Raw genomic sequence first — 144,179 nt, 5'->3', positions numbered from 1 at the left:
CTGCGTTGCATGAAAGGGAGAGGGCAGGAACGTACCGTATTTAACATTCACATTATATAGCGTCTTCCTGCTCTCTGCCTGGTGCACAAACTGCTCTTTAGCAGCAGCACAGATGCAGGTACTATTGCACCATGGTGCAAGTGTGCCTGCATAACAGGCAGGATTGCTTTTGGATTGCTTTTGTGCAGGATAGGGCATCTTCGTACACAAAAACATTCCTCTGAGACTTTTTCCTCTTTCTATGTGTGCTGCAAAATGAGGCACATGTAGGAAGAGGGAAAAAGCTAATAGAAATAAAGCTATTTCTCCTCGTTAAGCTTATCAGGGAAGCGCAGCATTCAGACGTATTGCTAGGTGAACCAGTATTAGTAAGTCTAGGAATGCTTCAGAATCCATGGATGGATGCGTTTACCCATGGTAACCCTCCCTGGGGCAGAGTAATGAAAGGCAGCCACATGCACTGATTTGAATTACTCCAGCTCTACCAAGACATGCATGGCCATGCAAGGTGGCCTTGCTTGGCTAATCTCATATAGGTTTTGAGTTGCCTTTGCCTGCTCCCTTACTTGGTGCAAGGGGATGAAAAACAAAGATAAAGTTGCTTGTTGATGTTTAAATTGGACAGAAGAATCTTAGAGCGTCAAAAGTAAAGGAAGCATCATTTAAGGAATAGCTATTCCTACCGCAGGCATACATTGCTAATGAGGTTATGTGCCACATGTGATTGTGCCATATAAGGGCCTGCCAACTCTCAGACATGATTGTGCTATGGCCGACATTTAAATTGCCTTGGGTGATGAAACAAAATTGCACTAAATGCGTGGAAAGTGCAATGCATTTAGCATTGTTTTGTATTTCAAGAAAAGAGCCATTGACTGACCACTACCTGCGATTCCCTTCTCCACTTCACTAGCTTCCACCCCAGATCACTGCGGTAGAACCTCCCCTACGGCCAGTATCTCCGGCTCCGCAGAAATTGCAGTGAAGTAGGAGACTACAAATCCCAAGCCTAAGATCTGAGTGACAAACTGCAACAGCGGGGCTACCCTGAATGGATCACAGACAAAGCCAACAAGAGGGCTAGGAATCAGAATCGTGCGGGACTGATTGAGACACAAGCATGAGAACGGGTACCGTCGCCACTTTCATGTGTGACTACTGCTGTCTCTCACAAAGTCTCACCAATTATTCACAAAAACAAAAATGGAAAATACTGAAGACAGACAATCTTAATTGGGAACCTCCTCTCCTCTCCAACCAGAGAGCCATATCCATCAAAGACGCCATAGTTTCCACCCGACCAACACCACAACAGAGGCCAGTAAACACTGTCTTAAATGCCTGGGGGCACCCAGGCATGGTGGGCCACTTTCCCTGTGCAATTGCAGCGTGTGCCACATCACCGAAGCTACCAAAATCCTCCGTCTGGAACCAGGGAAGACATAGCAATTAAGACAACATACGAGCTGCAATACAGAACACATGATCTACCACATGGTCTGCCCCTGTAACCTCACCTATATTGACATGATGAATCGCCAAATCAAGACAAGGATCTGTGAACACTGCAGCACCATACGATGTAAGAAAAACACAACCCATATGATGAACCAATTCCTCGAAGTAGGCCACACGACTAATGATAGGCACTGGGTCATCATAGAAGCACTGACCCCAATCTACCCAACATTCAGAGCCGCCTCCTTGAAAAGGAGCAAAAATTGATCTACCGTCTGTCCAGTCACAAAACAGGACTAAACAATAATATTTCTTGGAACAGCCTCAGGAGAACATAAAGCATTGTTTATAACGATACTATACTTATGTTTTCCATTCCCTCAGCACCCAACCATTACTTCAGCTACTGCAGAGATAGAACCCCCATAGAGCAGACACTCTGGTAACACCTCTACCCGCATTTGATTTAATTTCAGTGTCCTCACATTAAGCCCCTTGCACACTAGTTGCGCATCGCTTCACACTGGGCCATTACAGTTTATTTCAGTGTCCTCACATTGGGCCCCATCGCCTCATACTGGCCTGTTTACTTTTTGCGCAATGCATTGGACACAGTACACCTTGACTTGGTATAGTCCTCCACTAATCCTAGTGCAAGCAGTCCCTTTGCCCCAACATCGCTATCGGACCTTTCCAAAATGGCTGATTCTTTTCCTAAACAGACACAGCACCAAAGCGCATCTGCACGCATGTGCAGCACTTCCTAGCACACGGGACTCCAAGACACGGCCGAATGTCTACGCACCGTAGCACTGCTCCTCCCTGCCTCTCTACGAGCAACCAGGCACGCATCCAGGAGTGCGCACAGGCATAAAAGCACCGTCTTTTAAAAAAAAATTATTTAGTGTATCTTATATAGCGCACGGCTACCCCAACGGGGTGTCCCAGCGCTTGCATTGGGAACCCGTCCTGGCTTTTCCCTGTGAGATAACCCGTACTGGGCATCCCCAAGGTGAAAGCCAGGCATCCCGCCACGGGGGGCCATAGTGGAGATTAAGCAAGCTATTGCCCAGAGTTGCAGAGTGTGAACCCGTGATTCGAGTAGGCACCGAAGTGAGAATTATCAAGTCCGTGGACACTTGGGCTCAGACCCTGCTGCGTCGGGAATTGAACCCTGGTCCCGGGTCTGACCTCAGCTTCCGGGTATGCCTCCTCTAACCATTGAGCCACACTTCTCCAGGAGTGCACACAGGCATAAAAGCACCGTCTTCCCCTCGCTCCACACCAGCCGTGACAACGGGATACCACACCAAGTTCACAGACGGGTTCCATTTCGAAACCAAGTAAGGTTGTGCTGCCCTTTTTCCAAAACAGGATCCCCGAGCACACTTGACTTCCGAGCTCATTTAACTCCACTTTGCCCCAGACTCCGTCATCGGATAAGACCCCTCCCGAACCCCAATCAGCTGCCAAACTCCACATGTAGTGTAAATATACTATTCTACACAGCGTTGCTGGCGGAACCTCTCTCATTGTTATTAAATGCTTTTATTTTTGCACGCCACATGATCACTTGTGCCATTTCCACATGTGCGTGCACTGTCCAAACACTCACGCTAGGCACAACCACTAATGTGGATACTTTCCTCACAGCGCGCCATGTGACCTCCGACCACGGTGGCCTCAAGCTGCTTGCTATCAGTTAAAGGGTGATGACCTGCGACAAACCATGTTTGCTTATCACCCTGAGCCATATAACCAACTGAAGCTCCTCAGCTTCATAGCATAGATAAGACAAGGGCGATCATTATTGGCTGCTTGCACCTTCCGCATGCAGCATGCCCCACCTTGTCTAGATAATGCATACAATCACAGGGGCAGTCTTTTTACTAGATCATAGCACCTACGTAAGATTGCATTTTATGTTGCTTAACAGTAATGTGTATATATATATGTTTTTGTGTTGTCTTCTCTTCTCCCACAGGTCTTTTTCAGTGTCCGTACATACGTAGACACTCAGTCCACCACCTTAGCCCGTGTGTAGGTACTTCACTTTTTTTTCACGTGGCTCCACCCAATTTGCCACTCACACTTTCACCATCCGGTCCTGAAGAAAGCCCCATACAAATACTTTTACTGACTGAAACATGTAGACCATTCACATAGTCAACTAGGGTCAATATATAGGGACAATAACTTCCCATTTTAGTTGCACTACACTTATTTTAACCATATTCTGAGCCGCCACTAATAAAGTTTACAGGCAAGGATTCTCAGAGGTATTTTTAACAAAATTCACATCACATCACACACTCCCATCACGCCAGCTCTGCTGTAATCAGGCGTCGTAGCACAACCAGGGGGCATTCGGCCACCGAGTTGGGACCGCAATGATGAAGCATGACACCGACTAGGTTGGTGTGTGAGGGGTATTTTAAACAAACCAATGGGTCCATGTACTAACCAGACTAGTGATTGTACCGCATCCACATAGTGGGTCCGCGTCCTTCTTTGTTTTCCTATCATTATACTGGGGATACGGACGTACCCCATAATTCCCTTGTTCTCCTATTGTTTTGTTACGATTTAAACTAAGGCCTGAAAAGCCTATCCAGAAACAGATAAAACAGGACATCCCACCAATGGTTTACCATGTTGCAATCAACAAAACTGTGAGAAATTGGATTTGTGAGGGGGATGTGAGCCCTTTTCAAGCAAAAGCCACAATTCCTGTCAGGGTGAAACACAAACAGTGAGTAAATTAAAATGTGCGTAACCCTCTGGTAATTTGGTACAAAAGCAGTCAGGCTTAACTTTAAGGCAACATGTGAAGCATTTATACAGTACACAAATCTCAAACACAACACAAGAAAAATCTCACACCAATTTAAAAAAACAGAGTACATTTCAATAAATTATTTGCCACTAAAACAGCTAAAATCCAATTAGTACAACCTTAGGTATGCAATTTTAGAAACTGAGGGTAAGTATTGTGCCTAGAAGCACAAAGGGCCACTCAAAGTTATCTTGTTGTGTGAGATTGGGTGAAAGTCACAAGTTCAGGCCAACCACAATAGCAGGACCAGGTTAGTCCTGCTGAAATAGTTAACTTTTAAAATCCAGCATGAAAAGTCCAGTTCACGGTGGAGGGGGAGAACTCAGAAGTTGAGAAAGTGCTCCGTATGGTCATCACTATAGTGTTAAGAGCAAGCAGGGCATTGTGGATGGTTGTCACTGTACAGCAAACATCCTGTGAGTGTCACTGATGGTGGCTGCTGGAGATTTGCATTGGCAGTCCCGCAGACTGTCAATTATGTAGTGCAAAGTGTAGATTTCATGTTACCAGTCTCTGGCGGTCATTGTAGTGAGAAGTATTGGGTTCACCAGAACTTTCAATGTGGGTGAAAAGATATTTGCACGAATAGGCCTGTTCGCAGAATCGAAGAGCCTAAAACCTCATCATTAATCCTTTTCTTCAGGGAGGAGCTCAACTGATGCCACACCAAAGTTCCAAGACTTGGGAGGCACAGCATGGGGATAAGGACTCACTCCAGCAGAGGTCACCGGAGCTAAGGCAGGTAGAGTTGCAGCTGCAGGCAGGTCCAGAAGCAACAGGACTACTGAGCAGTTGCAGAGAAGTCACTGGAGCTTATTGTGTCCCTCTAGCTCAAAATAGGTCAGTCAGCTGACCTTTGGAGTAACTTCAGCCTGGGATGAAGGGTGCAGTGCCATCTTCCTTTTCAGCAAGCAGGGCAGGCCTCAAGCACCAAGGCTGCAGTGTGTACATCTTCTTTAGTATCCACAGGTCCAGGAGCCTACTGATGAGTGGGGTGGAGGGTCCTCTTTTTATACCTTTGTCCACTATGAAGTGGGAGAAGCTTCTATAGTTTCCCCAACAGAGTTGCCTGGAATTTGCAGCTTTCCTGCCCCAGGTACAGAATGTGTGATGGCACAGTAAGCTAGTGTGAAGTCAACCAGTACCTTTGAAGTCCAAGTGTGGTAGATGACAGCTTTGCCCCGTATTGCCAGAGATGGCCCATCCTGTCAACACCCAGACCCTATATTGCGATACTGTTTGGGAAGTATACACAAAGGCCAACTGCCAACTATACCTAGACATGTGACTCAGGATTATGCTATAGGCACCACATGGTTAGGACAAGAAACTACCAACTTTCTAAAAGTGGCATTCAGAATTGTGACGTAAAATTTGAACTTCACCATTAAAGAGGGTTTAAATTACAAATCCGCAGACACTAAGCATGACTTTCCTACCTGCTATTAATCAAATGTTATCACTTCTTAACTGTAATAAGGTAACCCAATGTTATCCTATGGGGAGGAAGGCCTTGCAATATTGAAAAACGAATTTGAGAGTTTTTTGCAACCGGGATGCGCAAAACTTAATAGTACATGTCCAACCTTTTGAATACAATGCATCCTGCCCTTTGGGCTGTTTAGGGCCTACCCTAGGGGTGACTTATGTGAATTAAAATGGATGGTTTATGCCTGGCAAAAGGTTCATTTTGCCAGGTCAAAAATGCACTTTACAACTGCACACGCAGGCTGCAATGGCAGACCTGGGGCATGTTTGTCAAGGGATACTTAAGTGAGTGGCACAATAATGGATGCAGGGCCACTGGTAGTATTTAATGTACAGGCCCTGGGTACATGTAGTGTCACTTTCCCAGGGACTTCCAAGTACAATAAATGTGGCAATCAGGTATCAGCCAAATTTACCACTTTTAAAGGAGTGAGCACAGCACTTGAGCATCGGATAGCAGTCGTAAAGTGCACATAGTCCTAAATCTAACATGAAGAAAGTCAGCAAAACATGAGGAAAGAAGGTAATACATTTTTTGAGCCTAGTATGAGCTGCATACTCGGAGACCCAGTTTTCTTCTTAAAACCATATTTTTTCTACCTGTAAATTAGATACATTACTGTAGCCCAAAGTGTTTCCCGGGGCTAAAGAAGGCTCTGGAGGTGGGCTATGTGACCCCACTCTCCTTTAATATGAAATGGCCCCTGGGGCCTGGGAAGGTTCAGGGAGGGGGTAGACATGGCCCCATTCCCTTTTTTAAAAAATGAGCAGCTCTGAGGATGGGGTCCCAGGGGCCTCATAAGGCTCAGGAAGGGGGTTGCACACCCTCCTCCCCTGTTTAATTGTATTTGTGCCAGGCCTTTAAAGGCTTGGGAAGGGAGGCCTCACTACTCCGATCCCCAATTTATTGTAACTGGCCCTGGGTTTGTGATTCCCAGGTATAATTAGTGGTTGGCTGGGGGTTGTATGACTCCTTTCCTTAATATAGATGTTTTGCTCCAGGGGATGTAGTCATTTTTTCGGACCGAAGGCCAGCCCTACGCTGCACACACCAAAGGATGTGCGGATGAGGTTTGCAGCCTTATGGGGGTTTGGCCACAATGCCTGGCAGCAGGCCAAACCACGCTGGCCACACTGCACAGAGCTTTTGGCTGTGCACAGTGGGGTGTTGACCACTGGGTTTGGTCACAGGGCCTGGCAGCAGGCCAAGCCCAGTGGTCAACACCCCGCAGTGCACAGCCAAAAGCTCTGTGCAGCATTGGATTGGCTGCCTGTGGGAGTTGGATCCAGGGCCTGGCTGCAAGCGTAGGTGCTGTAGGCAAACCCACGCTGCGTACAACAAAAGGCTGCACTCAGCATGATGTTGGCTGCCTGTGGGAGGGGGTTGGCTGCCTCCAGGTGGGTTGGCCTTGTAGCCAACCCCAAGCTTTGCACAGCTAAATTCTTTATGCAGGTTGGAGTTGGGTCCCGGTGGGGGATTTGGCCATCGCCAGTGGCCAGACCCTGTGGCAGCCCCCCAGCTCTGCACGTTTTTTAGACATTAAAGTTTAGAAATATTTGCATATCTGGACGTTAGGGTTCTAAAAAAAATGGAGCAGTCTGATTTGCCTAGGTAGATTTTTATTTCCTTGGGCAACTTTCTCCTGTGGGAGTTAATCTACTGTAGGAGCGGCCGCTCCCATTGGGTGCCAGCAACATGAGAAAAATGTTGATGGCAGCAGTTACAGGACTGGAAGACTTGGGGCCAGATTTATATCCTGGCAAATGTAGTATTCTCCATTGGCCTGGCGGAGGACATCTGTCAGGTAGAGAATACTCCACCCACCAGATTTCTAATTGACCGCAAGCAATTGAGGAGAGCAGTAGAATAGTTTTACTATTTGCGGTAAGGAACAGTGAAAAATCACTACATGTCCACCAATTTAAATTGGGTGGGCGGACATCTAGCCATTTCTCTGACCACCCTTACCCCCCAGAGCCTTTGGAGAAGTTTGTCCATGGTGGAGACAGAGTACTCTCCGTCACGGCCAAACTTAAGGTCCACCTCAATTTTACTTTGCGGCTGTACCACTATATTGGCCAGGAGGGAACTCCTGTCGCCCTTGTGACGGAATACCCCCTCTACCAATATACAAAGCATGCCCGTAGCCCCTGTCCTGAAGTTAAAAGGTAATAATAAAACAACAGGGTCCACTGTCTTTGTATTAAAAAGAGTGGGTTTATAATGCGCCAGGGCTTATTTGTACACCTTGCTGAGTGCATCAGGGCCCAGAGTTCACAAAGTAGATGGCAGCAAGACAACTTGCTGCACTGTGGAAAAGGACAGGCATGTAACATTTATATTTATAAAAATATGTCACATTCCTGCTCTCTCCCTGCACTGGCACACCAAGTGCTGCCTAGCACCAATGCAGGCATCCTTGCATCTTGGTGCAAGGGCACCACATTTCATAGCACCCTGAAATGTTTTGTGCTGGAAGGTACACTTCCCTGCTCTAAAAAATCATCATTAGAGGCAAGAGCCACACAAACCCTTGAACAAATATGCATGCTGCCTGCCTGACAGAGAGGGTGTAAGCAAGTAGGGATGAAGTGGACATCAAGTGAATGAGACTGCCAGGATTCTGCCCAGTGTTATTTCATTCTAGCTTTATTTGGTAGATATCAGGAGTGTTTATGTTCTTCCCTGTGGCTTTATGTAGCTCACAGACCCAATCTCCCTGATGTGCAGTACGTAAAGGGAGACCAACTTGACCCATATGAAAGGGGGCAAAGAAGTAAAAATAATTCATTGGAAAGCGTGAATAGTGGTGAAGATTAGGAAACTAGGAGTTAAAAAGAGCAAGAGGGCACCTGGGCAATCAGCTGCTGCCAGCACCGCAGTGGGTGTGATGACCACTAGCACAGCCACCAACGCTGCAGCCATGGCAGATGGTTCAGCTGACCCCAGTACATTGTGTTTATTATTTCTTACTTTCTATTCCCACGAGTAAAATAATGCCTTCTGTATACTTACTATTTATTTTTTTTCTCAACTCTCATTCTTATGTTTGTTATCCATGTATTTTCCTGTGTTTGCTATATTTCATGTTTTTTCAGATGACTTTCTATAGCTTTCTTCTGCTCCCTTTTGCAGCAAGCTGTCCCTCACCACTCTTTTACATATCTTGTGTCTTACTGTTAAGAGGAGAACAGATTTTTGGTAATATAAAGAGGATCGCAGCCAGGCTCAAGTAATCTAGTCACCAAACATGTTGGTTGAGAAGGCTTTCCTGATCAGTCAAAAAGTACAGAGATAGAGTGGTCCTGGTCAAAAACCCACAAAGTTGTCTTATGCTGTCAGTTTCCATAACAGTGCAGCATGGCCAGAATGAGATACCATTACCAACCAAAACCATATGCCTTTTGCATTCCCTTTCATCCCTTCATTGCCTTTCAGTCTTATCCTTTTTTAGCCTTATGTTCTGATCCCTCCTTTGGGAGAGAAACGTTTTGGTTGACTCAATAACCTCCTGGTTTTAACACCTTGAATGCTGCAGCAATTCATCCCGGATGCTGCTCTTTCAAAAATCCCATTGTTCATGACGAGCTCAGCTCATCATGAGCACAGGAGCACTGTACTGCATGACGAGCTGAGCTAGTCATGAGCATCGAAGGGGTTAAAAATGTTGTTAACCAACAAATTAAACCCCTAAACTTATACTTTCTAAAAAAAATACTGTTAGATAGCTAACCTAACTGTATTGAGGTATTTATGTTGTACCTTGTGCAAACTAAATACGTAGGTGGCTAATCTGGTAACTATAATGTATGCTTTATATTTTTCTCTAGTTGCACAGACAACTAGTGCTGGCACAACAAGCGCAAGACAGCCAGGGACTTTAGAGAAGGACTAGCCAGTAAGGAAGGGGGGAGGAGTCCCAGTGGTGGAATGGACAAGTGGTAGTAAGTCATCTTCCTTTCTTATTGACAGTAATGTATTTGTTAAACGAGGCACAGATCCTGCCCATCACCTCCAGTCCAGTCCCTGTCCATGGCATTTTACCACCTAAAACTTCAACGTAGTTTAATTTGACACTGCAGTGCAGGTGGTGAAATGTGCATCAGCTGTGGCAAATTTTGCAATGCATAGCAGAAATCAAATCAGTAGTAGTTGAGATATGAAATTTTAAGATTAAGTGTAAAATCAGTGGTTAGAAGTCACTAGCGGTCAAAAGGTTACATGAGGTCATGAGGGACAGGTGCAAATCCAAAGTTCAGGCTGACCGTGATGGAGGGCAGGCCAGCTACAGGACCACACAGTGCCAGCTGAGAAAGAACTTTGGATGGAGCAAAGCATTTACGCTGAGGGCATAATGCGTCGATCTTTTCCATGCAGTTGAGTTGCTGCATCATCATGGCGCTTCACTGTGGTGAAGGCAACGCGTTGTCGTTGTGCCATGCAGAGTGTAACCGTCCGACTGCTCAGGCTGTGAAACTGATGTTGTCAAATAGCCTCTGCGCTGGTGTCAAAGAGCGATGCGTCAGTTCTGATTGATGCAAAGGTGCTGATGCATTGGATTTGCAGCAAAACAGATGCAGAGCCCACTTCTGGGGCATAAAACTTGGAGAGGGCACCTCAGGCAAGGGTAGGACTCACAGAAGGCAGAGTCCAGCACCGCCAGCAGAATTGCAGTACGTCTTTTGTGTCCTTCACATGGTAGAAAACAGGAGGCAAACCAGTAAGGCCTTGGAGATCAGTCATTAAGCTTTATTCGATTTTTGTTTAAAAACCATAAAAGCATACAATTTAAAAGTACAATCATAATTGAACAAACAACATACATTTTTAAAAAGCAACATATTCTCAGACGTAAATAATTAATTTACTCTCTTAATTTCTATGCAGGTAAGTACTTAATCAATAGCAACTCAATCGGAATGAAAAAAGACAGAGTCCGTGGTGTTAGAGTTTCTAAGGGTTTTATTCCTCATAAAGGAATGGTCAAGACCAGGATATCATGTTCTGACCACCACAGGGGTGTCAGAAGGGATAGAGCAAACTTTATTGACATGACATAGCTTATATACTTGTTTTATACCATAAGAAGTAATGTAAGAGGCGTAACAGCTGAGAGAAGACAAGATAACAGTATGCACGTGTTACTAGTACGTAATCAAGAGGCGTAAACTAGGCGTGAATCAGAGGTGTGTGCTAGAAACGTCACTGATAGGTGACGCAAGTGGGTGGCACCAAGGGGTGGTGCTAACAGAATTGTTGCAATGTCAGCAGAAATCGGAAGCTTGGATGCGCGCGCAGCTGCATGACGTGTGATTGACGGGGTGCAGGGGACTTGACATTTACACTGACGGAAAGAGACAGAAGTCTGGCATGTCAGATCAACTTGTACTTTTATCGTATCTGATATCTGATGTTTAGGAACCATACTATCTGGGCGGAAAGGTCTCTAGGGCAGAAGCTATTCTATGCTAACTGTGGATGCGTGTATAAGCGCCTAAGTGTCTACATGAGAAGCGTGGGGCACGGGGCCTTCCATGGAAGCATGGTAACAGAGGCTATGAATTACTTGCATTGAGACAGGTCGGCCCTTTGGCTCTGCAGCTGGAGAGGATGTTTACTGGAGCTAGTAGGCAGGAATGCATTCTCGAGGAGCGGAACAGATAACTCGAAGGTTATAGTCAGTCTTGGCAGAAAGCAGGCTGAGCTGAGCGCGAGGGGCCGCGCTGAAAGTAAGTCAGAGTTCACGGGTACAGAGGTAGCCTGGGCAGAGGCTGTCAGAGTCAGGAGCCAAAAAGAGGTTCGATGGCAGGAATTCAGGGCCTACTCTGTCAGAGCAGGAAAAACATGTGAAGTGTACTACAAAAAGACGGTGGCATAACATACTTAGGAACGGACTATATAATCCATTCAGGGTGGATCTGAAAGAGGACAAGTTAACGTTGGACGCAAATGTATTTGCGTCTTCATAACTGGTACAGGAGGGAAGTTACATGCACTTTAAGCTGGTACATGGAGTCGGTGGGGTACGCGCTAGGGAACATAACATGACCAAAAATTTATATTTCCTCATTCCCTCCTTGTTCCCTACAGACCCTTCATGAAATATCGATCCTCATGAATCGATCAGTTTGTTCTTGTAACATCATTTGTTCTTCCTTCTTTCGTTTACGTTTTGAGAGAAAACTGGAATGTTCAATACAAGAAGAGGCACACAGTCCACAAATCGCTGGCCCACACTGCAGGCACAGGCAGCAACTGAATACTAGGACTAGGCCAATGCCTAGGAAGGATAGGATCTTCCATCCCCAAGCTGTTAACGTTGTCCAGAACCAACCGGACCAAGTCCAGGTGCCTGGATTCTGATGTATCTGATTTGCAATTTTATGGAGACGGGTGATAGCTTGATATACAGATGGTGCGTTTTGTGGTATGAAAACACAGCAACTTGACCCGATGACCTTACAGGCTCCACCTCTATCTGCCAAGATGACGTCAATAACAAGACGATTCTGAAGGACAACAACCCGTATGGCGGACTGCTCTTCTGTTAAGTTACCTAAGGCGGAGGCAGTTTCATTTACTACTGCTTCAAGTGTTCTAGTTAGTCTGCGTATTAATTTACTATTCTGAACAGGTCCTAAAAAGAAAAAGAATCCTTTATTAAAGTCGGTGTACTGTTCCCATGCCGTTTCTGTGTAGTCGACAAGTGGGATATCTCTTCTGTGTCTATTCTTTACTAGATTAGTATTTCTGTGGTAATCAGGAGGAGCTAGAAAAACAGGTGGCAGAAGGAATGCAATGTAACAGGTACCATCCCAATCTGGAGGTAGACGTATGTATGCGGTATGACCACAAACAAAGTAAGAGTGACTAATAGCTTTAAAGGACGATTTTCCACGATCACTGAATTCGACCACAGTAGTGCATTTACTATGACCTAAGTGTACTGAACCTTTCTTCTTGATGCATAATTCACCAGTGACTGGCAATACTGACATAATTGGTAGAACTGGTGCAGCTTCGGACTCGACAGTAAGAATCATAAGGCTAATTGTATAATTACCTAATCCATATACTTCATTTTCTAGATCAGTTCCTATTCTAGTGGGGAGTCCCTCCTTATCGGGGTAACAGACGTCGAGCAGGACCAAGTTCAGGTTTCCCCAAACCCAACCCCCATTGAAAACAGCAATATCAGGATCTAGGGAATTAATTATTTTAAACCATGCTCCGCAGGAGCCATTGTGAGTGAACGGATACGGAAAGAGGGGCAGGGCTCCCTTGTAATTCTGGTAGGGAGGGAGTCGGCCACATATCCAGCAATTTGTAGCATTGTTAGTTTGATGAGAATGATGTAGCATACTAATGAATGTATTGTTGCGCAGCGCAAGTCTGTAGGAAAGCTCGTGTGGAGGTAACTCACTAAAAGTGTGTTCAGCAGATACATTATAGGCAGAATGTTCACGCTTGAAAATAGGGTAATAGATGGGTAATACGATGCTGACAACAATAATTAGAATACTAAGAATAAACATGATTAATAGTGTCACTATACAGTGACTACGAAGTGATTTACAATATGTACGTTTCTTGGCCTCTCTCTCTCTCTCTCTATCTCGATCTAGGGGATACATGTCAGAAAACTATTTAACCGATTCACCTAGGGGAGGACTTAAACAATTAAACTGTCTGACTTGCTAGATCGGAGTTTCATGCGATAATTTTCTTGAGGAGTTTTTTCTCGTTCAGATTCTGTAAAGTCTTTTTGTTCGACACAGTCTTTGGTGGGGGTGGACGAGTCTCGATCAGGTTTCAGTCCAGAGAATTTTTTTATATGACTCGTGTGGACCCACCCCTTTCTTCCTTCTATTTTCACGGCCGTCCTTGTTGTTAGAAGAACGGTCTTCGGGGACTTCCAGCGGGGCTCCAGCGGACTCTTTCTGTCGAAGTTGCGGACGAGCACAACGTCACCAGGACGGACGTCGTGTGGCTTTACATCAGTGTTGTCAGGGAAGGCTGCGGCAACCTGTGAACGACATGATTGGAGTGCAGACATCAAGGAGGCAAGGTAATCTGTCAACATATTACAATCAACATCAGTAATCTTTTTCGGAATGGGCGTCCCCCACATATTCGGTGGTCTGCCAAAGACCACCTCGTACGGGGATAGCCCTGATCTCGAATGGGCGACCATTCTCATGTAGAATAGTGCCACTGGCAGGGCGACTATCCAGTCGACCCCTTTCTCCTGACATATTTTGGCAAGGCGGATTTTTAGTGTCTGGTTATGCCTTTCTACAAGGCCTGCTGCTTCGGGATGTCGGACACAATGGAACTTCCACTGATATCCCAGTAGTAAAGAAACTTCTTTCATTAATGCAGACGAGAATGGCTGACCGTTATCTGAGTACACGACACGAGGCAAGCCGTATCGTGGGAAAAATTCACGAACCAGCTGCTTGGCAGTGGTCGGAGCAGTGTAGTCTGGGACTGGGTATGCTTCGGTCCAGCGGGACAGAGCACAAACAATTACGAGAACATATTTAAATCCTCGACAACGGTCCATCTGGATATAATCCATCTGGAGGACTTCAAAAGGGTGATCGGGAGGATGAAATCCACCTTGCTCTACAGGGACGCTTTTTCCTGGATTGAACTGACAACAGATCATGCAAGTACGCACTTTCTGTTTTGCTGCTGCTCGTAAGTGTTTATTGTTCCAGAGATTTTGTAAACTGTCTAACATCGCTTTCTCTCCTAGATGTGCAGGACTATGTGCTGTATTTATCATGACTTGAACCATAGAGTCAGGGAGAAACCATGTAGATTTTCCCTTCATCATCCAACCTTGATCTGTCTGGATCCCTCCTAGTTCAATCCATTTCTTTATTTCTTCTGGAGTAGCATGTGTCTGAATATCGATAACATCTAGTGCGGGATCCCTGACTGTCATACAATTTGTCTGTTCAGTTGTCTTTGTCGTATCAGTTGTCTGAATGTGAGTCAGTGCTGTATGTTTTGCTGTCTGGTCTGCCAGGTCGTTACCCTGGGAAACAGAATCTGTGACTTTAGTATGTGCTTTACACTTCATGACGGATATGGCTGAAGGCAGATGTATTGCTTCTAACAATGCTTGAATGAGGGGACCATGTTGAATCTTGGCACCATGAGAGGTCAGAAAACCTCGTTCTTGCCAGAGCATGCCGAAGTCGTGTACGACTCCGAACGCATAACGGGAATCAGTGTATATGTTGACATTTCTGTTCTTGGCTAGAATACAGGCTCGGGTCAGAGCGATGAGCTCTGCCGCTTGAGCAGACAGTGTATCAATACGATGTGTTTCTTTAACTTCAGTTTCAGTGGTCACGGCATACGCGGCCACTAATTCTCCTGTATTTGTTCTCATACATGAACCATCCACATAAAGTGTCAGGTCTGGATTTGTCAATGGAACATCTGTTAAGTCTCGTCGGGGCTTTGTTACTGCATTAATGATCTCTATGCAATCATGCGGAGCTGGATCTGTCATATCTGTAGGTAACAGTGTTGCTGGGTTCAGGATACTGCAGCGTCTGATTTCTATGTGTGGCTGGAATAGTGTCAATTCGTAACCTGTCAGTCGTGCTATAGTCAAGTGTTGAGTTTGAGTTCTGTTTAACAGAACCTCTACAGAGTGTGGAACTTGTACTGTTAACTGATGACCTAGAACAATTGAGTCGCTTTGTCTGATTGCTAGCGCTGTTGCTGCTACTTACTTTAAGCACGCAGGGAGTGCCTGGGCTACTGAGTCCAATGTACTTGAAAAATAAGCACAAGGCTTATGTGAACCTGCTTGGTCTTGAGTGAGGACAGACAACGCTGTACCATCACGTTCTGTAACAAAAAGTGTAAACGGTTTGTTGTAACATGGTGTCGCTAAAACTGGTGCTTGGCATAATGCTTTCTTTAATTCCTCAAAGGCTTGTGTATGTTCCTGAGTCCAAGGGAGGGCAGGCGAAGTTGCTGCCTCCTGCGTCGTTAACTGGATGAGTGGTTTAGCTAGAAATGCATATTGAGGAATCCATTGTCTGCAGTACGAGGTGAGGCCTATAAAGGCCCGCACTTCCTTTTGTGTCTGGGGTCGTGGCATATTTACAATTAACTGAATGCGATCGGGAGTGAGCTGTCTCCCCACTTTGGACAGCAAGTGACCCAAGTACACAACTTGCTGAACACAGAATTGTAGCTTCGAAGGAGACACCTTGTGCCCCTTGTCGGCCAGGAAATGTAAAACTGTCAATGATGCTTGTTCACATTCGGGCTCACTTCGTGCGGTGATCAGTAGATCATCGACGTATTGCAGTAAAGCGGTGTTAACTGGCATTTGAACACAATCTAGTTGTCTTTTCAGTGCTTGACTATAGATGCTGGGGCTTTCTGTGAATCCTTGAGGTGCGCGGGAAAATTTGAAACTTCGTCCATTTAAACTGAATCCGAAGAGATATTGGCTCTCCGGATCAATAGGTACACTGAAGAAAGCGTTCTTGAGGTCAATTACAGTAAAGAACGTTGCTTCTGAATCAATAGCAGTCAATAGGGAAGAGATATCGGGGACCACAGGGTACTGTGGTACAATGCATTTGTTCAGCTCTCGAAGATCAATCACCAGCCGATATACTGGCGGTGCATTGGGGTCTGTACGTTTAAGAATTGGAATGATGGGTGAATTACAGATATTGGAGTCGGTCTCTACGACCACTCCCTGGGCAATAAGCTCTTCAATGATTTTCAGTAAAGCCACTACAGCATCGGGTGGTAACTTGTATTGTCTGATTCTGGGTAGAACAACTCCTGTCTTGAGTGTAACACGATATGGAGTGATATGCATACAACCTACGTCAGCTGGGCCTTTTGCCCATAGGTGATCTGGTACATTTTTCAATCTGACATCAAAATCTCGTAAAACATAATGACCCTTGAAATCTCGTAGAAAGAGTCTAACTCCCTCCGGGGAACAGCATATTATAGCTCCTAGAGCCTTCAGTGTTTTAATTCCTAACAGATTTTCTGGGCATGATTTCGTAAGTAACAAGTCTGTAACTCGTGATAACGGACCCACAGCCAGTGGTACTGGTTCCGATACTTCATTTACAATAGGCTGTCCTGAAAAACCAAGGGAAACATTCTGTGAGCCTGAGAGGGGTGCCCCTGGGACTTCATTGTGACTGATGGTAGTGCGACTTGCCCCTGTGTCAATTAAAAACTTTCTGTCTTTTCCCAATACGTGACTATGTACATAAGGACCTTCTTGATCTACAGGAATTTCAATAAGAGGCAAACCACCTTCCCTCTCTAGGCTGTTTCATGTGTATCGGGGGTAATCTGGATATGCAGATTGGGCATACTGGTACATCTGTTGTGAGACTTGCGGAGTCGCGGCAATGGGCTGTGGCTGTGGTACTGCTACTGTCTGTGCTGTGTGGGATGGAGCATGCATAGGCTGTGTATTCTGCATCGGCTGTACATTTTGTGAGGTCTGTTGCTGGACCTGATCTTGTCTAGGCGGATGCGGTCTTTCTTTAGTTTTACCTGTTGAGATGTTATGTTTCAGGACTGGGCATTCATGTACATAGTGACCTGGCTGTTTACAATAATTACATGTCCCTTTAACGGGAGCTGTAGTGTGACTTGTCTGGGCCCCACCTTTTCTCTGACCGTCGGCTGGGACCGTCTGAGCTACCAACATTTTCATTTTCGTGTCTTTCATACGCTTCTGTTCCTGATCTTGTTCTTCCCTAATTCTGTTTTGATGATATTGTAACATTTGTAACATCTGGGATGGCGTATTTGCCTGCCAAGTACTTTCAACTTTGTACACTCTATTTTTAACTAATGGTAGGGAATTCTCGACTAATTTTGATACGAAAAGGTGTGGATATGACTCGCTGCTTGGTTGTAGGCCGCTATTTATAATGAAACATTTCTCGAATCTTGAATAGAAGTCACTAGTATCTTCATCTTGTTTCTGTTTACAGGACGAGATTGCGTCCCAATCTTCCTTTCTAGTTGTCAATAATCTTGGCAAAACCTGTACTATTAATCCGGGCAATGCTTTAGTCCTATCCCCAAGGCCTACCCCTGGGATTCGTTTGCTTTCTTCGTCTTCTATTTCTGCCCATGCTATCTTTGTCTCTCCCACCTCCCAATCCTTTTCCTTTAATTTCTCGTAAATGCCCGTGGGCAACAGTACTTTTAACATTTTCATAATATCATCATACGTGTAATCCCCCATCAGTAACATGTCTTTAAGCTCTCTGTGAAAACCTGCAGGGTCTTTATCATGACACGGAACTAGTTTCTTCATTTCTAACAGTTCTAACTTAGTCAGTGGTGTGTGAACATACACACGCTTCAAGACTTGATCCGCACCCATAACTGGGTGTACTTTTCGTAAGGGGTTCTGACTTTCAATGCCACTCAGGCATTGCATGTGATACGTTTTTCTTTCTGGAGGCGGGGCGGGAACATATTCAGAACTTATGAAGGTGTTATATTTACGTCGTTGTTCTAGAATTATTTGTATTAACTTGGTACTGAAACCTCTCCATCTATCCATGAGTAGTGCTTCTAATGTTTCGTGTAAGGGACCTGGATCGGAATGGTTGTTTCTGAACTTGATGAGGAGGTGCTGAATCATGTATACACCTGCTAATTTCTGCTCGTCTGGGGAAAGGTTCAAGAATGTCTGTGCTAACGTATCGTCATTATATATGTCTGGGTTTTCGGCCCATAACACGGCTGACCGGGCTAGTTCCTGTTCATCCATAGAATTGAGTACATGGTACCCCATTCGGTCTCGAAGCCTTTTATCAGTTTCCTGGAACTGATGTTCAGAAGAATTCGGGTTTGTTAAAGCAGAGAGAAAAACTCTCTTGTTTTCCGGACGGATGCCCTTCCTAAGGTAGTTTCCCTTACCTACATACGCTATAGTATCTGTAGACCTTCCTGGTTCTGCAAGTTCTTCTTCCTCCTCAGAGGAAGCTTTGTCATTCCCTTTCTGGTGTGCTGTTATCACTGCCCTTCTAATTTTCTGGTACATACTGGCTATGCAAGCCCCCCTGTCATGTTTTCCTTCGGCTATATTTTGACCCCACTTTGTTAGTGCATCTAATTCACTTTGATCTGTCTCAGGCCTGTCTCGTTCTCTTATTAGACAATTTATGAAAAATCGTAATATCTGTGCTTGAATATCAACTTTCTGCTTATCCATGGCATCCTTGATACTGTCAGGGTCTTTCCCTGTCTGAACAAACTCATATACTTTATCTAGCCGTTCCTTCATTCCTACATAACATAGCAAGATATCAGTGGCAGATCTTAACCGTAGTGATGCTAATATCATTAGATCGTTATTTCCGGGTACTGGATCATATCTACAAACTGACATGTTTTCCTTTAATGCGTCAAGGCGTGAGTGGGGAGACTGGAACGCGAGAGGACTCTGCGTGTCCCTGAAATTGAATCTGCGTGTCGATGGCGGAGTCCGAAGACCCGCGGTCGCACCTCCTGAAGCGGAAGCTTGGGCATTATCTCCTTGCGGAGTCTGGATCTGAACTTGACTTTGTCGTTTAGTAGGATCAGGTAGGACTTGTTTCAGTAGGTCAATCTTGGGTGTGGGAAGTGGCGGAGCTGGCGGAACAGGGGAAGCCTGTCGTGGTACTGGCGGAACATGATCTGGGGGCGTAGTGCCACGCCCGTCCCTGTCAGTGGGCAGGGCACGAACAGGCAGATTGGCGTAAGCTGGTGCTACATCCTCTAAATATGAATTTAAGAATATGTCTTTAGTAGTCTTATGCATTACTTTAGTTGGAACTAATGGTGGCGGTAAGTTTTTCGGTATTTCTGATAGGGCCTCAGGTGTACCTTCGGCCGCGAGATACATTCCGTTTACAAGATTGTTTCGGGCACGATCTATTTGTTCTGTTTTTACTCGGATCCCTTCAATAACTAATTCATTTTCTTGGGCTTTTTCTGATTCTTTAAGTCTGTCTTCTCTACGGAGTGCTTTCTCAGCACGCTTATGTGATTCCTTACGCCAGAATTCTATGGCGTCTTTCTGGGATTGTCTAGCTTTCTTTTTCCATAATGCTTCTTCTACCTTCATGATGCACTCGGCATCCCATGTTCCGGTAACAGGCCATCTGTGTCTTTCGTCTAGGTGCTTGGTGTAATCGGCCCATAAATCTAGATACAATATGGCATCTAAGCCATGCTTGTGGTACATAAAGTTACCTGGAGTGTCCCTAGGGGGAATAGGAATTTCTTCCTCCAGTATCCCTTTCCTAGTTCCTATCTGTTTTAACTTGTTGAAAAACGGCATTTTGCTTACTTATTACTGAATGCTCGATCCTTACTACTTAATACTGGTTACAACTTAATTGATTACAAGAAACACAATAATGCACATTAAACGGTCACATTCATACCACGACATTAATCACATGAAAACATTTGAGACATAGATGACTACCCCCCTATACTGGATGTACTGCTCAACAGTACAGATACACTGGTGTAACAGTGCAGAAATTCGGAATACTAGATATACTGCTACACAGTACAGATACACTGCCTAAAAACAGTGCAGACCGGACTTGCGTACCCAAACCCGTCTAGATACGACCCAGCAATGGTACTCACCGGGAAGCACGGAAACAGAAGGCCTCGGAAAACTCGACTGGACTCGACTCGGTACTTCGGAAAACTTCGGAAAACCTCGGAAACCTTCGGAAAACTTCGGAAACCTGGTGGGCCTCTTGACACCTCGGACCTTGCTTCTTTCGGCTAGGCTCTGGTCGGGATCCTCCGCACTCCTCACCGCCTCGTCTGGGCACTGATCGCAGTCTTCGTCACCTCCTTGGGTCAGAGGGAGATGCAGGAAATCCTGCCGGTACGCGTAGGTTCCGTCTAACTGACGGCAGGGGACAGAGCTTGCAATGCGCCAACCGGCGCGTGAGGTGGGGGAGGGGTCCCTGTTCGGGCGCCAAAATGACGTAAATAATTAATTTACTCTCTTAATTTCTATGCAGGTAAGTACTTAATCAATAGCAACTCAATCGGAATGAAAAAAGACAGAGTCCGTGGTGTTAGAGTTTCTAAGGGTTTTATTCCTCATAAAGGAATGGTCAAGACCAGGATATCATGTTCTGACCACCACAGGGGTGTCAGAAGGGATAGAGCAAACTTTATTGACATGACATAGCTTATATACTTGTTTTATACCATAAGAAGTAATGTAAGAGGCGTAACAGCTGAGAGAAGACAAGATAACAGTATGCACGTGTTACTAGTACGTAATCAAGAGGCGTAAACTAGGCGTGAATCAGAGGTGTGTGCTAGAAACGTCACTGATAGGTGACGCAAGTGGGTGGCACCAAGGGGTGGTGCTAACAGAATTGTTGCAATGTCAGCAGAAATCGGAAGCTTGGATGCGCGCGCAGCTGCATGACGTGTGATTGACGGGGTGCAGGGGACTTGACATTTACACTGACGGAAAGAGACAGAAGTCTGGCATGTCAGATCAACTTGTACTTTTATCGTATCTGATATCTGATGTTTAGGAACCATACTATCTGGGCGGAAAGGTCTCTAGGGCAGAAGCTATTCTATGCTAACTGTGGATGCGTGTATAAGCGCCTAAGTGTCTACATGAGAAGCGTGGGGCACGGGGCCTTCCATGGAAGCATGGTAACAGAGGCTATGAATTACTTGCATTGAGACAGGTCGGCCCTTTGGCTCTGCAGCTGGAGAGGATGTTTACTGGAGCTAGTAGGCAGGAATGCATTCTCGAGGAGCGGAACAGATAACTCGAAGGTTATAGTCAGTCTTGGCAGAAAGCAGGCTGAGCTGAGCGCGAGGGGCCGCGCTGAAAGTAAGTCAGAGTTCACGGGTACAGAGGTAGCCTGGGCAGAGGCTGTCAGAGTCAGGAGCCAAAAAGAGGTTCGATGGCAGGAATTCAGGGCCTACTCTGTCAGAGCAGGAAAAACATGTGAAGTGTACTACAAAAAGACGGTGGCATAACATACTTAGGAACGGACTATATAATCCATTCAGGGTGGATCTGAAAGAGGACAAGTTAACGTTGGACGCAAATGTATTTGCGTCTTCATAACTGGTACAGGAGGGAAGTTACATGCACTTTAAGCTGGTAAATGGAGTCGGTGGGGTACGCGCTAGGGAACATAACATGACCAAAAATTTATATTTCCTCAGGGGCATAAAACTTGGAGAGGGCACCTCAGGCAAGGGTAGGACTCACAGAAGGCAGAGTCCAGCACCGCCAGCAGAATTGCAGTACGTCTTTTGTGTCCTTCACATGGTAGAAAACAGGAGGCAAACCAGTAAGGCCTTGGAGATCAGTCATTAAGCTTTATTCGATTTTTGTTTAAAAACCATAAAAGCATACAATTTAAAAGTACAATCATAATTGAACAAACAACATACATTTTTAAAAAGCAACATATTCTCAGTAGATTAAACAGAATTAGCTAACCCTTTGATTATAATTATCTGAATAGATTACACAGTATGCACCAGCCTAATATTGACAGTTCTTATGTAACGTGAAAGGGTTAAATTGAGGAAAGTTGCTATACTTAAAACTGCTTTGCGGTAAAAAGAATCGATTAAAGGGAGAGATACTATGCTCATTTGATGAACGAAATCTGTAACCGAGCTTAGTGTTGTTATCGACCGTTTGTTTCCAGAAGGGGGTATAAGATTCACTTGGGTAAAAATCATGTAGATCCCAAGTTGTTATAGGACCATATCCTTCTTGGGGCTGCCAGGACTGGAGATAGGGAACAACTTGTCTGCTCCTAAATCTAATTAGAACCAGGTCGGCACAGATATCTTTTCGAAGAGGACCCAACCAACCCACTCTCCTCACGCTGACTATCCTACCATCAAGGTTATGGGGTAAGGGTCTATTTTTCGATAGCCAAAACTTAACTTTGTTTAGCAGGTCGGTTGTTCTCTCAGGTTTTCCATGTTTCAGTGGAGGAACCCCCGAGAGGATGGACACAAATGGAGCGGCCTTTGGGGGAAGATTATACGAGGATTCTTAATACATTTTAATCTAGGCTCGGCATTGCGAACTATCGCAGGTATGGGTGGTGCCTTAGGGACAAGTAGGCACACAGTAGTAGGGAATGTTAGTTGTGTTAGAGGAACTGTGTTTTGCTTAGTTTGTTTGGAAGGATTGAGAAGACCAGCATGAGGTGAACGCTTAGATGTTACAGTGTGGGAAGATTGTGCTAGATTGAGTTTAACAGTTTCCTCAATCCCCGACAGTCTATCCCCCAGGGTATTGATTTTTTCGATCAGGGGATGGATAATAGTTTTAAGCATTTGTTCGATCATGGCCAGTAAAGCCAAATGGGCAGAGCTTACTGAATCGTCTAGTTTTTTGCCCACCTCTGGAGTTAACAGAGCAGTGATAATATGCGGGTTTATATCTGAGGAGGCATTCTGCAATTTTGATGTTTTGATTTGGGACCCACTTTCTCCTACCCCGTCATGTTTCCTTTTAACAGATGTGACCTTAACGGGAGTTGTACTTTGGGCATTTGCTTTTATGGGTGTAATTAGAGGCCCCTGTATACTAACGCTGTGGGCTAGCGGGCTAGTGTTTGTTATCGGATGTGGTGATGTAACAAAGGTATACTTGATATTACACATACTGTTTAATTCGTCTAGCCAGGGGAGATTAGGCGCTGTATTAGATGTTTTACAAGGGGGTTCCATGCTAGTAGGGGTATATTTAAACTGAGCTGTAAAAATAAGTATAACAACTGTGCAATACGTTCGTTGGTACCGAATTGCCAATAGCGTGCCCGTCTTATATCTTAAGGCATAGGTTCAACCAAAGGAATATATTATGTAACTACTCCCTTAGGGGTCTAGGTAACTGTTTCTAGCCAGAAGTAAAAGTCAGTGGAATAGTCAATCAGTGGCTTTACCTCCTCCTTCTTGAAGGCCAAGGGGGGTGGCCCGTCCCGTCTTCCTCTGGCCTCTGAGGGCCACAGAGGGCCCGCCCTTTGCCCGGGCTTCGCCCCAGGCGCTCCCGCGCGCTCCCGCGCAGCTAGTAGCTGTCGCACTTATAGTATCGTCTAAAGGTGGGCAGTGGGCGGTGCTGACAGGGTGCGTGCAGACCAGCTGTCAAAGGTCATGCAGGGACTCCTGGGAGAGCGAGTCCCTGCGGCGCTACACACCTGTGCTAGTTGACAAGCCTCTCCGCCAACACGCTCGGCAGATCACACGGCAGTAGCTCCAGGCGCCAAACCCAGTCCTCGCAGCGGCACCCGCGAAGCGGGTGCGGCAAGTTGTGGCGGAATTCAGGCAATAAAGACGTCCCACGAAGGTCTCGCGAAGGTCTCCTCCCAAGGGCCTTGGAGATCACTTGGAGCGAAAGCATCGACCAGCTCTCCTTCATATCAGCAGAGTCTGTGAGCAGCAGGCAACAAGGCAATACGCAGAAAATCAGTCCTTCCAGAAAAGCAGCCCAGTTGAGTCCTTTAAGCAGCACGACAGTCTTTCTCACAGAGTTTCAGTTCTAGAGCAAAACGTGTCGGATTTTTGGGGGTCAGAGACCCACTACTTATACCCTAAAGTGCCTTAGATGTCAAGTGACTTCAAAGCAGCTCTCTGAAGTGCACAAGTTTCTATTTTAACCCAGTTCTGTCTGCAGGCTACCTATTGTGGGTAAATCAGTGCTTTGTGTGTGGACAGGACACTACCTGTTGAAGTGGAATTGTGAGCCCCCCCCTCCCCCCATTCCTCCCTACCCAGGAATACCCATCAGAATGCAGATGAGTGCTCAGAATGCAGATCAGCCTCACTTTCCTGTCTTTGTGGCTGTCTAGAGGGTCTGCACAAAGAGTAGCTGTCACCCAACACCAATATGTGTTGGAGACAGGCTGCAAGGCATAAAGAGCAGTACGTGCAGAGAAATGCAGAGAAATGTACACTTTCTAAAAGTGGTATTTCTAAAACAGTAATGTTAAATCCAACTTTACCAGTAAGGAAGATTTATCATTCACATTCCAAAGATATGAAACATAAAAAGTGACTCCTCTCGGACCAAGAATCACAGATTAAAACTATATGAAGGGACTCCCAGTGCTAGCCTATGAGAGCGGTAAGTCTTGCAGTAGTGAAAAAATAAAATAGGCTGTTTGTCACTGCCAGGGCATGAAAAACATAAAGGAACATGTCCTACCTTTTACTTACATTGCACTCTGCCATCAGTGTTACTTAGGGCCTACCTTAGGGATAACCCACATGTAATAGTGGGGGAATTTAAGGCCTAGAAAATAAGGCCTAGAAAATAAATTTAAATGCCAAGTCGAAGTGGCAATAAACTCCCAGTGCTAGCCTATGAGAGCGGTAAGTCTCGCTGTAGTGAAAGAATAAAATAGGCTGTTTGTCACTGCCAGGGCATGTAAAACATAAAAGAACATGTCCTACCTTTTACTTACATTGCACTCTTCCCTCAGTGTTACTTAGGGCCTACCTTAGGGATAACCTACATGTAATAGTGGGGGAATTTAAGGCCTAGAAAGTAAATTTAAATGCCAAGTCTAAGTGGCAATAAACTGCACACACAGGCACTGCAGTGACAGACCTTAGACAGATTTGAAGGGCACTTCTGTGTGTGGCACAATCAGTGCTGCAACCTACTAGTAGCATTTGAAGTACAGTCCCATAGAATACGGTATACCACTAAACAAAGGATTTACCAGTGCAATAGGGTAGAGTGACATAGAGTAGAGGGTCGTACAATGGACTGTCATAGATTGAAGTCTAATAGAATTGAGTTTTTTTTAAACAACAACGGTCCCATGCATAGAAAGGTACAGGAGAAATAAATATAGACACAATGGAGCTATATTGAGTAGCGTGATTTGTCCAGCTGGAAAGGGATCACAGATTTTTACTATAGAATAAATTCAACAAGGAAAATACCTTACATTCACAAAGAGTGAGACACAAGCCTGTGCCCTCACGCTTACAAATTGGCAAAGTGAGAAGATAGGAAAGGCAGAAGAGAGATGCTTAGACAGAAAGTGAGCGATTTCTGAGAAATGGAAAGTAACAGAAATTCAATTACACCATTATATGCATATCACATTCGGTATATATTCACATATATGGTGTTACAAGTCGACGGCGTTTCTTCGATCCCTTAACCATAATACATGGGATCATCATCAGGACAAAAGTATTATGCCTAAGGAGTAAATTACACAATAGCCTAAAGAAAGGAAGCAAAAATTGGAATATATCAGCAAGAGAATATCACAGCAAAAAGTATTCGGTGACATCAAGTGAATAAGGTGAGTGAGAATTCCTTAAGGGAACAATTAATCTAAGCATGCGTAATCTTGTCAGTGGAGGTCATATGGAAGTACGGCGAGTGTCTAAGAGAGTGGCCAACCGCTGGCGTGTATAAGTCATAACGAGGATGCGTAAAAATTGACACTATCAGTGAGAGTAGACCTATACGGTTGTCATCGCAAGTGCAGATGCTCAGAAGAACATATTCAAAAACATCACATGCAACACTGTTTTATACAAGGAATATCCAGTTTGGGTGACCGTCAGCATAATGGTGGTCATTGTGAGTGCAGAAGATTTGGGGATTGCTTAGGGTCTGTGCATGACTAACCCGTGAATAAATGAAAGTGAGCCCCGCCCTGGAGCTGCCGATCTGCCGGGATAATAGTCTGTAACTTACTCAGTGCCCATTTCGGGCACTAACCGGGTAAGTCAAACGCCATAGACCTTATTATAATTATATTCTTGGTTGGACAGTATTGAATGGCTCCTCCTTCCTCCAGCAGTGCGACAAACTTGGCATTGAACCCTTTCCAGCCGCCGGCCACGCTAAGCAAGCCACGGTCCTCGCTTAATTCGCTTAGCCGCTCTAAACAGGTAGCCATCCCATCCCTCACTTTCATTTATTCATGGGTTAGTCATGCACAGACCCTAAGCAATCCCCAAATCTTCTGCACTCACAATGACCTCTATTATGCTGACGGTCACCCAAACTGGATATTCCTTGTATAAAACAGTGTTGCATGTGATGTTATTGAATATGTTCTTCTGAGCATCTGCACTTGCGATGACAACCATATAGGTCTACTCTCATTGATAGTGTTAATTTTTACGCATCCTCGTTATGACTTATACACGCCAGCGGTTGGCCACTCTCTTAGACACTCGCCGTACTTCCATATGACCTCCACTGACAAGATTACGCATGCTTAGATTAATTGTTCCCTTAAGGAATTCTCACTCACCTTATTCACTTGATGTCACCGAATACTTTTTGCTGTGATATTCTCTTGCTGATATATTCCAAGTCAAGTCAAAAATAAAGTTTATTTAGACCATTTGATCTATAAACCAGAGATCCTACTTTGTCATATAAAATCAACGTATCACAATTTCATATTCATATCAATAAAAAGTCAAATTACCCTAAAAACTACCTTTATACAGTTTAAAACAAGGATTCGTTTGGATTATAAAGCTACTTGCTGTTTTTGAGCCTCCTGCCAAACCGGGAACTTATAAACACCCAGCATAAATTTCCCGATGGCTATTGCAATGTCTAAATTTTCCATAACAACTAGAAGCTCCTGTGCTTGAGAACGCACCTCAACCTCGTATTTTAAAAATATCGGACGAAGGAACTGTTTACGTAAATTTAAAAACATATCACAATCCAATAAAATGTGCAAAATATTACATTTCATTCCTAGCTTACACACACATTTGCCATCAGGATGCGTTAAAGCTGATTTAATTGCACTATTTAAAAATATCGGGTTAATACCTATTCTTAACTTAAGAACTTCTATCCTTAACCAACGGTTTGGTAGCAGATCTATATATGGAAAGCTTAAGTCTTTCTCCCAACCTGGGCTCATAAATTTCACGGAGTCCTTCTTTCTCAAATACTCTAGGTCTGTGCCCCTTGAAATTTCTTTTCCCTGTGCTTTTAGTACGCTCTTTATTACATTAGTTTGGAGTGTCAGAGGGTCAATGTTCACATTCAGGTGGTCACAAATGGCCCGGAGTTTACTTCTTGTTGCCTTGGCCCACTTTAACTCACTGGTCTGGATTTCTTTCATACACCATTGTGACACCTTTGTAACTTCCCCCTGCCCCAATCGATTCCAAAATCTAAGGAAACTCATCTGCACCTGGACATTCCATGCGGTTAGGCCTACTTCCAATCTAACTGCCTGGACCATTACCGACCCAGGAAGAGATAGAAGGGATTTTAAACATTTGCCCTCCTCTTTATCCCAAGAGCTTTTCCCGTCAATGCAGATTACTTCTGCCCCATATTGGAATTGCGGAGGGACCATAGCCTTAAAGGCAGTCAATAGAGGTTTGTGTGACATATCGCCATAGCTATTGTTGAATCTTTTCAGCCCGCATACCGCTAAATGCGCTTTTAATTTCTGAGCTTTCAAGTGGGTTTCCCACCTCAGGGACCGTGTAAACCATATTCCGAGGTATTTATATTCGCTTACAGTATCTAATTTAGTTTGGCCCAAGTACCAGCTAAATTTCGTACACTTCTTCCCGAAGCATAGAATTTTTGTTTTATCCATGTTTACTGTAAGATGCTTTGCAATGCAATATTCATTAAATACATTTAACTTCCTCTGAAGCCCCACCTCTGTTTGGTCCATTATTACAAGGTCATCCGCGTACAACAGACAGGACAGGTGCTTACCATTTATTTTTGGGCTTGCACCTCTGGCTGAGCCCAAGAGAGGAGGCAAGTCTGCTAAAAATATGGCAAAGAGTAACGGTGCCAAAACGCAGCCTTGCCTCAACCCATTATATATCTCTATTTCCGTTGTAAGGCCACCAGAGGTATCTTTGATTACTTGTGCCCAATTTTGGCTGTGCAGTTCTTGGATTACCTGCAAAAGGTCGGCAGGAACCTCAAAATTTCGCAATGTCTCCCACAGGCAGTCCCTATCCACCAAATCAAAAGCAGCGCGAAAGTCAACAAAGCAACAAAACAATTTGCCCTGCTGCTCCATGGACTTCCTCGCTACAGCCCACAGTGCGAAGCAGTGATCAACAGTAGAGTGCCCTTCCTTGAAGCCACCCTGCTCTATTGGGACTATTAACTGCCTCTCCGCCCACTCCTTTAACCTGCCAAGGATAATTTTTGAGAAAATCTTTTCGCCAATATCCAGCAAGTTGATCAGCCTGTAGTTCTTAGGGTCCTTCTTTTCCCCCTTTTTATGCAAGGGTCTAATTCTGGCCCCTCTCCAGGATTTAGGAAAATGACCTGAGTCCAGGATTGCTGCAAACATGTGAGAAAAAAATCCTGCCCACCAATCTATCTGAGTTTTAATTAAAACGGCGGGAAGATTATCTGGACCTGCAGCACGTGATAGATTCAGCTTTTTAATGGTTTCTTTTACTTTCTCTACTGCGAAGTCTGATTTTAATCCTTCTACGCCCCCTGACCAAGCTGATTTATTCTTCACAATTTCCGGGGTCCTTTTAGCACTATATAGGTTACTTAGGTAATTTACCCAAGCTGCCTCTTCCACAACACAACTCATCGTACCCGGTGTCCTTCCTGTAGCATCCTGTATCAGCCTCCAGAACCCTTTTATGTTTTTATTTTCTATTGTCTCTAAAAGGTTTGCCCAACATTCTTCTTTAAAGATCCTTTTCTGCTTCCTTACTAAATATTTATATTCTTTCTTTAGCCTGAGTAGGAGTTCCAAGTTCCCTAAGTCATAACTATTCCTCTGGCGTCGTTCTATTCTCCGTATCTCACTTTTTTTACTCTGGCATTCTTGATTGAACCACCTGGGCTTCCCTTTATTGGGCTGTGTTTTTACCTTGGCGTCTTTCTTATCTTTTAGATATACTCTTAGACACTGCACCACCTGTACTATTGTATCCTCGTACCATGCTACCTGATGCCCTTCGATTTTATCCTTCAGTATGTTTTGTTGAAAACAAGCCAATTTCTCAACATACTCATCCGTCAATCTTGTAGTTATGCGCTTAGGATATTCCACATTTTGGGTGATCACCTTTTCACATTTACTTAATGACCCACCCACTATTTCACAGAACAGGGCATTGTGATCGCTATCCCTGCGCTTAATTACATGGAACTTTTTTACCAATATATAGTTCCATGCCTGGGTGAATATATAATCTATTGGACATTGTTGGTTGCCTACTCTAAAGGTCTGTGTCGCCGGTCGATCAGGTTCTTTCCTGCCATTTAAGCATATTAGACCCATAGAACCCAAGAACTTCCCAAGGGCTTCGTCCTGGCTAGAGGTTAAACACAATGGGAAAATTGCTGATCCTATATTATAGGCACTCAGCATGTCCTCGAACCAGTAATCAATCTTTCCAAAATTTAGTTTGTGGTTAAAGTCACCCATTATCATCAATGTGGCATTCCCATACTTTTCTGTCAGGTCAATTATGTCCTTTTTAAAAAGGCTTAATTCTATATCATATTCTTCTTGAGACCGCCATTGAATATATACATTTATGATAATCAAATGGGCATCCTTCCCTTCAATACCTGGGTGACATACATTGCAGACCAACAACCATTTACATAGAGAGTTAATTAATTTGGTCTCTTTCACGAATCTGGTTGAAGCGAGGGTCATCATCCCCCCCGAGGGACGTCCAAATTTTTTCTTTTTACTCGCTGGTTTATGAAAATGAACAAATCCTTCAACTACCTGGGTGTTGCCGCATAGCCAAGTTTCTTGTAGACAAATGATGTCTACCCCCTTTGCAACCTGGTTTAAACTATCTGCCTTTGTTGTACCTCCCAACCCGTTTATGTTCCATGAAATTAACTTCAGGCTATGCGGCAACACGGTAACCTAGTCGATCTCACTGAGACACCCTGACTCATTCAGACCCCATGAGCAAGCACTACTATCCATGTCCCAGCTACCCACGTCCTTTCTAAGCTTCGAATTCTCTACAGCTATGGTGATATTGGCCTTCTCCCCCCGACCCCTGGTTACCCACCTCACCTGCCTTTCCCCCAATCCTGCGTGAAACCTCAGAAAGCCTCCCTTTTGCTGTTTCCCTACTTCTACTTCTTCTTCCTGGATTATCCTTATACCCTCTTTTAAAATTTCTTTTTCGGCTTTCTGGATTGCCGCTTTAACAAGCCCTGAGTAGAGTAGTACCTTTGTATATTCTGCACCATTCTTGTCACTGCAGAACCCTATCCGTCTCAGGTCTTTTGAACCAATTTCTTTTAGGGACGGGCATTTTGCAAACGAAGATAAAAGATGGGAACGGTTTAGTGGCACTACCTTTCTTTGTTTTTTCCCTCCAGGCACTTGTTCCTTGGATTTAAAGTAGATCCACATTTTATTATAATTGCTTTTATTTGAGGATATTGAATCCCAGCCACCTCTTCCCTCCTGTGCATTTATTCTAGGGAGTGTGTCTGCTATGCTACCTCCAACCATTGCGGTTCTCAGGGGTGCTCTCTCTCCTAACTTGTTACTAATGTTTTTGGAGCTCGCCACCTCCCCCGTGGGTTTATACGTGATTTTTCGTGGTGCCCTATTCTTTTCTACTTCAGCCGCAGCTCCTACAGGGACAGATTGCCTCCCTATTTCCCTTCCTTCCATTTTCATGTTTTTCCGCCGGACATTTTCTTTAGTTATTACCGTAGCCTGCATTTCTTTACCCTTCACTTTATTTTTGGCCTTCTGTCTACCCTGAACGTGGGAAAGACTTTTATGGGAGTACCTGAAGTTCTGGAGCCCAAAGGTCTCTCTCCGCCTCCTTACCAACATAGGCCATCTAGAAATATAAACGTTATTCAGGGGACCACTCTCCACTAATGGCTCTATGTTCTCTTCAACTTGGCCATCTGTCGCTGGGTCCTGTACTGTTCTAACCATTGTAGGCATCAGTCCCCTTATCCCCTGCAGTTCTTCTATCATTTCCTTAAATTGTATTTCATGATTATTTAACAGGATATTATTTAACACAGAAACCTCTAGCAGTCCTTGCAGCATTTTTTGTAGCATCAACATAATGTCCAACATCGAGGCAGAGGATGACGATGTAATATCCATGCCCAGAGTTCCATTCCGTAATATTTCATTTAGAGGATCTAGAGGTTTAGGGCTTAGGTTCCCGACTTGGTCCACACTTCTGTCAAATATAGTTCTTGCCGTTGGATTTGACATATTCAAACAGTCCCCCACATCTTTGGACCCAAGGCCGGTCAAGCCTTCCTCCCCTGCCCTTGGCGAAGAAAAGACCCGAGGAGAAGATGAGAGTCTTGGTTCAAGGGGGAGCATCCTATGGCTTAGATCACACTGTGTAAGTGAGGAGTCCACAATCTCCACTACATCTTCTACTTCTACTTCAACGCTTAGTAACTCCTTATTGAACTCTTGGGCTTGCCCTTTTCCTGGGGTGGGTGTTCTCTTAAAGTGCTTCCCCACAAAGTCTTTTATCGATTTAGACACAAGGCTGCAATCTTTCTCACATCCTTGCAGTTTATTCTCCGTGGAGGATTTCTTGGCAGTTTTTTTCCCCTCCTTTTTATCGTTTAGCCCGGGCCCTTCCGCGACTGATGTCACGTCGAACTCATCAGCTTTTTCCAGTGTCTCTAAGCATGTTTCCTTTGGCTTTGCCTTTTTAGGGGCCATATCCAAGCTACACCTGTTCCGTGGATTATGTCAAGGCCACACAGGCTAGCCTTCCCTTGTTAGCCTGCGAATTCAGCAGCCCTCACTTTAACCACTCACACGCTAATCCAAATGATAAAAACGGGTAAAAATCAAATCTAAAACCACTTACCTTCCCTGTGAGCTGATTGGCTGACCGAGGCTGATCTTTAATTCTCTTATGCTGGCTTGTACATGCCTTGAACCTGCCCAGTCCTCACAGGGGCCCCTAATCGGGTGTCTCCACGGGGCTTGGGCTTAATTTGGGCTTAATTTGCCAGAATCAGGGAATAACGAACTTTCTGCAACTGCAACAGCAACTCCCAGCAGAGTTGCTCCCCTAATCCGGGGGCCCCGCGAACTCTGACACCTCCACCTGGCCCTTCTTACTGAGAGCGCAGAACTCATGCAGGGGGCAGACCCTCGGTAGCGGTTTCCACCGTGATCAATGTACTGCCCACTATAATCCCGGCCGGCACCTTCCGCGACCCCCTTGGGGAGGGGGGGGGATTTTTAGCTTGGTAGCTTGGTACGAGTCTGATTACTGCACCGTGTCTTCCGCGTCTCGATTCTGCTTGCGCTGCTCTCTCTCTCCGTCAAGCGTTCGACCTCCGCTTCAGCGTTAGCACGTCACCACGTCCACGTCAGCCACAGCTCGTCACACAGGGAAGGCTGCTTATCAAACATGTCCTACCTTTTACTTACATTGCACTCTGCCATCAGTGTTACTTAGGGCCTACCTTAGGGATAACCCACATGTAATAGTGGGGGAATTTAAGGCCTAGAAAATAAGGCCTAGAAAATAAATTTAAATGCCAAGTCGAAGTGGCAATAAACTCCCAGTGCTAGCCTATGAGAGCGGTAAGTCTCGCTGTAGTGAAAGAATAAAATAGGCTGTTTGTCACTGCCAGGGCATGTAAAACATCAAAGAACATGTCCTACCTTTTACTTACATTGCACTCTTCCCTCAGTGTTACTTAGGGCCTACCTTAGGGATAACCTACATGTAATAGTGGGGGAATTTAAGGCCTAGAAAGTAAATTTAAATGCCAAGTCTAAGTGGCAATAAACTGCACACACAGGCACTGCAGTGACAGACCTTAGACAGATTTGAAGGGCACTTCTGTGTGTGGCACAATCAGTGCTGCAACCTACTAGTAGCATTTGAAGTACAGTCCCATAGAATACGGTATACCACTAAACAAAGGATTTACCAGTGCAATAGGGTAGAGTGACATAGAGTAGAGGGTCGTACAATGGACTGTCATAGATTGAAGTCTAATAGAATTGAGTTTTTTTTAAACAACAACGGTCCCATGCATAGAAAGGTACAGGAGAAATAAATATAGACACAATGGAGCTATATTGAGTAGCGTGATTTGTCCAGCTGGAAAGGGATCACAGATTTTTACTATAGAATAAATTCAACAAGGAAAATACCTTACATTCACAAAGAGTGAGACACAAGCCTGTGCCCTCACGCTTACAAATTGGCAAAGTGAGAAGATAGGAAAGGCAGAAGAGAGATGCTTAGACAGAAAGTGAGCGATTTCTGAGAAATGGAAAGTAACAGAAATTCAATTACACCATTATATGCATATCACATTCGGTATATATTCACATATATGGTGTTACAACAAGTCGACGGCGTTTCGATCCCTTAACCATAATACATGGGATCATCATCAGAACAAAAGCATTATGCCTAAGGAGTAAATTACACAATAGCCTAAAGAAAGGAAGGAAAAATTGGAATATATCAGCAAGAGAATATCACAGCAAAAAGTATTCGGTGACATCAAGTGAATAAGGTGAATAAGGTGAGTGAGAATTCCTTAAGGGAACAATTAATCTAAGCATGCGTAATCTTGTCAGTGGAGGTCATATGGAAGTACGGCGAGTGTCTAAGAGAGTGGCCAACCGCTGGCGTGTATAAGTCATAACGAGGATGCGTAAAAATTAACACTATCAATGAGAGTTTCAATTGTGCCAAAACGCTCTCTGCAACTAGGCCCAAACCCCCCTTTTCCACCATGGATTTTCTTCAAACCACTTGCAATCAAAATTAGACCTTCCCAGCAGTGCTCCTAGACCCCTTAAACCACCCCCAAAAATCTAGAACACCCCCAAACAACTCCCCAAAAACATGCAATTCTGCTAAAATAAAAATGTTTCCACCATGGATTTAATTCAAACCACTTGCAATCAAAATTAGACCTTCCCAGCAGTGCCCCAGACCCCTTAGCCCACCCCCAAAGATCTAGAACTCCCCCAAACAGCCCCCCAAAAACATACAATACTGCTAGGCCTAAGTTTCGATTGTGCGAAAACACTCTCTGCAACTAGGCCTAACCCCCCCTTTTCCACCATGGATTTTCTTCAAACCACTTGCAATCAAAATTAGACCTTCCCAGCAGTGCCCCCATACCCCTCAACCCACCCCCAAAGATCTAGAAACCCCCAAGCAGCCCCCCCCAAAAATGCAATACTGCTAGACCTAAGTTTCAATTGTGCCAAAACGCTCTCTGCAACTAGGCCCAAACCTCCCTTTTCCAACATGGATTTTCTTCAAACCACTTGCAATCAAAATTAGACCTTCTCAGCTGTGCTCCCAGACCCCTCAACCCACCCCCAAAGACCGAGAATCCCCCCAAGCAGCCCCCCAAAAACATGCAATACTGCTAGGCCTAAGTTTCGATTGTGCGAAAACACTCTCTGCAACTAGTCCTAAACCCCCCTTTTCCACCATGGATTTTCTTCAAACCACTTGCAATCAAAATTAGACCTTCCCAGCAGTGCCCCCATACCCCTCAACCCACCCCCAAAGATCTAGAAACTCCCAAGCAGCCCCCCCAAAAAATGCAATACTGCTAGACCTAAGTTTCAATTGTGCCAAAACGCTCTCTGCAACTAGGCCCAAACCCCCCTTTTCCACCATGGATTTTCTTCATACCACTTGCAATCAAAATTAGGGCTTCCCAGCAGTGCTCCCAGACCCCTCAACCCACCCCCAAACATCTAGAACCCCCCCAAACAGCCCACGAAAAACATGCAATACTGCTAATAAAAAACACTTTTCCACCATGGAAGTTTTTTCAAACCACTTTCAATCAAAATTAGAACTTCCCAGAAGTGCCCCCAGACCCCTCAACCCATCCCCAAAGATCTAGAACCCCCCAAGCAGCCCCCCAAAAACATGCAATACTGCTAGGCCTATGTTTCAATTGTGCCAAAACGCTCTCTGCAACAAGGCCCAAACCCCCCTTTTCCACCATGGATTTTCGTCAAACCACTTGCAATCAAAAATAGAGCTTCCCAGAAGTGCTCATAGACCCCTCAACCCACCCCCAAAGATCTAGAACGCCACCAAGCAGCCCTCAAAAACATGCAATACTGCTAGGCCTAAGTTTCAACTGTGCCAAAACGCTCTCTGCAACTAGGCCCAACCCCCCTTTTCCACCATGGATTTTCGTCAAACCACTTGCAATCAAAATAAGACCTTCCCAGCAGTTCTACCAGACCCCTCAACCCACCCCAAAGATCTAGAACCCCCTAAGCAGCCCCCCCAAATACATGCAATACTGCTAGACCTAAGTTTCAATTGTGCCACAAAAGCTCTCTGCAACTAGGCCCAAACCCCCCTTTTCCACCATGGATTTTCTTCAAACCACTTGCAATCAAAATTGGACCTTCCCAGCAGTGATTCCAGGCCCCTTTACCCCCCAAAATTCTTGAACACCCTCAAACAGCCCCCCAAATAAATGCAATTCTGCTAAAAAAAAAAACTTTTCCACCATGGATTTTCTTCAAACCACTTGCAATCACAATTAGACCTTCCCAGAAGTTCTCCCAGACCCCTCAACCCACCCCCAAAGATCTAGAACGCCCCCCAGCAGCACCGTAAATACATGCAATACTGCTAGCCCTAAGTTTCGATTGTGCCAAAACGCTCTCTGCAACTAGGCCCAAACCCCCCTTTTCCACCATGGATTTTCTTTAAACCATTTTCAATCAAACTTAGACCTTCCCAGCAGTGCCCCAGACCCCTCAACCCATCCCCAAAGATCTAGAACTCCCCCATCAGCTCCCCAAAAACATGCAATACTGCTATGCCTAGGTTTCAATTGTGCCAAAACGCTCCCGGCAACTTGGCCGAAATCCCCCTTTTCCACCATGGATTTTCTTCAAACAACTTGCAATCAAAATTGGACCTTCCCAGCAGTTTTCCCGGACCCCACAACAAACCCCCAAAGATCTAGAACCCCCATGCAGCCCCCCAAATACATGCAATACTGCTAAGCCTAAGTTTCAATTGTGCCAAATTGCTCTCTGCAACTAGGCCCAAACCCCCCTTTTCCACCATGGATTTTCTTCAAACCACTTGCAATCAAAATTAGACCTTCCCAGCAGTTCTCCCAGACCCCTTAAACCACCCCCAAAAATCTAGAACACCCCCAAACAACTCCCCAAAAACATGCAATTCTGCTAAAATAAAAATGTTTCCACCATGGATTTTCTTCAAACCACTTGCAATCAAAATTAGACCTTCCCAGCAGTGCCCCCAGACACCTTAACCCACCCCCAAAGATCTAGAACTCCCCCAAACAGCCCCCCAAAAACATACAATGCTGCTAGACCTAAGTTTCAATTGTGCCGAAACGCTCTCTGCAACTAGGCCCAAACCTCCATTTTCCAACATGGATTTTCTTCAAACCACTTGCAATCAGAATTAGACCTTCTCAGCTGTGCTCCCAGACCCCTCAACCCACCCCCATAGACCGAGAATCCCCCCAAGCAGCCCCCCAAAACTTGCAATACTGCTAGGCCTTAGTTTCAATTGTGCCAAAAAGCTCTCTGCAACTAGGCCCAAACCCCCCTTTTCCACTATGGATTTTCTTCATACCACTTGCAATCAAAATTAGGCCTTCCCAGCAGTGCTCCCAGACCCCTCAACCCATCCCCAAAGATCTAGAACCCCCCAAGCAGCCCCCCAAAAACATGCAATACTGCTAGGCCTATGTTTCAATTGTGCCAAAACGCTCTCTGCAACAAGGCCCAAACCCCCCTTTTCCACCATGGATTTTCGTCAAACCACTTGCAATCAAAAATAGAGCTTCCCAGAAGTGCTCATAGACCCCTCAACCCACCCCCAAAGATCTAGAACGCCCCAAGCAGCCGTCAAAAACATGCAATACTGCTAGGCCTAAGTTTCAACTGTGCCAAAACGCTCTCTGCAAGTAGGCCCAACCCCCCTTTTCCACCATGGATTTTCGTCAAACCACTTGCAATCAAAATAAGACCTTCCAAGCAGTGCTCCCAGACCCCTCAACCCACCCCAAAAAATCTAGAACTCCCTCAAACAGCCCACCAAAAACATGCAATTCTGCTAAAAAAAAAAGAAAATCCACCATGGATTTTCTTCAAACCACTTGCAATCAAAATTAGACCTTCTCAGCACTGCTCCCAGACCCCTCAACCCACCCCCAAAGATCTAGAACCCCAAGCAGCCCCCCAAAAACATGCAATACTGCTAGGCCTAAGATTCAATTGTGCCAAAACGCTCTCTGCAACTAGGCCCAAACCTCTTTTTTCCACCATGGACTTTCTTCAAACCACTTGCAATCAAAATTAGACCTTTCCAGCAGTGCTCCCAGACCCCTCAACACACCCCCAAAAATATAGAACACCCCCAAACAGCCCACCAAAAACATGCAATACTGCTAATAAAAAAAACCCTTTCCACCATGAATTTTCTTCAAACCACTTGCAATCAAAATTAGAAATTCTCAGAAGTGCCCCCAGACCCCTCAACCCATCCCCAAAGATCTAGAACCCCCCAAGCAGCCCCCCAAACACATGCAATACTGCTAGGCCTAAGATTCAATTGTGCCAAAACGCTCTCTGCAACTAGGCCCAAACCGCCCTTTTCCACCATGGATTTTCTTCAAACCACTTGCAATTAAAATTAGACCTTCCCAGCAGTGCTTCCAGGCCCCTTTACCCCCCAAAATTCTTGAACACCCTCAAACAGCCCCCCAAATAAATGCAATTCTGCTAAAAAAAAAACTTTTCCACCATGGATTTTCTTCAAACCACTTGCAATCAAAATGAGACCTTCCCAGCAGTGCCCTCAGGCTCCTCGCCCCACCCCCAAAGATCTAGAACCCCCCCAAGCAGCCCCCCAAACATGCAATACTGCTAGGCCTAAGTTTCAATTGTGCCAAAACGCTCTCTGCAACTAGGCCAAAACCCCCCTTTTCCACCATGGATTTTCATCAAACCACTTGCAATCAAAATAAGATCTTCCCAGCAGTTCTACCAGACCCCTCAACCCACCTCCAAAGATCTAAACCCCCACCCAAGCAGCCCCCCAAATACATGCAATACTGCTAGGCCTAAGTTTCAATTGTGCCACAAAAACTCTCTGCAACTAGTCCCAAACCCCCCTTTTCCACCATGGATTTTCTTCAAAACACTTGTAATAAAAATTGGACCTTCCCAGCAGTGCTCCCAGACCCCTCGACCCACCCCCAAAAATCTAGAACACCCCCAAACAGCCCCCAAAAACATGCAATACTGCTAAAAAAAACGTTTCCAAAATGGATTTTCTTCAAACCACTTGCAATCAAAATTAGACCTTCCCAGCAGTGCCCCCAGACCCCTCAACCCACCCCCAAGGATCTAGAACCCCCCGAAACAACCCCCCGAAAAAATGCACAACTGCTAGGCCTAAGTTTCGATTGTGCCAAAACGCTCTCTGCAACTAGGCCCAAACCCCCCCTTTTTTTGACCATGGACTTTCTTCAAACCCTTTGCAATCAAACTTAGACCTTCCCAGCAGTGCCCCCAGACCCCTCAACCCACCGCCAAAGATCTAGAACCCCCCCCAAACAGCCCCCCAAAGACATGCATTTCTGCTAGTCCTAAGTTTCAATTGTGCCAAAACGCTCTCTGCAACTAGGCCCAAACCCCCCTTTTCCACCATGGATTTTCTTCAAACCACTTGCAATCAAAATTAGACCATCCCAGCAGTGCTCCCAGACCCCTCAACCCACCCCAAAGGTCTAGAATGCCCTCAAGCAGCCCCCCAAATACATGCAGTACTGCTAGGCCTAAGTTTCAATTGTGCCAAAACGTTCTCTGCAACTAGGCCCAAACCCCCCTTTTCCACTATGGATTTTATTCAAACCACTTGAAATCAAAATGAGACCTTCCCAGCAGTGCCCCTAGACCCCTCAACCCACCCCCAAAGATCTAGAACCTCCCAAACAGCCCCCCAAAAACATGCAATACTGCTAGGCCTAAGTTTCAATTGTGCCAAAACTCTCTCTGCAACTAGGCCCAACCCCCCCTTTTCCACTATGGATTTTCTTCAAACGACTTGCAATCAAAATTAGACCTTCCCAGCAGTGCTCGCAGACTTCTCAACCCACCCCTCTAAATCTAGAACACCCCCAAACAGCCCCCAAAAAACATGCAAAACAGCTAGGCCTAAGTTTCAATTGTGCCAAAAAGCTCTCTGCAACTAGGCCCAAACCCCTCTTTTCCACCATGGATTTTCTCCAAACCACTTGCAATCAAAATTAGACCTTCCCAGCAGTTCTGCCAGACCCCTCAACCCACGCCCAAAGATCTAGAACCCCCCCAAGTAGCCCCCCAAATACATGCAATACTGCTAGGCCTAAGTTTCAATTGTGCCAAAACGCTCTCTGCAACTAGGCCCAAACCCCCGTATTCCACCATGGATTTTCTTCAAACCACTTGCAATCAAAATTGGACCTTCCCAGCAGTTTTCCCAGACCCCTCAACCCACCCCCAAAGATCTAGAAACCCCCATGCAGCCCCCCAAATACATGCAATACTGCTAAGCCTAAGTTTCAATTGTGCCAAAACGCTCTCTGCAACTAGGCCCAAACCCCCCTTTTCCACCATGGATTTTCTTCAAACCACTTGCAATCAAAATTGGACCTACCCAGCAGTGCTTCCAGACCCCTCGATCCACCCCCAAAAATCTAGAACTCCCCCAAACAGCCCCCAAAAACATGCAATACTGCTAAAAAAACGTTTCCACCATGGATTTCCCTCAAACCACTTGCAATCAAAATCAGACCTTCCCAGCAGTGCCCCCAGACCCTTCAACCCACCCCCAAAGATCTAGAACCCCCCCAAGCAACCCCCCGAAAACATGCAAAATTGCTAGGCCTAAGTTTCGATTGTGCCAAAACGCTCTCTGCAACTAGGCCTAAACCCCCTTTTTCCACCATGGATTTTCTCAAACCCTTTGCAATCAAACTTAGACCTTCCCAGCAGTGCCCCCATACCCCTCAACCCACCGCCAAAGATCTAGAACCCCCCCAAAGCAACCCCCCAAAAATATGCAATACTGCTAGGCCTAAGTTTCAATTGTGCCAAAACACTCTCTGCAACTAGGCCCAAACCCCCCTTTTCCACCATGGATTTTCTTCAAACCACTTGCAATCAAAATTAGACCTTCCCAGCAGTACTCCCAGACCCCTCAACCCACCCCAAAGATAGATCTAGAATGCCCTCAAGCAGCCCCCCAAAAACATGCACTACTGCTAGGCCTAAGTTTCAATTGTGCCAAAACGCTCTCTGCAACTAGGCCCAAAACCCCGTTTTCCACTATGGATTTTCTTCAAACCACTTGCAATCAAAATTAGACCTTCCCAGCAGTGCTCCCAGACCCCTCAACCTACCTCCAAAAATCTAGAACACCCCCAAACATCCCCCCAAAAACATGCAATACTGCTAAAAAAAACGTTTCCACCATGGATTTTCTTCAAACTACTTGCAATAAAACAGACCTTCCCAGCAGTGCCCCCAGACTCCTCAACCCACCCCCAAAGATCTAGAACCCCACCAAGCAGCCCCCTAAAAACATGCAATACTGCTAGGCCTTAGTTTCAATTGTGCCAAAACGCTCTCTGCAACTAGGCCAAAACCCCACTTTTCCACCATGGATTTTCTTCAAACCACTTACAATCAAAATTAAACCTTCCCAGCAGTGCTCGCAGACCCCTTAACATACCCCTAAATATCTAGCACACCCCCAAACAGCCCCCCAAAAACATGCAATACTACAAAAAAAAATACTTTTCCACCTTGGATTTTCTTCAAACTACTTGCAATAAAACAGACCTTCCCAGCAGTGCCCCCAGACTCCTCAACCCACCCCCAAAGATCTATAACCCCCCAAGCAGCCCCCCAAAAACATGCAATACTGCTAGGCCTAAGTTTCAATTGTGACAAAACGCTCTCTGCAACTAGGCCCAAGCCCCCCTTTTCCACCATGGATTTTCTTCAAACCACTTGCAATCAAAATTAGACCTTCCCAACAGTTCTCCCAGACCCCTCAACCCACCCCAAAGATCTAGAACGCCCACAAGCAGCCCCCCAAATACATGCAATACTGCTAGGCCTAAGTTTCAATTGTGCCAAAACGCTCTTTGCAACTAGGCCCAAACCCCCCTTTTCCAGCATGGATTTTCTTCACACCACTTGCAATCAAAATTAGACCTTCCCAGCAGTGCTCCCAGACCCGTCAACACACCCACAAAAATCTAGAACACTCCCAAACAGCCCCCCAAAACATGCAATACTGCTAGGCCTAAGTTTCGATTTTGCCAAAACGCTCTCTGCAACTAGGCCCAAATCCCCCTTTTCCACCATGGATTTTCTTCAAACCATTTGCAATCAAACTTAGACATTCCCAGCAGTGCCCCCTAGAACCCCCCCAATCAGCCCCCCAACAACATGCAATACTGCTAAGCCTAAGTTTCAATTGTGGCAAAATTGTCTCTGCAACTAGGCCCAAAACCTATTTTCTTCAAACCATTTGCAGTCAAAATTAGACCTTCCCAGCAGTGCTACCAGACCCCTCAACCCACCCCCAAAAATCTAGAACACCCCCATACAGCCCTCCAAAAACATGCAATACTGCTAAAAAAAACATTTCCACCATGGATTTTCTTCAAACCACTAGCAATCAAAATGGGACCTTCCTATCAGTGCCCCCAGACCCCTCAACCCATCCCCAAAGATCTAGAACCGCCCAAGCAGCCCCCCAAAAACATGCAATACTGCTAGGCCTAAGTTTCAATTGTGCCAAAATGCTCTCTGCAACATGGCCCAAACCCCGCTTTTCCACCATGGATTTTCGTCAAACCACTTGCAATCAAAAATAGAGCTTCCCAGCAGTGCTCGTAGACCCCTCAACCCACTCCCAAAGATCTAGAACGCCCCCAAGCAGCCCTCAAAAACATGCAATACTGCTTGGCCTAAGTTTCAATTGCGTCAAAACGGTCCCTGCAACTAGGCCTAAACCCCCACTTTCTACCATGAATTTTCTTCAAACCACTTGCAATCAAAATTAGACCTTCCAAGCAGTGCTCCCAGACCCCTCAACCCACCCCAAAAAATCTAGAACACCCTCAAACAGCCCACCAAAAACATGCAATTCTGCTAAAAAACAAAAGAAAATCCACCATGGATTTTCTTCAAACCACTTGCAATCAAAATTAGACCTTCCCAACAGTTCTCCCAGACCCCTCAACCCACCCCAAAGATCTAGAACGCCTCCAAGCAGCCCCCCAAATACATGCAATACTGCTAGGCCTAAGTTTCAATTGTGCCAAAACGCTCTTTGCAACTAGGCCCAAACCCCCTTTTCCACCATGGATTTTCTTCAAACCACTTGCAATCAAAATTAGACCTTCCCAGCAGTGCTCCCAGACCCATCAACCCACCCACAAAAATCCAGAACACCCCCAAACAGCCCACCAAAAACATGCAATATTGCTTAAAAAAACGTTTCCACCATGGATTTTCTTCAAACCACTTGTAATCCAAATTAGACCTTCCCAGCAGTGCCCCCACACCCCTCAACCCACCCCCAAAGATCTAGAACCCCCCCAAGCAGCCCCCCAAAAACATGCAATACTGCTAGGCCTAAGTTTCGATTTTGCCAAAACGCTCTCTGCAACTAGGCCCAAATCCCCCTTTTCCACCATGGATTTTCTTCAAACCATTTGCAATCAAACTTAGACCTTCCCAGCAGTGCCCCCAGACCCCTCGACCCACCCCAAAGATCTAGAACCCCCCCCCAATCAGCCCCCCAACAACATGCAATACTGCTAAGCCTAAGTTTCAATTGTGGCAAAATGCTCTCTGGAACTAGGCCCAAAACCTATTTTCTTCAAACCATTTGCAGTCAAAAGTAGACATTCTCAGCAGTGCTACCAGACCCCTCAACCCACCCCCAAAAATCTAGAACACCCCCAAACAGCCCCCCAAAAACATGCAATACTGCTAAAAAAAACATTTCCACCATGGATTTTCTTCAAACCACTAGCAATCTAAATGGGACCTTCCTATCAGTGCCCCCAGATCCCTCAACCCACCCCGAAAGATCTAGAACAACCCCAAGCAGCCCCCCAAAAACATGCAATACTGCTAATAAAAAACACTTTTCCACCATGGATTTTTTTCAAACCACTTTCAATCAAAATTAGAACTTCCCAGAAGTGCACCCAGACCTTTCAACCCATCCCCAAAGATCTAGAACCCCCCAAGCAGCCCCCCAAAAACATGCAATACTGCTAGGCCTAAGTTTCAATTGTGCCAAAACGCTCTCTGCAACCAGGCCCAAACCCCCCTTTTCCACCATGGATTTTCGTAAAACCACTTGCAATCAAAAATAGAGCTTCCCAGCAGTGCTCGTAGACCCCTCAACCCACACCCAAAGATCTAGAACGCCCCCAAGCAGCCCTCAAAAACATGCAATACTGCTAGGCCTAAGTTTCAATTGCGCCAAAACGGTCCCTGCAACTAGGCCCAAACCCCCCCTTTCCACCATGGATTTTCTTCAAACCACTTGCAATCAAAATTAGACCTTTACAGCAGTGCTCCCAGACCCCTCAACACACCCCCAAAAATATAGAACACCCCCAAACAGCCCACCAAAAACATGCAATACTGCTAATAAAAAAAGCCTTTCCACCATGAATTTTCTTCGAACCACTTGCAATCAAAATTAGAAATTCTCAGAAGTGCCCCCAGACCCCTCAACCCATCCCCAAAGATCTAGAACCCCCCAAGCAGCCCCCCAAAAACATGCAATACTGCTAGGCCTAAGATTCAATTGTGCCAAAACGCTCTCTGCAACTAGGCCCAAACCCCCCTTTTCCATCATGGATTTTCTTCAAACCATTTGCAATCAAACTTAGACCTTCCCAGCAGTGCTCCCAGACCCCTCAACCCACCGCCAAACATCTAGAACAGCCCCCTAAAAACATACAATACTGCTAAAAAAAAACATTTCCACCATGGATTTTATTCAAACCACTTGCAATCAAACTTAGACCTTCCCAGCAGTGCCCCTAGACCCCTCATCCCATCCCCAAAGATCTAGAACCCCCCAAGCAGCCCCCCAAAAACATGCAATACTGCTAGGCCTAAGTTTCAATTGTGCCAAAACGCTCTCTGCAACCAGGCCCAAACCCCCCTTTTCCACCATGGATTTTCGTAAAACCACTTGCAATCAAAAATAGAGCTTCCCAGCAGTGCTCGTAGACCCCTCAACCCACCCCCAAAGATCTAGAACGCCCCCAAGCAGCCCTCAAAAACATGCAATACTGCTAGGCCCAAGTTTCAATTGCGCCAAAACGGTCCCTGCAACTAGGCCCAAACCCCCCCTTTCCACCATGGATTTTCTTCAAACCACTTGCAATCAAAATTAGACCTTTACAGCAGTGCTCCCAGACCCCTCAACACCCCCCCAAAAATATAGAACACCCCCAAACAGCCCACCAAAAACATGCAATACTGCTATTAAAAGCCTTTCCACCATGAATTTTCTTCGAACCATTTGCAATCAAAATTAGAAATTCTCAGAAGTGCCCGCAGACCCCTCAACCCATCCCCAAAGATCTAGAACCCCCCAAGCAGCCCCCCAAAAACATGCAATACTGCTAGGCCTAAGATTCAATTGTGCCAAAACGCTCTCTGCAACTAGGCCCAAACCCCCCTTTTCCATCATGGATTTTCTTCAAACCATTTGCAATCAAACTTAGACCTTCCCAGCAGTGCTCCCAGACCCCTCAACCCACCCCCAAACATCTAGAACAGCCCCCTAAAAACATACAATACTGCTAAAAAAAAACATTTCCACCATGGATTTTATTCAAACCACTTGCAATCAAACTTAGACCTTCCCAGCAGTGCCCCCAGACCCCTCATCCCATCCCCAAAGATCTAGAACCCCGCAAGCAGCCCCCCAAAAACATGCAATACTGCTAGGCCTAAGTTTCAATTGTGCCAAAATGCTCTCTGCAACAAAGCCCAAACCCCCCTTTTCCACCATGGATTTTCGTCAAACCACTTGCAATCAAAAATAGAGCTTCCCTGCAGTGCTCGTAGACACCTCAACCCACCCCCAAAGATCTAGAACGCCCCCAAGCAGCCCTCAAAAACATGCAATACTGCTAGGCCTAAGTTTCAATTGCGTCAAAACGGTCCCTGCAACTAGGCCCAAACCCCCCCTTTCCACCATGGATTTTCTTCAAACCGCTTGCAATCAAAATTAGACCTTCCAAGCAGTGCTCCCAGACCCCTCAACCCACCCCAAAAAATCTAGAACACCCTCAAACAGCCCACCAAAAACATGCAATTCTGCTAAAAAAAAAAGAAAATCCACCATGGATTTTCTTCAAACCACTTGCAATCAAAATTAGACCTTCTCAGCACTGCTCCCAGACCCCTCAACCCACCCCCAAAGATCTAGAACCCCCCAAGCAGCCACCCAAAAACATGCAATACTGCTGGGCCTAAGATTCAATTGTGCCAAAACGCTCTCTGCAACTAGGTCCAAACCCCCCTTTTCCATCATGGTTTTTCTTCAAACCATTTGCAATCAAACTTAGACCTTTCCAGCAGTGCTCCCAGACCCCTCAACCCACCCCCAAACATCTAGAAAAGCCCCCCAAAAACATGCAATACTGCTAGGCCTAAGATTCAATTGTGCCAAAACGCTCTCTGCAACTCGGCCCAAACCCCCCTTTTCCGCCATGGATTTTCTTCAAACCACTTGCAATTAAAATTGGACCATCCCAGCAGTGCTTCCAGGCCCCTTTACCCCCCAAAATTCTTGAACACCCTCAAACAGCCCCCCAAATAAATGCAATTCTGCTAAAAAAAAAAAAAAATTCCACCATGGACTTTCTTCAAACCACTTGCAATCAAAATGAGACCTTCCCAGCAGTGCCCTCAGGCCCCTCACCCCACCCCCAGAGATCTATAACCCCCCCAAGCAGCCCCCCAAAAACTTGCAATACTGCTAGGCCTACGTTTCAATTGTGCACAAATGCTCTCTGCAACTAGGCCCAATCACCCTTTTCCACCATGGATTTTCTTCAAACCATTTGCAATCAAACTTAGACCTTCCCAGCAGTGCCCCCAGACCCTTCAACCCACCCCAAAGATCTAGAACTCCCCCAAGCAGCCCCCCAAAAACATGCAATACTGCTAGGCCTACGTTTCAATTGTGCACAAACGCTCTCTGCAACTAGGCCCAAACCCCCCTTTTCCACCATGGATTTTCTTCAAACCACTTGCAATTAAAATTGGACCTTCCCAGCAGTGCTTCCAGGCCCCTTTACCCCCCAAAATTCTTGAACACCCTCAAACAGCCCCCCAAATAAATGCAATTCTGCTAAAGAAATTTTTTTTTTCCACCATGGACTTTCTTCAAACCACTTGCAATCAAAATGAGACCTTCCCAGCAGTGCCCTCAGGCCCCTCACCCCACCCCCAGAGATCTATAACCCCCCCAAGCAGCCCCCCAAAAACTTGCAATACTGCTAGGCCTACGTTTCAATTGTGCACAAATGCTCTCTGCAACTAGGCCCAATCCCCCTTTTCCACCATGGATTTTCCTCAAACCCCTTGCAATCAAATCTAGACCTTCCCAGCAGTGCTCCCAGACCCCTCAACCCACCCCCAAACATCTAGAACAGCCCCCTAAAAACATACAATACTGCTAAAAAAAACATTTCCAACATGGATTTTATTCAAACCACTTGCAATCAAACTTAGACCTTCCCAGCAGTGCCCCCAGACCCCTCAACCCACCCCAAAGATCTAGAATCCCCCAAAGCAGCCCCCCAAAAACATGCAATACTGCTAGGCCTAAGTTTCAATTGTGCCAAAAGGCTCTCTGCAAATAGGCCCAAACCCCCCTTTTCCGGCACGGATTTTCTTCAAACCACTTGCAATTAAAATTGAACCTTCCCAGCAGTGCCCCCACACCCCTCAACCCACCCCCAAAGATCGAGAACCCCCCAAGCAGCCCCCCAAAAACATGCAATACTGCTAGGCCTACGTTTCGATTTTGCCAAAACGCTCTCTGCAACTAGGCCCAAATCCCCCTTTTCCACCATGGATTTTCTTCAAACCATTTGCAATCAAACTTAGACCTTCCCAGCAGTGCCCCCAGACCCCTCGACCCACCCCCAAAGATCTAGAACTCCCCCAAGCAGCCCCCCAAAAACATGCAATACTGCTAGGCCTAAGTTTCAATTGTGCCAAAACGCTCTCTGCAACTAGGCCCAAACCCCCCTTTTCCACCATGGATTTTCTTCAAACCACTTGCAATCAAAATTAGACCTTCCCAGCAGTACTCCCAGACCCCTCAACCCACCCCAAAGATAGATCTAGAATGCCCTCAAGCAGCCCCCCAAATACATGCAATACTGCTAGGCCTAAGTTTCAATTGTGCCAAAACGCTCTCTGCAACTAGGCCCAAAACCCCCTTTTCCACTATGGATTTTCTTCAAACCACTTGCAATCAAAATTAGACCTTCCCAGCAGTGCTCCCAGACCCCTCAACCTACCTCCAAAAATCTAGAACACCCCAAACATCCCCCCAAAAACATGCAATACTGCTAAAAAAAACGTTTCCACCATGGATTTTCTTCAAACCACTTGCAATCAAATTGAGACCTTGCCAGCAGTGCCCCCATTCCTCTCAACCCACCCCCAAAGATCTATAACCCCCCCAAGCAGCCCCCCAAAAACATGCAATACTGCTAGGCCTAAGTTTCAATTGTGACAAAACGCTCTCTGCAACTAGGCCCAAGCCCCCCTTTTCCACCATGGATTTTCTTCAAACCACTTGCAATCAAAAGTAGACCTTCCCAACAGTTCTCCCAGACCCCTCAACCCACCCCAAAGATCTAGAACGCCTCCAAGCAGCCCCCCAAATACATGCAATACTGCTAGGCCTAAGTTTCAATTGTGCCAAAACGCTCTTTGCAACTAGGCCCAAACCCCCTTTTCCACCATGGATTTTCTTCAAACCACTGGCAATCAAAATTAGACCTTCCCAGCAGTGCTCCCAGACCCATCAACCCACCCACAAAAATCCAGAACACCCCAAAACAGCCCACCAAAAACATGCAATATTGCTTAAAAAAACGTTTCCACCATGGATTTTCTTCAAACCACTTGCAATCCAAATTAGACCTTCCCAGCAGTGCCCCCACACCCCTCAACCCACCCCCAAAGATCTAGAACCCCCCCAAGCAGCCCCCCAAAAACATGCAATACTGCTAGGCCTAAGTTTCGATTTTGCCAAAACGCTCTCTGCAACTAGGCCCAAATTCCCCTTTTCCACCATGGATTTTCTTCAAACCATTTGCAATCAAACTTAGACCTTCCCAGCAGTGCCCCCAGACCCCTCGACCCACCCCAAAGATCTAGAACCCCCCCAAGCAGCCCGCCAACAACATGCAATACTGCTAAGCCTAAGTTTCAATTGTGGCAAAACGCTCTCTGCAACTAGGCCCAAAACCTATTTTCTTCAAACCATTTGCAGTCAAAATTAGACCTTCCCAGCAGTGCTACCAGACCCCTCAACCCACCCCTAAAAATCTAGAACACCCCCAAGCAGCCCCCCAAAAACATGCAATACTGCTAGGCCTAAGTATCAATTGTGCCAAAACGCTCTCTGCAACCAGGCCCAAACCCCCCTTTTCCACCATGGATTTTCGTAAAACCACTTGCAATCAAAAATAGAGCTTCCCAGCAGTGCTCGTAGACCCCTCAACCCACCCCCAAAGATCTAGAACGCCCCCAAGCAGCCCTCAAAAACATGCAATACTGCTAATAAAAAAAGCCTTTCCACCATGAATTTTCTTCAAACCACTTGCAATCAAAATTAGAAATTCTCAGAAGTGCCCCCAGACCCCTCAACCCATCCCCAAAGATCTATAACCCCCCAAGCAGCCCCCCAAAACATGCAATACTGCTAGGCCTAAGATTCAATTGTGCCAAAACGGTCCCTGCAACTAGGCCCAAACCCCCCCTTTCCACCATGGATTTTCTTCAAACCACTTGCAATCAAAATTAGACCTTAACAGCAGTGCTCCCAGACCCCTCAACACACCCCCAAAAATATAGAACACCCCCAACAGCCCACCAAAAACATGCAATACTGCTAATAAAAAAAGCCTTTCCACCATGAATTTTCTTCGAACCACTTGCAATCAAAATTAGAAATTCTCAGAAGTGCCCCCAGACCCCTCAACCCATCCCCAAAGATCTAGAACCCCCCAAGCAGCCCCCCAAAAACATGCAATACTGCTAGGCCTAAGATTCAATTGTGCCAAAACGCTCTCTGCAACTAGGCCCAAACCCCCCTTTTCCATCATGGATTTTCTTCAAACCATTTGCAATCAAACCTAGACCTTCCCAGCAGTGCTCCCAGACCCCTCAACCCACCCCCAAACATCTAGAACAGCCCCCTAAAAACATACAATACTGCTAAAAAAAACATTTCCACCATGAATTTTATTCAAACCACTTGCAATCAAACTTAGACCTTCCCAGCAGTGCCCCCAGACCCCTCATCCCATCCCCAAAGATCTAGAACCCCCCAAGCAGCCCCCCAAAAACATGCAATACTGCTAGGCCTAAGTTTCAATTGTGCCAAAACGCTCTCTGCAACAAGGCCAAACCCCCCCTTTTACACCATGGATTTTCGTCAAACCACTTGCAATCAAAAATAGAGCTTCCCAGCAGTGCTCGTAGACCCCTCAACCCACCCCCAAAGATCTAGAACGCCCCCAAGCAGCCCTCTAAAACATGCAATACTGTAGGCCTAAGTTTCAATTTCGCCAAAACAGTCCCTGCAACTAGGCCCAAACCCCCCCCTTTCCACCATGGATTTTCTTCAAACCACTTGCAATCAAAATTAGACCTTCCAAGCAGTGCTCCCAGACCCCACAACCCACCCCAAGAAATCTAGAACACCCTCAAACAGCACACCAAAAACATGCAATTCTGCTAAAAAAAAAGAAAATCGACCATGGATTTTCTTCAAACCACTTGCAATCAAAATTAGACCTTCTCAGCACTGCTCCCAGACCCCTCAACCCACCCCCAAAGATCTAGAACCCCCCAAGCAGCCCCCCAAAAACATGCAATACTGCTAGGCCTAAGATTCAAACTAGGCCCAAACCCCCCTTTTCCATCATGGATTTTCTTCAAACCATTTGCAATCAAACTTAGACCTTCCCAGCAGTGCTCCCAGACCCCTCAACCCACCCCCAAACATCTAGAACAGCCCCCTAAAAACATACAATACTGCTAAAAAAAAACATTTCCACCATGGATTTTATTCAAACCACTTGCAATCAAACTTAGACCTTCCCAGCAGTGCCCCCAGACCCCTCAACCCACCCCAAAGATCTAGAATCCCCCAAAGCAGCCCCCCTCAAAAACATGCAATACTGCTAGGCCTAAGTTTCAATTGTGCCAAAAGGCTCTCTGCAAATAGGCCCAAACCCCCTTTTTCCGCCATGGATTTTCTTCAAACCACTTGCAATCCAAATTAGACCTTCCCAGCAGTGCCCCCACACCCCTCAACCCACCCCCAAAGATCTAGAACCCCCCCAAGCAGCCCCCCAAAAACATGCAATACTGCTAGGCCTAAGTTTCGATTTTGCCAAAACGCTCTCTGCAACTAGGCCCAAATCCCCCTTTTCCACCATGGATTTTCTTCAAACCATTTGCAATCAAACTTAGACCTTCCCAGCAGTGCCCCCAGACCCCTCGACCCACCCCAAAGATCTAGAACCCCCCCAAGCAGCCCCCCAACAACATGCAATACTGCTAAGCCCAAGTTTCAATTGTGGCAAAACGCTCTCTGCAACTAGGCCCAAAACCTATTTTCTTCAAACCATTTGCAGTCAAAATTAGACCTTCCCAGCAGTGCTACCAGACCCCTCAACCCACCCCCAAAAATCTAGAACACCCCCAAACAGCCCCCCAAAAACATGCAATACTGCTAAAAAAACATTTCCACCATGGATTCTCTTCAAACCACTAGCAATAAAAATGGGACCTTCCTATCAGTGCCCCCAGATCCCTCAACCCACCCCAAAAGATCTAGAACAACCCCAAGCAGCCCCCCAAAAACATGCAATACTGCTATTAAAAAACACTTTTCCACCATGGATTTTTTTCAAACCACTTTCAATCAAAATTAGAACTTCCCAGCAGTGCTCCCAGACCCCTCAACCCATCCCCAAAGATCTAGAACCCCCCAAGCAGCCCCCCAAAAACATGCAATACTGCTAGGCCTATGTTTCAATTGTGCCAAAACGCTCTCTGCAACAAGGCCCAAACCCCCCTTTTCCACCATGGATTTTCGTCAAACCACTTGCAATCAAAAATAGAGCTTCCCAGAAGTGCTCATAGACCCCTCAACCCACCCCCAAAGATCTAGAACGCCCCAAGCAGCCGTCAAAAACATGCAATACTGCTAGGCCTAAGTTTCAACTGTGCCAAAACGCTCTCTGCAAGTAGGCCCAACCCCCCTTTTCCACCATGGATTTTCGTCAAACCACTTGCAATCAAAATAAGACCTTCCAAGCAGTGCTCCCAGACCCCTCAACCCACCCCAAAAAATCTAGAACTCCCTCAAACAGCCCACCAAAAACATGCAATTCTGCTAAAAAAAAAAGAAAATCCACCATGGATTTTCTTCAAACCACTTGCAATCAAAATTAGACCTTCTCAGCACTGCTCCCAGACCCCTCAACCCACCCCCAAAGATCTAGAACCCCAAGCAGCCCCCCAAAAACATGCAATACTGCTAGGCCTAAGATTCAATTGTGCCAAAACGCTCTCTGCAACTAGGCCCAAACCTCTTTTTTCCAACATGGACTTTCTTCAAACCACTTGCAATCAAAATTAGACCTTTCCAGCAGTGCTCCCAGACCCCTCAACACCCCCCCAAAAATATAGAACACCCCCAAACAGCCCACCAAAAACATGCAATACTGCTAATAAAAAAAACCCTTTCCACCATGAATTTTCTTCAAACCACTTGCAATCAAAATTAGAAATTCTCAGAAGTGCCCCCAGACCCCTCAACCCATCCCCAAAGATCTAGAACCCCCCAAGCAGCCCCCCAAACACATGCAATACTGCTAGGCCTAAGATTCAATTGTGCCAAAACGCTCTCTGCAACTAGGCCCAAACCGCCCTTTTCCACCATGGATTTTCTTCAAACCACTTGCAATTAAAATTAGACCTTCCCAGCAGTGCTTCCAGGCCCCTTTACCCCCCAAAATTCTTGAACACCCTCAAACAGCCCCCCAAATAAATGCAATTCTGCTAAAAAAAAAACTTTTCCACCATGGATTTTCTTCAAACCACTTGCAATCAAAATGAGACCTTCCCAGCAGTGCCCTCAGGCTCCTCGCCCCACCCCCAAAGATCTAGAACCCCCCCAAGCAGCCCCCCAAACATGCAATACTGCTAGGCCTAAGTTTCAATTGTGCCAAAACGCTCTCTGCAACTAGGCCAAAACCCCCCTTTTCCACCATGGATTTTCATCAAACCACTTGCAATCAAAATAAGATCTTCCCAGCAGTTCTACCAGACCCCTCAACCCACCCCCAAAGATCTAAACCCCCACCCAAGCAGCCCCCCAAATACATGCAATACTGCTAGGCCTAAGTTTCAATTGTGCCACAAAAACTCTCTGCAACTAGTCCCAAACCCCCCTTTTCCACCATGGATTTTCTTCAAAACACTTGTAATAAAAATTGGATCTTCCCAGCAGTGCTCCCAGACCCCTCGACCCACCCCCAAAAATCTAGAACACCCCCAAACAGCCCCCAAAAACATGCAATACTGCTAAAAAAAACGTTTCCAAAATGGATTTTCTTCAAACCACTTGCAATCAAAATTAGACCTTCCCAGCAGTGCCCCCAGACCCCTCAACCCACCCCCAAGGATCTAGAACCCCCCGAAACAACCCCCCGAAAACATGCACAACTGCTAGGCCTAAGTTTCGATTGTGCCAAAACGCTCTCTGCAACTAGGCCCAAACCCCCCCTTTTTTTGACCATGGACTTTCTTCAAACCCTTTGCAATCAAACTTAGACCTTCCCAGCAGTGCCCCCAGACCCCTCAACCCACCGCCAAAGATCTAGAACCCCCCCCAAACAGCCCCCCAAAGACATGCATTACTGCTAGTCCTAAGTTTCAATTGTGCCAAAACGCTCTCTGCAACTAGGCCCAAACCCCCCTTTTCCACCATGGATTTTCTTCAAACCACTTGCAATCAAAATTAGACCATCCCAGCAGTGCTCCCAGACCCCTCAACCCACCCCAAAGGTCTAGAATGCCCTCAAGCAGCCCCCCAAATACATGCAGTACTGCTAGGCCTAAGTTTCAATTGTGCCAAAACGTTCTCTGCAACTAGGCCCAAACCCCCCTTTTCCACTATGGATTTTATTCAAACCACTTGAAATCAAAATGAGACCTTCCCAGCAGTGCCCCTAGACCCCTCAACCCACCCCCAAAGATCTAGAACCTCCCAAACAGCCCCCCAAAAACATGCAATACTGCTAGGCCTAAGTTTCAATTGTGCCAAAACTCTCTCTGCAACTAGGCCCAACCCCCCCTTTTCCACTATGGATTTTCTTCAAACGACTTGCAATCAAAATTAGACCTTCCCAGCAGTGCTCGCAGACTTCTCAACCCACCCCTCTAAATCTAGAACACCCCCAAACAGCCCCCAAAAAACATGCAAAACAGCTAGGCCTAAGTTTCAATTGTGCCAAAAAGCTCTCTGCAACTAGGCCCAAACCCCTCTTTTCCACCATGGATTTTCTCCAAACCACTTGCAATCAAAATTAGACCTTCCCAGCAGTTCTGCCAGACCCCTCAACCCACGCCCAAAGATCTAGAACCCCCCCAAGTAGCCCCCCAAATACATGCAATACTGCTAGGCCTAAGTTTCAATTGTGCCAAAACGCTCTCTGCAACTAGGCCCAAACCCCCGTATTCCACCATGGATTTTCTTCAAACCACTTGCAATCAAAATTGGACCTTCCCAGCAGTTTTCCCAGACCCCTCAACCCACCCCCAAAGATCTAGAAACCCCCATGCAGCCCCCCAAATACATGCAATACTGCTAAGCCTAAGTTTCAATTGTGCCAAAACGCTCTCTGCAACTAGGCCCAAACCCCCCTTTTCCACCATGGATTTTCTTCAAACCACTTGCAATCAAAATTGGACCTACCCAGCAGTGCTCCCAGACCCCTCGATCCACCCCCAAAAATCTAGAACTCCCCCAAACAGCCCCCAAAAACATGCAATACTGCTAAAAAAACGTTTCCACCATGGATTTCCCTCAAACCACTTGCAATCAAAATCAGACCTTCCCAGCAGTGCCCCCAGACCCTTCAACCCACCCCCAAAGATCTAGAACCCCCCCAAGCAACCCCCCGAAAACATGCAAAATTGCTAGGCCTAAGTTTCGATTGTGCCAAAACGCTCTCTGCAACTAGGCCTAAACCCCCTTTTTCCACCATGGATTTTCTCAAACCCTTTGCAATCAAACTTAGACCTTCCCAGCAGTGCCCCCATACCCCTCAACCCACCGCCAAAGATCTAGAACCCCCCCAAAGCAACCCCCCAAAAATATGCAATACTGCTAGGCCTAAGTTTCAATTGTGCCAAAACACTCTCTGCAACTAGGCCCAAACCCCCCTTTTCCACCATGGATTTTCTTCAAACCACTTGCAATCAAAATTAGACCTTCCCAGCAGTACTCCCAGACCCCTCAACCCACCCCAAAGATAGATCTAGAATGCCCTCAAGCAGCCCCCCAAAAACATGCACTACTGCTAGGCCTAAGTTTCAATTGTGCCAAAACGCTCTCTGCAACTAGGCCCAAAACCCCGTTTTCCACTATGGATTTTCTTCAAACCACTTGCAATCAAAATTAGACCTTCCCAGCAGTGCTCCCAGACCCCTCAACCTACCTCCAAAAATCTAGAACACCCCCAAACATCCCCCCAAAAACATGCAATACTGCTAAAAAAAACGTTTCCACCATGGATTTTCTTCAAACTACTTGCAATAAAACAGACCTTCCCAGCAGTGCCCCCAGACTCCTCAACCCACCCCCAAAGATCTAGAACCCCACCAAGCAGCCCCCTAAAAACATGCAATACTGCTAGGCCTTAGTTTCAATTGTGCCAAAACGCTCTCTGCAACTAGGCCAAAACCCCACTTTTCCACCATGGATTTTCTTCAAACCACTTACAATCAAAATTAAACCTTCCCAGCAGTGCTCGCAGACCCCTTAACATACCCCTAAATATCTAGCACACCCCCAAACAGCCCCCCAAAAACATGCAATACTACAAAAAAAAATACTTTTCCACCTTGGATTTTCTTCAAACTACTTGCAATAAAACAGACCTTCCCAGCAGTGCCCCCAGACTCCTCAACCCACCCCCAAAGATCTATAACCCCCCAAGCAGCCCCCCAAAAACATGCAATACTGCTAGGCCTAAGTTTCAATTGTGACAAAACGCTCTCTGCAACTAGGCCCAAGCCCCCCTTTTCCACCATGGATTTTCTTCAAACCACTTGCAATCAAAATTAGACCTTCCCAACAGTTCTCCCAGACCCCTCAACCCACCCCAAAGATCTAGAACGCCCCCAAGCAGCCCCCCAAATACATGCAATACTGCTAGGCCTAAGTTTCAATTGTGCCAAAACGCTCTTTGCAACTAGGCCCAAACCCCCCTTTTCCAGCATGGATTTTCTTCACACCACTTGCAATCAAAATTAGACCTTCCCAGCAGTGCTCCCAGACCCGTCAACACACCCACAAAAATCTAGAACACCCCCAAACAGCCCCCCAAAAACATGCAATACTGCATAAAAAACGTTTCCACCATGGATTTTCTTCAAACCACTTGCAATCCAAATTAGACCTTCCCAGCAGTGCCCCCAGACCCCTCAACCCACCCCCAAAGATCTAGAACCCCCCAAGCAGCCCCCCAAAACATGCAATACTGCTAGGCCTAAGTTTCGATTTTGCCAAAACGCTCTCTGCAACTAGGCCCAAATCCCCCTTTTCCACCATGGATTTTCTTCAAACCATTTGCAATCAAACTTAGACATTCCCAGCAGTGCCCCCTAGAACCCCCCCAATCAGCCCCCCAACAACATGCAATACTGCTAAGCCTAAGTTTCAATTGTGGCAAAATTGTCTCTGCAACTAGGCCCAAAACCTATTTTCTTCAAACCATTTGCAGTCAAAATTAGACCTTCCCAGCAGTGCTACCAGACCCCTCAACCCACCCCCAAAAATCTAGAACACCCCCATACAGCCCTCCAAAAACATGCAATACTGCTAAAAAAAACATTTCCACCATGGATTTTCTTCAAACCACTAGCAATCAAAATGGGACCTTCCTATCAGTGCCCCCAGACCCCTCAACCCATCCCCAAAGATCTAGAACCGCCCAAGCAGCCCCCCAAAAACATGCAATACTGCTAGGCCTAAGTTTCAATTGTGCCAAAATGCTCTCTGCAACATGGCCCAAACCCCGCTTTTCCACCATGGATTTTCGTCAAACCACTTGCAATCAAAAATAGAGCTTCCCAGCAGTGCTCGTAGACCCCTCAACCCACTCCCAAAGATCTAGAACGCCCCCAAGCAGCCCTCAAAAACATGCAATACTGCTTGGCCTAAGTTTCAATTGCGTCAAAACGGTCCCTGCAACTAGGCCTAAACCCCCACTTTCTACCATGAATTTTCTTCAAACCACTTGCAATCAAAATTAGACCTTCCAAGCAGTGCTCCCAGACCCCTCAACCCACCCCAAAAAATCTAGAACACCCTCAAACAGCCCACCAAAAACATGCAATTCTGCTAAAAAACAAAAGAAAATCCACCATGGATTTTCTTCAAACCACTTGCAATCAAAATTAGACCTTCCCAACAGTTCTCCCAGACCCCTCAACCCACCCCAAAGATCTAGAACGCCTCCAAGAAGCCCCCCAAATACATGCAATACTGCTAGGCCTAAGTTTCAATTGTGCCAAAACGCTCTTTGCAACTAGGCCCAAACCCCCTTTTCCACCATGGATTTTCTTCAAACCACTTGCAATCAAAATTAGACCTTCCCAGCAGTGCTCCCAGACCCATCAACCCACCCACAAAAATCCAGAACACCCCCAAACAGCCCACCAAAAACATGCAATATTGCTTAAAAAAACGTTTCCACCATGGATTTTCTTCAAACCACTTGTAATCCAAATTAGACCTTCCCAGCAGTGCCCCCACACCCCTCAACCCACCCCCAAAGATCTAGAACCCCCCCAAGCAGCCCCCCAAAAACATGCAATACTGCTAGGCCTAAGTTTCGATTTTGCCAAAACGCTCTCTGCAACTAGGCCCAAATCCCCCTTTTCCACCATGGATTTTCTTCAAACCATTTGCAATCAAACTTAGACCTTCCCAGCAGTGCCCCCAGACCCCTCGACCCACCCCAAAGATCTAGAACCCCCCCCCAATCAGCCCCCCAACAACATGCAATACTGCTAAGCCTAAGTTTCAATTGTGGCAAAATGCTCTCTGGAACTAGGCCCAAAACCTATTTTCTTCAAACCATTTGCAGTCAAAAGTAGACATTCTCAGCAGTGCTACCAGACCCCTCAACCCACCCCCAAAAATCTAGAACACCCCCAAACAGCCCCCCAAAAACATGCAATACTGCTAAAAAAAACATTTCCACCATGGATTTTCTTCAAACCACTAGCAATCTAAATGGGACCTTCCTATCAGTGCCCCCAGATCCCTCAACCCACCCCGAAAGATCTAGAACAACCCCAAGCAGCCCCCCAAAAACATGCAATACTGCTAATAAAAAACACTTTTCCACCATGGATTTTTTTCAAACCACTTTCAATCAAAATTAGAACTTCCCAGAAGTGCACCCAGACCTTTCAACCCATCCCCAAAGATCTAGAACCCCCCAAGCAGCCCCCCAAAAACATGCAATACTGCTAGGCCTAAGTTTCAATTGTGCCAAAACGCTCTCTGCAACCAGGCCCAAACCCCCCTTTTCCACCATGGATTTTCGTAAAACCACTTGCAATCAAAAATAGAGCTTCCCAGCAGTGCTCGTAGACCCCTCAACCCACACCCAAAGATCTAGAACGCCCCCAAGCAGCCCTCAAAAACATGCAATACTGCTAGGCCTAAGTTTCAATTGCGCCAAAACGGTCCCTGCAACTAGGCCCAAACCCCCCCTTTCCACCATGGATTTTCTTCAAACCACTTGCAATCAAAATTAGACCTTTACAGCAGTGCTCCCAGACCCCTCAACACACCCCCAAAAATATAGAACACCCCCAAACAGCCCACCAAAAACATGCAATACTGCTAATAAAAAAAGCCTTTCCACCATGAATTTTCTTCGAACCACTTGCAATCAAAATTAGAAATTCTCAGAAGTGCCCCCAGACCCCTCAACCCATCCCCAAAGATCTAGAACCCCCCAAGCAGCCCCCCAAAAACATGCAATACTGCTAGGCCTAAGATTCAATTGTGCCAAAACGCTCTCTGCAACTAGGCCCAAACCCCCCTTTTCCATCATGGATTTTCTTCAAACCATTTGCAATCAAACTTAGACCTTCCCAGCAGTGCTCCCAGACCCCTCAACCCACCGCCAAACATCTAGAACAGCCCCCTAAAAACATACAATACTGCTAAAAAAAAACATTTCCACCATGGATTTTATTCAAACCACTTGCAATCAAACTTAGACCTTCCCAGCAGTGCCCCCAGACCCCTCATCCCATCCCCAAAGATCTAGAACCCCCCAAGCAGCCCCCCAAAAACATGCAATACTGCTAGGCCTAAGTTTCAATTGTGCCAAAACGCTCTCTGCAACCAGGCCCAAACCCCCCTTTTCCACCATGGATTTTCGTAAAACCACTTGCAATCAAAAATAGAGCTTCCCAGCAGTGCTCGTAGACCCCTCAACCCACCCCCAAAGATCTAGAACGCCCCCAAGCAGCCCTCAAAAACATGCAATACTGCTAGGCCCAAGTTTCAATTGCGCCAAAACGGTCCCTGCAACTAGGCCCAAACCCCCCCTTTCCACCATGGATTTTCTTCAAACCACTTGCAATCAAAATTAGACCTTTACAGCAGTGCTCCCAGACCCCTCAACACCCCCCCAAAAATATAGAACACCCCCAAACAGCCCACCAAAAACATGCAATACTGCTATTAAAAGCCTTTCCACCATGAATTTTCTTCGAACCATTTGCAATCAAAATTAGAAATTCTCAGAAGTGCCCGCAGACCCCTCAACCCATCCCCAAAGATCTAGAACCCCCCAAGCAGCCCCCCAAAAACATGCAATACTGCTAGGCCTAAGATTCAATTGTGCCAAAACGCTCTCTGCAACTAGGCCCAAACCCCCCTTTTCCATCATGGATTTTCTTCAAACCATTTGCAATCAAACTTAGACCTTCCCAGCAGTGCTCCCAGACCCCTCAACCCACCCCCAAACATCTAGAACAGCCCCCTAAAAACATACAATACTGCTAAAAAAAAAACATTTCCACCATGGATTTTATTCAAACCACTTGCAATCGAACTTAGACCTTCCCAGCAGTGCCCCCAGACCCCTCATCCCATCCCCAAAGATCTAGAACCCCGCAAGCAGCCCCCCAAAAACATGCAATACTGCTAGGCCTAAGTTTCAATTGTGCCAAAATGCTCTCTGCAACAAAGCCCAAACCCCCCTTTTCCACCATGGATTTTCGTCAAACCACTTGCAATCAAAAATAGAGCTTCCCAGCAGTGCTCGTAGACCTCTCAACCCACCCCCAAAGATCTAGAACGCCCCCAAGCAGCCCTCTAAAACATGCAATACTGTAGGCCTAAGTTTCAATTGGGACAAAACGGTCCCTGCAACTAGGCCCAAACCCCCCCCTTTCCACCATGGATTTTCTTCAAACCACTTGCAATCAAAATTAGACCTTCCAAGCAGTGCTCCCAGACCCCACAACCCACCCCAAAAAATCTAGAACACCCTCAAACAGCCCACCAAAAACATGCAATTCTGCTAAAAAAAAGAAAATAGACCATGGATTTTCTTCAAACCATTTGCAATCAAACTTAGACCTTCCCAGCAGTGCTCCCAGACCCCTCAACCCACCCCAAACATCTAGAACAGCCCCCTAAAAACATACAATACTGCTAAAAAAAAACATTTCCACCATGGATTTTATTCAAACCACTTGCAATCAAACTTACACCTTCCCAGCAGTGCCCCCAGACCCCTCAACCCACCCCAAAGATCTAGAATCCCCCAAAGCAGCCCCCCAAAAACATGCAATACTGCTAGGCCTAAGTTTCAATTGTGCCAAAAGGCTCTCTGCAAATAGGCCCAAACCCCCTTTTTCCGCCATGGATTTTCTTCAAACCACTTGCAATCCAAATTAGACCTTCCCAGCAGTGCCCCCAGACCCCTCAACCCACCCCAAAGATCTAGAACCCCCCAAGCAGCCCCCCAAAAACATGCAATACTGCTAGGCCTAAGTTTCGATTTTGCCAAAACGCTCTCTGCAACTAGGCCCAAATCCCCCTTTTCCACCATGGATTTTCTTCAAACTATTTGCAATCAAACTTAGACCTTCCCAGCAGTGCCCCCAGACCCCTCGACCCACCCCAAAGATCTAGAACCCCCCCCAATCAGCCCCCCAACAACATGCAATACTGCTAAGCCTAAGTTTCAATTGTGGCAAAATGCTCTATGCAACTAGGCCCAAAACCTATTTTCTTCAAACCATTTGCAGTCAAAATTAGACCTTCCCAGCAGTGCTACCAGACCCCTCAACCCACCCCCAAAAATCTAGAACACCCCCATACAGCCCTCCAAAAACATGCAATACTGCTAAAAAAAAACATTTCCACCATGGATTTTCTTCAAACCACTAGCAATCAAAATGGGACCTTCCTATCAGTGCCCCCAGACCCCTCAACCCACCCCGAAAGATCTAGAACCACCCCAAGCAGCCCCCCAAAAACATGCAATACTGCTAATAAAAAATCCTTTTCCACCATGGATTTTTTTCAAACCACTTTAAATCAAAATTAGAACTTCCCAGAAGTGCCCCCAGACCCCTCAACCCATCCCCAAAGATCTAGAACCCCCCAAGCAGCCCCCCAAAAACATGCAATACTGCTAGGCCTAAGTTTCAATTGTGCCAAAACGCTCTCTGCAACAAGGCCCAAACCCCCCTTTTCCACCATGGATTTTCGTCAAACCACTTGCAATCAAAAATAGAGCTTCCCTGCAGTGCTCGTAGACACCTCAACCCACCCCCAAAGATCTAGAACGCCCCCAAGCAGCCCTCAAAAACATGCAATACTGCTAGGCCTAAGTTTCAATTGCGTCAAAACGGTCCCTGCAACTAGGCCCAAACCCCCCCTTTCCACCATGGATTTTCTTCAAACCGCTTGCAATCAAAATTAGACCTTCCAAGCAGTGCTCCCAGACCCCTCAACCCACCCCAAAAAATCTAGAACACCCTCAAACAGCCCACCAAAAACATGCAATTCTGCTAAAAAAAAAAAGAAAATCCACCATGGATTTTCTTCAAACCACTTGCAATCAAAATTAGACCTTCTCAGCACTGCTCCCAGACCCCTCAACCCACCCCCAAAGATCTAGAACCCCCCAAGCAGCCACCCAAAAACATGCAATACTGCTGGGCCTAAGATTCAATTGTGCCAAAACGCTCTCTGCAACTAGGCCCAAACCCCCCTTTTCCATCATGGTTTTTCTTCAAACCATTTGCAATCAAACTTAGACCTTTCCAGCAGTGCTCCCAGACCCCTCAACCCACCCCCAAACATCTAGAAAAGCCCCCCAAAAACATGCAATACTGCTAGGCCTAAGATTCAATTGTGCCAAAACGCTCTCTGCAACTCGGCCCAAACCCCCCTTTTCCACCATGGATTTTCTTCAAACCACTTGCAATTAAAATTGGACCATCCCAGCAGTGCTTCCAGGCCCCTTTACCCCCCAAAATTCTTGAACACCCTCAAACAGCCCCCCAAATAAATGCAATTCTGCTAAAAAAAAAAAAAAATTCCACCATGGACTTTCTTCAAACCACTTGCAATCAAAATGAGACCTTCCCAGCAGTGCCCTCAGGCCCCTCACCCCACCCCCAGAGATCTATAACCCCCCCAAGCAGCCCCCCAAAAACTTGCAATACTGCTAGGCCTACGTTTCAATTGTGCACAAATGCTCTCTGCAACTAGGCCCAATCACCCTTTTCCACCATGGATTTTCTTCAAACCATTTGCAATCAAACTTAGACCTTCCCAGCAGTGCCCCCAGACCCTTCAACCCACCCCAAAGATCTAGAACTCCCCCAAGCAGCCCCCCAAAAACATGCAATACTGCTAGGCCTACGTTTCAATTGTGCACAAACGCTCTCTGCAACTAGGCCCAAACCCCCCTTTTCCACCATGGATTTTCTTCAAACCACTTGCAATTAAAATTGGACCTTCCCAGCAGTGCTTCCAGGCCCCTTTACCCCCCAAAATTCTTGAACACCCTCAAACAGCCCCCCAAATAAATGCAATTCTGCTAAAGAAATTTTTTTTTCTCCACCATGGACTTTCTTCAAACCACTTGCAATCAAAATGAGACCTTCCCAGCAGTGCCCTCAGGCCCCTCACCCCACCCCCAGAGATCTATAACCCCCCCAAGCAGCCCCCCAAAAACTTGCAATACTGCTAGGCCTACGTTTCAATTGTGCACAAATGCTCTCTGCAACTAGGCCCAATCCCCCTTTTCCACCATGGATTTTCCTCAAACCCCTTGCAATCAAATCTAGACCTTCCCAGCAGTGCTCCCAGACCCCTCAACCCACCCCCAAACATCTAGAACAGCCCCCTAAAAACATACAATACTGCTAAAAAAAACATTTCCAACATGGATTTTATTCAAACCACTTGCAATCAAACTTAGACCTTCCCAGCAGTGCCCCCAGACCCCTCAACCCACCCCAAAGATCTAGAATCCCCCAAAGCAGCCCCCCAAAAACATGCAATACTGCTAGGCCTAAGTTTCAATTGTGCCAAAAGGCTCTCTGCAAATAGGCCCAAACCCCCCTTTTCCGGCACGGATTTTCTTCAAACCACTTGCAATTAAAATTGAACCTTCCCAGCAGTGCCCCCACACCCCTCAACCCACCCCCAAAGATCGAGAACCCCCCAAGCAGCCCCCCAAAAACATGCAATACTGCTAGGCCTACGTTTCGATTTTGCCAAAACGCTCTCTGCAACTAGGCCCAAATCCCCCTTTTCCACCATGGATTTTCTTCAAACCATTTGCAATCAAACTTAGACCTTCCCAGCAGTGCCCCCAGACCCCTCAACCCACCCCAAAGATCTAGAACGCCTCCAAGCAGCCCCCCAAATACATGCAATACTGCTAGGCCTAAGTTTCAATTGTGCCAAAACGCTCTTTGCAACTAGGCCCAAACCCCCTTTTCCACCATGGATTTTCTTCAAACCACTGGCAATCAAAATTAGACCTTCCCAGCAGTGCTCCCAGACCCATCAACCCACCCACAAAAATCCAGAACACCCCAAAACAGCCCACCAAAAACATGCAATATTGCTTAAAAAAACGTTTCCACCATGGATTTTCTTCAAACCACTTGCAATCCAAATTAGACCTTCCCAGCAGTGCCCCCACACCCCTCAACCCACCCCCAAAGATCTAGAACCCCCCCAAGCAGCCCCCCAAAAACATGCAATACTGCTAGGCCTAAGTTTCGATTTTGCCAAAACGCTCTCTGCAACTAGGCCCAAATCCCCCTTTTCCACCATGGATTTTCTTCAAACCATTTGCAATCAAACTTAGACCTTCCCAGCAGTGCCCCCAGACCCCTCGACCCACCCCAAAGATCTAGAACCCCCCCAAGCAGCCCGCCAACAACATGCAATACTGCTAAGCCTAAGTTTCAATTGTGGCAAAACGCTCTCTGCAACTAGGCCCAAAACCTATTTTCTTCAAACCATTTGCAGTCAAAATTAGACCTTCCCAGCAGTGCTACCAGACCCCTCAACCCACCCCTAAAAATCTAGAACACCCCCAAGCAGCCCCCCAAAAACATGCAATACTGCTAGGCCTAAGTATCAATTGTGCCAAAACGCTCTCTGCAACCAGGCCCAAACCCCCCTTTTCTACCATGGATTTTCGTAAAACCACTTGCAATCAAAAATAGAGCTTCCCAGCAGTGCTCGTAGACCCCTCAACCCACCCCCAAAGATCTAGAACGCCCCCAAGCAGCCCTCAAAAACATGCAATACTGCTAATAAAAAAAGCCTTTCCACCATGAATTTTCTTCGAACCACTTGCAATCAAAATTAGAAATTCTCAGAAGTGCCCCCAGACCCCTCAACCCATCCCCAAAGATCTATAACCCCCCAAGCAGCCCCCCCAAAACATGCAATACTGCTAGGCCTAAGATTCAATTGTGCCAAAACGGTCCCTGCAACTAGGCCCAAACCCCCCCTTTCCACCATGGATTTTCTTCAAACCACTTGCAATCAAAATTAGACCTTTACAGCAGTGCTCCCAGACCCCTCAACACACCCCCAAAAATATAGAACACCCCCAACAGCCCACCAAAAACATGCAATACTGCTAATAAAAAAAGCCTTTCCACCATGAATTTTCTTCGAACCACTTGCAATCAAAATTAGAAATTCTCAGAAGTGCCCCCAGACCCCTCAACCCATCCCCAAAGATCTAGAACCCCCCAAGCAGCCCCCCAAAAACATGCAATACTGCTAGGCCTAAGATTCAATTGTGCCAAAACGCTCTCTGCAACTAGGCCCAAACCCCCCTTTTCCATCATGGATTTTCTTCAAACCATTTGCAATCAAACCTAGACCTTCCCAGCAGTGCTCCCAGACCCCTCAACCCACCCCCAAACATCTAGAACAGCCCCCTTAAAACATACAATACTGCTAAAAAAAACATTTCCACCATGAATTTTATTCAAACCACTTGCAATCAAACTTAGACCTTCCCAGCAGTGCCCCCAGACCCCTCATCCCATCCCCAAAGATCTAGAACCCCCCAAGCAGCCCCCCAAAAACATGCAATACTGCTAGGCCTAAGTTTCAATTGTGCCAAAACGCTCTCTGCAACAAGGCCAAACCCCCCCTTTTCCACCATGGATTTTCGTCAAACCACTTGCAATCAAAAATAGAGCTTCCCAGCAGTGCTCGTAGACCCCTCAACCCACCCCCAAAGATCTAGAACGCCCCCAAGCAGCCCTCTAAAACATGCAATACTGTAGGCCTAAGTTTCAATTTCGCCAAAACAGTCCCTGCAACTAGGCCCAAACCCCCCCCTTTCCACCATGGATTTTCTTCAAACCACTTGCAATCAAAATTAGACCTTCCAAGCAGTGCTCCCAGACCCCACAACCCACCCCAAGAAATCTAGAACACCCTCAAACAGCCCACCAAAAACATGCAATTCTGCTAAAAAAAAAGAAAATCGACCATGGATTTTCTTCAAACCACTTGCAATCAAAATTAGACCTTCTCAGCACTGCTCCCAGACCCCTCAACCCACCCCCAAAGATCTAGAACCCCCCAAGCAGCCCCCCAAAAACATGCAATACTGCTAGGCCTAAGATTCAAACTAGGCCCAAACCCCCCTTTTCCATCATGGATTTTCTTCAAACCATTTGCAATCAAACTTAGACCTTCCCAGCAGTGCTCCCAGACCCCTCAACCCACCCCCAAACATCTAGAACAGCCCCCTAAAAACATACAATACTGCTAAAAAAAAACATTTCCACCATGGATTTTATTCAAACCACTTGCAATCAAACTTAGACCTTCCCAGCAGTGCCCCCAGACCCCTCAACCCACCCCAAAGATCTAGAATCCCCCAAAGCAGCCCCCCTCAAAAACATGCAATACTGCTAGGCCTAAGTTTCAATTGTGCCAAAAGGCTCTCTGCAAATAGGCCCAAACCCCCTTTTTCCGCCATGGATTTTCTTCAAACCACTTGCAATCCAAATTAGACCTTCCCAGCAGTGCCCCCACACCCCTCAACCCACCCCCAAAGATCTAGAACCCCCCCAAGCAGCCCCCCAAAAACATGCAATACTGCTAGGCCTAAGTTTCGATTTTGCCAAAACGCTCTCTGCAACTAGGCCCAAATCCCCCTTTTCCACCATGGATTTTCTTCAAACCATTTGCAATCAAACTTAGACCTTCCCAGCAGTGCCCCCAGACCCCTCGACCCACCCCAAAGATCTAGAACCCCCCCAAGCAGCCCCCCAACAACATGCAATACTGCTAAGCCTAAGTTTCAATTGTGGCAAAACGCTCTCTGCAACTAGGCCCAAAACCTATTTTCTTCAAACCATTTGCAGTCAAAATTAGACCTTCCCAGCAGTGCTACCAGACCCCTCAACCCACCCCCAAAAATCTAGAACACCCCCAAACAGCCCCCCAAAAACATGCAATACTGCTAAAAAAACATTTCCACCATGGATTCTCTTCAAACCACTAGCAATAAAAATGGGACCTTCCTATCAGTGCCCCCAGATCCCTCAACCCACCCCAAAAGATCTAGAACAACCCCAAGCAGCCCCCCAAAAACATGCAATACTGCTATTAAAAAACACTTTTCCACCATGGATTTTTTTCAAACCACTTTCAATCAAAATTAGAACTTCCCAGAAGTGCACCCAGACCCGTCAACCCATCCCCAAAGATCTAGAACCCCCCAAGCAGCCCCCCAAAAACATGCAATACTGCTAGGCCTAAGTTTCAATTGTGCCAAAACGCTCTCTGCAACCAGGCCCAAACCCCCCTTTTCCACCATGGATTTTCGTAAAACCACTTGCAATCAAAAATAGAGCTTCCCAGCAGTGCTCGTAGACCCCTCAACCCACCCCCAAAGATCTAGAACGCCCCCAAGCAGCCCTCAAAAACATGCAATACTGCTAATAAAAAAAGCCTTTCCACCATGAATTTTCTTCGAACCACTTGCAATCAAAATTAGAAATTCTCAGAAGTGCCCCCAGACCCCTCATCCCCAAAGATCTAGAACCCCCCAAGCAGCCCCCCAAAAACATGCAATACTGCTAGGCCTAAGATTCAATTGTGCCAAAACGGTCCCTGCAACTAGGCCCAAACCCCCCCTTTCCACCATGGATTTTTTTCAAACCACTTGCAATCAAAATTAGACCTTTACAGCAGTGCTCCCAGACCCCTCAACACCCCCCAAAAAATATAGAACACCCCCAAACAGCCCACCAAAAACATGCAATACTGCTAATAAAAAAAGCCTTTCCACCATGAATTTTCTTCGAACCACTTGCAATCAAAATTAGAAATTCTCAGAAGTGCCCCCAGACCCCTCAACCCACCCCCAAAGATCTAGAACCCCCCAAGCAGCCCCCCAAAAACATGCAATACTGCTAGGCCTAAGATTCAATTGTGCCAAAACGCTCTATGCAACTAGGCCCAAACCCCCCTTTTCCATCATGGATTTTCTTCAAACCATTTGCAATCAAACTTAGACCTTCCCAGCAGTGCTCCCAGACCCCTCAACCCACCCCCAAACATCTAGAACAGCCCCCTAAAAACATACAATACTGCTAAAAAAAAACATTTCCACCATGGATTTTATTCAAACCACTTGCAATCAAACTTAGACCTTCCCAGCAGTGCCCCCAGACCCCTCAACCCACCCCAAAAGATCTAGAATCCCCCAAAGCAGCCCCCCTCAAAAACATGCAATACTGCTAGGCCTAAATTTCAATTGTGCCAAAAGGCTCTCTGCAAATAGGCCCAAACCCCCTTTTTCCGCCATGGATTTTCTTCAAACCACTTGCAATCCAAATTAGACCTTCCCAGCAGTGCCCCCAGACCCCTCAACCCACCCCCAAAGATCTAGAACCCCCCAAACAGCCCCCCAAAAACATGCAATACTGCTAGGCCTAAGTTTCGATTTTGCCAAACCGCTCTCTGCAACTAGGCCCAAATCCCCCTTTTCCACCATGGATTTTTTTCAAACCATTTGCAATCAAACTTAGACCTTCCCAGCAGTGCCCCCAGACCCCTCGACCCACCCCAAAGATCTAGAACCCCCCCCAATCAGCCCCCCAACAACATGCAATACTGCTAAGCCTAAGTTTCAATTGTGGCAAAATGCTCTCTGCAACTAGGCCCAAAACCTATTTTCTTTAAACCATTTGCAGTCAAAATTAGACCTTCCCAGCAGTGCTACCAGACCCCTCAACCCACCCCCAAAAATCTAGAACACCCCCATACAGCCCCCCAAAAACATGCAATACTGCTAAAAAAACATTTCCACCATGGATTTTCTTCAAACCACTAGCAATAAAAATGGGACCTTCCTATCAGTGCCCCCAGATCCCTCAACCCACCCCAAAAGATCTAGAACAACCCCAAGCAGCCCCCCAAAAACATGCAATACTGCTATTAAAAAACACTTTTCCACCATGGATTTTTTTCAAACCACTTTCAATCAAAATTAGAACTTCCCAGAAGTGCACCCAGACCCGTCAACCCATCCCCAAAGATCTAGAACCCCCCAAGCAGCCCCCCAAAAACATGCAATACTGCTAGGCCTAAGTTTCAATTGTGCCAAAACGCTCTCTGCAACCAGGCCCAAACCCCCCTTTTCCACCATGGATTTTCGTAAAACCACTTGCAATCAAAAATAGAGCTTCCCAGCAGTGCTCGTAGACCCCTCAACCCACCCCCAAAGATCTAGAACGCCCCCAAGCAGCCCTCAAAAACATGCAATACTGCTAATAAAAAAAGCCTTTCCACCATGAATTTTCTTCGAACCACTTGCAATCAAAATTAGAAATTCTCAGAAGTGCCCCCAGACCCCTCAACCCATCCCCAAAGATCTAGAACCCCCCAAGCAGCCCCCCAAAAACATGCAATACTGCTAGGCCTAAGTTTCAATTGTGCCAAAACGCTCTCTGCAACAAGGCCCAACCCCCCCATTTCCACCATTGATTTTCGTCAAACCACTTGCAATCAAAAATAGAGCTTCCCAGCAGTGCTCGTAGACACCTCAACCCACCCCCAAAGATCTAGAACGCCCCCAAGCAGCCCTCAAAAACATGCAATACTGCTAGGCCTAAGTTTCAATTGCGTCAAAACGGTCCCTGCAACTAGGCCCAAACCCCCCTTTCCACCATGGATTTTCTTCAAACCGCTTGCAATCAAAATTAGACCTTCCAAGCAGTGCTCCCAGACCCCTCAACCCACCCCAAAAAATCTAGAACACCCTCAAACAGCCCACCAAAAACATGCAATTCTGCTAAAAAAAAGAAAATCGACCATGGATTTTCTTCAAACCACTTGAAATCAAAATTAGACCTTCTCAGCACTGCTCCCAGACCCCTCAACCCACCCCCAAAGATCTAGAACCCCCCAAGCAGCCCCCCAAAAACATGCAATACTGCTAGGCCTAAGATTCAATTGTGCCAAAACGCTCTATGCAACTAGGCCCAAACCCCCCTTTTCCATCATGGATTTTCTTCAAACCATTTGCAATCAAACTTAGACCTTCCCAGCAGTGCTCCCAGACCCCTCAACCCACCCCCAAACATCTAGAACAGCCCCCTAAAAACATACAATACTGCTAAAAAAAACATTTCCACCATGGATTTTCTTCAAACCACTTGCAATCAAACTTAGACCTTCCCAGTAGTGCCCCCAGACCCCTCAACCCACCTCCAAAGATCTAGAATCCCCCAAAGCAGCCCCCCAAAAACATGCAATACTGCTAGGCCTAAGTTTCAATTGTGCCAAAAGGCTCTCTGCAAATAGGCCCAAACCCCCTTTTTCCGCCATGGATTTTCTTCAAACCACTTGCAATCCAAATTAGACCTTCCCAGCAGTGCCCCCAGACCCCTCAACCCACCCCCAAAGATCTAGAACCCCCCAAGCAGCCCCCCAAAAACATGCAATACTGCTAGGCCTAAGTTTCGATTTTGCCAAAACGCTCTCTGCAACTAGGCCCAAATCCCCCTTTTCCACCATGGATTTTCTTCAAACCATTTGCAATCAAACTTAGACCTTCCCAGCAGTGCCCCCAGACCCCTCGACCCACCCCAAAGATCTAGAACCCCCCCCAATCAGCCCCCCAACAACATGCAATACTGCTAAGCCTAAGTTTCAATTGTGGCAAAATGCTCTCTGCAACTAGGCCCAAAACCTATTTTCTTTAAACCATTTGCTGTCAAAATTAGACCTTCCCAGCAGTGCTACCAGACCCCTCAACCCACACCCGAAAATCTAGAACACCCCCATACAGCCCTCCAAAAACATGCAATACTGCTAAAAAAACATTTCCACCATGGATTTTCTTCAAACCACTAGCAATCAAAATGGGACCTTCCTATCAGTGCCCCCAGACCCCTCAACCCACCCCGAAAGATCTAGAACCACCCCAAGCAGCCCCCCAAAAACATGCAATACTGCTAATAAAAAACACTTTTCCACCATGGATTTTTTTCAAACCACTTTCAATCAAATTTAGAACTTCCCAGAAGTGCCCCCAGACCCCTCAACCCATCCCCAAAGATCTAGAACCCCCCAAGCAGCCCCCCAAAAACATGCAATACTGCTAGGCCTAAGATTCAATTGTGCCAAAACGCTCTCTGCAACTCGGCCCAAACCCCCCTTTTCCACCATGGATTTTCTTCAAACCACTTGCAATTAAAATTAGACCTTCCCAGCAGTGCTCCCAGACCCCTCAACCCACCCCCAAACATCTAGAACAGCCCCCTAAAAACATACAATACTGGTAAAAAAAACATTTCCACCAAGGATTTTATTCAAACCACTTGCAATCAAACTTAGACCTTCCCAGCAGTGCCCCCAGACCCCTCAAACCACCCCAAAGATCTAGAATCCCCCAAAGCAGCCCCCCAAAAACATGCAATACTGCTAGGCCTAAGTTTCAATTGTGCCAAAATGCTCTCTGCAAATAGGCCCAAGCCCCCTTTTCCGGCACGGATTTTCTTCAAACCACTTGCAATCAAAATTAGACCTTCCCAGCAGTGCCCCCACACCCCTCAACCCAACCCCAAAGATCTAGAACCCCCCCAAGCAGCCCCCCAAAAACATGCAATACTGCTAGGCCTAAGTTTCGATTTTGCAAAAACGCTCTCTGCAACTAGGCCCAAATCCCCCTTTTCCACCATGGATTTTCTTCAAACCATTTGCAATCAAACTTAGACCTTCCCAGCAGTGCCCCCAGACCCCTCGACCCACCCCAAAGATCTAGAACCCCCCCAAGCAGCCCCCAACAACATGCAATACTGCTAAGCCTAAGTTTCAATTGTGGCAAAACGCTCTCTGCAACTAGGCCTAAAACTTATTTTCTTCAAACCATTTGCAGTCAAAATTAGACCTTCCTAGCAGTGCTACCAGACCCCTCAACCCACCCCCAAAAATCTAGAACACCCCCAAACAGCCCCCCAAAAACATGCAATACTGCTAAAAAAACATTTCCACCATGGATTTTCTTCAAACCACTAGCAATCAAAATGGGACCTTCCTATCAGTGCCCCCTGATCCCTCAACCCACCCTGAAAGATCTAGAACAGCCCCAAGCAGCCCCCCAAAAACATGCAATACTGCTAATAAAAACACTTTTCCATCATGGATTTTTTCCAAACCACTTTCAATCAAAATTAGAACTTCCCAGAAGTGCCCCCAGACCCCTCAACCCATCCCCAAAGATCTAGAACGCCCCCAAGCAGCCCTCAAAACATGCAATACTGCTAGGCCTAAGTTTCAATTGCGCCAAAACGGTCCCTGCAACTAGGCCCAAACCCCCCCTTTCCACCATGGATTTTCTTCAAACCACTTGCAATCGAAATTAGACCTTCCAAGCAGTGCTCCCAGACCCCACAACCCACCCCAAAAAATCTAGAACACCCTCAAACAACCCACCAAAAACATGCAATTCTGCTAAAGAAAAAAGAAAATCCACCATGGATTTTCTTCAAACCACTTGCAATCAAAATTAGACCTTCTCAGCACTGCTCCCAGACCCCTCAACCCACCCCCAAAGATCTAGAACCCCCCAAGCAGCCCTCAAAAACAAGCAACACTGCTAGGCCTAAGATTCAATTGTGCCAAAACGCTCTCTGCAACTAGGCCCAAACCCCCCTTTTCCACCATGGACTTTCTTCAAACCACTTGCATTCAAACTTAGACCTTCCCAGCAGTGCCCCCAGACCCCACAACCCACCCCAAAAAATCTAGAACACCCTCAAACAGCCCACCAAAAACATGCAATTCTGCAAAAAAAAAAAAGAAAATCGACCATGGATTTTCTTCAAACCACTTGCAATCAAAATTAGACCTTCTCAGCAGTGCTCCCAGACCCCTCAACACCCCCCCAAAAATATAGAACACCCCCAAACAGCCCACCAAAAACATGAAATACTGCTAATAAAAAAACCTTTCCACCATGAATTTTCTTCGAACCACTTGCAATCAAAATTAGAAATTCTCAGAAGTGCCCCAGACCCCTCAACCCATCCCCAAAGATCTAGAACCCCCCAAGCAGCCCCCCAAAAACATGCAATACTGCTAGGCCTAAGATTCAATTGTGCCAAAACGCTCTCTGCAGCTAGGCCCAAACCCCCCTTTTCCATCATGGATTTTCTTCAAACCATTTGCAATCAAACTTAGACCTTCCCAGCAGTGCTCCCAGACCCCTCAACCCACCCCCAAACCTCTAGAACAGCCCCCTACAAACATATAATACTGCTAAAAAAACATTTCCACCATGGATTTTATTCAAACCACTTGCAATCAAACTTAGACCTTCCCAGCAGTGCCCCCAGACCCTTCAACCCACCCCCAAAGATCTAGAATCCCCCAAAGCAGCCCCCAAAAACATGCAATACTGCTAGGCCTAAGTTTCAATTGTGCCAAAAGGCTCTCTGCAAATAGGCCCAAACCCCCTTTTTCCGCCACGGATTTTCTTCAAACCACTTGCAATCAAAATGAGACCTTCGCAGAAGCTCTCGCAGACCCCTCAACCCACCCCCAAGGATCTAGAACCCCCCCAAGCAGCACCGTAAATACATGCAATACTGCTAGCCCTAAGTTTCGATTGTGCCAAAACACTCTCTGCAACTAGGCCCAAACCCCCCTTTTCCACCATGGATTTTCTTCAAACCACTTGCAATCCAAATTAGACCTTCCCAGCAGTGCCCCCAGACCCCCAACCCACCCCCAAAGATCTAGAACCCCCCAAGCAGCCCCCCAAAAACATGAAATACTGCTAGGCCTAAGTTTCGATTTTGCCAAAACACTCTCTGCAACTAGGCCCAAATCCCCCTTTTCCACCATGGATTTTCTTCAAACCATTTGCAATCAAACTTAGACCTTCCCAGCAGTGCCCCCAGACCCCTCGACCCACCCCGAAAGATCTAGAACCACCCCAAGCAAATCCCCAAAAACATGCAATACTGCTAATAAAAAACACTTTTCCACCATGGATTTTTTTCAAACCACTTTCAATCAAAATTAGAACTTCCCAGAAGTTCCCCCAGACCTCTCAACCCATCCCCAAAGATCTAGAACCCCCAAGCAGCCCCCCAAAAACATGCAATACTGCTAGGCCTAAGTTTCAATTGTGCCAAAACGCTCTCTGCAACAAGGCCCAAACCCCCCTTTTCCACCATGGATTTTCGTCAAACCAATTGCAATCAAAAATAGAGCTTCCCAGCAGTGCTCGTAGACCCCTCAACCCACCCCCAAAGATCTAGAACGCCCCCAAGCAGCCCTCAAAAACATGCAATACTGCTAGGCCTAAGTTTCAATTGCGTCAAAACGGTCCCTGCAACTAGGCCCAAACCCCCCCTTTCCACCATGGATTTTCTTCAAACCACTTGCAATCAAAATTAGACCTTCTCAGCACTGCTCGCAGACCCCTCAATCCACCCCCAAAGATCTAGAACCCCCCAAGCAGCCCCCCAAAAACATGCAATACTGCTAGGCCTAAGATTCAATTGTGCCAAAACGCTCTCTGCAAATAGGCCCAAACCCCCCTTTTCCACCATGGACTTTCTTCAAACCACTTGCAATCAAAATTAGACCTTTCCAGCAGTGCTCCCAGACCCCTCAACACCCCCCCAAAAATATAGAACACCCCCAAACAGCCCACCAAAAACATGTAATACTGCTAATAAAAAAAACCTTTCCACCATGAATTTTCTTCAAACCACTTGCTATCAAAATCAGAAATTCTCAGAAGTGCCCCCAGACACCTCAACCCATCCCCAAAGATCTAGAACCCCCCAAGCAGCCCCCCAAAAACATGCAATACTGCTAGGCCTAAGATTCAATTGTGCCAAAACGCTCTCTGCAACTAGGCCCAAACCCCCCTTTTCCATCATGGATTTTCTTCAAACCATTTGCAATCAAACTTAGACCTTCCCAGCAGTGCTCCCAGACCCCTCAACCCACCCCCAAACATCTAGAACAGCCCCCCAAAAACATGCAATACTGCTAGGCCTAAGATTCAATTGTGCCAAAACGCTCTCTGCAACTAGGCCCAACACCCCCTTTTCCACCATGGACTTTCTTCAAACCACTTGCAATCAAAATGAGACCTTCCCAGTGGTGCCCTCAGGCCCCTCACCCCACCTCCAGAGATCTAGAACCCCCCAAAGCAGCCCCCCAAAAACATGCAATACTGCTAGGTCTACGTTTCAATTGTGCACAAATGCTCTCTGCAACTTGGCCCAATCCCCCTTTTCCACCATGGATTTTCTTCAAACCACTTGCAATCAAAATTAGACCTTCTCAGCACTGCTCCCAGACCCCTCAACCCAACCACAAAGATCTAGAACCCCCCAAGCAGCCCCCAAAAACATGCAACACTGCTAGGCCTAAGATTCAATTGTGCCAAAACGCTCTCTGCAACTAGGCCCAAACCCCCCTTTTCCACCATGGACTTTCTTCAAACCACTTGCAATCAAAATTAGACCTTTCCAGCAGTGCTCCCAGACCCCTCAACACACCCCCAAAAATATAGAACACCCCCAAACAGCCCACCAAAAACATGCAATACTGCTAATAAAAAAAGCCTTTCCACCATGAATTTTCTTCGAACCACTTGCAATCAAAATTAGCAATTCTCAGAAGTGCCCCCAGACTCCTCAACCCATCCCCAAAGATCTAGAACCCCCCAAGCAGCCCCCGAAAAACATGCAATACTGCTAGGCCCTAAGATTCAATTGTGCCAAAACGCTCTCTGCAACTAGGCCCAAACCCCCCTTTTCCATCATGGATTTTCTTCAAACCATTTGCAGTCAAACTTAGACCTTCCCAGCAGTGCTCCCAGACCCCTCAACCCACCCGCAAACATCTAGAACAGCCCCCTAAAAACATACAATACTGCTAAAAAAAAACATTTCTACCATGGATTTTATTCAAACCACTTGCAATCAAACTTAGACCTTCCCAGCAGTGCCCCCAGACCCCTCAACCCATCCCCAAAGATCTAGAACCCCCCAAGCAGCCCCCCAAAAACATGCAATACTGCTAGGCCTAAGTTTCAATTGTGCCAAAACGCTCTCTGCAACAAGGCCCAAACCCCCCTTTTTCACCATGGATTTTCGTCAAACCACTTGCAATCAAAAATAGAGCTTCCCAGCAGTGCTCCTAGAACCCTCAACCCACCCCCAAAGATCTAGAACGCCCCCAAGCAGCCCTCTAAAACATGCATTACTGTAGGCCTAAGTTTCAATTGCGCCAAAACGGTCCCTGCAACTAGGCCCAAACCCCCCCTTTCAACCATGGATTTTCTTCAAACCACTTGCAATCAAAATTAGACCTTCCAAGCAGTGCTCCCAGACCCCACAACCCACCCCAAAAAATCTAGAACACCCTCAAACAGCCCACCAAAAACATGCAATTCTGCTAAAAAAAAAAAGAAAATCGACCATGGATTTTCTTCAAACCACTTGCAATCAAACTTAGACCTTCCCAGCGGTGCCCCCAGACCCCTCAACCCACCCCCAAAGATCTAGAACTCCCCCAAGCAGCCCCCCAAAAACATGCAATACTGCTAGGCCTAGGTTTCAATTGTGCCAAAACGCTCTAGGCAACTTGGCCCAAATCCCCCTTTTCCACCATGGATTTTCTTCAAACCACTTGCAATCAAAATTAGACCTTCCCAGCAGTGCTCCCAGACCCCTTAACCGACCCCCAAATATCTAGAACACCCCCAAACAACCCCCCAAAAAAATGCAATTCTGCTAAAATAAAAACGTTTCCACCATGGATTTTCTTCAAACTACTTGCAATCAAAATTAGACCTTCCCAGTAGTGCCCCCAGACCCCTCAACCCACCCCCAAAGATCTAGAACTCCCCCAAGCAGCCCCCCAAAAACATACAATACTGCTAGGCCTAAGTTTCGATTGTGCCAAAACGCTCTCTGCAACTAGGCCTAAACACCCCTTTTCCACCATTGATTTTCTTCAAACCACTTGCAATCAAAATTAGACCTTCCCAGCAGTGCCCCCAGACCCCTCATCCCACCCCAAAACATCTAGAAACCCCAAGCAGCCCCCCAAAAACATACAATACTGCTAGGCCTAAGTTTCAAATGTGCCAAACGCTCGCTGCAACTAGGCCCAAACCCCCCTTTTCCACCTTGGATTTTCTTCACACCACTTGCAGTCATAATTAGACCTCCCCAGCAGCGCTCCCAGATCCCTCAACCCACCCCCAAAGATCCTCAACCCCCCAAGCAGCCCCCCAAAAACATGCAATACTGCTAGGTCTAAGTTTCAATTGTGCCAAAACGCTCTCTGCAACTAGGCCCAAACCCCCCTTTTCCATCATGGATTTTCTTCAAACCATTTGCAATCAAACTTAGACCTTCCCAGCAGTGCTCCCAGACCCCTCAACCCACCCCAAACATCTAGAACAGCCCCCTAAAAACATACAATACTGCTAAAAAAAAACATTTCCACCATGGATTTTATTCAAACCACTTGCAATCAAACTTAGACCTTCCCAGCAGTGCCCCCAGACCCCTCATCCCATCCCCAAAGATCTAGAACCCCGCAAGCAGCCCCCCAAAAACATGCAATACTGCTAGGCCTAAGTTTCAATTGTGCCAAAATGCTCTCTGCAACAAAGCCCAAACCCCCCTTTTCCACCATGGATTTTCGTCAAACCACTTGCAATCAAAGATAGAGCTTCCCAGCAGTGCTCGTAGACCTCTCAACCCACCCCCAAAGATCTAGAACGCCCCCAAGCAGCCCTCTAAAACATGCAATACTGTAGGCCTAAGTTTCAATTGGGCCAAAACGGTCCCTGCAACTAGGCCCAAACCCCCCGCTTTCCACCATGGATTTTCTTCAAACCACTTGCAATCAAAATTAGACCTTCCAAGCAGTGCTCCCAGACCCCACAACCCACCCCAAAAAATCTAGAACACCCTCAAACAGCCCACCAAAAACATGCAATTCTGCTAAAAAAAAGAAAATAGACCATGGATTTTCTTCAAACCACTTGCAATCAAAATTAGACCTTCTCAGCACTGCTCCCAGACCCCTCAACCCACCCCCAAAGATCTAGAACCCCCCAAGCAGCCCCCCAAAAACATGCAATACTGCTAGGCCTAAGATTCAATTGTGCCAAAACGCGCTATGCAACTAGGCCCAAACCCCCCTTTTCCATCATGGATTTTCTTCAAACCATTTGCAATCAAACTTAGACCTTCCCAGCAGTGCTCCCAGACCCCTCAACCCACCCCAAACATCTAGAACAGCCCCCTAAAAACATACAATACTGCTAAAAAAAACATTTCCACCATGGATTTTATTCAAACCACTTGCAATCAAACTTACACCTTCCCAGCAGTGCCCCCAGACCCCTCAACCCACCCCAAAGATCTAGAATCCCCCAAAGCAGCCCCCCAAAAACATGCAATACTGCTAGGCCTAAGTTTCAATTGTGCCAAAAGGCTCTCTGCAAATAGGCCCAAACCCCCTTTTTCCGCCATGGATTTTCTTCAAACCACTTGCAATCCAAATTAGACCTTCCCAGCAGTGCCCCCAGACCCCTCAACCCACCCCAAAGATCTAGAACCCCCCAAGCAGCCCCCCAAAAACATGCAATACTGCTAGGCCTAAGTTTCGATTTTGCCAAAACGCTCTCTGCAACTAGGCCCAAATCCCCCTTTTCCACAATGGATTTTCTTCAAACTATTTGCAATCAAACTTAGACCTTCCCAGCAGTGCCCCCAGACCCCTCGACCCACCCCAAAGATCTAGAACCCCCCCCAATCAGCCCCCCAACAACATGCAATACTGCTAAGCCTAAGTTTCAATTGTGGCAAAATGCTCTCTGCAACTAGGCCCAAAACCTATTTTCTTCAAACCATTTGCAGTCAAAATTAGACCTTCCCAGCAGTGCTACCAGACCCCTCAACCCACCCCCAAAAATCTAGAACACCCCCATACAGCCCTCCAAAAACATGCAATACTGCTAAAAAAAAACATTTCCACCATGGATTTTCTTCAAACCACTAGCAATCAAAATGGGACCTTCCTATCAGTGCCCCCAGACCCGTCAACCCACCCCGAAAGATCTAGAACCACCCCAAGCAGCCCCCCAAAAACATGCAATACTGCTAATAAAAAATCCTTTTCCACCATGGATTTTTTTCAAACCACTTTCAATCAAAATTAGAACTTCCCAGAAGTGCCCCCAGACCCCTCAACCCATCCCCAAAGATCTAGAACCCCCCAAGCAGCCCCCCAAAAACATGCAATACTGCTAGGCCTAAGTTTCAATTGTGCCAAAACGCTCTCTGCAACAAGGCCCAAACCCCCCTTTTCCACCATGGATTTTCGTCAAACCACTTGCAATCAAAAATAGAGCTTCCCTGCAGTGCTCGTAGACACCTCAACCCACCCCCAAAGATCTAGAACGCCCCCAAGCAGCCCTCAAAAACATGCAATACTGCTAGGCCTAAGTTTCAATTGCGTCAAAACGGTCCCTACAACTAGGCCCAAACCCCCCCTTTCCACCATGGATTTTCTTCAAACCGCTTGCAATCAAAATTAGACCTTCCAAGCAGTGCTCCCAGACCCCTCAACCCACCCCAAAAAATCTAGAACACCCTCAAACAGCCCACCAAAAACATGCAATTCTGCAAAAAAAAAAAGAAAATCCACCATGGATTTTCTTCAAACCACTTGCAATCAAAATTAGACCTTCTCAGCACTGCTCCCAGACCCCTCAACCCACCCCCAAAGATCTAGAACCCCCCAAGCAGCCACCCAAAAACATGCAATACTGCTGGGCCTAAGATTCAATTGTGCCAAAACGCTCTCTGCAACTAGGCCCAAACCCCCCTTTTCCACCATGGACTTTCTTCAAACCACTTGCAATCAAAGTTAGACCTTTTTCAGCAGTGCTCCCAGACCCCTCAACACCCCCCCAAAAATATAGAACACCCCCAAACAGCCCACCAAAAACATGCAATACTGCTAATAATAAAAACCTTTCCACCATGAATTTTCTTCAAACCACTTGCAATCAAAATTTGAATTTCTCAGAAGTGCCCCCAGACCCCTCAACCCATCCCCAAAGATCTAGAACCCCCCAAGCAGCCCCCCCAAAAACATGCAATACTGCTAGGCCTAAGATTCAATTGTGCCAAAACGCTCTCTGCAACTAGGCCCAAACCCCCCTTTTCCATCATGGTTTTTCTTCAAACCATTTGCAATCAAACTTAGACCTTTCCAGCAGTGCTCCCAGACCCCTCAACCCACCCCCAAACATCTAGAAAAGCCCCCCAAAAACATGCAATACTGCTAGGCCTAAGATTCAATTGTGCCAAAACGCTCTCTGCAACTCGGCCCAAACCCCCCTTTTCCACCATGGATTTTCTTCAAACCACTTGCAATTAAAATTGGACCTTCCCAGCAGTGCCCTCAGGCCCCTCACCCCACCCCCAGAGATCTATAACCCCCCCAAGCAGCCCCCCAAAAACTTGCAATACTGCTAGGCCTAAGTTTCAATTGTGCACAAATGCTCTCTGCAACTAGGCCCAATCCCCCTTTTCCACCATGGATTTTCTTCAAACCATTTGCAATCAAACTTAGACCTTCCCAGCAGTGCCCCCAGACCCTTCAACCCACCCCAAAGATCTAGAACTCCCCCAAGCAGCCCCCCAAAAACATGCAATACTGCTAGGCCTAAGTTTCAATTGTGCCAAAACGCTCTTTGCAACTAGGCCCAAACCCCCTTTTCCACCATGGATTTTCTTCAAACCACTGGCAATCAAAATTAGACCTTCCCAGCAGTGCTCCCAGACCCATCAACCCACCCACAAAAATCCAGAACACCCCAAAACAGCCCACCAAAAACATGCAATATTGCTTAAAAAAACGTTTCCACCATGGATTTTCTTCAAACCACTTGCAATCCAAATTAGACCTTCCCAGCAGTGCCCCCACACCCCTCAACCCACCCCCAAAGATCTAGAACCCCCCCAAGCAGCCCCCCAAAAACATGCAATACTGCTAGGCCTAAGTTTCGATTTTGCCAAAACGCTCTCTGCAACTAGGCCCAAATCCCCCTTTTCCACCATGGATTTTCTTCAAACCATTTGCAATCAAACTTAGACCTTCCCAGCAGTGCTCCCAGACCCCTCAACCTACCTCCAAAAATCTAGAACACCCCAAACATCCCCCCAAAAACATGCAATACTGCTAAAAAAAACGTTTCCACCATGGATTTTCTTCAAACCACTTGCAATCAAATTGAGACCTTGCCAGCAGTGCCCCCATTCCTCTCAACCCACCCCCAAAGATCTATAACCCCCCCAAGCAGCCCCCCAAAAACATGCAATACTGCTAGGCCTACGTTTCAATTGTGCACAAACGCTCTCTGCAACTAGGCCCAATCCCCCTTTTCCACCATGGATTTTCCTCAAACCCCTTGCAATCAAATCTAGACCTTCCCAGCAGTGCTCCCAGACCCCTCAACCCACCCCCAAACATCTAGAACAGCCCCCTAAAAACATACAATACTGCTAAAAAAAACATTTCCACCATGGATTTTATTCAAACCACTTGCAATCAAACTTAGACCTTCCCAGCAGTGCCCCCAGACCCCTCAACCCACCCCAAAGATCTAGAATCCCCCAAAGCAGCCCCCCAAAAACATGCAATACTGCTAGGCCTAAGTTTCAATTGTGCCAAAAGGCTCTCTGCAAATAGGCCCAAACCCCCCTTTTCCGGCACGGATTTTCTTCAAACCACTTGCAATCAAAATTGAACCTTCCCAGCAGTGCCCCCACACCCCTCAACCCACCCCCAAAGATCGAGAACCCCCCAAGCAGCCCCCCAAAAACATGCAATACTGCTAGGCCTACGTTTCGATTTTGCCAAAACGCTCTCTGCAACTAGGCCCAAATCCCCCTTTTCCACCATGGATTTTCTTCAAACCATTTGCAATCAAACTTAGACCTTCCCAGCAGTGCCCCCAGACCCCTCGACCCACCCCCAAAGATCTAGAACTCCCCCAAGCAGCCCCCCAAAAACATGCAATACTGCTAGGCCTAAGTTTCAATTGTGCCAAAACGCTCTCTGCAACTAGGCCCAAACCCCCCTTTTCCACCATGGATTTTCTTCAAACCACTTGCAATCAAAATTAGACCTTCCCAGCAGTGCTCCCAGACCCCTCAACCTACCTCCAAAAATCTAGAACACCCCAAACATCCCCCCAAAAACATGCAATACTGCTAAAAAAAACGTTTCCACCATGGATTTTCTTCAAACCACTTGCAATCAAATTGAGACCTTGCCAGCAGTGCCCCCATTCCTCTCAACCCACCCCCAAAGATCTATAACCCCCCAAGCAGCCCCCCAAAAACATGCAATACTGCTAGGCCTAAGTTTCAATTGTGACAAAACGCTCTCTGCAACTAGGCCCAAGCCCCCCTTTTCCACCATGGATTTTCTTCAAACCACTTGCAATCAAAATTAGACCTTCCCAACAGTTCTCCCAGACCCCTCAACCCACCCCAAAGATCTAGAACGCCTCCAAGCAGCCCCCCAAATACATGCAATACTGCTAGGCCTAAGTTTCAATTGTGCCAAAACGCTCTTTGCAACTAGGCCCAAACCCCCTTTTCCACCATGGATTTTCTTCAAACCACTGGCAATCAAAATTAGACCTTCCCAGCAGTGCTCCCAGACCCATCAACCCACCCACAAAAATCCAGAACACCCCAAAACAGCCCACCAAAAACATGCAATATTGCTTAAAAAAACGTTTCCACCATGGATTTTCTTCAAACCACTTGCAATCCAAATTAGACCTTCCCAGCAGTGCCCCCACACCCCTCAACCCACCCCCAAAGATCTAGAACCCCCCCAAGCAGCCCCCCAAAAACATGCAATACTGCTAGGCCTAAGTTTCGATTTTGCCAAAAAGCTCTCTGCAACTAGGCCCAAATCCCCCTTTTCCACCATGGATTTTCTTCAAACCATTTGCAATCAAACTTAGACCTTCCCAGCAGTGCCCCCAGACCCCTCGACCCACCCCAAAGATCTAGAACCCCCCCAAGCAGCCCGCCAACATCATGCAATACTGCTAAGCCTAAGTTTCAATTGTGGCAAAACGCTCTCTGCAACTAGGCCCAAAACCTATTTTCTTCAAACCATTTGCAGTCAAAATTAGACCTTCCCAGCAGTGCTACCAGACCCCTCAACCCACCCCCAAAAATCTAGAACACCCCCAAACAGCCCCCCAAAAACATGCAATACTGCTAAAAAAACATTTCCACCATGGATTTTCTTCAAACCACTAGCAATAAAAATGGGACCTTCCTATCAGTGCCCCCAGATCCCTCAACCCACCCGAAAGATCTAGAACAACCCCAAGCAGCCCCCCAAAAACATGCAATACTGCTAATAAAAAACACTTTTCCACCATGGATTTTTTTCAAACCACTTTCAATCAAAATTAGAACTTCCCAGAAGTGCACCCAGACCCGTCAACCCATCCCCAAAGATCTAGAACCCCCCAAGCAGCCCCCCAAAAACATGCAATACTGCTAGGCCTAAGTATCAATTGTGCCAAAACGCTCTCTGCAACCAGGCCCAAACCCCCCTTTTCCACCATGGATTTTCGTAAAACCACTTGCAATCAAAAATAGAGCTTCCCAGCAGTGCTCGTAGACCCCTCAACCCACCCCCAAAGATCTAGAACGCCCCCAAGCAGCCCTCAAAAACATGCAATACTGCTAATAAAAAAAGCCTTTCCACCATGAATTTTCTTCGAACCACTTGCAATCAAAATTAGAAATTCTCAGAAGTGCCCCCAGTCCCCTCAACCCATCCCCAAAGATCTATAACCCCCCAAGCAGCCCCCAAAAAACATGCAATACTGCTAGGCCTAAGATTCAATTGTGCCAAAACGGTCCCTGCAACTAGGCCCAAACCCCCCCTTTCCACCATGGATTTTCTTCAAACCACTTGCAATCAAAATTAGACCTTTACAGCAGTGCTCCCAGACCCCTCAACACACCCCCAAAAATATAGAACACCCCCAAACAGCCCACCAAAAACATGCAATACTGCTAATAAAAAAAGCCTTTCCACCATGAATTTTCTTCGAACCACTTGCAATCAAAATTAGAAATTCTCAGAAGTGCCCCCAGACCCCTCAACCCATCCCCAAAGATCTAGAACCCCCCAAGCAGCCCCCCAAAAACATGCAATACTGCTAGGCCTAAGATTCAATTGTGCCAAAACGCTCTCTGCAACTAGGCCCAAACCCCCCTTTTCCATCATGGATTTTCTTCAAACCATTTGCAATCAAACCTAGACCTTCCCAGCAGTGCTCCCAGACCCCTCAACCAACCCCCAAACATCTAGAACAGCCCCCTAAAAACATACAATACTGCTAAAAAAAAACATTTCCACCATGGATTTTATTCAAACCACTTGCAATCAAACTTAGACCTTCCCAGCAGTGCCCCCAGACCCCTCATCCCATCCCCAAAGATCTAGAACCCCCCAAGCAGCCCCCCAAAAACATGCAATACTGCTAGGCCTAAGTTTCAATTGTGCCAAAACGCTCTCTGCAACAAGGCCAAACCCCCCCTTTTCCACCATGGATTTTCGTCAAACCACTTGCAATCAAAAATAGAGCTTCCCAGCAGTGCTCGTAGACCCCTCAACCCACCCCCAAAGATCTAGAACGCCCCCAAGCAGCCCTCTAAAACATGCAATACTGTAGGCCTAAGTTTCAATTTCGCCAAAACAGTCCCTGCAACTAGGCCCAAACCCCCCCCTTTCCACCATGGATTTTCTTCAAACCACTTGCAATCAAAATTAGACCTTCCAAGCAGTGCTCCCAGACCCCACAACCCACCCCAAGAAATCTAGAACACCCTCAAACAGCCCACCAAAAACATGCAATTCTGCTAAAAAAAAAGAAAATCGACCATGGATTTTCTTCAAACCACTTGCAATCAAAATTAGACCTTCTCAGCACTGCTCCCAGACCCCTCAACCCACCCCCAAAGATCTAGAACCCCCCAAGCAGCCCCCCAAAAACATGCAATACTGCTAGGCCTAAGATTCAATTGTGCCAAAACGCTCTATGCAACTAGGCCCAAACCCCCCTTTTCCATCATGGATTTTCTTCAAACCATTTGCAATCAAACTTAGACCTTCCCAGCAGTGCTCCCAGACCCCTCAACCCACCCCCAAACATCTAGAACAGCCCCCTAAAAACATACAATACTGCTAAAAAAAAACATTTCCACCATGGATTTTATTCAAACCACTTGCAATCAAACTTAGACCTTCCCAGCAGTGCCCCCAGACCCCTCAACCCACCCCAAAGATCTAGAATCCCCCAAAGCAGCCCCCCTCAAAAACATGCAATACTGCTAGGCCTAAGTTTCAATTGTGCCAAAAGGCTCTCTGCAAATAGGCCCAAACCCCCTTTTTCCGCCATGGATTTTCTTCAAACCACTTGCAATCCAAATTAGACCTTCCCAGCAGTGCCCCCACACCCCTCAACCCACCCCCAAAGATCTAGAACCCCCCCAAGCAGCCCCCCAAAAACATGCAATACTGCTAGGCCTAAGTTTCGATTTTGCCAAAACGCTCTCTGCAACTAGGCCCAAATCCCCCTTTTCCACCATGGATTTTCTTCAAACCATTTGCAATCAAACTTAGACCTTCCCAGCAGTGCCCCCAGACCCCTCGACCCACCCCAAAGATCTAGAACCCCCCCAAGCAGCCCCCCAACAACATGCAATACTGCTAAGCCTAAGTTTCAATTGTGGCAAAACGCTCTCTGCAACTAGGCCCAAAACCTATTTTCTTCAAACCATTTGCAGTCAAAATTAGACCTTCCCAGCAGTGCTACCAGACCCCTCAACTCACCCCCAAAAATCTAGAACACCCCCAAACAGCCCCCCAAAAACATGCAATACTGCTAAAAAAACATTTCCACCATGGATTTTCTTCAAACCACTAGCAATAAAAATGGGACCTTCCTATCAGTGCCCCCAAATCCGTCAACCCACCCCAAAAGATCTAGAACAACCCCAAGCAGCCCCCCAAAAACATGCAATACTGCTATTAAAAAACACTTTTCCCCCATGGATTTTTTTCAAACCACTTTCAATCAAAATTAGAACTTCCCAGAAGTGCACCCAGACCCGTCAACCCATCCCCAAAGATCTAGAACCCCCCAAGCAGCCCCCCAAAAACATGCAATACTGCTAGGCCTAAGTTTCAATTGTGCCAAAACGCTCTCTGCAACCAGGCCCAAACCCCCCTTTTCCACCATGGATTTTCGTAAAACCACTTGCAATCAAAAATAGAGCTTCCCAGCAGTGCTCGTAGACCCCTCAACCCACCCCCAAAGATCTAGTACGCCCCCAAGCAGCCCTCAAAAACATGCAATACTGCTAATAAAAAAAGCCTTTCCACCATGAATTTTCTTCGAACCACTTGCAATCAAAATTAGAAATTCTCAGAAGTGCCCCCAGACCCCTCAACCCATCCCCAAAGATCTAGAACCCCCCAAGCAGCCCCCCAAAAACATGCAATACTGCTAGGCCTAAGATTCAATTGTGCCAAAACGGTCCCTGCAACTAGGCCCAAACACCCCCTTTCCACCATGGATTTTTTTCAAACCACTTGCAATCAAAATTAGACCTTTACAGCAGTGCTCCCAGACCCCTCAACACCCCCCCAAAAATATAGAACACCCCCAAACAGCCCACCAAAAACATGCAATACTGCTAATAAAAAAAGCCTTTCCACCATGAATTTTCTTCGAACCACTTGCAATCAAAATTAGAAATTCTCAGAAGTGCCCCCAGACCCCTCAACCCACCCCCAAAGATCTAGAACCCCCCAAGCAGCCCCCCAAAAACATGCAATACTGCTAGGCCTAAGATTCAATTGTGCCAAAACGCTCTATGCAACTAGGCCCAAACCCCCCTTTTCCATCATGGATTTTCTTCAAACCATTTGCAATCAAACTTAGACCTTCCCAGCAGTGCTCCCAGACCCCTCAACCCACCCCCAAACATCTAGAACAGCCCCCTAAAAACATACAATACTGCTAAAAAAAAACATTTCCACCATGGATTTTATTCAAACCACTTGCAATCAAACTTAGACCTTCCCAGCAGTGCCCCCAGACCCCTCAACCCACCCCAAAAGATCTAGAATCCCCCAAAGCAGCCCCCCTCAAAAACATGCAATACTGCTAGGCCTAAATTTCAATTGTGCCAAAAGGCTCTCTGCAAATAGGCCCAAACCCCCTTTTTCCGCCATGGATTTTCTTCAAACCACTTGCAATCCAAATTAGAACTTCCCAGCAGTGCCCCCAGACCCCTCAACCCACCCCCAAAGATCTAGAACCCCCCAAGCAGCCCCCCAAAAACATGCAATACTGCTAGGCCTAAGTTTCGATTTTGCCAAACCGCTCTCTGCAACTAGGCCCAAATCCCCCTTTTCCACCATGGATTTTTTTCAAACCATTTGCAATCAAACTTAGACCTTCCCAGCAGTGCCCCCAGACCCCTCGACCCACCCCAAAGATCTAGAACCCCCCCCCAATCAGCCCCCCAACAACATGCAATACTGCTAAGCCTAAGATTCAATTGTGGCAAAATGCTCTCTGCAACTAGGCCCAAAACCTATTTTCTTTAAACCATTTGCAGTCAAAATTAGACCTTCCCAGCAGTGCTACCAGACCCCTCAACCCACCCCCAAAAATCTAGAACACCCCCATACAGCCCTCCAAAAACATGCAATACTGCTAAAAAAAACATTTCCACCATGGATTTTCTTCAAACCACTAGCAATCAAAATGGGACCTTCCTATCAGTGCCCCCAGACCCCTCAACCCACCCTGAAAGATCTAGAACCACCCCAAGCAGCCCCCCAAAAACATGCAATACTGCTAATAAAAAACACTTTTCCACCATGGATTTTTTTCGAACCACTTTCAATCAAAATTAGAACTTCCCAGAAGTGCCCCCAGACCCCTCAACCCATCCCCAAAGATCTAGAACCCCCCAAGCAGCCCCCCAAAAACATGCAATACTGCTAGGCCTAAGTTTCAATTGTGCCAAAACGCTCTCTGCAACAAGGCCCAACCCCCCCATTTCCACCATTGATTTTCGTCAAACCACTTGCAATCAAAAATAGAGCTTCCCAGCAGTGCTCGTAGACACCTCAACCCACCCCCAAAGATCTAGAACGCCCCCAAGCAGCCCTCAAAAACATGCAATACTGCTAGGCCTAAGTTTCAATTGCGTCAAAACGGTCCCTGCAACTAGGCCCAAACCCCCCTTTCCACCATGGATTTTCTTCAAACCGCTTGCAATCAAAATTAGACCTTCCAAGCAGTGCTCCCAGACCCCTCAACCCACCCCAAAAAATCTAGAACACCCTCAAACAGCCCACCAAAAACATGCAATTCTGCTAAAAAAAAGAAAATCGACCATGGATTTTCTTCAAACCACTTGAAATCAAAATTAGACCTTCTCAGCACTGCTCCCAGACCCCTCAACCCACCCCCAAAGATCTAGAACCCCCCAAGCAGCCCCCCAAAAACATGCAATACTGCTAGGCCTAAGATTCAATTGTGCCAAAACGCTCTATGCAACTAGGCCCAAACCCCCCTTTTCCATCATGGATTTTCTTCAAACCATTTGCAATCAAACTTAGACCTTCCCAGCAGTGCTCCCAGACCCCTCAACCCACCCCCAAACATCTAGAACAGCCCCCTAAAAACATACAATACTGCTAAAAAAAACATTTCCACCATGGATTTTCTTCAAACCACTTGCAATCAAACTTAGACCTTCCCAGCAGTGCCCCCAGACCCCTCAACCCACCCCCAAAGATCTAGAATCCCCCAAAGCAGCCCCCCAAAAACATGCAATACTGCTAGGCCTAAGTTTCAATTGTGCCAAAAGGCTCTCTGCAAATAGGCCCAAACCCCCTTTTTCCGCCATGGATTTTCTTCAAACCACTTGCAATCCAAATTAGACCTTCCCAGCAGTGCCCCCAGACCCCTCAACCCACCCCCAAAGATCTAGAACCCCCCAAGCAGCCCCCCAAAAACATGCAATACTGCTAGGCCTAAGTTTAGATTTTGCCAAAACGCTCTCTGCAACTAGGCCCAAATCCCCCTTTTCCACCATGGATTTTCTTCAAACCATTTGCAATCAAACTTAGACCTTCCCAGCAGTGCCCCCAGACCCCTCGACCCACCCCAAAGATCTAGAACCCCCCCCCAATCAGCCCCCCAACAACATGCAATACTGCTAAGCCTAAGTTTCAATTGTGGCAAAATGCTCTCTGCAACTAGGCCCAAAACCTATTTTCTTTAAACCATTTGCAGTCAAAATTAGACCTTCCCAGCAGTGCTACCAGACCCCTCAACCCACACCCAAAAATCTAGAACACCCCCATACAGCCCTCCAAAAACATGCAATACTGTTAAAAAAACATTTCCACCATGGATTTTCTTCAAACCACTAGCAATCAAAATGGGACCTTCCTATCAGTGCCCCCAGACCCCTCAACCCACCCCGAAAGATCTAGAACCACCCCAAGCAGCCCCCCAAAAACATGCAATACTGCTAATAAAAAACACTTTTCCACCATGGATTTTTTTCAAACCACTTTCAATCAAATTTAGAACTTCCCAGAAGTGCCCCCAGACCCCTCAACCCATCCCCAAAGATCTAGAACCCCCCAAGCATCCCCCCAAAAACATGCAATACTGCTAGGCCTAAGATTCAATTGTGCCAAAACGCTCTCTGCAACTCGGCCCAAACCCCCCTTTTCCACCATGGATTTTCTTCAAACCACTTGCAATTAAAATTAGACCTTCCCAGCAGTGCTTCCAGGCCCCTTTACCCCCCAAAATTCTTGAACACCCTCAAACAGCCCCCCAAATAAATGCAATTCTGCTAAAAAAAATAAAACTTTTCCACCATGGACTTTCTTCAAACCACTTGCAATCAAAATGAGACCTTCCCAGCAGTGCCCTCAGGCCCCTCACCCCACCCCCAGAAATCTATAACCCACCCAAGCAGCCCCCCAAAAACTTGCAATACTGCTAGGCCTACGTTTCAATTGTGCACAAATGCTCTCTGCAACTAGGCCCAATCCCCCTTTTCCACCATAGATTTTCTTCAAACCATTTGCAATAAAACTTAGACCTTCCCAGCAGTGCCCCCAGACCCCTCAACCCACCCCAAAGATCTAGAACTCCCCCAAGCAGCCCCCCAAAAACATGCAATACTGCTAAGCCTACGTTTCAATTGTGCACAAACGCTCTCTGCAACTAGGCCCAATCCCCCTTTTCCACCATGGATTTTCTTCAAACCCCTTGCAATCAAATCTAGACCTTCCCAGCAGTGCTCCCAGACCCCTCAACCCACCCCCAAACATCTAGAACAGCCCCCTAAAAACATACAATACTGGTAAAAAAAACATTTCCACCATGGATTTTATTCAAACCACTTGCAATAAAACTTAGACCTTCCCAGCAGTTCCCCCAGACCCCTCAAACCACCCCAAAGATCTAGAATCCCCCAAAGCAGCCCCCCAAAAACATGCAATACTGCTAGGCCTAAGTTTCAATTGTGCCAAAATGCTCTCTGCAAATAGGCCCAAACCCCCCTTTTCCGGCACGGATTTTCTTGAAACCACTTGCAATCAAAATTAGATCTTCCCAGCAGTGCCCCCACACCCCTCAACCCAACCCCAAAGATCTAGAACCCCCCCAAGCAGCCCCCAACAACATGCAATACTGCTAAGCCTAAGTTTCAATTGTGGCAAAACGCTCTCTGCAACTAGGCCTAAAACTTATTTTCTTCAAACCATTTGCAGTCAAAATTAGACCTTCCTAGCAGTGCTACCAGACCCCTCAACCCACCCCCAAAAATCTAGAACACCCCCAAACAGCCCCCCAAAAACATGCAATACTGCTAAAAAAACATTTCCACCATGGATTTTCTTCAAACCACTAGCAATCAAAATGGGACCTTCCTATCAGTGCCCCCTGATCCCTCAACCCACCCTGAAAGATCTAGAACAGCCCCAAGCAGCCCCCCAAAAACATGCAATACTGCTAATAAAAACACTTTTCCATCATGGATTTTTTCCAAACCACTTTCAATCAAAATTAGAACTTCCCAGAAGTGCCCCCAGACCCCTCAACCCATCCCCAAAGATCTAGAACGCCCCCAAGCAGCCCTCAAAACATGCAATACTGCTAGGCCTAAGTTTCAATTGCGCCAAAACGGTCCCTGCAACTAGGCCCAAACCACCCCTTTCCACCATGGATTTTCTTCAAACCACTTGCAATCGAAATTAGACCTTCCAAGCAGTGCTCCCAGACCCCACAACCCACCCCAAAAAATCTAGAACACCCTCAAACAACCCACCAAAAACATGCAATTCTGCTAAAAAAAAAAAGAAAATCCACCATGGATTTTCTTCAAACCACTTGCAATCAAAATTAGACCTTCTCAGCACTGCTCCCAGACCCCTCAACCCACCCCCAAAGATCTAGAACCCCCCAAGCAGCCCTCAAAAACAAGCAACACTGCTAGGCCTAAGATTCAATTGTGCCAAAACGCTATCTGCAACTAGGCCCAAACCCCCCTTTTCCACCATGGACTTTCTTCAAACCACTTGCATTCAAACTTAGACCTTCCCAGCAGTGCCCCCAGACCCCACAACCCACCCCAAAAAATTTAGAACACCCTCAAACAGCCCACCAAAAACATGCAATTCTGCAAAAAAAAAAAAAAAATCGACCATGGATTTTCTTCAAACCACTTGCAATCAAAATTAGACCTTCTCAGCAGTGCTCCCAGACCCCTCAACACCCCCCCAAAAATATAGAACACCCCCAAACAGCCCACCAAAAACATGAAATACTACTAATAAAAAAACCTTTCCACCATGAATTTTCTTCGAACCACTTGCAATCAAAATTAGAAATTCTCAGAAGTGCCCCCAGACCCCTCAACCCATCCCCAAAGATCTAGAACCCCCCAAGCAGCCCCCCAAAAACATGCAATACTGCTAGGCCTAAGATTCAATTGTGCCAAAACGCTCTCTGCAGCTAGGCCCAAACCCCCCTTTTCCATCATGGATTTTCTTCAAACCATTTGCAATCAAACTTAGACCTTCCCAGCAGTGCTCCCAGACCCCTCAACCCACCCCCAAACATCTAGAACAGCCCCCTAAAAACATATAATACTGCTAAAAAAAACATTTCCACCATGGATTTTATTCAAACCACTTGCAATCAAACTTAGACCTTCCCAGCAGTGCCCCCAGACCCTTCAACCCACCCCCAAAGATCTAGAATCCCCCAAAGCAGCCCCCAAAAACATGCAATACTGCTAGGCCTAAGTTTCAATTGTGCCAAAAGGCTCTCTGCAAATAGGCCCAAACCCCCTTTTTCCGCCACGGATTTTCTTCAAACCACTTGCAATCAAAATGAGACCTTCGCAGAAGCTCTCGCAGACCCCTCAACCCACCCCCAAAGATCTAGAACCCCCCAAGCAGCACCGTAAATACATGCAATACTGCTAGCCCTAAGTTTCGATTGTGCCAAAACACTCTCTGCAACTAGGCCCAAACCCCCCTTTTCCACCATGGATTTTCTTCAAACCACTTGCAATCCAAATTAGACCTTCCCAGCAGTGCCCCCAGACCCCCAACCCACCCCCAAAGATCTAGAACCCCCCAAGCAGCCCCCCAAAAACATGCAATACTGCTAGGCCTAAGTTTCGATTTTGCCAAAACACTCTCTGCAACTAGGCCCAAATCCCCCTTTTCCACCATGGATTTTCTTCAAACCATTTGCAATCAAACTTAGACCTTCCCAGCAGTGCCCCCAGACCCCTCGACCCACCCCGAAAGATCTAGAACCACCCCAAGCAAATCCCCAAAAACATGCAATACTGCTAATAAAAAACACTTTTCCACCATGGATTTTTTTCAAACCACTTTCAATCAAAATTAGAACTTCCCAGAAGTTCCCCCAGACCTCTCAACCCATCCCCAAAGATCTAGAACCCCCCAAGCAGCCCCCCAAAAACATGCAATACTGCTAGGCCTAAGTTTTAATTGTGCCAAAACGCTCTCTGCAACAAGGCCCAAACCCCCCTTTTTCACCATGGATTTTCGTCAAACCAATTGCAATCAAAAATAGAGCTTCCCAGCAGTGCTCGTAGACCCCTCAACCCACCCCCAAAGATCTAGAACGCCCCCAAGCAGCCCTCAAAAACATGCAATACTGCTAGGCCTAAGTTTCAATTGCGTCAAAACGGTCCCTGCAACTAGGACCAAACCCCCCCTTTCCACCATGGATTTTCTTCAAACCACTTGCAATCAAAATTAGACCTTCTCAGCACTGCTCCCAGACCCCTCAATCCACCCCCAAAGATCTAGAACCCCCCAAGCAGCCCCCCAAAAACATGCAATACTGCTAGGCCTAAGATTCAATTGTGCCAAAACGCTCTCTGCAACTAGGCCCAAACCCCCCTTTTCCACCATGGACTTTCTTCAAACCACTTGCAATCAAAATTAGACCTTTCCAGCAGTGCTCCCAGACCCCTCAACACCCCCCCAAAAATATAGAACACCCCCAAACAGCCCACCAAAAACATGTAATACTGATAATAAAAAAAACCTTTCCACCATGAATTTTCTTCAAACCACTTGCTATCAAAATCAGAAATTCTCAGAAGTGCCCCCAGACACCTCAACCCATCCCCAAAGATCTAGAACCCCCCAAGCAGCCCCCCAAAAACATGCAATACTGCTAGGCCTAAGATTCAACTGTGCCAAAACGCTCTCTGCAACTAGGCCCAAACCCCCCTTTTCCATCATGGATTTTCTTCAAACCATTTGCAATCAAACTTAGACCTTCCCAGCAGTGCTCCCAGACCCCTCAACCCACCCCCAAACATCTAGAACAGCCCCCCAAAAACATGCAATACTGCTAGGCCTAAGATTCAATTGTGCCAAAACGCTCTCTGCAACTAGGCCCAACCCCCCCTTTTCCACCATGGACTTTCTTCAAACCACTTGCAATCAAAATGAGACCTTCCCAGTGGTGCCCTCAGGCCCCTCACCCCACCTCCAGAGATCTAGAACCCCCCAAAGCAGCCCCCCAAAAACATGCAATACTGCTAGGTCTACGTTTCAATTGTGCACAAATGCTCTCTGCATCTTGGCCCAATCCCCCTTTTCCACCATGGATTTTCTTCAAACCACTTGCAATCAAAATTAGACCTTCTCAGCACTGCTCCCAGACCCCTCAACCCAACCACAAAGATCTAGAACCCCCCAAGCAGCCCCCAAAAACATGCAACACTGCTAGGCCTAAGATTCAATTGTGCCAAAACGCTCTCTGCAACTAGGCCCAAACCCCCCTTTTCCACTATGGACTTTCTTCAAACCACTTGCAATCAAAATTAGACCTTTCCAGCAGTGCTCCCAGACCCCTCAACACACCCCCAAAAATATAGAACACCCCCAAACAGCCCACCAAAAACATGCAATACTGCTAATAAAAAAAGCCTTTCCACCATGAATTTTCTTCGAACCACTTGCAATCAAAATTAGCAATTCTCAGAAGTGCCCCCAGACTCCTCAACCCATCCCCAAAGATCTAGAACCCCCCAAGCAGCCCCCGAAAAACATGCAATACTGCTAGGCCCTAAGATTCAATTGTGCCAAAACGCTCTCTGCAACTAGGCCCAAACCCCCCTTTTCCATCATGGATTTTCTTCAAACCATTTGCAGTCAAACTTAGACCTTCCCAGCAGTGCTCCCAGACCCCTCAACCCACCCGCAAACATCTAGAACAGCCCCCTAAAAACATACAATACTGCTAAAAAAAAAACATTTCTACCATGGATTTTATTCAAACCACTTGCAATCAAACTTAGACCTTCCCAGCAGTGCCCCCAGACCCCTCAACCCATCCCCAAAGATCTAGAACCCCCCAAGCAGCCCCCCAAAAACATGCAATACTGCTAGGCCTAAGTTTCAATTGTGCCAAAACGCTCTCTGCAACAAAGCCCAAACCCCCCTTTTTCACCATGGATTTTCGTCAAACCACTTGCAATCAAAAATAGAGCTTCCCAGCAGTGCTCCTAGAACCCTCAACCCACCCCCAAAGATCTAGAACGCCCCCAAGCAGCCCTCTAAAACATGCATTACGGTAGGCCTAAGTTTCAATTGCGCCAAAACGGTCCCTGCAACTAGGCCCAAACCCCCCCTTTCAACCATGGATTTTCTTCAAACCACTTGCAATCAAAATTAGACCTTCCAAGCAGTGCTCCCAGACCCCACAACCCACCCCAAAAAATCTAGAACACCCTCAAACAGCCCACCAAAAACATGCAATTCTGCAAGAAAAAAAAAGAAAATCGACCATGGATTTTCTTCAAACCACTTGCAATCAAACTTAGACCTTCCCAGCGGTGCCCCCAGACCCCTCAACCCACCCCCAAAGATCTAGAACTCCCCCAAGCAGCCCCCCAAAAACATGCAATACTGCTAGGCCTAGGTTTCAATTGTGCCAAAACGCTCTAGGCAACTTGGCCCAAATCCCCCTTTTCCACCATGGATTTTCTTCAAACCACTTGCAATCAAAATTAGACCTTCCCAGCAGTGCTCCCAGACCCCTTAACCGACCCCCAAATATCTAGAACACCCCCAAACAACCCCCCAAAAACATGCAATTCTGCTAAAATAAAAACGTTTCCACCATGGATTTTCTTCAAACTACTTGCAATCAAAATTAGACCTTCCCAGCAGTGCCCCCAGACCCCTCAACCCACCCCCAAAGATCTAGAACTCCCCCAAGCAGCCCCCCAAAAACATACAATACTGCTAGGCCTAAGTTTCGATTGTGCCAAAACGCTCTCTGCAACTAGGCCTAAACCCCCCTTTTCCACCATTGATTTTCTTCAAACCACTTGCAATCAAAATTAGACCTTCCCAGCAGTGCCCCCAGACCCCTCATCCCACCCCAAAACATCTAGAAACCCCAAGCAGCCCCCCAAAAACATACAATACTGCTAGGCCTAAGTTTCAAATGTGCCAAACGCTCGCTGCAACTAGGCCCAAACCCCCCTTTTCCACCTTGGATTTTCTTCACACCACTTGCAGTCATAATTAGACCTCCCCAGCAGCGCTCCCAGATCCCTCAACCCACCCCCAAAGATCCTCAACCCCCCAAGCAGCCCCCCAAAAACATGCAATACTGCTAGGTCTAAGTTTCAATTGTGCCAAAACGCTCTCTGCAACTAGGCCCAAACCCCCCTTTTCCATCATGGATTTTCTTCAAACCATTTGCAATCAAACTTAGACCTTCCCAGCAGTGCTCCCAGACCCCTCAACCCACCCCCAAACATCTAGAACAGCCCCCTAAAAACATATAATACTGCTAAAAAAAACATTTCCACCATGGATTTTATTCAAACCACTTGCAATCAAACTTAGACCTTCCCAGCAGTGCCCCCAGACCCTTCAACCCACCCCCAAAGATCTAGAATCCCCCAAAGCAGCCCCCAAAAACATGCAATACTGCTAGGCCTAAGTTTCAATTGTGCCAAAAGGCTCTCTGCAAATAGGCCCAAACCCCCTTTTTCCGCCACGGATTTTCTTCAAACCACTTGCAATCAAAATGAGACCTTCGCAGAAGCTCTCGCAGACCCCTCAACCCACCCCCAAAGATCTAGAACCCCCCAAGCAGCACCGTAAATACATGCAATACTGCTAGCCCTAAGTTTCGATTGTGCCAAAACACTCTCTGCAACTAGGCCCAAACCCCCCTTTTCCACCATGGATTTTCTTCAAACCACTTGCAATCCAAATTAGACCTTCCCAGCAGTGCCCCCAGACCCCCAACCCACCCCCAAAGATCTAGAACCCCCCAAGCAGCCCCCCAAAAACATGCAATACTGCTAGGCCTAAGTTTCGATTTTGCCAAAACACTCTCTGCAACTAGGCCCAAATCCCCCTTTTCCACCATGGATTTTCTTCAAACCATTTGCAATCAAACTTAGACCTTCCCAGCAGTGCCCCCAGACCCCTCGACCCACCCCGAAAGATCTAGAACCACCCCAAGCAAATCCCCAAAAACATGCAATACTGCTAATAAAAAACACTTTTCCACCATGGATTTTTTTCAAACCACTTTCAATCAAAATTAGAACTTCCCAGAAGTTCCCCCAGACCTCTCAACCCATCCCCAAAGATCTAGAACCCCCCAAGCAGCCCCCCAAAAACATGCAATACTGCTAGGCCTAAGTTTTAATTGTGCCAAAACGCTCTCTGCAACAAGGCCCAAACCCCCCTTTTTCACCATGGATTTTCGTCAAACCAATTGCAATCAAAAATAGAGCTTCCCAGCAGTGCTCGTAGACCCCTCAACCCACCCCCAAAGATCTAGAACGCCCCCAAGCAGCCCTCAAAAACATGGAATACTGCTAGGCCTAAGTTTCAATTGCGTCAAAACGGTCCCTGCAACTAGGACCAAACCCCCCCTTTCCACCATGGATTTTCTTCAAACCACTTGCAATCAAAATTAGACCTTCTCAGCACTGCTCCCAGACCCCTCAATCCACCCCCAAAGATCTAGAACCCCCCAAGCAGCCCCCCAAAAACATGCAATACTGCTAGGCCTAAGATTCAATTGTGCCAAAACGCTCTCTGCAACTAGGCCCAAACCCCCCTTTTCCACCATGGACTTCCTTCAAACCACTTGCAATCAAAATTAGACCTTTCCAGCAGTGCTCCCAGACCCCTCAACACCCCCCCAAAAATATAGAACACCCCCAAACAGCCCACCAAAAACATGTAATACTGATAATAAAAAAAAACTTTCCACCATGAATTTTCTTCAAACCATTTGCTATCAAAATCAGAAATTCTCAGAAGTGCCCCCAGACACCTCAACCCATCCCCAAAGATCTAGAACCCCCCAAGCAGCCCCCCAAAAACATGCAATACTGCTAGGCCTAAGATTCAACTGTGCCAAAACGCTCTCTGCAACTAGGCCCAAACCCCCCTTTTCCATCATGGATTTTCTTCAAACCATTTGCAATCAAACTTAGACCTTCCCAGCAGTGCTCCCAGACCCCTCAACCCACCCCCAAACATCTAGAACAGCACCCCAAAAACGTGCAATACTGCTAGGCCTAAGATTCAATTGTGCCAAAACGCTCTCTGCAACTAGGCCCAACCCCCCCTTTTCCACCATGGACTTTCTTCAAACCACTTGCAATCAAAATGAGACCTTCCCAGTGGTGCCCTCAGGCCCCTCACCCCACCTCCAGAGATCTAGAACCCCCCAAAGCAGCCCCCCAAAAACATGCAATACTGCTAGGTCTACGTTTCAATTGTGCACAAATGCTCTCTGCATCTTGGCCCAATCCCCCTTTTCCACCATGGATTTTCTTCAAACCACTTGCAATCAAAATTAGACCTTCTCAGCACTGCTCCCAGACCCCTCAACCCAACCACAAAGATCTAGAACCCCCCAAGCAGCCCCCAAAAACATGCAACACTGCTAGGCCTAAGATTCAATTGTGCCAAAACGCTCTCTGCAACTAGGCCCAAACCCCCCTTTTCCACCATGGACTTTCTTCAAACCACTTGCAATCAAAATTAGACCTTTCCAGCAGTGCTCCCAGACCCCTCAACACACCCCCAAAAATATAGAACACCCCCAAACAGCCCACCAAAAACATGCAATACTGCTAATAAAAAAAGCCTTTCCACCATGAATTTTCTTCGAACCACTTGCAATCAAAATTAGCAATTCTCAGAAGTGCCCCCAGACTCCTCAACCCATCCCCAAAGATCTAGAACCCCCCAAGCAGCCCCCGAAAAACATGCAATACTGCTAGGCCCTAAGATTCAATTGTGCCAAAACGCTCTCTGCAACTAGGCCCAAACCCCCCTTTTCCATCATGGATTTTCTTCAAACCATTTGCAGTCAAACTTAGACCTTCCCAGCAGTGCTCCCAGACCCCTCAACCCACCCGCAAACATCTAGAACAGCCCCCTAAAAACATACAATACTGCTAAAAAAAAACATTTCTACCATGGATTTTATTCAAACCACTTGCAATCAAACTTAGACCTTCCCAGCAGTGCCCCCAGACCCCTCAACCCATCCCCAAAGATCTAGAACCCCCCAAGCAGCCCCCCAAAAACATGCAATACTGCTAGGCCTAAGTTTCAATTGTGCCAAAACGCTCTCTGCAACAAAGCCCAAACCCCCCTTTTTCACCATGGATTTTCGTCAAACCACTTGCAATCAAAAATAGAGCTTCCCAGCAGTGCTCCTAGAACCCTCAACCCACCCCCAAAGATCTAGAACGCCCCCAAGCAGCCCTCTAAAACATGCATTACGGTAGGCCTAAGTTTCAATTGCGCCAAAACGGTCCCTGCAACTAGGCCCAAACCCCCCCTTTCAACCATGGATTTTCTTCAAACCACTTGCAATCAAAATTAGACCTTCCAAGCAGTGCTCCCAGACCCCACAACCCACCCCAAAAAATCTAGAACACCCTCAAACAGCCCACCAAAAACATGCAATTCTGCAAGAAAAAAAAAGAAAATCGACCATGGATTTTCTTCAAACCACTTGCAATCAAACTTAGACCTTCCCAGCGGTGCCCCCAGACCCCTCAACCCACCCCCAAAGATCTAGAACTCCCCCAAGCAGCCCCCCAAAAACATGCAATACTGCTAGGCCTAGGTTTCAATTGTGCCAAAACGCTCTAGGCAACTTGGCCCAAATCCCCCTTTTCCACCATGGATTTTCTTCAAACCACTTGCAATCAAAATTAGACCTTCCCAGCAGTGCTCCCAGACCCCTTAACCGACCCACAAATATCTAGAACACCCCCAAACAACCCCCCAAAAACATGCAATTCTGCTAAAATAAAAACGTTTCCACCATGGATTTTCTTCAAACTACTTGCAATCAAAATTAGACCTTCCCAGCAGTGCCCCCAGACCCCTCAACCCACCCCCAAAGATCTAGAACTCCCCCAAGCAGCCCCCCAAAAACATACAATACTGCTAGGCCTAAGTTTCGATTGTGCCAAAACGCTCTCTGCAACTAGGCCTAAACCCCCCTTTTCCACCATTGATTTTCTTCAAACCACTTGCAATCAAAATTAGACCTTCCCAGCAGTGCCCCCAGACCCCTCATCCCACCCCAAAACATCTAGAAACCCCAAGCAGCCCCCCAAAAACATACAATACTGCTAGGCCTAAGTTTCAAATGTGCCAAACGCTCGCTGCAACTAGGCCCAAACCCCCCTTTTCCACCTTGGATTTTCTTCACACCACTTGCAGTCATAATTAGACCTCCCCAGCAGCGCTCCCAGATCCCTCAACCCACCCCCAAAGATCCTCAACCCCCCAAGCAGCCCCCCAAAAACATGCAATACTGCTAGGTCTAAGTTTCAATTGTGCCAAAACGCTCTCTGCAACTAGGCCCAAACCCCCCTTTTCCATCATGGATTTTCTTCAAACCATTTGCAATCAAACTTAGACCTTCCCAGCAGTGCTCCCAGACCCCTCAACCCACCCCCAAACATCTAGAACAGCCCCCTAAAAACATACAATACTGCTAAAAAAAAACATTTCCACCATGGATTTTATTCAAACCACTTGCAATCAAACTTAGACCTTCCCAGCAGTGCCCCCAGACCCCTCATCCCATCCCCAAAGATCTAGAACCCCGCAAGCAGCCCCCCAAAAACATGCAATACTGCTAGGCCTAAGTTTCAATTGTGCCAAAATGCTCTCTGCAACAAAGCCCAAACCCCCCTTTTCCACCATGGATTTTCGTCAAACCACTTGCAATCAAAAATAGAGCTTCCCAGCAGTGCTCGTAGACCTCTCAACCCACCCCCAAAGATCTAGAACGCCCCCAAGCAGCCCTCTAAAACATGCAATACTGTAGGCCTAAGTTTCAATTGGGCCAAAACGGTCCCTGCAACTAGGCCCAAACCCCCCGCTTTCCACCATGGATTTTCTTCAAACCACTTGCAATCAAAATTAGACCTTCCAAGCAGTGCTCCCAGACCCCACAACCCACCCCAAAAAATCTAGAACACCCTCAAACAGCCCACCAAAAACATGCAATTCTGCTAAAAAAAAGAAAATAGACCATGGATTTTCTTCAAACCACTTGCAATCAAAATTAGACCTTCTCAGCACTGCTCCCAGACCCCTCAACCCACCCCCAAAGATCTAGAACCCCCCAAGCAGCCCCCCAAAAACATGCAATACTGCTAGGCCTAAGATTCAATTGTGCCAAAACGCTCTATGCAACTAGGCCCAAACCCCCCTTTTCCATCATGGATTTTCTTCAAACCATTTGCAATCAAACTTAGACCTTCCCAGCAGTGCTCCCAGACCCCTCAACCCACCCCAAACATCTAGAACAGCCCCCTAAAAACATACAATACTGCTAAAAAAAAACATTTCCACCATGGATTTTATTCAAACCACTTGCAATCAAACTTACACCTTCCCAGCAGTGCCCCCAGACCCCTCAACCCACCCCAAAGATCTAGAATCCCCCAAAGCAGCCCCCCAAAAACATGCAATACTGCTAGGCCTAAGTTTCAATTGTGCCAAAAGGCTCTCTGCAAATAGGCCCAAACCCCCTTTTTCCGCCATGGATTTTCTTCAAACCACTTGCAATCCAAATTAGACCTTCCCAGCAGTGCCCCCAGACCCCTCAACCCACCCCAAAGATCTAGAACCCCCCAAGCAGCCCCCCAAAAACATGCAATACTGCTAGGCCTAAGTTTCGATTTTGCCAAAACGCTCTCTGCAACTAGGCCCAAACCCCCTTTTTCCGCCATGGATTTTCTTCAAACCACTTGCAATCAAACTTAGACCTTCCCAGCAGTGCCCCCAGACCTCTCAACCCACCCCCAAAGATCTAGAATCCCCCAAAGCAGCCCCCCAAAAACATGCAATACTGCTAGGCCTAAGTTTCAATTGTGCCAAAAGGCTCTCTGCAAATAGGCCCAAACCCCCTTTTTCCGCCACGGATTTTCTTCAAACCACTTGCAATCAAAATTAGACCTTCACAGAAGCTCTTGCAGACCCCTCAACCCACCCCCAAAGATCTAGAACCCCCCCAAGCAGCACCGTAAATACATGCAATACTGCTAGCCCTAAGTTTTGATTGTGCCAAAACGCTCTCTGCAACTAGGCCCAAACCCCCCTTTTCCACCATGGATTTTCTTCAAACCACTTGCAATCCAAATTAGACCTTCCCAGCAGTGCCCCCAGACCCCTCAACCCACCCCCAAAGATCTAGAACCCCCCAAGCAGCCCCCCAAAAACATGCAATACTGCTAGGCCTAAGTTTCGATTTTGCCAAAACGCTCTCTGCAACTAGGCCCAAATCCCCCTTTTCCACCATGGATTTTCTTCAAACTATTTGCAATCAAACTTAGACCTTCCCAGCAGTGCCCCCAGACCCCTCGACCCACCCCAAAGATCTAGAACCCCCCCAATCAGCCCCCCAACAACATGCAATACTGCTAAGCCTAAGTTTCAATTGTGACAAAATGCTCTCTGCAACTAGGCCCAAAACATATTTTCTTCAAACCATTTGCAGTCAAAATTAGACCTTCCCAGCAGTGCTACCAGACCCCTCAACCCACCCCCAAAAATCTAGAACACCCCCATACAGCCCTCCAAAAACATGCAATACTGCTAAAAAAAACATTTCCACCATGGATTTTCTTCAAACCACTAGCAATCAAAATGGGACCTTCCTATCAGTGCCCCCAGACCCCTCAACCCACCCTGAAAGATCTAGAACCACCCCAAGCAAATCCCCCAAAACATGCAATACTGCTAATAAAAAACACTTTTCCACCATGGATTTTTTTCAAACCACTTTCAATCAAAATTAGAACTTCCAAGAAGTGCCCCCAGACCCCTCAACCCATCCCCAAAGATCTAGAACCCCCCAAGCAGCCCCCCAAAAACATGCAATACTGCTAGGCCTAAGTTTCAATTGTGCCAAAGTGCTCTCTGCAACAAGGCCCAAACCCCCCTTTTCCACCATGGATTTTCGTCAAACCACTTGCAATCAAAAATAGAGCTTCCCAGCAGTGCTCGTAGACCCCTCAACCCACCCCCAAAGATCTAGAACGCCCACAAGCAGCCCCCCAAAAATATGCAATACTGCTAGGCCTAAGTTTCAATTGTGCCAAAGTGCTCTCTGCAACAAGGCCCAAACCCCCCTTTTCCACCATGGATTTTCGTCAAACCACTTGCAATCAAACTTAGACCTTCCCAGCAGTGCCCTCAGACCCCTCAACCCACAGCCAAAGATCTAGAACCCCCCCAAAGCAGCCCCCCAAAAATATGCAATACTGCTAGGCCTAAGTTTTAATTGTGCCAAAACGCTCTCTGCAACTAGGCCCAAACCCCCTTTTCCACCATGGATTTTCTTCAAACCACTTACAATCAAAATGAGACCTTCCCAGCAGTGCTCGCAGACCCCTCAACCCACCCCTAAAAATCTAGCACACCCCCAAACAGCCCCCCAAAAACATGCAATACTGGTAAAAAAAAATACTTTTCCACCATGGATTTTCTTCAATCTACTTGCAATAAAACAGACCTTCCCAGCAGTGCCCCCAGACCCCTCAACCCACCCCCAAAGATCTATAACCCCCCAAGCAGCCCCCCAAAAACATGCAATACTGCTAGGCCTAAGTTTCAATTGTGACAAAACGCTCTCTGCAACTAGGCCCAAGCCCCCCTTTTCCACCATGGATTTTCTTCAAACCACTTGCAATCAAAATTAGACCTGCCCAACAGTTCTCCCAGACCCCTCAACCCACCCCAAAGATCTAGAACGCCTCCAAGCAGCCCCCCAAATACATGCAATACTGCTAGGCCTATGTTTCAATTGTGCCAAAACGCTCTTTGCAACTAGGCCCGAATCCCCCTTTTCCACCATGGATTTTCTTCAAACCACTTGCAATCAAAATTAGACCTTCCCAGCAGTGCTCCCAGACCCATCAACCCGCCCAAAAAAATCTAGAACACCCCCAAACAGCCCCCCAAAAACATGCAATACTGCATAAAAAAACGTTTCCACCATGGATTTTCTTCAAACCACTTGCAATCCAAATTAGACCTTCCCAGCAGTGCCCCCACACCCCTCAACCCACCCCCAAAGATCTAGAACCCCCCCAAGCAGCCCCCCAAAAACATGCAATACTGCTAGGCCTAAGTTTCGATTTTGCCAAAACGCTCTCTGCAACTAGGCCCGAATCCCCCTTTTCCACCATGGATTTTCTTCAAACCATTTGCAATCAAACTTAGACCTTCCCAGCAGTGCCCCCAGACCCCTCGACCCACCCCAAACATCTAGAACCCCCCCCAAGCAGCCCCCAACAACATGTAATACTGCTAAGCCTAAGTTTCAATTGTGGCAAAACGCTCTCTGCAACTAGGCCCAAAACCTATTTTCTTCAAACCATTTGCAGTCAAAATTAGACCTTCCCAGCAGTGCTACCAGACCCCTCAACCCACCCCCAAAAATCTAGAACACCCCCAAACAGCCCCCCAAAAACATGCAATACTGCTAAAAAAACATTTCCACCATGGATTTTCTTCAAACCACTAGCAATCAAAATGGGACCTTCCTATCAGTGCCCCCAGATCCCTCAACCCACCCCGAAAGATCTAGAACAACCCCAAGCAGCCCCCCAAAACATGCAATACTGCTAATAAAAAACACTTTTCCACCATGGATTTTTTTCAAACCACTTTCAATCAAAATTAGAACTTCCCAGAAGTGCCCCCAGACCCCTCAACCCATCCCCAAAGATCTAGAACCCCCCAAACAGCCCCCCAAAAACATGCAATACTGCTAGGCCTAAGTTTCAATTGTGCCAAAACGCTCTCTGCAACAAGGCCCAAACCCCCCTTTTCCACCATGGATTTTTGTCAAACCACTTGCAATCAAAAATAGAGCTTCCCAGCAGTGCTCGTAGACCCCTCAACCCACCCCCAAAGATCTAGAACGCCCCCAAGCAGCCCTCAAAAACATGCAATACTGCTAGGCCTAAGTTTCAATTGCGCCAAAACGGTCCCTGCAACTAGGCCCAAACCCCCCCTTTCCACCATGGATTTTCTTCAAACCACTTGCAATCAAAATTAGACCTTCCAAGCAGTGCTCCCAGACCCCACAACCCACCCCAAAAAATCTAGAACACCCTCAAACAGCCCACTAAAAACATGCAATTCTGCTAAAAAAAAAAGAAAATCCACCATGGATTTTCTTCAAACCACTTGCAATCAAAATTAGACCTTCTCAGCACTGCTCCCAGACCCCTCAACCCACCCCCAAAGATCTAGAACCCCCCAAGCAGCCCCCAAAAACATGCAACACTGCTAGGCCTAAGATTCAATTGTGCCAAAACGCTCTCTGCAACTAGGCCCAAACCCCCCTTTTCCACCATGGACTTTCTTCAAACCACTTGCAATCAAAATTAGACCTTTCCAGCAGTGCTCCCAGACCCCTCAACACCCCCCCAAAAATATAGAACACCCCCAAACAGCCCACCAAAAACATGCAATACTGCTAATAAAAAAAGCCTTTCCACCATGAATTTTCTTCGAACCACTTGCAATCAAAATTAGAAATTCTCAGAAGTGCCCCCAGACCCCTCAACCCATCCCCAAAGATCTAGAACCCCCCAAGCAGCCCCCCAAAAACATGCAATACTGCTAGGCCTAAGATTCAATTGTGCCAAAACCCTCTCTGCAACTAGGCCCAAACCCCCCTTTTCCATCATGGATTTTCTTCAAACCATTTGCAATCAAACTTAGACCTTCCCAGCAGTGCTACCAGACCCCTCAACCCACCCGCAAACATCTAGAACAGCCCCCTAAAAACATACAATACTGCTAAAAAAAAACATTTCCACCATGGATTTTATTCAAACCACTTGCAATCAAACTTCGACCTTCCCAGCAGTGCCCCCAGGCCCCTCAACCCATCCCCAAAGATCTAGAACCCCCCAAGCAGCCCCCCAAAAACATGCAATACTGCTAGGCCTAAGTTTCAATTGTGCCAAAACGCTCTCTGCAACAAGGCCCAAACCCCCCTTTTCCACCATGGATTTTCGTCAAACCACTTGCAATCAAAAATAGAGCTTCCCAGCAGTGCTCCTAGAACCCTCAACCCACCACCAAAGATCTAGAACGCCCCCAAGCAGCCCTCTAAAACATGCAATACTGTAGGCCTAAGTTTCAATTGCGCCAAAACGGTCCCTGCAACTAGGCCCAAACCCCCCCTTTCAACCATGGATTTTCTTCAAACCACTTGCAATCAAAATTAGACCTTCCAAGCAGTGCTCCCAGACCCCACAACCCACCCCAAAAAATCTAGAACACCCTCAAACAGCCCACTAAAAACATGCAATTCTGCTAAAAAAAAAAGAAAATCCACCATGGATTTTCTTCAAACCACTTGCAATCAAAATTAGACCTTCTCAGCACTGCTCCCAGACCCCTCAACCCACCCCCAAAGATCTAGAACCCCCCAAGCAGCCCCCAAAAACATGCAACACTGCTAGGCCTAAGATTCAATTGTGCCAAAACGCTCTCTGCAACTAGGCCCAAACCCCCCTTTTCCACCATGGACTTTCTTCAAACCACTTGCAATCAAAATTAGACCTTTCCAGCAGTGCTCCCAGACCCCTCAACACCCCCCCAAAAATATAGAACACCCCCAAACAGCCCACCAAAAACATGCAATACTGCTAATAAAAAAAGCCTTTCCACCATGAATTTTCTTCGAACCACTTGCAATCAAAATTAGAAATTCTCAGAAGTGCCCCCAGACCCCTCAACCCATCCCCAAAGATCTAGAACCCCCCAAGCAGCCCCCCAAAAACATGCAATACTGCTAGGCCTAAGATTCAATTGTGCCAAAACCCTCTCTGCAACTAGGCCCAAACCCCCCTTTTCCATCATGGATTTTCTTCAAACCATTTGCAATCAAACTTAGACCTTCCCAGCAGTGCTACCAGACCCCTCAACCCACCCGCAAACATCTAGAACAGCCCCCTAAAAACATACAATACTGCTAAAAAAAAACATTTCCACCATGGATTTTATTCAAACCACTTGCAATCAAACTTCGACCTTCCCAGCAGTGCCCCCAGGCCCCTCAACCCATCCCCAAAGATCTAGAACCCCCCAAGCAGCCCCCCAAAAACATGCAATACTGCTAGGCCTAAGTTTCAATTGTGCCAAAACGCTCTCTGCAACAAGGCCCAAACCCCCCTTTTCCACCATGGATTTTCGTCAAACCACTTGCAATCAAAAATAGAGCTTCCCAGCAGTGCTCCTAGAACCCTCAACCCACCACCAAAGATCTAGAACGCCCCCAAGCAGCCCTCTAAAACATGCAATACTGTAGGCCTAAGTTTCAATTGCGCCAAAACGGTCCCTGCAACTAGGCCCAAACCCCCCCTTTCAACCATGGATTTTCTTCAAACCACTTGCAATCAAAATTAGACCTTCCAAGCAGTGCTCCCAGACCCCACAACCCACCCCAAAAAATCTAGAACACCCTCAAACAGCCCACCAAAAACATGCAATTCTGCTAAAAAAAAAAAAGAAAATCGACCATGGATTTTCTTCAAACCACTTGCAATCAAAATTAGACCTTCTCAGCACTGCTCCCAGACCCCTCAACCCACCCCCAAAGATCTTAAACCCCCCCAAGCAGCCCCCCCAAAACATGCAATACTGCTAGGCCTAAGATTCAATTGTGCCAGAACGCTCTCTGCAACGAGGCCCAAACCCCCCTTTTCCACCATGGACTTTCTTCAAACCACTTGCAATCAAAATTAGACCTTTCCAGCAGTGCTCCCAGACCCCTCAACACCCCCCAAAAAATATAGAACACCCCCAAACAGCCCACCAAAACATGCAATACTGCTAATAAAAAAAACCTTTCCACCATGAATTTTCTTCAAACCACTTGCAATCAAAATTAGAAATTCTCAGAAGTGCCCCCAGACCCCTCAACCCACCCCCAAAGATCTAGAACCCACCCAAGCAGCACCGTAAATACATGCAATACTGCTAGCCCTAAGTTTCGATTGTGCCAAAACGCTCTCTGCAACTAGGCCCAAACCCCCCTTTTCCACCATGGATTTTCTTCAAACCATTTGCAATCAAACTTAGACCTTCCCAGCGGTGCCCCCAGACCCCTCAACCCACCCCCAAAGATCTAGAACTCCCCCAAGCAGCCCCCCAAAAACATTCAATACTGCTAGGCCTAGGTTTCAATTGTGCCAAAACGCTCTAGGCAACTTGGCCCAAATCCCCCTTTTCCACCATGGATTTTCTTCAAACCACTTGCAATCAAAATTAGACCTTCCCAGCAGTTTTCCCAGACCCCTCAACCCACTCCCAAAGATCTAGAACCCCCCATGCAGCCCCCCAAATACATGCAATACTGCTAGGCCTACGTTTCAATTGTGCCAAAACGCTCTCAACAACTAGGCCCAAACCCCCTTTTCCACCATGGATTTTCTTCAAACTACTTGCAATCAAAATTAGACCTTCCCAGCAGTGCTCCCAGACCCCTTAACCCACCCCCAAAAATCTAGAACACCCCCAAACAACCCCCCAAAAACATGCAATTCTGCTAAAATAAAAACGTTTCCACCATGGATTTTCTTCAAACCACTTGCAATCAAAATTAGACCTTCCCAACAGTGCCCCCAGACCCCTCAACCCACCCCCAAAGATCTAGAACTCCCCCAAGCAGCCCCCCAAAAACATACAATACTGCTAGGCCTAAGTTTCGATTGTGCCAAAACGCTCTCTGCAACTAGGCCTAAACCCCCCTTTTCCACCATTGATTTTCTTCAAACCACTTGCAATCAAAATTAGACCTTCCCAGCAGTGCCCCCAGACCCCTCATCCCACCCAAAAGATCTAGAAACCCCAAGCAGCCCCCCAAAAACATACAATACTGCTAGGCCTAAGTTTCAAACGTGCCAAACGCTCGCTGCAACTAGGCCCAAACCCCCCTTTTCCAGCTTGGATTTTCTTCAACCCACTTGCAGTCATAATTAGACCTCCCCAGCAGTGCTCCCAGATCCCTCAACCCACCCCCAAAGATCCTCAACCCCCCAAGCAGCCCCTCAAAAACATGCAATACTGCTAGGTCTAAGTTTCAATTGAGCCAACACGCTCTCTGCAACTAGACCCAAACCCTCCTTTTCCGGCGTGGATTTCCTTCCAACCACTTGCAATCAAAATTAGACCTTCCCAGCAGTGCTCCCAGGCCTGTCAACCCACCCCCAAAAATCTAGAACACCCCAAAACAGCCCCCCAAAAACATGTAATACTGCTAAAAAAAACTTTTGCACCATGGATTTTTTTCAAACCACTTGCAATCAAAATTAGACCTTCCCTGCAGTGCTCCCAGACCCCTCAACTCACCCCCAAAGATCTAGAACACCCCTAAGCAGCCCTAAAAAAAACATGCAATACTGCTATCCCAAAAACATGGTAAATCGCGCCTTGACAAAAAATTGCTGTTTTCAGCACTTCCACTACTTCGATCCTCTTGAAACTTACCAGGACACTTGTTCCAGTGATTCCCAAGAATCTCAGCAAGGCAGAACAAAATTGATCCACTGGAAGGTGTATGACTAGTTCAGCCAAACACACGTGCCCGCAAAACACCAAAAAAGCCAAAAATTTAGCTAATTCTGAAAAAACGCCAAACCCCCCTTAAACCTTGCCAACATCAATCAATCAATCAATCATAGCATTTATATAGCGCACTACTTACCCAGAGAGTCTCAAGGCGCTGGGGGGGTGGGAGGGATCTGCTACTGCTCGAACAACCAGGTCTTGAGTTGCTTCCTGAAGGCGAGGTGGTCCTGGGTCAGGCGGAGGTGGGTGGGGAGGGAGTTCCATGTCTTGGCGGCGAGGTAGGAGAAGGACCGTCCCCCTGTGGTGGCTCTACGGATGCGGGGGACGGCGGCGAGGGCGTGGCTGGTCGATCAAAGCTGGCGTTTGGGAGCGTAGAAGTTGAGGCGGCTGTTGAGGTATCCTGGGCCTTGGCTGTGTAGGGCTTTGTGTGCGTGGGTGAGGAGACGGAAGGTGATTCTCTTGTTGACGGGGAGCCAATGCAGATCTCCAATGTGGTTGCGGCGGGGGATGTCCAGGATGAGTCGTGCTGAGGCGTCTCGATCCGCTGGAGTCTCTTCTGGAGTTTGGCGGTGGTTCCGGCGTAGAGGGTGTTGCGGTAGTCCAGATGGCTGGTGACGAGGGCCTGGGTGACCGTCTTCCTGGTCTCGGTGGGGATCCACCGGAAGATCTTACGTAGCATGCACAGGATGTTGAAGCACAACGAGGAGACGGCGTTGACTTGTCTGGTCATGGAGAGGGAGGAGTCCAGGATGAAGCCCAGGTTGCATGCGTGGTCTGTTGGTTTGGGTGCGCTGCCTAGGGCGGGGGGCCACCAGGAGTCATCCCAAGCGGCGGGTGAGGATCCCAGGATGAGGACTTCCGTCTTATCTGAGTTCAGTTTCAGGCGGCTGTTCTTCATCCATTCGGCTACCTCTTTCATCCCTTCATGAAGGTTGGCTCTGGCGGTGGCGGGGTCGTTGGTAAGGGAGAGGATCAGCTGGGTGTCGTCAGCGTAGGAGATGATGTTGAGGTTGTGCTGGCGTGCGATGTCTGCGACGGGGCTCATGTAGATGTTGAAGAGGGTTGGACTGAGCGAGGAGCCTTGAGGGACGCCGCAGATGACTTCGGTGGCTTCAGATCTGAACGGAGGGAGTCGGACTCTCTGTGTCCTTCCGGCGAGGAAGGAGATGATCCACTCCAGTGCCTTCTCCTGGACTCCGACGTTGCTGAGGCGTTGTACTAGGGTACGATGGCAGACAGTGTCGAAGGCCGCAGAGAGGTCGAGGAGGATGAGGGCCGCTGTTTCTCCGTTGTCGAGCAGCGCTCGGATGTCATCGGTGACTGCGATCAGGGCGGTCTCGGTGCTGTGGTTGGCCCGGAAGCCAGACTGCGATGGGTCGAGGGATCCGTTCGTCTCGAGGAAGGCGGCCAGCTGCTTGTTGACGGTCTTCTCGATGACTTTAGCAGGAAACGGGAGCAGCGAGATGGGGCGGTAGTTTTTGAGGTCGGTGGGGTCAGCCGATGGCTTCTTGAGTAGAGCGCTGAGTTCGGTGTGCTTCCAGCTCTCCGGGAAGGTAGCGGTGTCGAAGGAGGTGTTGATGATATCCCGCAGGTGGGGTGCGATGATAGCGTCGGCCTTGTTGAAGACATGGTGAGGGCAGGGGTCGGTCGGAGATCCGGAGTGGATGGAGTTCATCGTGCGGACGGTGTCTTCGGTGCTGATCGGAGTCCAGGCGCGAAGGGTGGTGGTGGGGGGCGGTGGTTCGGTCGTGGTGTTCGTCGGTTGAGTGCTGAAGCTGTTGTGTATGTCCGCGATCTTGTTGTGGAAGTAGGAGGCGAGGGAGTTGCAGAGGTCTTGCGAAGGGGTGATGTTGTTGTTTCCGGCCTTGGGGTTGGAGAGCTATTTGACGATGTTGAAGAGTTCTTTGCTGTTGTGTGCGTTGTTGTCCAGTCAATCCTTGAATGCAGTTTTCTTGGTGGCGTGGATGAGTTGGTGGTGCTTTCGGGTGGCGAGCTTGAGGGCAGTCATGTTGTCCGGTGTTGGGTCCCTGCGCCAGGTTCTCTCGAGGGCTCGGCAGTTCTTCTTGGAGCACTTGAGTTCGTTGGTGCACCATGGGGCTTTCTTGCTGCCGGGTTTGCTGGGCGGGGTCCTCAGGGGGCAAGCTCGTCTGCGCAGTCGCTGATCCACTTCGTGAGGTTGGTGGCCGCCTGGCTAGGGTTCGTTGTGCTGGTGGGAGGGTCCATTGTCAGGGAGGACGCGAGCTGGTCGGCTGTGATCTTCTTCCAGTTCCTGCGTGCAGCCTGTTGCTGGTGGTGGTGGATCGTGGTCCTTGCGAAGCTGAAGTGGACGCAGCTGTGGTCCGTCCAGTGGAGTCCGGTGGCGTGGCTGTAGGCGATGTCCTTACTGGATGAGAAGACGGGGTCGAGTGTGTGTCCGGCGTAGTGGGTGGGGGTGGTCACCAGTTGCTTGAGTCCCAGGTTGGCGAGGTTGTCCAGCAGGGTGTTGGTGTTGCGGTCGTTGTTGTTCTCCAGGTGGAAGTTGAGGTCCCCTAGGAGGATGTAGTCAGTGGAGCAGAGGGCGTGTGGGCTGATGAAGTCGGCGATGTCTTCGCTGAATTGTGTGCGTTGTCCAGGGGGTCTGTAGATGAGGGTGCCTCTGAGGGTGGTCTTGGGGTTGATGTGGACTTGGAAGTGCAGGTGCTCGGCGTTAGCGAGGGTGTCATCGGTGTTGGTCGTGATGCGGATGGTGTTCCTGTGGACGATGGCGATGCCTCCTCCGGTGTGGTTGATGTGGTCCCTTCGGATGATCTTGTAGCCGTCTGGGATGGCGATGTCAGGCGCTGAGGAGGCGTTCATCCAGGTTTCTGTGAAGAAGGCGATGTCTGGGGCTATGGTGTCGAGCAGGTTCCAGGCCTCGATGGCGTGCCTGTGGATGGAGCGGGTGTTGAGCAGGATGCATTTCAGGTGGCTGCTGCTGTTGCTCGTCTTGGTTGGTGTAGTTGTAGTGCAGGTCCGGATGCAGGTGAACTTGCAGGAGTTGCAGCAGAAGGGTCCGTGGGACATCATCATTATGAACGAGCCTGCATCGGGCCCTGAGCCCTAGACTCCGGGAACCCTACCAAATTATTAATTAAACCCAAAAACCCTAGTAAACCGCACTGAACCCTAAACCCTAGATATGCTTTGTCTGTCTGTGTCAAAGAGCCTAGGTATGCTACACCAAGTTGCTTCTCTCAGTGGTCCCTGCCTTGACCGTCTGCATGGCCCTGCCGCAAGCATGGGCAAAAAATTCGCTCCGCTCGCAAAATTTGCTGTTTTTCTGCGGCAAATTCGCAATCCGCAAGTCTCGCGAAATTGCTGAAATTTTGCAAATTCTTGAGCGTAACAGATTTTTGGCCCATTCTTGCGGCAGGGCCATGCAGACGGTCAAGGCAGGCACCACTGAGTGAAGCAACCTGATATAGCATACCTAGGCTCTTTGACACAGACAGACAAAGCATATCTAATTGTATGCAGCAAGCCACATTGCCCCAATTTTACATGAACTGCTGAACTCTGTACTCTGCCAGGCATAACAACACTACACTTCCTCAACCACTTCATACCACGACTAGACAGACATGTAGTTCTGCTGTAGTAGTTGTTGTAGACTGGTTTACCTGTTTGCCACTCACGAATTGGCCATAGTTCTTCCGTAAACCGACGCTGATGATCCATCCATCCATCCCAATGAGTGACTGTAAAGAAAAAATATATATTACTTAATCAATCATGGTATATTGCCAAACAGTAAGTCCAAGGACATTTTGCATATTGGAAAATGCAAAGTAGTGGCCCCTGCATTTGAAGTACAATTTGAATTAAAAAAGGTAAAACTAATTTAGTTACATTTACTGTGTAAAAGATTAAATAATAACAGAAGACATATGATTAATTTCATGCACAACAAACAAACAGTTTTGCTTTCATCAGAGCCAGAGAGACATTTATGTCTGCTGCATGCCATCTTCTTCTCATTATTCATTACCTGTTCCACTTTTTGTCCGCATCTTCTTCTGAAAGTGAGGGACCACAGGGCAGCCTCTCCCGTCAATTTCAGAAGTAACTGTCAGCAATCAGCAAGCATGTAGTCAGTAATTCTAGTCCCACTTGAGGGGACTCGTCTACGAAGACAACGTTTCTTTATTCTGCGTAATCCAGCCATCTGCCTTGAGGGAAATGGATAGGGGGAGTCTGGAGTAGGAGGATAGAGGAGCATGATTGAGTTGTGAACTTGTGAACCTCAGGAATGCAGACTGCGGCACCTTCAAATCAATAAGGAAATACGATGAAGACTTTGCTGCTGATGGACTTGTTGTGATTAGGTTATTAGAGTTTTGTTTTGGTAAAAGTTGCAAAACAAAGAAAGACACACAGGAATAAAAGTGAATAAGGACAAAAAAAAAGGAAATCATTTTCAGGCCTCGGTATCAGGGAAGTATAGCTCATCCTCAAACTCTATGAATTGAGACGGGAGTAGGTCAGGTAACAGTGAAGAACTTCCTTCACCTAAGTCGGTGCCCTCTTCTTCCTGCGTGCACTCACATATTTTGTAATCTGGTGGTATGAAGTGCTGATTCATCTTGATCAATGTTAACCTCTCCACATTTTTGGTCAAGAGGCGAGTCCTTTTTGAAGTTACAATGGCACCAGCAGCACTGAAAACACGTTCAGAAGACACACTTGCGAGTGGGCAAGACAAATAATTTAGAGCCAGGTTGGTGACCAGTGGCCATAGAGGCCTTTTCCTATACCAATACAGCAATGGGTTCTGATTACCGAAGACCTCTGTTGTGTCATCAAGATAGACCCGCACCATCGACTGAAGGTTCTCCAGGGTTGCTCCACTTTGCGTACCATTTGTGGCCTTTGCATCACTGGAACGAGCAAACCCTTGATGAGTTAGCCAATCCACTTCCGACAATATTATTGCTGGGCCTGGTGCAGGTGAGAATGATGATACGGTTGCTGGTGTCGTTAACGGCTGGGAAGGAAAGTCACTCCCTTCAGCCACAGATTCAGAAGTGGAACTTGACGCCGGATGGCCTGCAGATTCAGTTGTACTTCTGCTGGCTCCTTCATTTTTCAGCCGCTCTTTTTCGAACCGAGTGGCTGACACAGCTAGCCAATGTTTGTACTTTAAAACATCTGCTTCATCAAAAGGAATGAATGCTTTGCTGGCCACGGCCTTTTTGTACCGTGGATCCAGAATAGTGGCACAAATGTAATGTTGTTCTGTATGTAGTTTTTTAAGCCTTTCATTGTCAACTAGGTGGCTTAATAACCTCTCTGCCAACTGATATGCGTCTTGCTTTTCAGCATCATCTCGGAACATTGAAGACACCGCCTTCAGTTGATGCTCTAGCATGCCCAACAATGGGATAGCTTTCCCCAAAGAACAGTCCTCCCTGCTGACTTCACGCGTGAAGACCTCAAAAGGACGAAGAATGTCTATCAGGCTTGCAACTAGCTTCCATTCCCACAACTTTAGCCTCATGTCTTTTATAGTAGAGCCCAGTTTATAGACATACTCATTGATTACCCCCCACTACTCAGACAGACGCTCAAGCATGTAAAAGGTTGAGTTCCAACGTGTTGCCACCTCCTGGATGAGTCCTTTGACTGGCAGTCTACGTTCATGTTGAATGCTCCTCAGCGTCTTCCGAGCCTTAAAAAAATGTCTGAAATGTGTGCAGATTCTTCGGCAGGTGGTCAGTAACTTGTTGACTGTGGTTTCTTTTAAGAAATCTTGCACAACAATGTTAATACTGTGCGGCAAACACGGCACTCTGAAATAGTCACCTAGCTGCATGGCCTTAACTATATTACTGCCATTATCCGTGAAAACATAACCAATCATGCGATTTCTTGGATGCAGCCATTCATAGACCTTCCTATCAAACTCCTCCAAAAGGTTAGGTGCAGTATGAGTTTTCTTCATGGCAAACATGGCTACTGTTGCATGTTTCCGAGTAGCTTGAAAAACTGTGTCCGTGTCAACACCTACTTTTAACTTGTCTTTAACCCCTGCAAAAGAGACCCAGTCGGCAGTGACGCACATGTAATCCAGGGCTTGGCAACTGGTCCACATGTGTGTTGTCAGGTGGATAGTATGAACAGCACTCTTCTGAATAGCTGCGCCAATCACCTCCAGCACATCTTGATGTAGTGCTGGAACAGCAACTCTGGCAAAATAGGACCGGCTAGGAACCTTCCATTTAGGGCAGACTGTTGCCACAAATTCTAGAAAACCCACCCCTTCCACGAAAGGAAAAGAGAGAAGGTCCAAGCGCTAGCATTTTAGCCAGCTTTACGTTATACTGACGTGCCGTTGGGTGGTTGCGTTCAAATGGCGCATCCGACCGAAACATTCTGCTAATGGTGGTCTGGACCATTTTACGTGATGATGCAGACTTCTTCAAACTAGTGAGGCTCATTGATGTACTTTTTCGCATTGGTGTCTCTCCCATACTGTTAGTGTGCCTCATACATGTTGTAGGGGTAGAGGGCGTGGGCGCTACCACTGCAGTGCTGCTGCCAGGGGTACTGGGGGTACCAGAAAAAATGTCTGTCACTTCTTCACTTCCCCCCCTGCACGATAAGCCCTTCGTCATCATCATCAGATGCAATATCAATGGATATATTTAGATTTGTTGTATTTTTGGCTCCCTGGATCTTCCTTAGGTGCGCATTCCAAGCGATAGTGTGGTGTTTTTTCAGATGACCTCTCTGGCCTCTGGTGCCAAAGTTGGTACCAAGCTTACCCCAACTAACTACTTGTCTACAAATCGAACAAATTACCATGTTTTCCGCCTTTTGGCTAAGACTAAAGAAGTCCCAAACTGGGGACTGGAGATGTCTGCTGGTGGTGGAGGTGCTACTTTCAGTTTCAATGCCAGATGAAGTGGAGGATGGGCGCAGCTGAATTCGACTCTGTTGTTCACTTACAGCACCACTACTTGAGGTATTGGAGGACGAGCTAAATGGAGGTCCCTGCCGGCCCTTCTGACTGGAAAATATGGAAACTGTAGGTGGTGTTGGTGTTGTAGTTAACTGCGTTGGTGGTGGTACCAGTGCCACGCCGTCCAAATCCCGCTCAGCAGCCATTTGGGATAGGGTCAAAATGTCTGTTTGCTGCATGCCCGCTGGAGCTGGAGTGACGACTGTGATGACTGGGTCGTCATCAGACTGGTATTTAGCAGCAGAATACACCTTTCTTGTTCGTCGTCATCACCCAAAACTGAAAGCCTTGCGGGAATCTTCCTTTTAGGCTTAGCTACCTTTGTCAGCTCATGGGTTGCCTCACTCTCAGACTGCATTGGTGGGTTCCAATCAACATCAAGATTATCAGAAGGAAGGGGGCTTAAGAAGAACTTGTAACCCTCCTTGACCTTTTTCTTGCTGGGGATCTGGAAGACAATGGATCATCCTCAGGAGGAGTGGTTTCCTCGGATGATACCTCAGCTTGAATCTCGATTTCCTGATGTGCCCCTACTTCTAGAGGAACAATCATTGTGGGCAGTTGCGCCGCTCCATGCGCCTCTAGTTGCGCTTCTCCATGCGCCTGTCCTTGCGCTTCTCCTTGCGCCTCTCCTTGTGCCTCTACTTGCACCTCTCCTTGCGCATGTACTTGCGCCTCTCCTTTCGCATGAACTTGCGCCTCTCCTTGCGCATATACTTGCACCTCTCCTTGCCCATGTACTTGCGCTTGTAGTAGTTGCACATGTGGTTGTCATTGCGGCTGTGGTTGTTGAACACTCGTCAGCTGAGTTACACCCTGCGTTGATTGTATGCTACTTTCTTGGAATGAGCCAACATTACTGGTCTATGGTGATTGAACAATTAAAGTGGCTGCCTCTGCAGCACTCATAGCCTTGGATCTAACTTGGTGTTGTGGCACTGAGCCCAATGAAGCGGAGGTGCTGCTCCCAGCTTGGTCCCCGTGGAACCCACTGCTGCAGGCGTTGTTTTTTTTCACCCCGAAAAAAGTGTCTGTGGGCACACCAGTCTCCTTGGTAAGTGGCACCACTTGCTTCTTCTGCTCCTTCTTACTGGCAGGGGCACTGGCAAATTTCTTTGTAGAGGAGCTACGGCCACCTTTCTTTGGGCCCACCTTCTTCAGATGTAAGAACAGCAGGCCGCAGTTGCATGAGTTGCAGAGTTGTCTGTGGCCACATATGATGTCACATGACGTTGTGCTGCACACACCACTGCAGGACTTCTTCCTGGCACTGGTGGTTCTCTTGTGCACCTAAAAGCAAAAGAAGGCAGAGGAACATCAGTTAAACACACATAAATCATCACAATCCAATGCCATCCATGCCCTCAATGATGTTTAAATTCAAGAGGCCCCACACAAAGCCTTGGTCCATGCACCACTCATTACCACTGGGCATAATGGGTGAAAGCAGAGCAGGCTGGGTGCAGGCCTATGGCTCAAAGCACAAAACCCGGCTTCAAAATAGCCCCTTGTTCCCCAACCACATGGTCAGGATCTGCCTGGACCTGGCCTGAAAATGGCCCCCACCCACATGCCCAGGCCCCAACAACACCCCAAAAAATCGAAAAACACACAATAATCACCACAATCCAATGCTATCCATGCCCTCAATGGTGTTTAAATTCAAGAGGCCCCACACAAAGCCTTGGTCCATTCACCACTCACTACCCCTGGGCATAATGGATGAAAGCAGGGCATGCTGGGTGAAGGACTATTGCTCAAAGCACACTGCCTGGCTTCAAAATGCCCCCTTATTCCCCAGCCACATGGCCAGGCCCTGCCTGGACCAGGCCTGAAAATGGCCCCCACCCACATGGCCAGGCCCCAACAACACCCCAAAAAGTGGAAAAACACACAAAAATCACCACAATCCAATGCCATCCATGCCCTCAATGATGTTTAAATTCAAGAGGCCCCAAACAAAGCCTTTGTCCATGCACCACTCACTACCCCTGGGCATAATTGGTGAAAGCAGGGCAGGCTGTGTGCAGGCCTATGTCTCAAAGCACACTGCCTGGCTTCAAAATGGCCCCTTGTCCCCCGGCCACATGGCCAGGCCCTGCCTGGACCAGGCCTCAAAATGGCCCCCATCCACATGGCCAGCCCAACAACACCCTTAAAAGTCAAAAAACACACACAAATCACCACAATCCAATGCAATCCATGCCCTCAATGATGTTTAAATTCAAGAGGCCCCAAACAAAGCCTTGGTCCATGCACCACTCACTACCCCTGGGCATAATGGGTGAAAGCAGGGCAGGCTGGGGGCAGGCCTATGGCTCAAAGCACACTGCCTGACTTCAAAATGGCCCCTTGTCCCCCAGCCACATGGCCAGGCTCTGCCTGGACCAGGCCTCCAAATTGCCCCCACCCACATGACCAGACCCCAACAACACCCCAAAAAGTCGAAAAACACACATACAATCACCACAATCCAATGCCATCCATGCCCTCAATGATGTTTAATTTCAAGAGGCCCAACACAAAGCCTTGGTCCATGCACCACTCACTACCCCTGGGCATAATGGGTGAAAGCAGGGAGGGTTGGGGGCAGGCCTATGGCTCAAAGTACACTGCCTGGCTTCAAAATGGCCCTGTGTTCCCCAGCCACATGGCCAGGCCCTGCCTGGACCAGGCCTCAAAATGGCCCCCACCCACATGGCCAGGCCCCAACAATACCCAAAAAGTAAAAAAACACACCAAAATCACCACAATCCAATGCCATCCTTGCCCTCAATGATGTTTAATTTCAAGAGGTCCCACACAAAGCCTTGGTCCATGCACCACTCACTACCCCTGGGCATAATGGGTGAAAGCAGGGCAGGCTGGGTGGAGGCCTATGGCTCAACGCACACTGCCTGGCTTCAAAATGGCCCGTGTCCCCTGCCACATGGCCAGGCTCTGCCTGGACCAGGCCTCAAAATGGCCCCCACCCACACCACAATCCAATGCCATCCATGCCCTCAATGATGTTTAAATTCAAGAAGCCCCACACAGAGCCTTCGTCCATGCACCACTAACTACCCCTGGGCATAATGGGTGAAAGCAGGGCAGGCTGGGTGCAGGCCTATGGCTCAAAGCACACTGCCTGGCTTCAAAATGGCCCCTTGTCCCCCACCCACATGGCCAGGCCCCACCAACACTCAAAAAAGTCGATAAACACACAAAAATCACCAACAATCCGATGCCATCCATCCCCTCAATGATGTTTAAATTCAAGAGGCCCCACACAAACCCTTGGTCCATTCACCACTCACTACTTCTGGGCATAATGGGTGAAAGCAGGGCAGGCTGGGTGCAGGCATATTGCTCAAAGTACACTGCCTGGCTTAAAATTGGCCCCTTGTCCCCCAGCACATGGCCAGGCCCTGCCTGGACCAGGTCTCAAAATGGCCCCCACCCACATGGCCAGGCCCCAACACCACCCCAAAAATTCGAAAAACACACAAAAATCACCACAATCCAATGCTATCCATGCCCTCAATGATGTGTAAATTCAAGAGGCCCCACACAAAGCCTTGGTCCAGGCACCACTCACTACCCCTGGGCATAATGGATGAAAGCAGGGGAGGCTGGGTGCAGGCCTATGGCTTAAAGCACACTGCCTGGCTTCAAAATGGCCCCTTGTCCCCCAGCCACATGGCCAGGCCCTCCCTGGACCAGGCCTCAAAATGGCCCCGACCCACATGGCCAGGCCCCAACAGCACCCACAAAGTCGAAAAACACACAAAAATCAATACAATCCAATGCCATAAGAAACAGAGATAAGTCGATGGACCCTTCCTAATGTCAGCACCTGACTACCTTTCTCCCCGAAATATTACGTGGCCCTTGAGTTACTAAAGGGAATTGTGTGCACACTGGCTGGCACCCATCGTTACTGTGCCTATTCCCTAGGGAATCCAAGTACAAATGAAACAACCGCAAAGGTGCACCACAAGAGACAAGAAATAAGTGCAAATGATATTAGCACAAAAAATAATTTTTTCTCAAAAAGATGTTGGTAATCTTCTGGTAATCTTTATTTTCAATTTTCAGTACAACGTACAGCCGACGCGTTTCCTCCCAAGCTGGGACTTCTTCAGGGCTGTCGGTAAAAACATATACATTCCATCAATTTATATATTATATACATGAATAAATACATATTAGAACATCATGAACAATTACAAATAGTTTAAAAACACTACAAGATAGACATGGAGCTTGTGCATCCATAATTAAAAGTGTAAGCCCAAAAAAACCTTTTTTTTTTTTTTTTTTTTTTTAAATGTTTTTTATTTGCATCAAAGGATCACATAGACAATAATAAACAATTCATTTTTCCACATTAGAAAACAAAAGCAAAAAATTAGAAGATGGCAATGTTCCATAATTACCTTTAGATAAATATGAAAAATAACAATAGCATTACTTGTAAAGTGCAAAGCATACAATTAAGAATCAAAAAACTTGTGTTTTGAAAGACACCTATTAAGACATAAATAGGCCCCATATTCTGTCAATTTTTCGCCTGGCCTGCACTCCTCTTGAATCTGCAATAGCGGCTTCCATACTATAAATTTCATTTACTAACCTCCACCATTCTAGAACTGTTGGTGCGTTCTTTTCAATCCAAGCTCTAGCAACAATTAACCTTCCACAAGTAATTAGAACATTCAGCAGATCTTTAAACCTATCCCCCCCACTGATGCCTACACAAACATCTGTATTTGAGAGTAAAAAAGGTTGCTCCAGCCTCTCAGTAATAACCTTAGTTATTCCTTCCCAATATTCCTTGAGGTAAGGGCAAGTAAAAAACATGTGAACAATGTCAGCCCCCCTCAAATCACATTTAGGGCATTTCGTTTTATCTGAATAAGTATTATTCGTTGACCATTTAAGTATCCTGTCAGGCGTATAATATAATTGACATATTGTTTTAAACATCTGCAGTTTTAAGCTGGAAGATACCACTGTTGTGTTTAGGCTTATAAATGTTTTAACAATCAAATCTGTAGGAATATTTATGGCCAGTTTCCTATTCCATTTCTCTGTTAAAATGGTAACATCACTAGTCTTGAGATCAGAAAAGAGCTTATAGCCCAAACTTATGATAGATTTATAATCATCCCTATAAATGCAGTCCCATATCTCAGATTCTGGGATTGTGGTAATTTCTATTTTTTTCACCAGGTAATCTCTGATCTGATAGTACTTAAACCTAGCTATTTCTGGTAAGTTGAAGCATAGTTTCATTTTATCAAAAGCCATAAAACCAAGATTGTCATATAAATCCCCCAGAAGTCTAATACCAGAGTTTAAAAACACTTGACAAGCTGCATCATGAAAAATAATAGGAAAGCCGGGGTTGCCCCAAACAGGTGTTTGACTATGAAAAAGAGAGGTATTGCATTTAGCCATAATAGATCGCCAAATGCTCATAGTATCCTTTATGGTCTTGAATTTTACCCTTTTAAAATAATTGGGGTCGTTCATCCTATACACAAACATGTTGACATCTAGTCCTAGTAAAAACTTGTGAAAATATGTGCAATTATCCAGAACAGCTAAGCTGCGAATCTGAGACATAAATGCTGACCAATAGTAAAATTTGAAGTCCGGAAATAACAATCCTCCTTGACTAAAGGGAAGTTTAAGTAATGATAAAGCACGCCGGGCCTTTTTGTACCCCCATACAAAGCTGCCAATTATACCTTCTAATCTGGAAAAGAAGGAATTATTGACCCGCAGAGGGATTGTGCGAAACAGATACAGGAATTTAGGCAAGATTTTCATTTTTATTAAATTTATTCGACCAATGATATTGATAGGGAGTTTATGCCATTTCTTAAGTTGCATAGCAGTTTCTTTTAATAAGGGCTCATAATTCAATCCTATTATGGAATCAATATCTGCACAAATTTTGACACCTAAGTAGGTGGCTATATTGCTAATTCCAGGGACAGGGGAAGTAGCTTGATAGTTCATGACAACTTGGGTTTTGGTGGTATTGAGTTTGTAGCCAGAGACTGAGCCATAAATGCCAGCTTCTTTTAATATACCTTTCATAGTCTTAGCAACGTCTGGGGTAAAGACAGCTATATCGTCAGCATATACAGTGATATCTAATTTCTCTAATCCATTAAAAAAAGGGCAAATTAAAGTTTGATGTTGTAGAGCAATTAAAAAGGGCTCTATTGCAAGAGCAAAAAGTAATGGTGATAAAGGACACCCTTGCCTTGTCCCTCTTTTAATGGGAAACAAAGAGGAGCATTTTCCCATATATGAAACCTTACCCATAGAATTATCATATAGAGATTGGATCCATCGTAAATGTTTTCCTTTAATCCCAAATGCTTGTAGTGCGGCCCACAAAAAACCCCACCCCACCCGGTCAAATGCTTTTTCAGCGTCTAATAAAATCATACCGAGTGGGGTGTGTTTAATCCGCGCCGCATCAAAGGCTGATATAGCCATGTTAATGTGTGCTGTGGTGTCACGTTTAGGGATGAATCCATGTTGTTGGGGAGAGACAAGTTGGGACATATATGGAGCTAATCTAGTAGCCAATATTTTAGCGAAGATTTTAGCATCACTGTTAATAAGGGAAATAGGCCTATAAGATCCCCTCTCTTGTGGTGCTTTACCTTTTTTCAAAAAGAAAAATATTTGGGTCAAATTCCATGATCTGGGTGCTTGTTGCCCATTACCAATAGCACTGATCACATCGACAAATAGTGGTAATAGTTCTTCAGTGCAATATTTGTACATTTCCAAGGGGATAAGATCTTCCCCGACCGCTTTACCCATTGCCAGAGATTTAATTGCACCCCTCACCTCTAAAGGCGTGATCTCGGCCTCTAATTGAGCCGATTGGTCTAAATCTAAGTTCTTAACTTTATTAACATCAATATAATTCTTAATACAATCATCTAAAATAACATCTTCCGGTGTATAAAGAGTTTGATAGAAAGAAGCAAACTGTTGTAGAATTGATTTTGGATCACAAAATAATTGATTATTGTCCCCTTTAATTTCTTTAACCATATTAATGGAGCGATCTTCCGCAACTTTGTAAGCCAGCAATTTCCCACTTTTATCTCCATTTTCATACTGTTCCATATGATACTTTCTAAGTTTATTAATACTTTTATCCCTCAAAAGGTTTTTAATTGCTGCTTTAAGCTCGATTAATTTGAGGTTCAGATCTTCTAAGTTTGAAGCATTGTTACATATGGCCTCAGATATCTGGAGTTCGATATCCCTTATTTCATTTAACCTTTGCTGATTAATAGTTCGAAGTTCTTTATTTTGTCGCCATATGTATTGTTGGGTAAATCCCCGTACACTAGCTTTACATGCATCCCAGACTATCCATGGTAAGCTTGATTGCCTGTTGATATCAATGAATTCCTTTATATGCTCCCTAAGCTGATTTATAAACATGGTGTCAGAGAATAAGTAGCGTGGGAAGGAGAAGGAGCGAGTAGTATTTTCCTCCGTTATAAGTGCAAATGTTATAGAGATCGGATTATGATCAGATGTCACCCTTGGATATATGTCCATTGAACATTTACATTTATCAAGAATCAAACCTGATGTCCAAATCATATCAATGCGTGAGCACACCTTATGAGCCGCAGAATAAAAAGTATATCCACCTGTATCAGGATATAAAGATCTCCATACATCTTTTAAAAGATGAATTGCTGCCAAATCCAAAATTGCAGCCCTAGTTTTCCTCATCCTTTGAAAAGCATTTTTTCTTGTAATATCCAATTTATAATTCATTATACAATTAAAATCTCCTAGCACAATTATCTCACCCCTCCATCCCAGTAATTCCATGTTAATTTGGTCAAAGATTAAAGGTTCATCTTGATTAGAAGCATAAACTCCACATATTGTAAGTTTGAAATTTTCTAACTTTATCTGCGCTATCGCCCATCTCCCCGCTTTATCGGTTAAAGTCTTAATTACTTCACATTTTAGCCCTTTATGCTGCTTTAAAATCGCTACTCCCCTAATAGAAGCATTGAATTCCGTACTAACTATTAGATCAAACCCTAATTGTTTAATACATTTTTTGTCTTTATAGGCAATATGTGTCTCAGTTAGAACCACTATTTGTGGACTATACATCCTAAGTTCCTCATAGACAAGCCGGCGCTTAATTTTGTTATTTAATCCTGAAACATTCCAGGTTAAACACTTTATTAAGTGCATCCTAAATTATATATTTCCTTCCCTATGTAACCTATGTAACCAAAAAAAATAATCACAATCAGTGTCTTGTAAAACATCTTAATTTTTTCTTTGCCATTTTTGTGTCCTTTGATGCAGTTTTTACCCCCAACCATAACGACCCTTAACCCACCCCACACTCTGATATTACCTCCCCCCACCCCGTGTTTACCTGTGGATCCCCCCTTCCTGTTGACTGCCGTTCACTTGGCAGTAGGTGGGTGGAAAAAACGCTAATCGGGTCCAGGTATTTATAGTTAATCCGTGCAATACAGTCCAATACAGTCCAACATGTATTCTCAATACCTCTCTTTTGGTTATTTCAATGTCATACAAGCATTAAATTCATGCCCTGCAAAATATTAATATATATAATGAGGAGCTAGAAGAAAGAGAAAATTTGCACCAGTATTTACTTCACATTATTCTTGAGTTCAATCAATCCGTCATTTCCCAGTCTTCCAGGAGGTAATTGCTTTTTCAACCTCATCTGCATCAAAGAAAAAGTATGAGCGACCATTTTTAATCACTTTAAGCTTTGCAGGCTCTTGCAGATAAGCTTGAAATCCGAGTTCTTTAATCGGATCTATGAACTGTTTTAGCTTCCACCTTTTCTCTAATGATAGTTTACTTAAATCCGATCTCACAAAAAAGGTGACTGACTCAATAGTGACTGGGGTATTAGGCCGTGCTTTCAAAGAGATGGCCTGTCGAAGCAGAAAATTGCCAATGTAAATCAAAATAGGTCTTGGAAATTTGGAAAAAAACCTATAAACAGGGGCCTATATGTACATGAAGGGATATGTACAAGCATATATACATTATTTACAGTAGAAAGGAAAGATTCCTTGGGCGGTTGCTAATCATTTACAAAAAATAATAATGAGTGTATATTGAATATAACACTGGAAGTCCAGTCACAATGCGTTACCTTCGCCCAAGGTATATCTGCTAAACCAGTATTTGTACAAATGATTTTCAAGGCAAGCAGAGGAACGAGTAAAAAAAAGATAAGGAAGGTGGGAGCACATAAAGAGAAAGACCAGGATTGAGGATGGGCTGGTGGTATATTCAAGGTTTATTATTCCTGGGGTCTAAATTAGACTCAGCTGTATTAAGGAAGAGAGGATAGGAGACATTGGATCCGACTGAACCACTGGATAGAGGGGATGCTAACTTGGGAAATGGCCCCCACCCACACCACAATCCAATGCCATCCATGCCCTAAATAATGTTTAAATTCAAGACACCCCACAGAAAGACTTGGTCCATGCACCACTCACAACCCCTGGGCCTACTGGCAAGTGAGGCTTTACAGTCACCCCAAAATAAAAAAACATAAAAATCCACATATAACAGTGAGCTAAAATTCCATGACATAAATGAGATTTAAGTTAAAAACAAACTCACAGAAACAGTTGTATTATGCACCCATGACTAACCCTAGGCCTACTGGATACTGTGGCTACCCACAATATATATTTTTTAAAGTTGTGAAAAAGTTTTAAAATTTCAGTTGCAGCAACTGCAATGCCCTAAACAAACAACACCAACTTACTTGTAAAATCTCAACTCCAAAAGTGATCCAAACTGAAAAGTCCAAAAAGTCCTCAAAAACAAATATCCAGCAGCAGCCACAAAAAGTAATCCTTCCAGCTCCAGATCCAAATCAAAAGTGACCAGGACATGGACAAAGCCCTGGGAGGAGCCTGCTGGATAGGAACAGAAAGTTGGAGACTCTGGGGCACTTCCTTCCTCCCCCCCCGCCAAAAATGGACTCCTTGCACAAAAAAGTGCAGCCAAATGTCAATCTGAGGAGTTATTCTGATCAAATTTATGATTTTCAGAAGGTGTATGCTGCCTGAGGTGGATTTCTTGTGCAGAATCGCAATTCTTGGTCAAATCTCCCGCGGGAAGTCAACTGCGCGCTGCATCTATGGCGATGCGTGATCGCGAGCCCTTATGACGTACTTGCGTTGTCAAACTCTCGCTGGGCAAGATGGCGGGCCGCAATGACGTAATCGCGGTCGAAAAACTCTTGTGCGATCACGCATCAAGATCCAAAATGGCGCAGCACACGCAAACCGGGAGAAAAACAACTCGGCGAACACAGAATCACGGTAAGTCAAAGCCGCCCGCGCGATATTGTATTTTTTGAGTGCGACGAAGCAAAAAAATTCACCAGCTTGCAAATTTGTGGATTTTGGGGCAAATTTGCGCGATTCGCGGACCGCGAATTTGCAAAAAATCTGCAAATTCCGCGAACGGAATGGAATTTGCGCCCACGCTTAGTATTGTGATTTTGTTGGGTGTCGGAAGTGTCTAATTAGTGCCTCTATTACATATTGCTCTTTAAATACGGGTGTGAGTTGGATGTAAGCATGGGCGAATTTTGCGAATCTTGCGTTCGCGAATTTTGCGGATTTGCGAACTCGCAATTCGCAAAATCCGCGTATTCTCGCGAATTAGCAGATTTTTTTTTTTGTGTTCGCGCGGGTTTCTGCCAGTTCGCGAGGGTTTTGTACAATTTCGCAAACGCGAACTTACCTGTCGGGTCGCAAGTTTTGCGAACTTGTTGTTTCTACGTGTCCAGCCTGTTTGGGACACTCTTCTTCATCACTGCCACTCTCTGTCACCACTGCCACTCTCTGACTACTCATGCCACCCTCTGGCCCACCCATGCCACCCTCTGTTTCATCACAGTACCCTCTGGTTGTCCAGTCAGTGTACATTATTGTGGCAAAGCAAAGCACACCTTCCCTGCCTCAAGTGACCTGAATTAATTTGGGGCTGATTAATGTGTCACAGAATATTTTTTTATCTGGCACCTGCTTCCTTAGTGCTTCCTGATTAGTGATCTTTTGCACTTGCTAAGTGCTTTCATTGTTGCAAAATTAGTTACAACACCTGCCCTGCCCCAACTGACAATAATGAATTAGGGGCTGATTAATGGATTTGAACTTCCAGCCTGGCTCCTGCTTGTCTCCCTTAGCTGTAATTCAGGACCTTTGTGGCATATGTGTAACTATTCTGAGGTTCAGAGCAGGGTCACATAATAGTTGCAAGTAGGCAACTGAACTCTGGAGGGGCCCCTCAGGAAGCACTACAGGAAATGGCTACTAATGATGAGCCTGAACTTTTGAACCTGGTAAGTAGTTTCAGTTTTGCTAAGATTGTATTTCTGCAATTTAGCGCTTATTCGCGGGGCGCGAAGTTGTATTGGGAAGCCGCGAACTCACGCGAACAGTGCGAGCAAGCCATAAAATCCGCTGCTCGCGGATTTGCGGATTTTGCGGGAGATTCGCGAATCTCGCGGATTGCGAATTTAACGAAAATCCGCAAAATCCGCGAGCGAAACAGATTTTCCGCCCATGCTTAGTTGGATGTAATTCACGCAGTACATAGTCGACATCCTTACACTAGTTAAATGTTGATGTTAATTTATTAGTGGTTAGTGAAACTATTGCTCGTTTTTTTAGGTAGCATTGCAGATTTGGTTTCTTGTTGAAAATATGGGGAAGTGGTCAACATTATAATTAGGAATTGTCATTTAAAAAACCTTTGAAATTCAATGAAAAAACCAAATGTTTCAGGCAGGTTATAGTTAGGATTTATCATTTAAAAAACCTTTGAAATTCACTGAAAAAAACATAGGTTTCAGGGGTCTTATAGTTAGTTAGACATTTCACTCATACAAAACCATTGAAATTCCTCTGTTATAGTTAGTTCTGCTAGCTATAACTCACGCGCCCGCAATGCACTGTTGATGGAGTCACATATTACATCATTCATGACATGGTCAGTGACATCACTGATGACATCTCAAATGACCTCACTGATGACATCATCCACGTGACAATCTGATACACCTCGTCATACACTAGTATAATCTTTTATCACTCACTGTAAAATACAGAGTACCATATTTGAAACCATTGACACACCAATACCAGTTACTACATACCCATTCACTGATTCCTAAGTTTACACACACAACTACCCATTCAACAACAGAATCACTTATACATCCAGTCACTAATTAATAGAAAACTATGAAATGCACTTATATACATATATAGACAATGACACATCAGCAGTCATCTTATTGGGTCATGCAGTCATCCTAGTCACTCATGAAAAAAAATTATCACACTTACATTTACTCACTTACAAAATTATACACACAACACCTCATTTATTCAAACACATAGTAACTCATAGTTAATATGTTAATGTTAATGTTAATGTTAATGTTAATGTTAAATAGGCTTATATAGCGCACAGCTGCCCCAGCCAAGGGGCGTCCCGGCGCTTGCTGTAAGAGACGTGGAGACGTGAACAGAGGGAGGGGGCAGGAGAAGGAAGGAGACTAGCAAAAGAGGTGAGTTTTTATCGCTTTCCTAAAGGACTTCAGGTCCTGTATCCCTCTGATAGGGTCAGGGAGGTCGTTCCAGAGCTTTGCGGCCAGGTACTTGAAGGAACGGCCGCCCATCCTGGATAGTTTGATACGAGGCACTGTTGCCAGATTTTGGCCTTCTGAACGTAACGAACGACGGGGAACGTAGTTAGACAGGAGGGGGCTGAGCATGGGTGGAGAAGCCATTTTTAGAATTTTAAATGCTAGGCACAGTGTTTTGAAATGAATTCGTTTCTCCATTGGGAGCCAGTGGAGTTTAGTGAGAGTACTGGTTACAGACGTGTGGCGGGGGGTGCCTACCAGAGCCCTGGCGGCAGCGTTCTGTACTCGTTGGAGTCTAGCTTTTTCCGCTACATTGGTCCCTAGGAGAAGGGAATTGGCATAATCCAATCTGGAGAGAATGGCTGCCTGTACTATTGTCTGACGGGTTTGGCTGTCGAAGAATCCAAGGATGGGTCTGAGATTTCTTAGAATACCGAAGCAGGTAGCTGCCACCTTTTTTGTATGTTGAGTGAATTTAAGGGCGGAGTCTACCCAGACTCCCAAGTTTTTTACACAGTCCTTGGGTTCCGGTGGCTGTCCTAGGTCTGCTGGCCACCAGTTGTCCCCCCAAGCTTTAGTGTTTTTTCCTACTACCAACACCTCGGTTTTTCCGGCGTTGAGCTGAAGGTAGTTCGCTGTCATCCATTCTGTGATGTCCACGAGGGTGCGTTGGAATTTTTGGGTACTAGGTCCACTTTCATCGTTTAGTGCCACCACCAGCTGAGTGTCGTCAGCGTAGGATACAAGCGATAATCCGTGTCTTCTGGCTACCTCAGCCAGGGGCTGAACATACACATTGAACAGGGTGGGACTAAGGGCCGAGCCCTGGGGTACGCCCTGTTCAATGGGGCATTCCCTGGAGAGATGGGGGGGGTGGAGACTCGGAAGGACCGGCCCGAGAGGAAGTCTCTGAACCATTCAAGGGCTAACCCTGTTACCCCGACCTCTTTTAGCCTGAACATCAGAACCTCGTGTGACACTGTGTCGAAGGCAGCACTGAGGTCTAAAAGAATCAGTGCTGCCGTTCCACCAGAGTCTAGAATGGTGCGGAGGTGTTCAGTCACACTTAGTAGGGCTGTCTCAGTGCTGTGGCCAGCCCTGAAGCCATGTTGAGACCAGTCTAAGATGTTATTAGATGTCAAATGATTGGTCAGGATGTTGTTTACATGGGCTTCTGCTACCTTGGCTGGCCAGGGGAGGAGGGATATAGGTCTAAAGTTTTCGGGTTTATTGGGGTCAAGTGTAGGCTTCTTGATGATAGGTGATATCCGGGCTTGTTTCCACTTGGAGGGGATTATACCAGTGGAGAAGGATTTGTTGATGATCCCTCGCAAAGGGCCTAAAACGATTTCATCTGCTTCTCGAAAGTTTTCAGGTTTGAGGGGGTCTGCTGGAGAGCCAGACTTGATTTTATTGCAGATTTTCGAAAAGTCTTCTTGACTAAGGGCCGGGATACTAGCGAGGTTGGGTTTGTTAAGATCATCAGAAGGGGTAAGTTCTGGGGTAGGGGGAAAGGTGCTGTATATTTTTCGGATTTTTTCTAAGAAATAAGAGGCCAGATTGTCGCATAACGTAGGTGGGGAGTTTAGGTTTGCCGTTGTTTTTTTGGTGCTCAATTCTTTAAGAATTTTAAAGACGGTTTTTGATGCGTTGTGGCTATTTTTGATCTCCGTGGCGTAGTATGTTGCCCTGGTATTGCATATACTACGATGGTAGGTTTTTTGGGATTTTGTATATAGAGTCTTAAGGGCGGGTCATAGTTTTTTCTCCAGCATCTTTCCGCTTTTTTGCATTCCTTTTTTAGTGCTGCAAGTTCTTTGTTATACCAAGGACTGGATTCATGGGTACGTGCTTTGATCCATTTAGAGGGGATCAGATTATCCAGGGCTTGGTTGATCCAATTGCAGAATTGGTCGTAGTCATGGTCAGGGTTTTCACTAAGTTGGGGAGGACACATGGTGAGGAGACCGTGGAAGTCCTCAAGACGGAGCTTCCTCCAGGGTCTTTTCCGAACCTGCTGGGAGGGAACATTGAGCGGGATGTTTTTACAGGGAATTGACATGGATACTAGATAATGATCAGTCCAGGTCATGGGGATGGGCAATTCGACCCGTGCATTGGTGATGTTCGAAAAGATGGGGTCCAGGAGATGACCACCTGTGTGAGTGGGGCCCTTTATGAGTTGGTCTAATTGTAGAGCCCCCAGGTCCGCTAGTAGAGTGTTGATTTTAGAGTCTCCCGTTTGATCAAAATGGATGTTCAGATCTCCAATTATAGTGAAGTTGGCGGTATCAGTAATCTGGGAGCATAGGTTCTCAAGGAGTGAGGCGATGAATTTACCATCATTTCCTGGGGGTCTATAAATCAGAAAACCTATCAAGCTGAACTGAGGGTTGATTTTGATGTTGTAGCGTGTACATTCGCTATCTGAAATGTCAGATTTTGTTAGTTGGCATGTAAAATTTGTTTTGGTCATCACGGCGATCCCACCGCCTCTGGAGTTTCTGTTGAGAGTGTGAGTCGTATAGCCTGTAGGGGTTGCCAGGTTCAGTACGGAGTCCATGTCATCATACAGCCATGTCTCAGTGAGAAATAATATGTCCAGGGCGTGGTTAGAAACCAAGTCAGAGATTTCAGCATGATGTTTGGGCAAGGATCGGACATTCAAGTGGCCGATTTTGATTATTGGGCATTCAGCTGTGGCAAGGGGGGCTTGCCGGTGGGGAATCAGGAGGGAGAACCCACATGAGCATACTTGGGGGGAGTCTATAAGGCAAGGGTTGAGAACAGCGCATCCTTGCCTGTGGTGTCGAAAATTAAGTAGCTCAGTTCTAGAGTATGTAGGCTTACCTATTAAAAAATACCCATTACAATTATACACTTTCTCTCACAATCACTGACTCTTACATATACTTTTTTATATACACCAAGTCTCACATACAATGCTTTTTATTTTTTTACTTTGTTGAAGATGTACAACTAAAACATATATTCGGTCACCAACACACAAATAAATACACTCAGTCACCCAAACAACTGTCTCCACTCGCAAACCTATACACCTAGTCAATCAACCATTCACACATCTATGCATAGAGTTACACACAACCCATCCTACCACATACACAAACTCAGTGTCCCATACAAATACTCACCTAACTAATCAACTACTAATATACACAATCATGTAGTTACTGACCAACTGATGCAGCATGTGATACAATAACAGGGACAGTGATGCACACATTCACATAGTTTAGTTACTAATCCATGTATTAAGTGAGACACTTTTAATTACTCACTTAAACAGACAGTCAGACAGCTAGTAAATCTTCCATCCAGACAGTTATATATCTACTCAATCTTCAATACAGATTGGTGTATATATAATACATATTTAACTTTTAAACTAAACCACATTCACTGGATGATGTAATCAGTGATGTCATCAGTGATGTCATTTGAGATGTCTCATCAGTGATGTAATCAGTGATGTCACTGACCATGCCATGAATGATGTAATATGTGACATCATCAGCAGTGCATTGCGGGCGTGCAAGTTATAGTTAGCAGAACAAACTATAACGGGGGAATTTCAATGGTTTTGTATGAGTGAAAGTTCCAGCTAACTATAGCACCGCTGAAACATATGGTTTTTCAGTGAATTTCTAAGTTTTTTTAAATGATAATTCAAAACTAAAACCTGCTTGAAACCTATGGGTTTTTCAGTGAATATATATATGTATATATATATATATATATATTTACTTAAAAATACCATAGTTTTCACACCAGTTATAGTTAGGAATTAGCATTTAAAAAAACCTATTAAATTCACTGAAAAAAACATAGGTTTCACACCAGTTATAGTTAGCTGGAAATTTTACTGACATAAAACCATTGAAATTCCCACGTTATAGTTAGTTGGACTCACTATAACTTGCGCGCCTGCAATGCACTGCTGATGACGTCACATATTACATCATTCATGACATGGTCAGTGACATCACTCATGACTTCACTGATGACACCATCCTTGTGACAGACAGACCTCCTTTCAGTGTAATGTAACCCTTGAAACACATATTCAAAAATATGCTAATTCCTAACTATAACTGGTGTGCAACCTATGGTTTTTTCAGTGAATTTCATAGGTTTTTTAAATGCTAATTCCTAACTATAACTGGTGTGAAACCTATGGTTTTTTCAGTGAATTTCAAAGGTTTTTTAATATCAAATTTCTATAGCTATGAAATGTAATATTTGTTATAATGAATCCTATATTGTATATTTATGTAATACTATTTTTTTTATGTATATTGTACGGGCGAGTACCAGTGAGCGTCCCATTAGCGTTATTGCCGCGAACGAAAACATCATCGTGACGTATCGCGTAGCCGCGTCCACGTGATACGCACGGCGTAAGCGCACCCGGAAGCACTCGAGCGCATACGATCGCGCTACGTAACCATCCGACGCGCTTACGCGACGCGCCCCGGGGCGCGTAGCGTAAGCGCGTCTGGTCATGTGACCTAAAAAAAACACTTTTTATTGGTTCAGGAAAGTTTTGGTTTCCAAATGATGAAAGCCCTGGTCATGTGACCTGAAAATAACACTTTTCATTGGTTCAGGACAGTTTTTTTTTCCTAATGATGAAAGCCCCAACCTTTTTTCCTCATTCTCACTTTGTACTTTGAGTGAGGAAGACCTGTTTCAAGAGCTATTACTAATTTGTAGTCAGAAATGGCTTCAGTAGCAGCAGCAGCAGGAGCATCTCAGCCACCACCACCACCAAGAGGACCACCACAACACCACCGTGGTGGAGATGAAGAAGAGGAGGAGGAGGAGGAGGAGAGGAGGAAGTTCCTGCCAGAAGATAATACCCCATATAGGCCAAAGCAGCACATTATCTGGGAGTTTTTTTCAATCCCAAAGGACCAAAAAAAAGTAAATGCGCCAAGGGTTACTTGCCTAATCTGTGGCACTGAACTTTCAAGGGGGAACCCTAACAAAAAATACTCTTTTGGCAATAACACCATGATTCGCCACATGCAACGCCGGCACCCTAACAACTATGCTGCGGCAGAGGTCAGAGAACTGGCCAGAAACCCTCCCCAATCTTCACCCAGCACCTCCAAAAGTAAGCAACCCACTCCATCGGGTCCAGAGACAAGGGAGATGGTCCCAACCATACAACCCCAAGTTTGAGCAATACAAAATCAGTTGTATATTTTGTGGTAAAACAATTACCTATGGTGAGCAAAGCATAAAACTCATCAACCGTGCTGGTGCTTGTTTCTCCCCATAAAAATAACAAAAAAAATATAAAATTTTTCATAAAAGCCAAAAAAAGTACAAAATGTTCAGAAAAAACAATAAAAAAATATAAAACAACAAAAAGAAAAAAGAAGAAAAAAAAACAGTTCTTTTTAGAACTACCTCTAATTTATCAAAAAAGCTACATTTTTTTAAAACTCTGTCATTCTTTTTTCCCCATGGTACGCTCCCCGGTACGCTCCCCGGTGCGTGTACCGGGCGCTGCCCCCGCGCAAATCGAAAAAAAAAATGTTTTGCCCCGCGGGGGCCATTTTATTTCCCCCACATCAAACCTAGGGGGTCAGGGGGGTCTACTCTGCCCCCTTTTGGTCCTTTCCCCCTTTGTTTTTGCCACCTCTTGTGTCTCGATCCTACCGAGACACAAGATGGCGGCCGCTCCGGACTGTTTGGAATGTTGACAGACACCCGAGAGCCAATCAGCTTTCCGCGCGCAAACTTGCGTAGCGCGCTGGTACGCGCCCCGTTGCGCGTACCGGGGCGCGCTTATAGATGTATATATTTTTTTGAACCTAAATTACTCAAAATCCACTGGAGCACATATCTTGAGACATAGCAAAGGCACATTGGGCTACCAGTCCCTACAATTTTGCCAAGTTTGGTGGAAATCCATTCAGCCGTTCTGGCTAAAAGTGAGTTTGACCGCCCTATGGAAATTAACATGGGGAAAACACGTTTTGGGACCCCCCTTTTATCTCGGCCCCCGCTTGACAAATCCCCCCCAATCTTTCAGGGAAGGAGCGGAGCGCCGCGAGGCAAATTTGAGGAAAATTTCAGGCAGATTCCTCAACCGGCGCCAAAGTTATTCCCAATAGAATGTTGCGAATTCCCTATACAAAATAATCCTAACTATAACTACCTACTGGCGACCGCCAGTAGGTAATATATATATATATATACCTTACGAAGAAAGATTCGCACTCACAGGTACTTTTAAATATGTTATCTATTTTATTTTAATTTCAGGTTTGCACAACCAACTCGTTCCAGTGTCTGCTGACACCTTGATGTCGGATATTTTTCCTCCGTTCAAAACCTATATACAATTTTTTTCAAATTTGTTGATCACATGACTTCCTGTTTCATTATATATGGAATTCTGGTAGATGTAGTTTATACATAACAAAATACATTTCAATCAGTTTTCCGAGTTCATTTCCAATCCACATTAATTGAGAAAAGATTAAAAGTTCATTTATGGCAATATGTTTTAAAGAAAATACCCTAAATGATTTTATCAAATAAATTATAATTACACTTTCTCGTTATGCCCTCCAGTGGGCAGTCATATATTTTTTCCATATATTTTACATGGTTGTCTTGTTGATTAAATTTTGGGTATAGTTTAGTCATTCCACACTAGTATATTTTATAGGAAGTCACATTGTATACATTGTATTCCCCGGAAGACAAGCAATCGGGGAAAAACAAAGAATTTTTTTTTTATAAAAAAAGGGGGGTGGGTGGGTTATGGGTTTCTGGGTTCTTTAAATTTGAGAAGCTATTTACATGTGCTGGTTACATATATATATCATGCTCAAATTTCATGCCTTCACGCAGAAAAACACAGCACTCCGGAGGGACAGGTCAGGTCCACAGTTTCCTTATTTTTAAGGAACCACACAAACGCGTTTTGGCGTTTTGCCTTCGTCAGTGTCAACGACACTCCACTTTCAACATGCTAATAAAGTTGATCTACCTTAGTGGACGTTAACAAGGGACTAACCCCTCTATAACAACATAGGCGCCATCTTGGAGTGTATATTTTCTTTTTTTACATTCATATAAATATCATGCAACCTAGAATAGGTTGATAAGTAAAAGCAGAGGGTATACAACATTATACAGTGGGAAATGCCACACAATCTAGTTGTGGATCGACTAATGTCCCTCGTCACTCTGTCCACGTTCTGATCGATTTTATCAATGCAGAACAGAGCAAGGAACAATAATAATCACATTTATATTTCATTACTAAGAATCAACAATGCACGGTTACTCTTAAGAATTTTACTCTAGGGATTTATTCATTTCATAACTAATTCATCACATTTTTCTATCCCTATATCTGAGTTCCTACACTTAAGGGTAAAAGCAATCATTTTCAATATCTCACTAATTCATATCAGATCTAATTATCAGCAAATCGGACAGTATGTCATTCAATTTTCCTCCTTTCACTTCCCTAGATGGACTGCCATCTCCTCTCCACTGTTCAGACCCCTGGGATGTTTAGTAGACAGGTCTATGATGTATCTTGACTCAAGTCTACGGAGCCGTCTCAGCCGGTCCCCACCCCTCACATTTAGTGGTACAGAGTCCAATCCGAAGTGTTGTAGCTTACTCCTATCCCTCTCATCTAGTTCTGCAAAATGGCGAGCTACCGGAAAAGCCGCATCTGCCTTGTTGATAGCTCGGAGATGTTCGATTATTCTCATTTTTAATGGGTTGATCGTGCTGCCAATGTAGCGTAAGCCACACAGGCATACCAAGCAGTAGATTACATAGGGGGTGCCACAGGTGATGAATTTCTTTATCTTCATTATTTTCCCTGTATCTGGTATGTCGTATGTGAGGACTCTTCTACTAGCCGCACAGGCCTTGCAGCGGCCACAGGGATAGAAACCTTTCATTTCTCGTAAGGTGTTAGTTCTAGGGATAGGTTTCTCCAGATGGCTTCTTACCAGCATGTCCCTCAATGACCTAGCTTTGCTAAAGGTCACTAAGGGGTACGCTGGTAAGTCGTCCTTTAGCACACTATCCGTCCGGAGAATGTGCCAGTTCTTCCTCAACATAGCTCTCAAGTCATTTGCCCTAGATGAAAATGGGGTTACCATCCTGAATTTTCCCTCATTTTTGTCACCCTTGCTCTTAGGAGGTTTTACACACAAGAGTTCTTTTCTCGGGATTCTTCTCACCTTTTTGAGAGCGCTTTGCAGCAGCCTCTCACCATACCCTCTAAGGCTGAATCATGTAAGGCATTCCGAGGCAGCCGCCTCGAAATCCTGGTCCCTTGAGCTATTTCACCAGAGCCTTAACAATTCCCCGTAGGGTATGCTTTTAACCAACTGAGGTGGATGACTACTGCTGGCAAAAAGAATGGAATTGCCTGCTGTTTCCTTTATGAAAAGCGCAGTCTGTATGTGGCCATCATCGATAAACACCCTTAGGTCCATATAGTTCGCTGCCACCGGACTAATGGACCCTGAGAAGTGCAAGTTGTACTCAATGTTATTTAAGAGTTCAATGTATTTTTCTGCCGTATTCACTGCCCATTGCCACACAATGAATAGGTCATCTATATAACGATGCCTACATACAACTCTTCCACTGTCCTGTTCCACCTTACAGCTCGTGGGCACCTGCTCCTCCCACCAGCCAACGAACAGGTTTGTATAGCTGGGGGTGAAGCAGGTGCCCATTGCCGTCCCAGATCTCTGTCTATACAATTGTTCTTCGAACAAAAAGATATTGTTGGTGAGACAAAATTCTACAAATTCCAGAATCATCATGTTGTGCTGCGCAAAGCGCATTTGTCGTTGGTCTAGAAAGTGCCGGACCGCGTTCAGGCCATGTTTGTGTTCTATACACGTATAAAGACTGGTGATGTCCAGCACCACCAATAGGTAGTCAGAGTCCCATACCATGTCCTCGATATTATTTAGGAAGTCCTTGGTGTCCTGTACATAGGACTGTAAATTCACCACAAAAGGGAACAGGATGTTGTCCACGAATCTGGACATATTCTCAGTGAGGCTGTTAATTGAAGAAACAATCGGGTGACCAGGGGGACATATATTGTTTTTATGAAGCTTGGGGAGGTGATAAAAGCTGGGAGTCATCAGATGATTATTTCGCAGGAAAAGATGTTCATCCCTGCCCAGCATCGATAGATCATACCACTTGCGAATCAGAACCTCATAACCTTTGATGTTTTGTTGGTATGCTTCATTACTGCTCACTGTATAATATTTCTCATCCAATAACTGTCTGATTGCCTCCTTTCTGTAACACTCCCTACTAAGAAGGACAACATTTCCCCCTTTATCTGAGGGTTTCACTACAATGGTGTTGTCATTCGTCAAATTTTGTAGTACCGTCCTCTGATTATCAGTGATGTTATGGCTGCTCAAATTTGTTGCCTTCCTATACCTCAACAAGTCATTATTCATTGCCTCCGTAAAGACATCCACAGCATCCCAAGGTGTTTGTGGGACGAAAACAGAGACTGGTTTAAAATGGCTTTCATCTCTCTCTTGGTCCACTTCTTGCAATATTGCTCGTTGAGCCATATCCAGAGCACTAGAGTTTGAATCTTGCTCCAATCTTAGGTCCTCAAGGGCCTCTAGACCCGCTATGTCTCTGCTACTAAGCGTGTCCGTAGCTGTCAATCTGGCACCTTTTTTCATTAGATCTTTCGTTTGTGGTCTCAACTTAAAATATTTGTGGAGTTTCAACTTCCTTGTGAACCTAAAGAGATCGATGCGTGTCTGGGTGTATTCAAGACTGCTGCTTGGGCAGAATGTAAGCCCTAAGCTTAAAAGTTCAATTTCCATGTCCGTCAATGACCTTTCCATGAGATTGACCACAGTCACGTTGGTCACATCTCCTTCTTCATGGTCAATTATTTCTTCTTGTTGCGGCAGGCCCAGCCTGTGGTTCTTGCTCTTCCTCTTCCTCTTCCTCTTACTGCCGCCCCCTGCCCTTCTGGTCTTCCTGTTGTGCTTTCGGGCGGTTTGTTATTTCCCCCTCGTAGCCATGATTTCCTGGTTATCTTGAACTCGTCGTGAAAAGGGGTTGCACCACCCTTGCCCCTCTGATGGATCTTGGGGTCTTGCTGGTCATCACTGGAGTCATTCTCCGTTACCTCTGATTCCGAGGTCACTGTATCTGTGTCTGCTGTTACTTACTGTTACTTGTGTATCCTCACAGAGTGCCTTTCTCGGGGCATCAAACTTATTCGCAAAAGTCAGTATGCGACCTTGGAGATAATCATTTTCATCGCAATCATACTTTTCTTGCTTCCTGACTTTTATTTTCTGTTCGTACTTAATCAAACGTGATTTCATCAGCCCCTTGAGTTCTAACACTTTATCAGTTTCTTCCTCTTTATCCAATTCTTCTTCTATCACTTTAATCTCCGCTAATGCCTTATCCCTATCACTCAAGGCATATTTCACAAGTATTTTTAGTGTTCCTTCACAATACATGGCTGTATGTTCCACCCAATCTGTAAGCAATTGTGGGTCAGGGTGTTCATATGATGGCACAGTATATACCCTCAAGCCTCGTGGCACCCGATGTTCTTCAATGTAGCTTGTCAGAATTGTAGCCTCCCACCACTTACGAACTTCACGTTCGTAGAGTCTTTCAAGTTTATGCATATTGTCCTTAAGTTTGCTGCTTTGTGGTTCCGCCGCTTTCACAGTTGATTCTAACTGCTTTTCACGCCTTTTAAACATATCCTTGGCCGCCGTGCGGCATTCTGTGCCTGAAAACATGTTGCAAGCAAAGTCAAGCTTTTCACTATTTAATTGTTGGTCCCTGTTCTGTGGATACTGTCGCCCTCCAAGCCGCCCTGCCGTAATATCCCGCTGTTCAGTGAATATATATATATATATATATTTATTTTTTATTTTTTTTGTCTTACTTTTAATATTATTAGTAACTGTTAATGTCCTTTGTTTTTATTTTTTTAAATCTTTATGCATCTATTGTTTTTGTATTTTATCTTTCAACTATTACTATTTATTATATTACATATGCTTACCTATTTTTTATATTATTTTTAAATGTTATTATACAAATAAATGTTATATAATTTTATATAATGCTATATATAGTAATTATTATATACTTACCTACTTATAAAGATATTCTAGTGAGGAAAATTAAATTTTGGCCATGTTGTGTTCCCTAGCGCGTACCCCACCGACTCCATGTACCAGCTTAAAGTGCATGTAACTTCCCTCCTGTGCCAGCTATGAAGACGCAAATACATTTGCGTCCACCGTCAACTTGTCCTCTTTCAGAAGCACCATGAATGGATTATATAGTCCGTTCCTAAGTATGCTATGCCACCGTCTTTTTGTAGTACACTTTTCGTATTTTTCCTGCTCTAGCCTGAGTAGGCCCTGAATTCCTGCCATCTGAACCTCTTTTGTGGCTCCTGACTCTGCCCAGGCTACCTCTGTACTCGTGAACTCTGTCCTACATTCAGCGCGGCCCCTTGCGCTCAGCTCAAGCCTGCTTTCTGCCAAGACTGACTATAACCTTCGAGTTATCTGTTCCGCTCCCCGAGAATACATTCCTGCCTACTAGATCCTGTAAACATCCTGTAAACATCCTCTCCAGCTGCAGAGCCAAAAGGGCCGACCTGTCTTAATGCAAGTAATTCATAGCCTCCGTTGCCATGCTTCCATGGAAGGCCCCGTGCCCCCACGCTTCACATGTAGACACTTAGGCGCTCATACACGCATCCACAGTTAGCATAGAACAGCCTCTACCCTAGAGACCTTTTCCGCCCAGATAGTATAGTTCCTAAACATCAGATATCAGATATGATAGAAGTACAAGTTGATCTGACATGCCAGACTTCTGTCTCTTTCCGTCAGTGTAAATGTCAAGACCCCTGCACCCCGTCAATCACACGTCATGCAGCTGCGCGCGCATCCAAGCTTCCGATTTCTGCTGACATTGCAACATTCTGTTAGCACCACCCCTTGGTGCCACCCACTTGCGTCACCTATCAGTGACGTTTCTAGCACACACCTCTAGTTCACGCCTAGTTTACGCCTCTTGATGATGTATTGGTACCACGTGTATACTGTTATCTTGTCTTCTCTCAGCTGTTACGCCTCTTACATTGAACCTTATGATGTAAATCAAGTATATAAGCTATGTATTGTCAATAAACGAGAGCGCGCTCATCTATCCCTTCTGACACCCCTGTGGTGGTCAGAACATGATATCCTGATTCCTTTATGAGGAATAAAACCCTTAGAAACTCTAACACCACGGACTCTGTTTTCTTTCCTTCTGATTGAGTTATCATTGATTAAGTACTTACCTGCATAGAAATTAAGAGAGTAAATTAATTATTTACGTCATTTTGGCGCCCGAACAGGGACCCCTCCCCCACCTCACGCGCCGGAAGGTGCGTTGCAATCCGTGTCCCCTGCCATCAGTTAGACGGACTACACGTGTACTGGCAGGATTTCCTGCATCCCCCTCTGACCCACGGAGGTGACGAAGACTGCGATCAGTACCCAGACGAGGCGGTGAGGAGTGCGGAGGATCCCGACCAGAGCCCAGCCGAAAGAAGCAAGGTCCGAGGTGTGAAGAGGCCCACCAGTTTTCCGAAGTTTTCCGAAGTTTTCCGAAAGTTCTCCGAAGTTTTCCGAAGTTCCGAGCCGAGTCCAGTCGAGTTTTCCGAGGCTTTCTGTTTCCGTGCTTCCCGGTGAGTACCATTGCTGGGTCGTATCTAGACGGGTTTGGGTACGCAAGTCCGGTCTGCACTGTTTTTAGGCAGTGTATCTGTACTGTTTAGCAGTATATCAAGTCTTCCGAATTTCTGCACTGTTACAGCAGTGTATCCGTACTGTTGAGCAGTACACTTAGTTAGCTATGTCTTTAATGTTTTCATGTGATTAATGTTGTGGTATGAATGTGACTGTTTTACTGTGTAATTATTGTATTTCTTGTATCAACTAGCAACTCGTATCAAGGAATAAAAGACCTAGCGTTCAGCAATAAGTAAGCAGGATGCCGTTCCTCAGCAAGTTAAAACAGATCGGAACTAGGAAAGGGTTACTAGAGGAAGAAATTCCTATCCCCCCTAGGGACACTCCAGGCAATTTTATGTATCAAAAACACGGCATAGATGCCATATTATATCTAGATTTATGGGCCGATTACACCAAGCACCTAGATGAGAGACACAGATGGCCTGTTACCGGAACGTGGGATGCTGAGTGCATCATGAGGGTAGAAGAAGCATTATGGAAAAAGAAAGCTAGGCAATCCCAGAAGGACGCCATAGAATTTTGGCGTAAGGAATCACGTAAGCGTGCTGACAAAGCACTTCGTAGAGAAGACAGACTTAAAGAATCAGATAAAGAACGAGAAACCGAATTAGTTACTGAAGGGATCCGAGTAAAAACAGAACAAATAGACCGTGCCCGAAATAATCTTGTAAACGGTATGTATCTCATAACAGATGGCACATCCGAAACTGAATCAGAGATACCGAAAAACTTACCGACACCATTAGTTCCAACTAAAGTAATGCATAAAACTACTAAAGACATATTCCTGAATTCGTATCTAGAGGATGTAGCACCAGCTTACACCAATCTGCCTGTTCGTGCCCTGCCTACTGACAGGGATGGGGGTGGCACTGCGCCCCCAGATAATGTTCCGCCGGTACCGCGACAGACCTCCCCTGTTCCGCCACCTCCGCCACTTCCTCCACTCAAGACGGATCTAACGAAACCAGTACTACCTAATCTTACTAAACGACAGATTCAAGTCCAGATACAGACTCCGCGGAGAGATAATGCCCAAGCATCCGCCTCAGGAGGTGCGACAACGGGTCTACAGACCCCGCCACCGACACACAGATTGCATTTAAAGGACACACAGAATCCTTTCCAGTCTCCCTACTCACCCCGGCTTGAGGCATTCAAAGATAGGATGTCATTCTGCAGATATGATCCAGTACCCGGAAAAGACGATCTAATGGTATTAGCATCACTGCGCTTAAGATCTGCCACCG

Source organism: Lissotriton vulgaris, chromosome 6, assembly GCF_964263255.1.
Source record: "Lissotriton vulgaris chromosome 6, aLisVul1.2, whole genome shotgun sequence".
NCBI lineage: Eukaryota > Metazoa > Chordata > Amphibia > Caudata > Salamandridae > Lissotriton > Lissotriton vulgaris.
The sequence above is the reverse complement of the archived record's forward strand: the minus strand, read 5'-3'. Positions refer to the sequence as shown.